Raw genomic sequence first — 127,356 nt, 5'->3', positions numbered from 1 at the left:
ATAAGTCCCTTTAGCATTTCATATAATAAGGGCTTGGTGATGATGAACTCCTTGAACTTGACCTTATCTGAGAAGCACTTTATCTGTCCTTCCATTCTAAATGAAAGCTTTGCTGGATAAAACAATCTTGGCTGTAGGTCTTTGGATTTCATGACTTGGAATACTTCTTTCCAGCCCCTTCTTACCTGTAAGGTCTCTTTTGAGAAATCTGCTGACAGTCTGATGGGTACTCCTTTGTAGGTGACTGTCCCCTTATCCCTTGCTGCTTCTAGGATTCTCTCCTTCATTTTGGTCTTGGTTAATGTAATTATGATATGCCTTGGTGTGTTCCTCCTTGGGTCCAACTTCTTTGGCACTCTCTGAGCTTCCTGGATTTCCTGGAAGTCTATTTCCTTTGCCAGACTGGGGAAGTTCTCCTTTATTATTTGTTCAAATACGTTTTCCACTTGTGGCTGTTGCTTTCCCCCTTCTGGTACCCCTATAATTCGGATGTTGGAACGTTTAAAGATGTCCTGGAGGTTCCTAAGCCTCTCCTCATTTTTTTGAATTCTCATTTCTTCATTCCTTTCTGGTGGGATGTTTCATTCTTCCTTCTGGTCCATTCCATTGATTTGTGTCCCCGTTTCCTTTCCATCGCTATTGGTTTCCTGGACATCTCCCTTCATTTCAATCAGTCCAGCCCTCACACGTTCCTCTAATTTGTAACTTTGTTCCTCTAATTTGTGACTATAATCAACCAGTTCTATGAGCATCCTGATAAATAGTGTCCTGAATTGTGCTTCTGAGAGGCTGGCAATCTCTTGGTCGCTTAGAGTTATTGGCTCTGGGACTTTGAGTTCTTCTTGTGCCATCTTTCGGGTTGTTCGTGCCTGTTCCATAGCAGGATCAGAGCCCTAAAATGTTCACTAGAACAGGGCAACTCAGTTGCTGGGTTGTGACGCTGTATGTGGGGGCGGGGTCAAAGAGGGACAATGGCTCTCACTGGTATTGCAGGGCAACTAAGTCGCTGGGTTGTGATGCTGTATGTGGGGGCGAGGTCAAAGAGGGACTATGGCGTCCTGTCCGCCGCCTGCCGCCACGACTCTCACCGGTGCCACGTGTTTCGTCCCACTGCACACGAGTGTGCCACCGCCGTCAGCCCTTGCCCCCTGGGGCCTGCGTGGTCTGTCTCACTGTGCGTGAATATGCTCCCGCGGTCTGCCCCGCACCCCAACTGGTTCCGGTCTGCCTGCGCGCCTGGGTCAGGGCCGGTCCTGCCCGACCCTGCTCGCTGCTTGCTCCGCCCCTCTTACCGTCCCCGTTGAACAGTTAGATGTGGTCGGACTTCTGTATAATTCAATTTTCTGTCCTTTGGTTGTGTCTTTGTTTCTCCAAACCTTTGCTGTATTCAAACTTGGTTGTGGGAGAAGGCACAGTGTTTCCACCTATGCCTCCATCTTGGCGGATAAAGTATATTTTGTTGATTATGCTATTACAGTTGACCCATTTTTTCCCCACTTAGTCCCCCTCCGCCCTATGGACAATTTTGATTTTGAATGAATGTGAGGCCTGGGAAATCCTATAATGAAATATCTTTGGCTAAAAAAAAAAAACTCTGAAATGTCAAAAAGGGATGCACTTTGAAAGGTTTTAAAAAATATTTTATTTGAGAGGCTTGAGGGACTTCCAACAAAGATGGAGGTGAACATGGAAACACTGTGCCTCCTTACACAACCAAGTTTAAAGACGACAAAGTTTTAGTAACAAAAACTCAGCCAAAACAGACAGAAAATTGAACTGTACGAAAGTCTGACAACAATGAACCTTTCAGCCAGACTTGTAAGAGGGGCCAAGTCAGTGGCTGATGAGCGGGGTCATGAAGGAAACAGTGGCCAGACTGACCCAGGTGCACAGACAGTGGTTGGCAGATCCTAAGCGTGGGGTTGTGATGGGCAGACCCAGTGAGTGCACAAGGCAGCTGGCTGACTGCGGTCACACATTTGCACGCAGATAAACCATGCAAAAAAATGAGCAGTGAAACAGACCGCACAAACCAAGGCCCCAGAGCCAGGAATTAAATTCTAAAAGCACAACTTGGAAAAACTTTCAGGGGTTGAGGTGCCTGGAGAGGCTCCCAGGCTCACAGAGAGTTTGTTGGAGAGACCCACAGGGTCCTGAAGGGTGCACAAGCCCACACATCCAGGAACCAGCACCAGAAAGGCCCAATTTGCTTGCGGGAAGCAGCAGAGGGGACTGAAATCCGAGAGAGCGCGTGCAACAAGCGCCATTGCCCCTCTCTGACCCTGCCTCCACATTCAGTGTCACAATCCAGCAACTGTGTCACCCTGCCCTGGCGAGCACCTAAGGCTCTGCCCCTCATATGTAACAGGAAGGAACTCACCAAAACATCATGGCTCAAGAAGAAGAACAGCTCAAAGCCCCAGAGCCAATACTCCTAAGCGACAAAGAGATAGCCAACCTATCAGACGCACAGTTCAAAATACCGGTGATCAGGATGCTCACAGAACTGGTTGGTTTTAGTCGCAAACTAGATGAACAAATGAAAGCTACACTAAGTGAAATGAAGGGAAATTCACAGGAAACCAATAGTGATGGGAAGGAAACTGGGACTCAAATCAATGGAGTGCACCAGAAGGAAGAAAAAAATGACAAAACAGAAAAGAATGAAGAAACAAGAATTCAAAAAAATGAGGAGAGGCTTAGGAACCTCCAGGACATCTTTAAACAGTGTTTCTAACTCCAGGAGAATAGTTCTGTTTCAGACAAGCTAAACAGAGTAATGTTTTGGATCACGTACATCGCCTTTTTCACTGCTGCTTAAGTATTCCCAAATCGTCCAGTTCTAACTAAGTTGGAGAAAGGAGAAAAGGCAACTGAAATCACGTTTTCTTTCTGGAAGGAGTCAGCAGGGATGTACGCCCATGTAACTTTAAAGGTAGGGGAGCTTCGGGGGTGCCAGAAGGGGAAAAGAAACAGCCACAAGTGGAAAACTTATTTGAACAAATAATAAAGGAGAACTTCCCCAATCTGGAAAAGGAAATAGACTTCCAGGAAATCCAGGAAGCTCAGAGAGTCCCAAAGAAGTTGAACCCAAGAAGTAATACACCAAGGCACATAATAATTATGTTAGCCAAGATTAAAATTAAGGAGAGAATCCTAGAAGCAGCAAGAGATAAGAGGACAGTCACCTACAAAGGAGTGCCCATCAGACTGTCAGCAGATTTCTCAAAGGAGACCTTACAGGCAAGAAGGGGCTGGAAAGAAGTATTCCAAGTCATGAAATCCAAAGACCTACAGCCAAGATTGCTTTATCCAGCAAAACTTTCATTTAGAATGGAAGGGCAGATAAAGTGCTTCTCAGTTAAGGTCAAGTTCAAGGAGTTCATCATCACCAAGCCCTTATTATATGAAATGTTAAAGGGACTTATCTAAGAAAAAGAAGATAAAAAATATGAACAGTGAAAGGACAGTAAGCTCAGTTATTAACAACCACACTTAAAACAGAAGCAAACTAAGAAGACAGCTAGATCAGGAGCAAAACTATAGAAATGGAGATCACATGGAGGGTTAGCAACAGGGGAGTGGGAGGAGGAGAAGTGGGGAGAAGGTACAGAGAATAAGTAGCATAGACAGTAGGTAGAAAATAGACAGGGGGCAGGGCAAGAGTAGTATGGGAAATATAGAATCTAAAGAACTTGTGACACATGGACATGAACTAAAGGGAGGGTAGTGGGAGGAGGGGTGTGCAGGGTGGAGGGGAATGGGGGCGGAATGGGACAACTGTGATGGCATAATCAATAAAATATATAAATAAAATTTTAAAATATTTTGTTTGAAATATAGATTCTCAGGAAGGTGCAAAGATAGTACAAAGTCACGTATACCTTTCACCCAATTTTCCCCAATGTTACATATTGCATAATTACTGTACAATACCAAAACAGGAAATTGTTATCTTGAAACAATGTATGTGTAAAGTTCTGTAACATTTTTTCACATGTGTAGATTGGTGTAAGCACTGCAGGAATCAAGGTACAAACTATTCCTTCAACACAAAGCCCTCCTCTGAGCTAGCATTTATACTCACACCAACTGTTTCCCCTTGCCCTCCCTAGTACCACTAATCTATTTTTATCTCTATAATTTTGGTACTTTGACAAAGTTTATAAATGGAATCATATTGGGTCAGCCAAAAAGTTTGTTTAGTTTCTTCTGTAGGTTGGCTCTAGTAGGGCCTAGTTGTTAACTTCATTTGAAACAATTTTGTTAGATTGTACCGTGACAGCTGTCATATCAGTGTGCATTAAAGAAACTTGTTGAAATTGATGAATTTTTGTGCAGACATTTTAATATTGAAAATAGAAGAAAATATGCAATATTTTTGGTGTTTTATGCTTTACTATTTCAAGAAAGATAAAAAATGCAACACACAAAAAATTTGTGCCGTGTATGGAGAAGGTGCTGTGACTGACTGACCATATCAGAAGTGGTTTGCGAAATTTCTGGGTACAATTCACATTTTGACCAAAGGATTCTCTGTTGTGGGGCTGTCTCATGCATTGGAAGATGTTTAGCAGCACCCCTGGCCTCTGCCGCTAGAAGCCAATAGCAGGAAATAGGCAACATACTCAAAATATCCAAAGCAATAAAGTTATTGGTGAAAATGAAAAAGGTGTCTTGGAGTTTGGGACCAAGCCAATACAGTATATAACCTACTGAGATAAGCTTTTTTCACTCAGCATAATGCACTTGAGATCCAGCCACGCTGTCCTGTATATCAATTGGTCATTTCTTTTTATTGCTGTGTAACGTCCCATGAAGGGGTGTGCCAACCCTCGTTTAACCATTCACCTGCCGAGGGACATTTTGGTTGACAGTTCTTTTGTTGTAGCACCTGGAAAACACTGTTCCACTCCCTTTGGGGTCCATGATTTCTGATGAGAAATCCCCTTTCCATCAATTATTTTTCCCTATAGGGGAATCATTTTTCTCTGACTGCTTTCAAGATTTTTTTCACCTTTAGCTCTTAGAAATTTGACTATCATGTGCTTTATCCTGGATTTCTTTAGGTTTATGCTGTTTGGGGTTCACTCAGTTTCTTGAATCTGTATGTTTATGTCTTTCATCAAATTTTGGGGAGTGTTCTGCCATTTTTTAAAACACTTTTTCAGCCCCATCCTTTTTTTCCCCTTCTGGTCATCTAAGCACATGAATGTTAAATCTTTTGTTATAGGCCCACATTTCCCTGAGGCTCTGTTCATTTCTTCCTTCCTTTTCTCTCTGTTTTTCAGATTGAGTGACTTCTATTATTCCATCTCTAAGTTTGCTGATTTTCCCCTTCCATCCTCTCCATTATGCTGTTAAGCTTTTTCACTGAGTTTTTACTTACACTGTTGTATTTTTAAGTTCTATAATTTATTTTTGGTTCTTCTTTATATCCTCTATACCTCTGATTAGACTTTCTATTTCTTTGCTGTCACTTTCTATTTTTTCCTTTGTTTCAAGTGCTTGTAATTGCTTGTTGAAGCAGTTTTACAGTGGTTGCTTTAAAATCCTTCTCAGATAACTCTAACATCTGCATGACCATGACATCTGCAGATTGTCCTTTCTTATTCAGAGATCTTTTGATTCTTGGTAAAATGCGTGCTTTTGTATTGAAACTTGGACATTTTGGGTATTAGGAGACTGCATCTTATTTAAATCTGTGTTTTAACAGGCATCCTCTTATACCACTCAAGCTGGGACATGAGTGGCACCTACACAATCTGGTCAGTTGAGGGGTCAAACTTCAGGTGCTCACCTCTGCCTCCACTGAAACCTGGTGGGGAAGGCTCCTTGTTACAACAGCAGGGATGGGAGTTGAGGTTCCCCACATGGTCTCCCACAGGAGGATGGCCACGAGTGCTGAGCAGCGGTGGAAGTTCTAACCCCGCTAGCGTCCTCTAACTCCACACCAGTGAGGAGGTGAGGCAACCTCATTACAGCCTGCAAGGATGGAAAGCTAAGCCCTCCACGTGGCTGCTTCTAGAGGGATCGGCATGGAGCTATGTTGTTCTCTGGTATTGGGCTGGACTATAGCGAGCAATGTTTACAACTTTTTGGTCTTGCGAGGTTGCCCTTTTCCTGGTCCTCTAGCTATGAAGAGCAGGCTTCTCTTGGGGCTCTTTCTGTGCCTGCCCATTGGCATTCCTGGGCTGCTGGCTTCCCTAACACCCAGTCTGGGATATCCATGGCAGAGAATCCAGGGAAGTCACTGCCATGTCCATTTTTGAGACCCAAGGTGTCTTTTTGATCTGCCTTCTCTCCGTCTTCCAGAGTCTTTATGTACAATGTGCAGGAATTTCAGCTAGACTTAGTGACAGGGAAAATCAGTACTATTCCATCTTTCTGGAAGCAGGAGTGGCTTAAAGTTATTCTTATTTTACACAATGTCCCTGGTTGACAAAAAGGAAATCCCCTCACAACCTTCTTAATTAAATAATTAACTTAAAAGTTAACAACAAAACCTTGGCTGTCTCCTTCTTCTCTAATAAAAATCATTTGGGCCCCTACTTCTGCCTCTTCATTTCAACACATACCAGAGTATCTATCACAGAGTAAGCTACTAATGTTTGATAAATGAATTAAACCTGCATTTTTCTCAGAATATACATTATTTTTCCTGTTCTGTTAATTTTAAAAATATGTGCCCTCGAAACCCAAACCATACTGTCACTTCCTTCCTGCCTTTGGTCGTGACCTCTTCACCCTGTGTGTCTTTAGTCCTTATCCTTCCAGACCCAGTTTACATATTTCTTTTCCAGTTGGTTTCCCCTGACCCCAAATTTAGGTTAGATGCCCCATTTACATGTATATGCTCCCATGGAGATCTGTTTTTCCCTATTAGCCCTTATTACTCTCTACTATAATTATCTATTTGATCTTATCTCTTCTACTAGTTTATTAGCTTCCTAAGGGCAGAAGCTGACCTGAGTGTTCATAGTTATCAAACCAGCACCAAATAGTGCCTGTCACATTATAGGGGTGCAATATATGTTTGCAGAATGAGTGGATTACTCTTAACTCACTTTTCTCTTTGTACCCAGGGATCAAGAAGCAGAAGAACCTCAGCTCTCAGACTGGTTTAATCCGATGTAAGGACAAAAAATTCTGCTCACAATATAATAATAATAATGGTATAACTCAATTTGAATGGGGTACATTTTCCCCTATCATCAACTTGTAGCTATCCTGAGAGGCTTTCAGAACTTAGAGTTCTTACTTTTAAGGCTCTTATGTAGCCAACTAGGATTTATTTACAGAGAGTCAGGTAATTAAGGGTCATAATAAGAAAGCTATCATCCAGTTTAACATTCCCAGTTTTATTAGGGGAAGAAAAAAATCACTTTATAAGCAGCCCCCAAAATGCCATTAATGATTTCTCTTGATTTGGGCATTAACACTCAGGGAAGAAGCTCTTTCTTTTTAATAACTATCTAGTATCCTATTTTGTGGCTATAAAGCATAATTATTTCAGCCAATTCCCTACTGGTATTGTATTGTGTGCGATTTGGTGGCTATTGTAAGCAATATTTTAATGAATATCCTTCTTCAGGTGTTTTTGTGCATGGTTGTGTGAATTTATCTGTGGGTAAATTCCTATTGTTAATTTAAGAGGATATAAACATTTAAAAATTTTAATATATTTTATGGATTATGCTATTACAGTTGTTCCATTTCCACTCCCTCATTCCCCTCCATCCTGCACACCCTCTCCCACCCACCTTCCCCCCTTTAGTTCATGTCCATGTGTCATAAGTTCTTTGGCTTCTACATTTCCCATACTGTTCTTGCCCTCCCCCTGTCTATTTTCTACCTACCGTCTATGCTACTTATTCTCTGTACCTTTTCCCCTTCTCTTCTTCTTCCACTCCCTTGTTGCTAATCCTCCGTGTGATGTCCATTTCTGTGGTTCTGTTCCTGTTCTAGTTGTTTGCTTAGTTTCTTTCTGTTTTTGTTTTAGATGTGGTTGTTAATCATTGTGAGTTTGCTGTCATTTTACTATACATGTTTTTCATCTTCTTTTTCTTAGATAAGTCCCTTTAACATTTCATATAATAAGGGCTTGGTGATGATGAACTCCTTGAACTTGACCTTAACTGAGAAGCACTTTATCTGCCCTTCCATTCTAAATGAAAGCTTTGCTGGATAGAGCAATCTTGGCTGTAGGTCTTTGGATTTCATGACTTGGAATACTTCTTTCCAGCCCCTTCTTGCCTGTAAGGTCTCTTTTGAGAAATCCGCTGACAGTCTGATGGATACTCCTTTGTAGGTGACTGTCCNCCTTTTCCAGATTGGGGAAGTTCTCCTTTATTATTTGTTCAAATAAGTTTTCAATTTGTTGCTCTTCCTCTTCTCCTTTTGGCTCCCCTATAATTTCGATGTTGGAACGTTTAAAGATGTCCTGGAGGTTCCTAAGCCTCTCCTCATTTTTTTTGAATTCTTGTTTCTTCATTCTTTTCTGTTTGGTTGTTTCTTTCTTCCTTCTTGTCCACACCATTGATTTGAGTCCCAGTTTCCTTCCCACCACTATTGGTTCCCTGTACATTTTCCTTTATTTCACTTAGCGTAGCCTTCATTTTTCCATCTAATTTGTGACCAAATTCAACCAGTTCTGTGAGCACCCTGCTGCACTGCGCATCTGATAGTTTGGCTATGTCTTCATCGCTCAGGTGTATTTGCTCTAGAGCTTTGATCTGTTCTTCCGTTTGGGCCATTTTTTTTTTTTTGTCTTGATGTGCCTGTTACATATGAAGGGCAGAGCCTTAGGTGTTCACCAGGGCGGGGCAACCCAGTGGCTAAGTTGTGATGTTGTATGTGGGGCAGGGGTCAGAGAGGGAACAATGGTGCTTGCTCTGCTCTCTGTCAAATTTCAGTCCCTTCTGTCACTCCCCCCAAGCAAATGGGGCTCTTTTGGTGCTGATTTCCATGTGGGTGGGCTTGTGTACATTCTAGTACCCTGTGAGTCTCTCCAGTGAACTCTCCTGTGAGGCTGGGAGTCTCTCCTGGAACCTCAACACCCACAGGTGTTTTCAATTGGTGTTTTGAGTCTTCATTTCCCCATGCTGCTATCCTGGGTTGCATGGTCCATCTCACTCCCCAGTTTTGCCTGGTTTATCAGTCTGGATGAATTTGTCTATTTTAACTCCTTGGTTGTCGGACTTCCATACAGTTCAATTTTCTGTCAGTTCTGGTTGTTTTTTTGTTTCTAAATTTTTTTTTGTCCTTATTTTGGTTGTGTGAGGAGGCACAGGGTGTCTACCTATGCCTCTATCTTGGCCAGAAGTCTCCAAACATTTAAAATTTTGATTAAAGGGTGGCTAAAATGCCCTTTAATGATTATACCATTTATTTTCCAATCAGCAGGGGACAAATGTTAGTAAAATTTTATTTGTTTCACATATTTATATTTTATTATAAACATGTAGTATCAAACACGTTATTAATGGAAAAACTGTTAGTTAAAATATCTCAATTCATTTCTATAATTATTACATTTCAGCATCTTTTTATATTTCACCATCTGTGAATTCTTTTCATATTTATATTTTTAAAACAGATCTTAGATACACAGAATTACACCAGTAATAATCCCTGCTTCATAATGCATCTCATTATTCCACGCAAAATATACTTATATTGTCAATTTGTATGCTTTCTTACTTATTAATGAAACAAACATTACCACCTTCAATAACTTCAACATCTAGCTTTGTGTTCTTTCCAAGACTCCCACGCTGCCTCTCTGCCCTATAACAACCACCACTCAGAATCCTGATTTATCATCTCCTTGCTTTCTTTTTAAAATATATATCCTCTACATATATTCTTGGAAAAGTCTGTTTCTAAATTTCAGTTGTTTATAACTTTATAAAGAGCATATCATGCTGTATGTCATCTGCAGGGACTTATTTTTTCCTCAGTATTAGATTGCTAAGCGTCATCCAAATATTGCATATTACAATCATTCATTCTAATGGCTGCATAATAACTGTCTGTGAAATTATACCACAGTTTGTTCATCCATTGCTGTTAATGGGCACTTAAACTATTTCTAGGGGGTTTTTTGTTGTTTTTTTTTTTAGCAATTAAATTTTATTGAAACTAAAATACCACTGCTTATAAGATGCACTATTACCTTATGTCTTACTGAGACAGAAAAGACACTGCCAATTAAACTGCAATATGCCATTGATTTTAAGATATATAAAGATTGCAGGGTTGCTAAATGGAGAAAAAAGTTTTGCATTTAAAAATATATGAAATACGAAGCCCTGGCTGGTGTAGCTCAGTGGATTGAGCGCGGGCCTGTGAACCAGACGATCGCGGTTCGATTCCCAGTCAGGGCACATGCTTGGGTTGCAGGCCAGTTCCTGGCAGGGGCCAGTTCCCTGCAGGAGATGCACAAGAAGCCACCATACATTGATGTTTCCTTCCTCTTTCTTTCCCTTCCCCTCTAAAGATAAATAAATAAAATATTTTAAAAAAATATATGAAATACGGTGGTTAAATATATCACACTGGGGGGCTAATAATAACTGGAGGTGCAGAGGAAGCATATTGGCCTCGAGTGACCCAGTAACCTGTTCCAAATGGATTGCAGATGAATGAAGGACCACCTTCACAGTACTGAAGATGTCACAGTCCAGGGACTTAATTTTATATCACAAAGTCTTCTTTAGAGGTAGAGGCGTAGGGTTTGTTCCAAGAAATCATGGAAGGGGATTGAGGCAGAGAAGAAGCAGGTGACTGAAGCATCCAGGTAGTCTTTGTACTAATCAAGCTTGTTGGCAGAGAAAACTCAGTATGATAAATCCTAGAAGTAGTATTTTTCTTCAGATACTTTTTTTTCTTTTGTTAAATGCGATACTTGTCTTTCATGATGGCTGTTGTCCTCGAACACCCTGATTTGGACTTGTGAGGTTGTCGTTTGTTAGCTCCTTCCGTACAGCCTGTCTGTGACGACAGCGTGCCCCCAACGACTAAACCAGAGTCCTGGCACAAGAGCTCCTCATTCCTTGTGGGCTTCGCCAACCACCCCCGGTGTTGCCTCCCAGGTTTGCAGCTGTTCTCTGATAAGGAATTGTTGGGTTTGGTTTGACAACTCCTTGTTACTTTTGCCCACTTCTTTGCCTCTTTTTTTCTCTACCGCAGCCAGCCTTGTGGAGCCTCGGCGCCTGGGTTCCAGGCCAGGTCCCCATCTGGGGGCATGTGAGAGGCAACTGATCAATGTTTCTCTTCCTCTCTTTCTCTCCGCCTTCTCTTCTCTCAGAGCAGCTTCATGAAGTTGTCTTCCAGGGACTTAACAATATCACCAAGATATATAGTAAAAATAAGCAGAAAGGAACTGGGGGAGGGAGGATTGGTGATTGACTTATATTTCTAGGTTTTTGCTGTTATGGATATTTAGACCCTCTGCTGTTCTAAGATGCTTTCCAAGGAGTTCAAAGACTTTAAAATGTGAGAAATAATTATAGACAAAATAACCACCTCATATCTATCTCTGACCTCACCCCACTCTAATCACAATGGCCCCCTTGGTGTTCCTCGGATATGCCACGCATGCTCTCACCGCAGGGCCTTTGCACCTGCTGTTCTTTCTGCATGGATCATTCATCCTTCAATAGCCAATGGCTCACTCTTTCACTCCTCTCAAGACTCCAACCGCCCCATATAAAATGGCACCTGCACTGCCTTTCTTCCCTATCCAGTTTATTTTTCTCCATTGTGCTCATAAACACCCAATATGCTATATATTTGCTGGTTTGTTCATTTATTATCTGCCTCTCCTCACTAGAATGTGCCTTAAAAAGAGCCTAGACATAGTAGAGGCTTGATATGTGTAGAATAAATAAATGCATACAACCCTTGATCTAATGGAAATGGTAACACTTTCATAACAACGAATAGTGGTAGAAGGCATTCTTAATTGGAAGCTCGTGCTTTATTATTAAGCATCATGTTGGCTTTTAGTTTAAAATAAAATGACCTCTTCAATATTGAGATATTAGGGAAGAAGTTTGTTTTTTGTTTTTACTAATTAGAAAAAAAAACCTGTAAGTTTTTTCAAGTAAATATAAAAGAATATCTCAGAACAGCCAAAGAAAGTGTGAAAAATAAGAGAATTTTGCCTAACACCATTGTGATCAAATCAACATGGAAAAGATTATAAGCATGGTAAGTCCAGAATTAGAGCACAGTGTACTATATGAAAATTGATGTATAATAAAGATGGCCTTTTAGAAATCAGTGAAGAGAGTTACAAAGATAATCCCCAAAGATAAAGGTCTGATCCTAGTCCTCTAGACACTTGAGAGAATTCTTATGTGAAGCTTCCCAAGTTATGACCAAAATTCATTGTTCGGAATAGAACACATTACACATTTACTCATCTGGGGAGGGGGGATTGACATTTTCTGTTTAAATAAATACTATGGCTAAAAAAAAGAAATCAGTGAGAGAAGAATAGAATATTTCATAACTGATGTTGGTACTCCTGGTGATCTAAGTGGGAAAAATGTGGAGCCCCCATCCTATGTCACATATAAAAATAAATTCTCACCCTGGCCAGTGTAGCTCAGTGGATTGAATGCTGGCCTGCGAACCAAACAATCCTGGTTCGATTCCCAGTCAGGGCACATGCCTGGGTTGCAGGCCAGTTCCCAGCAGGGGACTCACAAGAGGCAACCATACATTGATATTTCTCTCCTTTCCTCCTTTCCTTCCCCTCTAAGGATAAATAAATAAAATCTTTTTAAAAAATAAATAAATAAATTCCCAATAGATTAAAGGCTTAAATGTAAAAAGTAAGGCAATAACAAATCTTATTATAAAGTCAGTAAGAATACATGTAAAATCTAGGTAAGAAGGAAATCTTTTTTTAAGGATTATTTAGTTATTTATTTTTAGACAGAGAGGAAAGGAGAGAAAGAGGGAGAGAAACATCAATGTGTGGTTGCCTCTCGCATGCTCCCCACTGGGGACCTGGCCCACAACTGAGGCATGTGCCCTGACTGGGAATCAAACCAGCAATCCTTTGGTTCGCAGGCTGGTGCTCAATCCACTGAGCCACACCAGCCAGGTCAGGAAATCTTAATTAAAATGCTGGAAACATACTAGCTACTTAAGAAGATACCTTTCACTACATAAAATTTATTTTTAATTGTATTTTATTGGTTATGCTATTACAGTTATCTACATAAAATTTAAAAGCTTTTATTTCTTTTAAGAAGAACAAAAAATTAATAAATGAGAAAATCACCTGGGAAAAATTGTTTGTAATACAAATGTAATTAAACACAAGGAACTCCTATAAACTGCTGAAAAAATCAACAATTCAATAGGAAAATATGAGAATCACAGTAAAGCAAATTGAGATAACCAACAAGCATATGAAAAGATGCTTAAATTCACTGAAAATTAGAGAAATGTAATAAACATAATGAGCTGTTATACACATTACACTGGAAGTTTTAAAGAGCTACAGTCTGACAGTGTAGTGAAAATGCTCGTGGGAATGTGAAGTATTACAGCCATTTAAAAAGTAATTGGGTAATGGGTAAGCCCTATTAAAAATGAACACACACGACAGTGATCCCACTCCTGGGATTATCCAGCAAAAACAGCAGCAATGATACAAAAGGATACGAGATTAAGAAAGTTTATTCTATCACTTCTCATAGTGACAAAAAAAAATCCCAGAAATAAAATGAACACCCATTCATAAGGAACTGGCTAAACTGTCCAAAATTATTCAGCCTTTAGAAAGAATGAGTAAAAACTAGTACAGACCATCCGGAAGGTTTCCATAAGGTTGTGCTGAGTGAGAAAAGCAAGGTGCAGAAGTGTGTGCATTATCTCATTACTTTAAAATAAATAGGATTTTAAAAGCCTGGCTATATATGTATACGTATGTGTGTGTGTGTATTGTATATATATTATCTATAGAATTACATGAATACAGAGGGAAAAAGAAAAGGGCACAAACTAGGCTGGTAATATACTGATCAAGCCACGTAGACAGGAAGTGGAGGAGGACTTCCTACTACAGGAAGGACCTTTTCCACTGAGAACTAGGAACTCCAAACCCACTGAACCCAAGGTCACAACAATGGCAGGTAAACATTCTATAAGGTAGTTATTAGATATAACCATGAGCAGGAACATCCCACATCCATCTTGCTTTGTGAACTGTGTCTTTTAGTTTTGGGAGAAATGGCATCTCACACTGTTCACTGACTCAAAGCATTAACAGTGTACTATAGAACACTACTTCAACATTTCAGGAATCGTCTCTGAACTAACACCGAAACTGAGACTTTTCTTAGCCATTACAGTTTTTATCAGGCCAGCTGCCTCTGGACAGTGATGCACATATTCAGACTAGAAAACTTTATGGAAGGGAGCCAATCGCCACATTAGGTAGATCTGAAGGCAGGAAAAGCAAATCCCCACCCAGAACATGAAACATTGCCCCAAGGCATAGATGCTGCCCCTTTCATTACGGAGTCTAATATAATCAAGCAGCCATCACTTGGCTGGCTGGTCCCCCTGGGAAACAGTGACATATTCAGGCTCAGCGTTGGCCCCGGCTGTTGGCACATTCAGCACTCAGCACTGGCTAATAGCTCCATCTTAGCATGGGGATGTCCAGGTCATTGGGCCCATGTGCAATCTCCATTGGACACCCAGTGGCTAGGGACACTTTGTACATAGACACTAAGCCAACAAGGGGGGTAGGCAAGGCGCCCTCAGGGTGGGCCATCTTGTCCGCCTGATTTCTGAGGGCCTCCTTCGCAGAGGATGACTTCTGGTCAGCATTTAAGTCTAACGACTCTCAGTGGACTATTTCTTCCTCTTCCATTTATCAAACAAGCTCTAAACACGGTTTCTAATTGCCTTCTGCTTTCAGAGACTTTTTCTTTCACTCTGGAAACAAATCCTTAATCTGATCTAATGAGGAAAGAGGGACAATCTTCAAACCCTTTCACCTTCTCAAATAGACACTGATTTGTATCTGTAATGTACGTAATTTCTAAGCATCATCACTGTGGCAAGTATACATCTGGCCAGTTTAAGAGTTTAAGAGTTGTGAGTCAAATACAATGAAGGACCCCAAAAAACCCTGGAATTGTCTTCTGCAGGGCGGGCCCCTTGTAGTCCAGGCTCCCTAGCCCCACCCCCCACCCCCCACCCCCCCACCCTGCTCCTCCAAGTATCAGTGCACCACCCAGCACTGCTGTGAGAGGCTGCATTTGGCTTCAGTGAATTTTTTTTTGGAGACTCTTTCAGTGTGTTTGCCCATTTCATCATGGGTGATTTATGAGCTTACCTGCTCACACCACGCTGAGTGTTCAGCAGTTTTTAACCAAAAACAGCTTGCCCACCCGCTCTGTGCCTCACCCTCACTGTTCTGCCCCAGACCTACTTTCCCTAGATGAAAAACAAGTCCTCAAAGGGAAACACTTTTGCCAGTGTGGAACGGGTGAAAGAAAAAGAGGAAAAAGCACTTTAAAGACATTAAAATTGAGGAGTTCAAAACTGTTTTGAGCAGTGAGAAAAAAACATCTCAATAGGTGTATTCTATCAAAAGGAGAGGACTTGGAAGGTGACTGAAGGGTTTTTTAAATAAGATTTTTATTTATTTTTAGAGAGGGGAATGGAGGGAGAAAGAGAGGGAGAGAAACATCAATGCGTGGTTGTCTGTAGTGCACCCCTGCCTCTAGTAATGGGGACCTGGCCCACAACCCAGGCACGTGCTCTGTCTGAGAATTAACCCAGCAACTCTCTGGTTTACAGGCTCGCACTCAATCCACTGAGCTAATGAGCTTCAGGGCATGACTGAAGTTTTAACATGTATGAATAACTACACAATTTTTAATAAATAAATTCAGGGTTTGGGGGGCCCCCCTTCATATAGGGCTCAGTACTACCTGCAATTCCAGGCATCCACTGGGTTTTAGAATATATGGCCTGATGATAAAGGAGAGCTACTATATATTATTGATAATATATCCATACTACTAAGCGTCACAACATCCTACACTTATCTGGGTCTGGATTTGTAATGAAAACCTGCAGTCACCAACAGCAAAATGGCTTCTCGCTTTGTATGCATTTCCTTCCAAAATGAAGTTCTTAATTTGTTTTATTAGTTCAATGCCGTGCCACTTGCAAAACTATTACTACTAATGCTACTTCTGCTGTCATATTGTTATTATTAGAACCAGATCTAATGTCATTCTCCCTTTTTGGACTAATTTTGTTTTCTTGCAGTTTGCACTGATGGGCCTAAAGCATTAGGGAAAACGTGACAAGAGAGTCCTCTGGAGCTCCTAGGAAAACAGGAGGGAGGAAAAGAAAGAGGAGAGGAGGGTGGTAAAGAAGACATAAGGAGGCAGCAGGGCTGTCTGCGTCAGCCAGTAATCAGAGAAATGTTCAAACCCTGGGCTACTGAAGTTTGAGCTGCAGTCAGAGCTCAAAGAAAAAAATCCCCAGGCTCAAAAGGCAATGTGGTGCCATGACTAAAACACAGATTCTGAAGTCCAACCAGCTGATCTTAACTCCTGACTCTGCCACTTATTAGCCGTGTGATACTGAGCAATTTAGTCAACCAATCTGTGCCCATATGAAAAATAAGATAACAATAGCACTTATATTATAGGACGTTGCAAGGGTTAAATGCAAAGCGCTCAATAACTGTGCCTGGCACACAGAAAGTACTTTGTAGTCATTAGCATATTCACTTGGACAACAATTTCTGCTGTCATAATTAAGGAGCATCTGCTTAATTTGTCTCTTGTTTGTCCAACAGAAAACGCCCTGATGTAATAACAACAACGAACTGGCTTGCTCCAGTCATTTGGGAAGAAACTTACAACAGACAGGTCCTGGAAAAATATTATAAACGGCTGAACATTACCATAGGCTTGGTTGTTTGGGCTACTGGAAAGTAGGTGTTACTAATAGCCTTTTTTCTTTTGTAAAAGTTAGTTGTAGAAAGTCCCAAGGACTTTCCATTCCCAAAGAGCTACTCATAATCAACCCTAATGATTTCTGGCAAACCTGTAAGTTTATTTGTCCACATAGTTATTGTCTCCTGCTGTGGCTAAGTCTTTAACATTACTTGGGAATCTTTTCATTGATACTCCTTAGCTCTCTTTTTCTTTCTTCACAATGAACTTTATGGGCCTTCCCAGGCCCCCAAATCAGTACATTCTCTTTCTCTAACCAATAAAGATACAGACGCACCTTCTCTACCCTTACCTACAATGGCAAATATGTTAAACAGTATGTTTAAATGACATGTGTTCTTCCAATGATTTTTACCAAAATAAGCTTTTCGTGTTTGCTTTTCTTCATGTTTCACAGGTTTACAGGACAGCACCTGAAACGGTTCCTCCAATCTGCTAATGAGCACTTTATGACTGGCCACAATGTTATCTTTTACATCTTGATGGATGACTTCTCCAGGTTACCTCCCCTAGAGCTCGGTCCCCTTAGAACATTTAAACCGTTGACTGTATTAAAAGATAGGCTGTGGGAGGACTTTAATGTCATATGCATGAAGAATTTAAATATGTACATCACGAAATACATCCAGCATGAAGTTGACTTTCTCTTCAGTATGAGTGTAAACCAGATCTTCAAGCATGAATTTGGAGTAGAAACCCTGGGCACATCTGTAGCTCAACTTCATGCATGGTGGTATTTTAGAAATGTTAAAAATTTCCCTTATGAAAGAAGATCTAAATCAGCAGCTTTCATCCCTTTTGGAAAGGGAGATTTCTATTATCATAGTGCCATTTTTGGTGGTACACCCTACGAGATTTTGACCTTCACCTTAGAATATCAAAAAGGGGTAACTGACGACAAAGAAAATGAACTTACCAGCACATATGAACATCACCTAAACAAGTATTTTTTTCTCAATAAGCCCACTAAGTTGCTATCACCAGAATACAACTGGGATCCAACTTTTAGAACTCCCCCACAAATCAGACGTATTAAGATAGCTTGGCAGTCCAAAGGGATTTGATGGTTATTCTCATTAGATTTAATGGGTTAATAAGTGAATCACAATGAGTACTTAAAGACAAAACATTAAATTTTTGAGTGTTTTAGAAACTTACAAAAATGTGTGATCTTTCAAAATAAGTTGTTTTTCTCATAATTTTGAAGCATCTAAATCTACCTATGCTGGATAAATGGACAATTAAATGTTAGTGTACAGTAGTGTTATTATCTATGTATTTTAGGCAATGTAGAAATATTTTTGGAATACAAAATGAATGTTTTATGAAGAAATACATCCAGACTCTAGTTCAGAAAATACAGATAGACAGATAACCACAAATGTCAAGGGGATAGATGTAAGGGTAAAGATAAATATTCATTAGTTAACTCATCAAATACTTACTGTTTTCCAGTGTTAAGATAAATAACTACTTGGGATTAATATCCTCAATTTGTATTTGTATACTAGCTCATATCTGATTGAACTAAGGTAAACTAGAGACATTCTATCAACTATGTACCTTACTTTTACTATTACAAAGATATTGAGTTCATTTTTCTTAATGCTATAGGAATTTTATTTTTTTAAAAAATAGACATCATCTTGGCTGGTGTGGCTTAGTGGGTTGAGTGCTGGCCTGTGAACGGAAAGGTTGCAGGTGTGATTCCCTGACAAGGCACATGCCTGGGCTACAGGCCAGGACCCTGGTTGGGTTGTGCGTGAGATGCAACCAATTAATTGATATTTCTACCCCTTTCTTCGTTCCTTCCTCTCTAAAAAATAAAATCTTTAGCCCTGGCTGGTATAGCTCAGTGGATTGAGCACAGGCCTGTGAAGCAAAGGGTTGCTGGTTTGATTCCCAGTCAGGGTACATGCCTGGGTTGCAGGCCAGGTCCCCAGTAGGGGACACATGAGAGGCAACCACACATTGATGTTTCTCTCCCACTCTTTCTCTTTCCCTTCCCCTCTCTCTAAAAGTAAATAAATAAAATATTTTTAAAATAAAATAAAATCTTTAAAAAATAGATATCTACTGAACTTTATGATACATATATTCTTCTAGGTACAGTAAGAGATAGAAAAATGTTTTGAAATATACATAATTTGACCTCAACCAGCCTACAGCCTATCAAAAGAAATAAAACTATTTATAAATATTTCTTTTGCAAGTTTAAACATGCTTAAACCTGTAAGGAAGACATGGCTAAACTATCGTGGTAGTTCAGGAAAGGAAGTAATCACCTCTGTGAGAAACTTTATGTAGTTATATCAACTATGTTTCCATAAATTAGTGATGAATTACAGCATATCATAAGAACTGGAGAGTCTGAAGTCACAATAAGTTATTATTTTAATACTCTTTCATGGAAGAAACACTGAGGCTTAGACAGCATTCTATAAAAGATAAGTGTCATTGGCTATAAAAGCACTGAAAAGTAGAAGGAATACTGATAATGACTGGCAGGCAGACTTTACAATGGCCACCAATGACCACCTACCCTGGTACTCATGTCCTTGTGTCAGCTACATGCCCCTCCCCCCACCACTTTGGGTGTAAGCTGAATGTAGTGACTTGCTTCCAACTAAGAATACGACGCAGGTGATGGGAAGTCACCTTCATCATGAGGATACATAAGATTGTGACTTCTGCCTTACTAGCAGACTCTCCTTCTTGCTGCCTTTGCTGAGGCGAGCTGAAATGTTGGAGAGGCCCTCATAGCAAGGAACCAAGGCCAATGACCAGCCCACAGACGGAAGGGACCTGCATCCCCTCAGAGCAACAGCTCTCAAGGAACTAAGTACTGCCAACAACCATCTAAGTGACCTTGGAAGCAGGTCTTTCCCCAGCTGAGTCTTCAGATGAGACCTCCTCTCCAGTCAGTGCCTTCACTGGCACCTTGTGAGAGAACCACAAGCATTGGAGAAGACCCAGCTAAGCCATGCCCATTCCCAACCCACAGAAACTGTCGGATAACTGATGCGTGTTGTTTTACACTACTAAACTTTAGGATAATTTGTTAAGCAGCAATAAATAACTAATACAGACTTCGAGACAATGCCATAAAATATGCCTATAACTATGGGAGTGGTTTTGGAAGTGAACAGTAAGTGGATGGAAACAAAAGATTTTTTGAAGTGGGATGGAGAAAGCCTAAATTTCTTTGAACAGACTGTTAGTAGACTTCTGGACTTTGAGGGTGCTGCTCAAAAGGAAGGAAAATGTTATTGAAAACTGGAGGAAGGGAAGCTTTGCCATGTAATGACAGAAGATACGACAACAATGTCTCCTCTGGTTATATGGAAAAGAGGGCGTGCATCTTCCTTAGGGAGATAAGGAAGCTCCCAAGCTTTCTTCTTGTTATTTATAGCAAAATATAGGGAGAGAGATGGACTGAGGAAAGATGTATAAAATGAAATAGCCTGCTCTTTTGAGATTTCTGGTCCCAGATAAGATGACACAGACTCACTTTTCTCTATTACTTCCCTGTAAGTACAAGAATCCAGGACATAATCAGACACAGTCATAAAAGGGCTCTGAAAAGTGGAAAGAGAAAGGCAGCCTGGCTAGAGACCTTAGTACTTGAGGGAAAGCATGGAGGTGAGTTTCCTGGGATTTCTTTTTCTCCTATATATCCCACACTGGGTACAGAGTGGCCTACTACTCAAATCCATCAAAAGGTGTAGGTGAAAAAAAAATCTCTAGGAACAGTCAGGTCTTTCTGACTGAAGGCCCAACCAAGAAAGGCAGTGCAGCAGAGACCAAGTGAGGCACCCCATTCCCACCCCATACTTGCAGGAGAACCTGCAAGAGTTGGCAGAGAATTCTATCTAGAAGCACCAACAGGCCCAGTGTCTCCTGGCCCTCCACCCAACAGTACAGGGAAACCTATGTCCGGCATCTCCTGGGCCTCTACCCAGTGGCAAAAGGTAAAGGTGACCCTCACCACTACCACCAGAGGCAGAGAGAGAGGCCCAGGATGCTGCTCCCCTCACTCAGAAGCACTGACAGAGACAGAGAAGCCTGTTAATACCATGTGACTTACAGAGAAGGCTTCTGTTCCACAGACCCAGCATCCTCCACTCGCCACCTAGCCGCACCAGCATGGGAGCCCAGGAAGTCAACTTCCACCCCCTTAGGCAGTACCAGCAGTGATCAGCCAGGCACTGGGTGGCCCAGAAAACAGGTGACCCAGAGAGGCTCAGGGAAGCACTCACTGCCCCATGGCCCAGCATCCTTCTAGAAGGAAATGCCTGGGAAAGTGCACTTCACCCCTGCCAGCGGCATCAGCGGGATGAAGCTGGAGCCCTGGTGGCACCGGGTAAATGAGTGCACCAGAATAATGTCGTACAGGCTCTGAAACCTGTATGTCACTGGAACCACAGCCCCCGTAAAGAGACAGAAATAGGTTAGTTCTCTTGCTGAAAAAAAAGATTCAAGTTTCGGAGTCTCAAAACTTAATACTCAAAATGCCTAGAATACAATTTTAAAAACCAATCGTCATACTGAGAACCAGAAAAGTCACAACCCAAACAAGAAAAGGCAGTCAACTGAAGCTAATAGAGAGAGAAATCAGATGCTGAAATGATCTGACAAAGATTTTAGAGCAGTCATCATAAAAAATGTGGCAACCAGCCATTACAAATTATCTCAAAACAAATGAAAACTAGAAAACTTCAGCAAAGATGTTTATTAAATGAATGAATAACATTTAGCATAAAAACATCTATGGGAAGGCACTATAGGCCATCATTTATACACTATGTGGCAAAAATAGGTTTCCAGTTGTTTGTATGAAAAATATACAATAATTAATAAATACCGATACAAGAATAAACTGTTTCACATACTCATGGCTGTGAACCTACTTTTGTCCCACCCTGTATGTTACTTTGTAAAGCCATGCCCTGCTCAAAACTGGGTTATGATTTCCTGTCTCGCGCAGAGTAAATGTGGCAGCGCTTACCGTGATGCCCAAGGCCCTCGCCTCCTAGGACTTTCCCCCTAGTTCAGCATATTCCCCCTTGCCGTTCCTCAACTCCCCAGACACACTTCCACCCCAGGACCTTTGCACTGACTACTTCCTCTGCCCCAGATACTCCCTCATACCTCTGTTTTTTACTCAGACATAGTCTTCTCAGTGAGGCCAACTTGAATGCATGATCTAAAATTATAAAGCTCCTTCCTCCTCGATTTTAAACTTAATTCTTTCTTCCTTGATTTATTTTTTCCCTTTAACATTTATGACTATATAGCACAGTGCATATTTTACTTTTTTCTTATTTGTCTTTATCCCCACAAAAATGTAAGCTTCCAAAAATTCAGATTTCTGGCCATTTTGTTCGCAGCTGTAATCCCAGTACCTAGAAAAGTAATTAGCATACAGAAGGTGTTCAATCAGTACCTGTCAAATGAACAAGCAAACAAATGACTGATGACTTTGGAAACTTTCCCAGATTCTTCAGTCATCTGCTTTCATTTAATAATCCAACTAGGACAGAGGCGAACATGACGGTTAACACTAGATGGCACCATATCACAAAAAAAGTCACTTCAATCAACCTATCCCGTCCTCCAGACTGGAATTGCTTCCAGAAAAGTCGAAGTGTTGCCAACTTGCCTCTGGCCTCCCCCTCCCCAGCCTGTTGATATTAAGGTTGCTGCACACCTCAAACTTCACTATTTACGCCCCACCTGCATAAATGGCATTCTGCCCTGCCAAGTGTTACTGCAGGTCTGCAGTAAGCGGGGTGCATGACCAAGTTCTTCTTCACTATCCCTTCATCTGAAGTCCCCAGTGAAGCCTCAGATGTCCAGAGTTGTGGTGTGGTGTGGTGTGGTGTGTGGTGAGAAAGAATGTCCCCTCTGGGTTGCACTGTTAGAGGGAGTCACAGATTTTAATTCCAACATCCTCTCCCCCTAGACCACCCTAGATCCATGGATTCCAAGGGCGGGGGACATTTCAGTGGCAGCAACCATGGAGTATTAAGTAAGACTCACCGTTTCCCTGCATCACTAAGGGCTCTCTTACTGGGCTATGTTAAGGGCATCTTGGCGCTCACTTCCTAAGGACTGATTATCCCAGGACGTAGCTGGCTCGGTGCTCATGCCAAGAAGCTCCTGTTACCAATCTGCCCTGACAGTTCATTTTAGGCTACGGTGACCAACTGGTTCCAGTTTGCCAGGTACTTTCCCAGTTTTAGCAATAGGAAGTCTCAGGTTCCAGGAAATCCCTCAGTGTGGGGCAAACCAGGACAGCTGGGCACTCTGCATTAAGCCCAGATCTATCTGAACTCCACTCCAGCCAAACCAGAGCTGCATCCCATAGTGCAAAAATTTAACAGCAAGCTGAAAGACTTTTGTTCTCTAACATACAGACTTCTGTTCTCTCCTTCCATTCCACATGTCATCAGTCACCAACTCTAACTCCTTTGTGTCAAGTACATTCATTTTCTCCTCCACATTCTCACAGTAAAAGTGGAAAACTACTATAACAATAACAACAACAAAAAGGACAAGACCACAGCAGATTCAGAGCCTTCAGGAGTGATGCTTTGGATCATACCACCTGTTACAGGTGAGACCTCAGAGCAAAGGAAACACGAAATGAGCAGAAGGAAGTGACAAAAATCAACTACAGGCTCAACCAGACAGAAAAAAGGTCTATACCTAAATGTTATTTTCTTCTTTTTTTAATGTATGTGTGTTTATTCATTTGTGTATTTGTTAACAATCTTTTCTTCTCTTTCTCCATTGTAATTTTAAGAATCAACAGCACTGGTTAACTTTACAATTTCATCTTAAGGTTAGCAAATATTCAAGAGGGGCTCTAATTGAACTTGAGGAGTAATTAACATCATCCAGAGATTAATGTAATAACATTTGGGACCTTTTCTTTTGGGGGAAAAGGTGAGAGTGTCTATTTCCACAAAAGGTAATTGCATCTTGTTAAAGAAAAGCTGAAAATTGGTTTTGCTGTATGGGAAGTTGCAATAGATGTAGAAAGTTGTGTATAGATACTGAGTAGGCTGAGTGACCAGCTGTCTCAGTTAGTGAACTATTTACTAACTGAGTGTGGGTCGTTAGTCCAAACCCACATTTATATTCTGCTTCGGGATGCTACAGCAGACTATGAGCACTACATTTCTACTTTGCCAGTCGACTTCCTGTTCAATTCCGCAAGGCAGATAAGGGAGAAAAACATGCATTCCTTCGCTGACTGTTGGTTATCAATGATAATGTTCAGCTTTTCTCGGGAAGGACCCCTCCAGAATCAGCCTCATCATGCCTAACCAAAGATACCAGCAACAGTTAGTAAGTGGCCTCTTCTCAGAGGTCTGAGGGGCCCCTCCTATGAGCTTCCTTTTGTTCCCCCTGACCTAGGCGTGGTGGCTTCACCTTCAGTTCCTATCTCTGGGGTAGCTCAGTATTTCCTTTTTTGCTTTTTCGGCTCTCCAAAACTGCTAAGCCAATTCCTTATACGAAATCCTCTCTGTTGAAATACCAAGTGTGTTTTTTGTTGTTCTGAATGTACCCAATACAGTCAGCCTGCCAACAACCTGCAGTACTAGCTAAAAATGAAGGGACTATGGAATACGCGGTAGAGGGGAAGTGATAAATATCAACTTGTGACTTCTTACAGCAACAAAGACTACAGCACTGGTGCACCTTTCCATTATGTACATTTTAACCAATGGTTTTTACTTTTCCTTCCCCTTTTCCTACAGTTTTATATGGAGTGTTAGTTAGTGGAACTTACTTTACAATTTAGTTCATAAGTTCCCAGGCCACAAAAAATCACATTTGGACCTGCTGAAGAGAAATGAGGATCACCAGTAGATCCTGACCTTGAGGTTAAAATGGCTAATAGGACTTGGAGTCTGTCTTGTCTGGGGAGAATGGGAGAAAGTGTCTGTACATTCAGATAGAAGTATAAAGGTACGAAATGTGGGTAAAGGGTGAACTTAAATGCTGAGTAGCAAAAGCAGTGGACTATACAGATTTTTTTTAAAAATTGACTTATTTATTTTTTAGAGAGAAGGAAAGGGAGGGAGAAAGAAAGGGAGAAAAACATCAATGTGTGGTTGCCTCTTGCACACCCCCTACTGGGGACCTAGCCTGCAACCCAGGCATATGCCCTGGCTGGGAATCGAACTGGCAACCCTTTGGTTCTCGGCTGGTGCTCAGTCCACTGAGCCACACCAGCCAGGGTGGACTATACACATTTTGAGACCATATGTCCTGAAACCCAGTTTTTGTCCTTCCATTGCTCTGCTCTGTACTATAAGGGGATAGATCTCTATTAACGGGCTCACTATCAGCTGATTTCTGAAGGATTGGAGGACAAGAGAGGAAAGAAATACACCAGGACATTTCTCTCCCTGTCTCTTTGATCTCAGGCTCTTCTCTTACAGTGACTACATCTCCTTAGGGGCCCCAGCTCCCACTAGAGGTCCTAGCCTCCGGAGGTGACCCCCAGCTCTGGGATTCAGTAACATGGCCTTCTTCCTTTTGTCTCTCCAGCTATAAGCAGTGGCTCCTCTGCTGTTCCTAGTCTCTGGGTTGCTTCACTTGCTCAGTTAGGCACTCAGTTCTTCTATCACCTGGTAACCACTTCCCTGAATTTTCTCTGTTGCTGTTACTAGGAGTGGTTGCTATTTTCCTTGTTGTCCCTGACTATTAAAACAGATGCCAAGAGATGACTTTAGGTATACTATAATACTAAGTCAATATTCTGCAGCTCTCCCACTTCTGGAAATGTATATACAAATATACCTACACACCTGCAGAATGATGGTTGTACAGGTTATTCAAAGGCAAATGTGACAAACCAACCCAACTCATTCTCTCTAGGGAATCGGTTAAACAAACACTGAGACACCCACAGAGCTGTAAAAAAGAACAAGGAAATTCTCTATGTTCTAGTATCTATTAGCAATGAAGAACAGAGCACAGAACAGTATAAATAACAGTATAAACAAGGAAATCCTCTATGTTTAATCCTTCTGTGTCAGACGGGGAAGAATAAGAACATATGTTTGTACTTGCACCACAAAGACACACAAGAAATGAATAAAAGTGGTTACTAATAAGGGGCAGGGCCATGGAGAACCGGGTAGACAGAGAAAGGAGGGAGAATTCTCAATACATACATTACATCGTTTTGGTTTCTGAGCCACACAGATGCATTACCTGTTGAAAAAGTAATAAAAATTATAAAAATGCATATGAAGAAAAAACTGTATGGCAAACAAAACCAATATCAAAACACATATAAAACTGTAGAAAAACAAAAGATGATAAAGAGTGCATAGTTTATTATTTCAACTACATTCTGGAAAAGGCAAAACTACAGAGACAACAAAAAGATCGGTCATAGTTCGGGTTGCGGGGCCGGGATGAATAGGACTTTTAGGGCAGTGAAAATACTCTGTAATATTATGATAGATTCACGTCAATATGTATCTGTCTAAACCCACAGAATGTACACCACCGAGAATGAACCCCTTGGATGACCACAATGCATCAGTGTAGATTTGTCCTCAGCAAAAAAAGTCCCACTCTGGTAGGGAATGTTCCTGATGGGGGGGCTCTATGTGTGTGGGCACAGGAGGTACATAGGAATCTTTGTACCTTTCTCTTAATTTCATTGTAAACCTATAACTGCTCCAAAAATTCTTTTTAAAAAAAGGTGAAAGACGAACGGGAAATAGAAAGAGCAAATATACAGAGGGCAACAGTCACTTATACAAATTTTCAAGAATCTACAGTGTGTATTTTAACCACTGCCCCTCCACATTCAAGTTTTGGTTGCCTTTGGCTAGCATAAGTCGGTCAAGGTTCTTTGTCCAGTCAACTGACCCAAATCCTGAGGTGTTGAAACCTGACCTGTTCTTTGTTAAACTTAGTAACAACTGGACATGTAAAAGGAAGCATCTTCTATTCCACATAAACCTCCCTTTAAACCCAATTTACCTTTGATAATCTGGGCCGATCACATCAACCAACACTAGAAGCCTTACTTCTCTAGCTGTAAGCTGAATTTCTTGACTGATCACAATGTTTTAGGAAATACAAAATGGTCCAGAAAAGTATCATTCAGTGATTCCATGAATTATATCAATGGTAGAATGATGACAAACAGAAATAGCAAATCCAAACACATATTAAATATCAATTTTGGGACTTCCGCCAAGATGGAGGCGTAGGTGGAAACACTGTGCCTTCTCCCACAACCAAGTTTGAATACAACAAAGGTTTAGTAAACAAAGACGCAGCCAAAGAACAGAAAATTGAACTATACGGAAGTCCAACAACAACGAACCGTTCAACCGGGACCGGTAAGAGGGGCGGAGCCAGCAGCAGAGCAGGGTCGGGCAGGAAGGATCCCCCAACCCAGGCACACAGGCAGCCAAGGTAGCAGCGAGGACCCTGTGAGGGTGTGGGGCAGGCTGACCTCGATCACACATTCGAGCGCAGATAAACCAGCAGAGGAGTGAGCAGTGAGACAGACCACACAGGCCCCAGTGGGCGAACGCAGTGAGTGCGCAAGGCGGCGGGCTGACCAAGGTTGCACATTCACCGCAGTGGGATGGACTGCAGGGCCCCAGCAGCAGCGGGAGGCAGCAGAGGGGACCGCCATTGGTTTCCTTTGACCCCGCCCCCACATACAGCATCACAACCCAGCAACTGTGACACCATGCCCTGGTGAACACCTAGGGCTCCGCTCCTCATATGTAACAGGCACAAACAGTCCAAAACATGGCTCAAGAAGAACTCAAAGCCCCAGAGCCGATAACTCTAAGCGAAAAAGAAATAGCAAATCTCTCAGATGCACAGTTCAAAATACTGGTGATCAGGATGCTCACAGAACTGGCTGATTTTAGTCACAAATTAGAGGAACATATGAAGGCTAAACTAACTGAAATGAAGGGAAATGCACAGGAAACCAATAGTGATGGGAAGGAAACTGGGACTCAAATCAAGGGAGTGGACAAGAAGGAAGAATGAAACATCCAATCAGAAAAGAATGAAGAAACAAGAATTCAAAAAAATGAGGAGAGGCTTAGGAACCTCCAGGACATCTTTAAACGTTCCAATGTCCAAATTATAGGGGAGCCAAAAGGAGAAGAGGAAGAGCAACAAATTGAAAACTTATTTGAACAAATAATAAAGGAGAACTTCCCCAATCTGGAAAAGGAAATAGACTTCCAGGAAATCTAGGAAGCTCAGAGAGTCCCAAAGAAGTTGGACCCAAGGAGGAACACACCAAGGCACATCATAATTACATTAGCCAAGACTAAAATGAAAGAGAGAATCCTAGAAGCAGCAAGAGATAAGGGGACCTTCGCCTACAAAGGACTTCCCATCAGACTGTCAGCTGATTTCTCAGAAGAGACCTTACAGGCAAGAAGGGGCTGGAAAGAAGTATTTCAAGTCATGAAATCCAAAGACCTACAGCCAAGATTGCTCTATCCAGCAAAGCTTTCATTTAGAATGGAAGGACAGATAAAGTGCTTCTCAGATAAGGTCAAGTTCAAGGAGTTCATCATCACCAAGCCCTTATTATATGAAATGTTAAAGGGACTTATCTAAGAAAAAGAAGATAAAAAATATGAACAGTGAAAGGACAGTAAGCTCAGTTATTAACAACCACACCTAAAACAAAAGCAAACCAAGAGGACAGCTAGATCAGGAGCAGAACCAGAGAAATGAAGAACACATAGAGGGTTAGCAACAGGGGAGTGGGAGGAGAAGGGGGGAGAAGGTAGCACAGATAGTAGGTAGAAAATAGAGAGGAGGGAGAGCAAGAATAGTATGGGAAATATAGAATCTAAAGAACTTGAGACACGTGGTCATAAACTAAAGGCGGGGAATGGTGGGGGAGAGGGCATGCAGGGTGGAGGGGAATGAAGGGGGGAATAGAACAACTGTAATAGTATAATCAATAAAATATATTTAAAAAATAATAAAGATACAGTGTACAAATAGCACCTTAAAACTCCTGATAATACACTAACTGCATCCAGTAGCACCAAGGCCCTTGTGTCTGAAGGTCCGAGAAAACAGATTTCAAGGACAGTCTGAAGATATCTTATGCTCATCTAGTCACAAATTATCTACCTGGATCAAATCATTTGACCTTATGTCCATATATTAACTGATGAACTGCACAAGACAACACCATATTAAATGTGCAACTATTTATTCTAGGCCTTTTGTTTGTTGAACTTTCTTTTGCTGCCTTAAGTAATAACATGAGTACACATACCAATTTTCTATACAATCATGTCTTCTGCAAAGAGTTTCATTTCCTCCTTTCCCAATATGTATACATTTTACTTCCTTTTCTTCTCTTATTCATCAGCTAGAACTTCTAATATGACATTGAAAAAAGTAGTGAAGACTTCCAGTCAAGCTGGCAGCAAGGGGAGACATGGCTCATCTCATCACACAACCACATCAAAAGTACAACTAAAATATAGAACAACCATCACTCAGGAACATCAGAAATTGAGCTGAATGGAAGTGTGACAACTATAAAATCGAGTTGAATGGAAGTCTGAAAACTACGGAATTAAAGAAACCACATCAATCCCAGACTGGTAGGAGGGTTGCAGATGCTGAATGGGCTAGTTTGACACCCACATGGATAAAAATTTAGGAGGAATATCTTGGAGCAAGGAGTCCCAGACCTACACCAGGCCCCCCAGCCCAGGATTCAGTGCTAGGAAGATAAGTCCCTACAACCTGTGGCTGCAAAAATCAGCAGGGATTGAGTCCATGGAAGAAACTGCTGGAGCCCAAAACAGTTCCTCTTAAAGAACCCACATGGACTCACCTACTTGGACTCATTCCCTCTGAGTTCCAGCACCAGGGCAACAGCTTCAAAGGCACCAATGGTGTACAGGGGAAAACTGAAGTGTCTGGCATCAAAGCGAGCAAAGGCCATTGTGCCTTTGTTAAACCCTCCCACCACAAAGCCAATAAACTGGTGCCATGTCTGAGACTCCATCAACCTGGCTAACAGTGTTTGACCCACCTCAGATATCTGCAGAGGCTCTGCTCCACCCAATTTACAGGTCCACCCAGGCTGCTCTTCCATAAGAATGGCTGATCTAAGCACTTAAATCCTCTCAAACAAGCAACAGCTGGCTTCAGTGAGCCCTAGCGGCAGCCAGATTAGATTCACAACTTGGCTTCACCTGGAAATCTCCAAGCCTGGCACAAATAACAGCCATCTCAGATTGCTTTATAGGTCTGGCAGGGTGCCCCAGTCAAAATGCACAGGGAAGCTGACCTTGGCCTGCACCATCCAGGAAATCCCAGGTCCAGTGCACCCATTAGACAGCTAGAGATCATGTCAGAGCACCACCAACCTGCCCCTGCACAGCTGATCCTCCATGGATGGCAGAGGTTGGAAGTCAGTGGTGACAGCCAGTCCTTGCAGATGACTGGCCTGGGTAAATCCCTCCCTATGATCTGCCAACAGCAACCAAGGCTCAACTACAAGAGGAGGGTGTACTCAGCCCACACAAAGGATGCACCTTGAATACCCAGCTTGGGCAATAGGAGAGGCTGTGCCATTGGACCTACAGGGTCCCTACAGGGCACCTACTACATTAGGCCACACTACAAAGACACAGGGTCAAAGCAGCTATACTTAATACATAGAAACAAGCACAGGGAGGCTGCCAAAACAAAGAGACAAACAAACATGGCCCAACTGAAAGAACAGATCAAAACTCCAGAAAAAGAACTAAACAAGATGGAGATAAGCAATCCATCAGATGCAGAGTTCAAAACATTGGTTATCAGGATGCTTAAGGAGCTTAGTGAGGGCCTCAGACACATAAAAAGACCCTGTTAGAAATGAAGGAAGCACTAACTGAAATGAACGATTTACAGGGAAACAACAGTAGAGTAGATAAAGATAAGAATCAAACCAATGATTTGGAACTTAAGGAAGCAAAAAAATAACCATGCAGAACAACAAGAAAAAGGAATCTAAAAGAAAGAGAACAGTATAAACAGCCTCTAGGACAACTTCAAGAGGTCCAACATTCACCTCCCAGGGGTGCCAGAAGGAGAAGAGGAAGAGCAAGCAATTGCAAATCTATCTGAAAAAACTGTGAAAGAAAAATTCCCTAATTTGGTGAAAGAAATAGACACGCCAGTGCAGGAAGCACAGAGTATCCCACTTACGATGAATGCAAAGAGGCCCACTCTAAGACATTATAATTAAAAGGCCAAAGGTTAAAGATAAAAAGAGACTCTCCAAAGCAGCAAGAGAAAAGAAGTTAGTTACCAGATAGATGCCAAGTGGGAGGGGAAGAATGGGTGAAGAGGTAAGGAGATGAAGAAATACAAATAGGTAGTTACAGAATAGCTGTTAAGGGGGGGCAGGTTATAAAGTACAGTACAGGCTATGGAGTAGCCAAAGAATGTAAATGCATGACCCATGGACATGAACAATGGCGGAGGGATTGCCTGAAGGAGTAGGGGGTGCTGGGTGGAAGGGTCAAAGGGGGAAAAATCAGGACAATTGTAATAGCATAATCAATAAAATATAATTAAAAAAAGAAAAAAGTGGGACTTCCACCAAGATGGAGGCATAGGTGGAAACACTGTGCCTTCTCCCACAACCAAGTTTGGATACAACAAAAGTTTTGGAGAACTAAGACACACCCAGAGACCAGAAAACGGAATTATACGGAAGTCCGACAGCTACGAACCGTTCAACGGGGACAGTAAGAGAGGTGGAGCCAGCAGCGGAGCTGGGTCGGGCAGGACAGACCTAGGAGCGCAGGTAGCCCAGAACTAGTCGGGGTGCCGGGCAGACTGACCAAGGTAGCACATTCGCGCGCAGTGAGACGGACCACGCAGGCCCCAGGGGGCGAACCCAGTGGTGGAGGGCTGACAGCGGTGGCACACTCGAGTGCCGTGGAGCGAGGCGCGTGGGCCTGGTGATGGTGGTGGCTGCGATGCTGGTGGGGGTCGCGGCAGCAGGCAGCGGAGGGAAGCCATTGTCCCTCTTTGACCCCACCCCCACATACAACGTCACAACCCAGCAACTGAGTTGCCCTGCTCTGGTGAAAACCTAGGGCTCTGATCCTGCTACTTAACAGGCGCGAACAGCCCAAAAGATGGTGCAAGAAGAACTCAAAGGCCCAGAGCCAGTAACTCTAAGTGACCAACAGATTGCCAGCCTCTCAGAAGCCCAATTTAAGACACTATTTATCAGGATGCTCACAGAATTGGTAGAGTACAGTCACAAATTAGAGGAACATATGAAGGCTAAACTAATTGAGATGAAGGGAGATGTCCAGGAAACCAATAGCAATGGAAAGGAAACTGGGACTCAACTCAATGGAATGGACCAGAAGGAAGAATGAAACATTCCACCAGAAAGGAATGAAGAAATGAAAATTCAAAAAAATGAGGAGAGGCTTAGGAACCTCCAGGACATCTTTAAACGTTCCAACATCTGGATTATAGGGGTACCAGAAGGGGGAAAGAAACAGCCACGAGTGGAACATGTATTTGAACAAATAATAAAGGAGAACTTCCCCAGTCTGGCAAAGGAAATAGACTTCCAGGAAATCCAGGAAGCTCAGAGAGTCCCAAAGAAGTTGGACCCAAGGAGGAACACACCAAGGCACATCATAATTACATTAGCCAAGACTAAAATGAAGGAGAGAATCCTAGAAGCAGCAAGGGATAAGGGGACAGTCACCTACAAAGGAGTACCCATCAGACTGTCAGCTGATTTCTCAAAAGAGACCTTACAGGCAAGAAGGGGCTGGAAAGAAGTATTCCAAGTCATGAAATCCAAAGACCTACAGCCAAGATTGCTTTATCCAGCAAAACTTTCATTTAGAATGGAAGGACAGATAAAGTGCTTCTCAGATAAGGTCAAGTTCAAGGAGTTCATCATCACCAAGCCCTTATCATATGAAATGCTAAAGGGACTTATATATGAAAGAGATGATGAAAAATATTAACAGTGAAAGGACAGCAAACACACAGTTATTAACAACCACACCTAAAACAAAAGCAAACCAAGAGGACAGCTAGATCAGGAGCAGAACCATAGAAATGAAGATCACATGGAGGGTTAGAAACAGGGGGGTGGGAGGAGGAGAAGTGGGGAGAAGGCACAGAAAATAGCATAGATGGTAGGCAGAAAATAGATAGGGGGGAGGGCGAGAATAGTGGGGGAAATATACAATCTAAAGAAATTGAGACACCTCGTCATAAACTAAGGGGGGAGAATAGTGGGGGAGGGAGTGTGAGGTGGAGGGGAATGAAGGGGGGGAATAGAACAACTGTAACGGTATAATCAATAAAATATATTTAAAAAAAAAGAAAAAGAAAAAAGTGGTGAGTGGAATCATCTCTGCCTTGCTACTGATCTTAAAGGGAAAGCTTAAAGTTTCTCACCATTAAATATGGTGTTCAGTTTAGGTTTTTATTAAGTTGTGGTTTTTTAAAAAATATTTTATTTATTAATTTTTAGAAAGAGGGGAAGGGAGGGAGAAAGACTGGGAGAGAAATATTGATATTCAAGAGAAACATCAATTGGTTGCCTCTGGCATTCCCCCAACCAGGGATCTGGCCCAAAACCCAAACATGTGCCCTGACCAGGAACTGAACCAGCGACCTTTTGGCTTTGATGCCCAGCCTACTGTGTCCCACCAGTCAGGGCCACTGTAGGTTTTTTGGTACATGTTCTTTATCAGGTTGAGGAAGTTCTCCTTTATTCCTAGTTTGAGAGTTTTTATGATGAATGAGTATTGGGTTTTATTACTGGATACTGAGCATTATGAAATGTTTGAGCTTTTTGTTTCTTTTTCTTTACTCTGAATGATTAAGAACTTAAACTTCAGAGTCATGAAGACTTGGGGCAAACACCACTTACAATCTGTGAGATCTTAGGCAAGAGATTACACGTAGTCTCAGTTTCCTCATGGGATAAAAATAAATAGTAAGTGATGGTGATGGTAAATGATGGTAATGATATTACTTGAATTATTAAAAGTAATATCATTATATAGGCCTCTCTTTCCTTCCACATATAGTGTTGGAAAAAATATTTTTTTACCATTAATCCTTGGTGGCCTGTTAAATAGAGAACTCCTTCTCCAACATACTTCCCCTTTATTCATTTATGTAGCTTTGACAAAAATAGTAGAATATGGTGGACACTAGATGGAGCAATATTCCAAAAAGAGTAATATCTTCACTAACCAAGGCCTTACTTTTAGTATTTATTTAAAAATTGATCATGTCTAGAAAAATAATCACAGGTAATTTTAGGTTACCTTGATACATTTTTCAGGAAAGCAAAAATGGGTTTGATACTTCAGAGATGTAGATACGAGAAAGCAAGCAAAACAAAGATTTGGATACATCACAGTCTTATGTGATACTGTGGGCTGAATTGTATGCCCCCTTTCCCAATTCATACATTGAAGTCCTAACTCCCAGGACCTCATAATGTGGCTGAATTTGGAGTTAGGGTCCTTAAAGAGGTAACTAAGTTAAAATGAGGTCATTTGGGTGGGCCCTAATGGAATATGACTGGTGTCCTTATAAGGAGGGAAAATTTGGATACAGACACACAGAAGACAATGTGAAGATGAAGGGAGAAGATAGTCACTTACAAGTCACGGAGAAAGGCCAGGAACAGATCCTTCTTTAGGCCCCTTAGAAGAAACCAACTCTGCTGAACCTTGATTTGGGTTTCTCACCTCCAGAACTGTAAGAAAAATAAATTTCTGTTGTTTAAGCCAATGATTTTCAACAATGTGCCATAAGAATTTTTAAAATATGCAATACCTGATTATTTAGTCAGGGGCACTGACCTCTTTTCCCTTAGATTGTCAAATAAAAATAACAGCCAACACAATAGCCATCTTGTGTGAATGAATCAAAATTACACCTTTTGACTTCCGGCCAAGATGGAGGCATAGGTGGAAACACTGTACCTCCTTGCACAACCAAATTTAAGGACAACAAAGATTTAAAAACAAAAACACAACCAAAACAGACAGAAAATTGAACTGTACGGGGAAGTCCAAAAACAATGAACCATTTAGCCAGACTGGTAAGAGGGGCAGAGTCGGTGAAGAGGGGTCACGGCAGGGAAAAGTGATGGCTGCCAGACCAACTCAGGCGCGCAGGCAGCAGTTGGCAGATTCCAGGCAAGGGGTGGCAACGGGCAGACCCAGTGAGGGCGCAAGGCTGACTGTGGTCACACACTCCTGCGCAGGTAAACCAGGAGAAGGAGCAAGCAGTGAGACAGACCGCGTAGGCTAGGGCCCTAGCGACAGGAATTAGAGCCTGAAAGCACCAATTGGAAAGACTTTCGGGAGAAAGCTCCCAGGCTCACAGAGAGTTTGTTGGAGAGACCCACAGGGTCCTGGAGGGTGCACAAACCCACATACCCGGGAGCCAGCACCAGGGGGGGCCCAATTTGCTTGCGGGAAGCAACAGAGGGGACCGAAATCTGAGAGAGAGCGTGCAACAAGCGCCATTGCCCCTCTCTGCCCCTGCCTCCACATTCAGAGTCACAACCCAGCAACTGTGTCACCCTGCCCTGGTGAACACCTAAGGCTCCGCCCCTCATATATAACAGGCAGGAACAGACCAAAACATTATGGCTCAAGAAGAACAGCTCAAAGCCCCAGAGCCAATACTTCTAAGTGACAAAGAGATAGCCAACCTATCAGACACACAGTTCAAAATACTGGTGATCAGGATGCTCACAGAACTGGTCGATTTTAGTCGCAAATTAGATGAACATATGAAGGCTAAACTAACTGAAATGAAGGGAAATGCACAGGAAACCAATAGTGATGGGAAGGAAACTGGGACTCAAATCAATGGAGTGCACCAGAAGGAAGAAAAAAATGACAAAACAGAAAAGAATGAAGAAACAAGAATTTTAAAAAATGAGGAGAAGCTTAGGAACCTCCAGGACATCTTTAGACGTTCCAACACCCAAATTATAGGGGTACCAGAAGGGGAAGAGGAAGAGCAACAAATTGAAAACTTATTTGAACAAATAATAAAGGAGAACTCCCCCAATCTGGAAAAGGAAATAGACTTCCAGGAAATCTAGGAAGCTCAGAGAATCCCAAAGAAGTTGGACCCAAGAAGGAACACACCAAGGCACATCATAATTACATTACCCAAGATGAAAATGAAGGAGAGAATCCTAGAAGTACCAAGAGATGAGGGGACAGTCACCTACAAAGGAGTTCCCATCAGACTGTCAGCAGATTTCTCAAAAGAGACCTTACAGGCAAGAAGGGGCTGGAAAGAAATATTCCAAGTCATGAAATCCAAAGACCTACATCCAAGACTGCTCTATCCAGCAAAGCTTTCATTTAGAATGGAAGGGCAGATAAAGTGCTTCTCAGATAAGGTCAAGTTCAAGGAGTTCATCATCACCAAGCCCTTATTATATGAAATGTTAAAGGGACTTATCTAAGAAAAAGAAGATAAAAAATATGAACAGTGAAAGGACAGCAAACTCATAGTTATTAACAACCACACTTAAAACAGAAGCAAACTAAGAGGACAGCTAGATCAGGAGCAGAACCATAGAAATGGAGATCACATGGAGGGTTAGCAACAGGAGAGTGGGAGGAGGAGAAGTGGGGAGAAGGTACAGAGAATAAGTAGCGTAGACAGTAGATAGAAAATAGGGGGAAGGGCAAGAATAGTATGGGAAATGTAGAAGCTAAAGAACTTGTGACACATGGAGATGAATTAGAGGGTGCGAATGGAGGGGAGGGGTGTGCAGGGTAGAAAGGAATGAAGGGGGAAATGAGACAACTGTAATGGCATAATCAATAAAATATATTAAAAAAAGGAAAGAAAGAAAAAATATACCTTTTTTGTCATATGGGCAAAAAATATTTTTTTCTGGTGTGCTGCACAATTTCAGCAATTAGCTTAATGTGTGCCATAGATTAAAAAGGTTGAAAATCACTGGTTTAAGCCATCCAGTCTGTGGTCCTTTGTTATGTTAGTCCCAGGAAACTAACACATGTGAAAAGGAATACTAGAATATAAGCTTCGCAAGGGCAGGAATTTTTGTCTTTTTTGTTCACCAATGTATCTCAAGCACCTAGAACAATGTCTGGCATATAACAGGTGTTCAATAAATACTTACCGAGTCAACTAATAAATCAAGCAGATTAATAAAATTATTCTCATAGATGACTCTGTTAAATACCACCAATGCTTCCGTGATGCTTTTTTATTTTTATAACACCTGAGAACCTGGACTCCCAGGGGGCCCTTACCAAGCGCTGTGGTGAAGTTCATCTGCTGCCACCGCCCAAACCTACAAAATCTTGTGGTAAAACTCTTGTTATGAGTCAATTCCTGAAGTAACTTCCTTATGAGAAGAGCTAAGAAGAGAAAAAAGGGCTGCTGTAATACAATAAATGTGTATTAGTCCACATAGAGAAACAGATCAGAATTACTAGTTCCATCCTGAGGAAAATGCCACAAACGGATTTAACTTGCTGGTCTTGCTGTTCCCTCAAAAGGATCAGGTTAGTTGATTAAACCAAAGGCACTGAGAATAGCCTGGACTTAAAATTTAAAGTAAAAAAATAAGTAAGGACGTTACTGTTGTTCTTATTAGAGCATTTCGTGTGTGGACACAGGAAAAAGACAAATTTCTTTCTGACTTATTCACTTATGGATTCATGCTGCATGTCTGTTTTTAAACTGATTTCCATGTCTTAATGTAATCAGGATCACCATCAATCAACACTTAATCTGTTACCCTGAATATGCTAGGGTAATAATAGCAAAATAAAACATAAAAAATACGAAATATATGAAGTACTCTGATTTTAACTTACATGCAAATATCCTTTAATTAACAGCTAAAGGGGAAAAAACATCAAAATTATAATAAGTCTGTTAGAGGTGCTAACAGGTAATTCTCTCTGTTCAAATTATTTGTAATTTTATATGTCTCTCTTTCTAAACCATAAAGTTTTCAAAACCCATTCTAACTTCTAATCACTCCAGAGAGAAATTTTAAGATCAGAAATTCCCCCCAAGGGAGAGGATGATACATTAATATTTATTTTTAAAGTATGTTTAATCAATACATTTATACAGAATATACATGAGAAAGCCAGAATCCACCAGTTTCATAGGCAAGTGAATTTCATCATTTTGAAATCAAAAGTCTGGAAACTCTCATCCATTCTGAAAGTAATTTAAAAATAAGTTAAAACTTGTTCTCAGTTTTTGGGCCTGCAATCGGCTCCCAAACTGATGCAATCTGAAACCAGAGCCAACGCGTGTTTACCAAAGTCTTTGTCCCAAAGGAAGAAGCATCTTCTCTGATTCTCCAGAAGTGATGCTGCTGGGATTGCCTAGAGACTTGCCCAAAAGTAGGAGGTAGAAATACAAACATGAAGTTCATTTTTGAAATATTTTCCTTTCCAGCAAAACTAAAGCTAAATACTTTTTCACAATAAGCAAGTTGCAATCAAGCTCCCCTCCACTGCATTGGGAACCACAGCATAAACAGGAAGTTCATGCCTCTGGGGCTTATCCATTGCAGAATGGAAAACATGAAGCTGTAGGCTTTCTCAAGGATGACTTAGGAAAGACAGGTCATTAAATTACTATACTTCCCTCTTTATCTTATCCAAGAGGCTTATACATCAAGCGAATGAACGCCAATCCCATGAATATAAAGTTCTTTCCCCATAGAGTTCTTTGACTGGAAGTCACCTTGAGAGCTCTCTATCAGGCTTTATCACACAGTAGACTCTGCACCCCATAGTCCACCTGTCACAATTGTGCATACTCATTTCAGTCCTGACTGCCACAAGGCTCTGGCCCTAAAATCAGAAAGTCTACCACTTCGTATTACCCAAACATTACAAAGTGTTAGGTATTACACAGCCAAATATTGAGCACATTTAAAAAAGTAAAGTAAAAAAGTGCCCCTAACTTGGAATAGCTCTGTATTTTTATTGTCGTGGTGATTACACAAATCTATGTGTGATAAAATGGCATGGAACTACACACCGATCTTGTGTCACTGCCAATTTCCTGGCTTTTGTGTAAACTATTTGATGTAACCATTGTGATGAATCTAGTAGAGGATACATATTACCTCTCTGTCCTGTCTTTGCAATTTCCTGTGAATCTATATTTATTTCAAAATAAAATGTTTTTAGCCCTAGCTGGTGTGGCTCAGTGGATTGAGCACCCACCTGCCTTCCAACCAAAGGGTCCCTGGTCCGATTCCCAGTCAGTGCACATGGCCTGGGTTGCGAGCCGGGTCCCCAGTGCGGGGTGTGAGACAGAGGCAACCACACATTGATGTTTCCCTCTCTTTCTCTGTCCCCCTCTCTAAAAAATAAATAAAATCTTTAAAAAAAAACAAGATAAAATGTTCTTAAAAGTGCACCTTGTGATGTCCATCAACATACTTTGCACATTCTACTTCAGGACAACTCATGGAGAATAAAACATTGGCTGGTTTGCAAATGTGAGTAGCCGCAACTCAACAGCTTGAGGTTGGGAGTGACTCCTATCTGCTTTCCCTCTGCCTGGGACACCCTTTCCGACCTACCTACGGCTTCCCTCGCCACCTGTCCCCCTTCCCACGGCTGACACCCTCTCATCTTTCAGGTCACACCTCAATGCCACCTCCTTACAGAGGCTTCCCTTCATCCCCTAAAGTGGATGCCATCTGCTGTTCTCTCGTTCTTCGCCGCGTGGAAAGGTTCGGTTAGTTTGCTACTAGTCCGTCCACTAGACTGTAAACTCCTCGAGGGAGGCCCGGGGTCCTCCGCTGCACCCAGCAACGAGCACGCTGCTCGGCAGGGCGTTGGGCGCATCTCACTCCAATTCACCCCCTTGACTTGGGGGCCGTGGCGCCGGTTCCTTCCCCTCACACCACTGGTCCTGCAGATCAGGGATTGTCTCAGCGCCCTCCCTTTGGCCACTTCGTGCCCTTCTGCTTCCTTTCCGCCCCTCAGACCCACCAGTTCAGGGAAGGCGCCATTTCCGTTTCTCATTCCTCTGTCCAGAAGGGCGCCTTTTCCTTATTCGCAACTTTTCCTTATTCTCAACTGTTCCTCAGGCCATCCAGTTAGCCGCTGCCCCAAAACCTTCAGCCCCTGACCCCCACCAGGCGACCTCCCTCCGGTTTCTTCTTTCCAGGGCTGTCTTCGGGGAGCCTCACCCCCCCTGACCACGCCCCTTGGCCCTAAAACTAAGCGGGAAGGCGCCCACCCTAAGTCCGCGCGGAGGAGGGCGGATGGCTGACCGTAGGGGGCGTGTCCTCTCCAATACTGGGCGTCGATTGGTCTGGCCGCGGAGAGGGGGCGGGACTGCAGCCTGAGTTGCCAGACCCAGGTCTTCTCGGGGCACTCCTTGCAGCACCAAGTCTGGCTTCCAGGATCGCGTGGGACAGCCGCGACCCCGGCTCTGGCAGCATGTCTGAGAAGAGGCATGAATCGGACCCTCAAGCCCGGCGGGATCCTGGTACCTTCAAGGGTGAGCCCCACGCCCCCTACCCCAGTCCTCAGGGACAAAGCCTCAACGGGGAAGCTCCCAAGCCAGTCTCCGTTGCTTGGCAGTGCGATCGCTACTTAAATCTGTGGTTTCCTCATTTGCACACCGAGAATGACAAACCCTGTTTCAGGGGCTGCGGGTCAGGTCTAGGGATGTTAGGGTGCAGAGTGAAGGGAGCTGCGTGCCCGACACACTGCGGACGCGCCAACAGCAGGGCGCGCTTCCAGTACGAGAAGCCGAGAAGCGGTGCGGAGGGGTGGGGGCCGGCGGCTCGAGTTATCCAGTGGTAGCCAAATGCCAGGCCCTGTGCCAGAGCTTTTGGTTCGTTATCTCCTGCCCCGCACATGGACAGGGAGATACACAAGCGACTCGGAGCCAGCGAGTGGTTGAAGGCGGGGCTCGCACCTGCACTTAACACCGAGGACCCAGCATCTTCCCTGTTTTCCCACTTCCCTTCCCTTCCCGCCCTATCCCCGCCGGGACCATCTCCTCCACCCAGCCTTCGCCCCCCGCCGCCCCCCGCCGGGCGTGAGCCCCGCCCCCGCCCCTCCGGCATTGGAAAGAATTTCAGCTCCGCTACTAAAACTCCCGGCCCGGCCAGTTTTCTGTGTTGTAGTAAGCAAGACCGACCTGTGAGGTTTTGCCCCCAGCTCCCAACTGAATGGGCCATATTTGGGGAAGAAGAGAAGTCTCTTTTTGGCCTTCTTCCCGCAACTCTTCCCAGCTTCACTTTCTACCCCATTCTGTCCCCTCCACTTTATGTTGTCCTAGGGACCTCGCTTTTGTCCCTCACAAGGATCTCCGAGTTCCCTCACCCTCACTCCCATCCACCAGGGCCTTCCCAGTCTTGAAGGCAGAAACTCTTAGTGGCTCGATTTTGTTCTCCTGTGAAGGAACTAGTGCCCTTGAGAAGGCTATCACCTTGAACCATTATTGGCTAGCTCCTTAGGGGGTTCAAAAAAGAGAGGCATAAACCTCTCAGGAGACATTGGTCCCCACCCAGGGGCTCTTAGCGACCCAAAAGAATTATTTCTATGGATGGTATTTCAGACAGGATGAGAGTGAAAGAAATTTAGGAGGCTGGGTGTGCTTTTTCAGCACCCCCACAAAGAATGAGACAGGGTCCAGCACAAATAATTTTTATTACAAAATCATAAACATGTACTTCTGTAACATAACAAAATCACACTCAAGCACACCATATGGCATTTTAGGTGAAATGTTCAAGTTAAAATTATAAATTATTACACCCATATTGTGACCCTACCAACCACACTCAAGAAAGGCATTACTTCTGCCGGCCCCTGTATTTTGAACTCCTCCATTCTGGTGTTCCTGAAGCCAGCCCCGTCCACACGTCCTGTGTAAGCCTGATTTGCCTTTCCCAGTTATCCTTGTCGTTAGTTAGTTCCTTTCCAGCATCAGAAGACTTCCCGAAGTCTTTATCCCTCACTTTTCTCCAGTGAGCACCTTGTAGAGTTCTCTTCCCAAATCAGGGTGTAACAGGGAGGATATACTTTAAGAAACTGACACTCAGAGAAGTTAAATGACTTAAATGTCACACAGTTTATATGGAGCCATATTTTAAGTCTGGATTTGACTGACTCTAAAACTTGATCATAAAAAAATTGGACCATTCACGGTTTTTCTAGATAGGAAGGTGGGCAGGTCCTTTGTCCAGTGGGAAAGTAAAGGACTGTCCATATTAAAAGCTGGGTGAAAGTGCAGTGGGAAATCTGTGCATAGAAGTTCTTCGGGAATAAACATGATCACTGTACTTAGTGTTCATTTGGTTGTTTTTTGTAGTCACCGGCCAGTTTTCCCTTCAAAGTTCATTTTACAAATCTTTTAAGAATATAATGAAAACTATGCAACTTCTCAGAAAATTATACATACAAATAAAATTTTGTTTTGTCTATGTCACTTTTTTAAACTTTCATCGTTTTCACTGGATTATTTCAATGTATCAACTACACAATTGATAGTAGCATTCTTACCACTGCAGTGTTCATGCAGATTGATCCCTGTCTCTTCTGCAGATGCTAAAAGAAAACCTCTTGTTCTTCAGTGAAAAAATTAGTGAAAAAGTCTTCAATTAGTGCAGTTACTTTTTTAAAAAAATGTAAACCTCAGAGATCTCTCACTGGAGGAATTTCAATACTAGAATTTATTGAGTGCTTACTATGTGCCACACACAGTCCAAGTGCTTTACAAACATCTAATTGCAGTCCTCTTAACAGCTTTGCAAAGAAGACATTATCTAGTACTTTACAGCAAGGAACCTGAGGCTCAGAGTGGAAAAAAATCACACACGCCCAGGTGTGACACGGAGCTAGGGTTCCAACTCGGGCTATCTGGTTTTCCAAACCATTTTCCTATCCTACGGCTACCTCCAAAATGCATATCCAAACTGAGGCCCTTGTCAAACATCAGTATTTCACTGGAGGTGAAAGACAAAAACAAAGTATCCAGCTTCAATGTGGACCTCTTGAATAAGACAACTCCAAGGGGCTGCTTCTGAGCGAAGCAGGGGATATAAAAGCTGATGATTAGTCTTAGGAACATAAATATGACCAAACCTAGTGCAAGACTAGCTTTTCTTAAAGCCAGTACATCCATTTGGTAATGAAACAATGCAAGTGGATTGCCCAGAAATGTATAATAACTAAGAGTCATGTCAGCAGAACAAATCCTGTTGAGAAAATACTGGAAAATAAACAGAAGCCGGGGACTGATTTGTTTATTTCAGTTCTTATAGCCATCATATTGGGGAGAACTTTGTAATTTCTTCAATAACTAATCTACTTAAACCATCAATGGTCATCATTTAATTCAAGCAGAGAACCAAATCTATAAAAGCTGGCATTTATCTATTTTTTTGTAATCATTAAATTGGTTCTTGGTACCACCTGATGGTTTGAATTTTACACTGTGAAAGACAGAGTTAATAATTGCCTGGTTACTTTAAACGAAAATGTTTCTTTAACATATTTTATTGATTATGCTATTATAGTTGTCCCACTTTTTTCTCCCCTTTGTCTCCATCCTGCACCCTCCCTCCCACCAGCATTCTCCCCCCTTAGTTCATGTCCATGGGACATACATGTAAGTTCTTTGGCTTCTCCATTTCCCATACTATCCTTCACTGTGCGCTGTCTATTTTGTACCTACCATTTCTGCTTCTTGTACCATTCCCTGTACCTTTCCCCCTTTTCTCCCCCTGCCCCCTCCCCACTGATAACCCTCCATGTGATCTCCATTTCTGTGTTTCTGTTTCTGTTCTAATTGTTTGCTTAGTGTGTTTTTGTTTTTTTAGGTTCAGTTGTTGATAGTCGTGTTTGTTGTCATTTTATTGTTCATATTTTTATCATCTTCTTTTTCTTAGATAAGTCTCTTTAACATTCCATGTGATATAATAGGTTGGTGATAATTAACTCCTTTAATGACCTTGTCTGGGAAGCACTTTATCTGCCCTTCCATTCTAAATGATAGCTTTGCCGGATAGAGCAATCTTGGATGTAGGTCCTTGCCTTTTGACTTTAATACTTCTTTCCACACCCTTCTTGCCTGCAAGGTTTCTTTGGAGAAAGAAAGCTGATAGTCTTGTGGGAAATCCTTTCTTTGTAGGTAACTGTCACCTTTTCTCTTTCTGTTTTTAAGATTCTCTCCTTATCTTTAATCTTGAGTAAGTTGATTATGATATGTCTTAGTGTGTTTTTCTTTGGGTCCAACTTCTTTGGGACTCTCTGAGCTTCCTGGACTTCCGTGTCTAGTTCCTTTACCAGATTGGGGAAGTTTTCAATTTCTTGCTCTTCCTTCTGGCACCCGTATGATTCAGATGTTGAAATGGTCCAAGTTGTCCCAGGGGTTCCTGGGCATCTCCTCGGTTTTTGAATGTGTATTTCTTCCTTTGGTTCCAAATCATTGATATGAGTCCCGGTTTCCTTCCCTTCACTATTGGTTCCTTGTATGTTTTGCTTTATTTCACTTTGTATAGCCTTCACTTCTTTTATTTTGTGGCCTTACTCAATCATTTCTTTGACCATCCTGATTACCAGTGTTTTGAACTCTGTATCTGATAGGTTGGCTATCTCCTCGTTGCTTAGTTCTTTTTCCAGAGTTTTGATCTGTTCTTTCATTTGGGCCATATTTCTTTGTCTCTTATGTCTCACCTCTTACATAGTAAGGAGCAGAGCCTTAGTTATCTGGCAGGGTAAGGCAGCCCACTTGGCTGGGTTGTGGCACTGTACGTGGGAGAGGAATCAGAGAGGGAACAGTGCCACTTGCTTGGCTTCACTCTGCTTTCAGTCACTTCCCCCGCTACCCACGAGCAAATTGTGCTCTTTGAGGTGCTTCCCTGATGCTGATTCCCAGGTGAGTGGGCTTGTGCATGTTCTAGGACCCTAGAGGCCCCTCCATTAGACTCTCCTGTCGGACTGCTGGTTTCTCTGGCTGCTGCAACCCCCGCAAATTTTTATAGCCAGAGGTTTTGAGGCTTTCTTTTCCTGTGCTGAAACCCTAGGTTGCACAGTCCATCTTGCTCCCTACCTGTCCCTTCCAGTTTATCCACACTTGAATGTGGGACCACCCGGTCCATCACCTGCTGCCTCGCCTTGACTCCTCTCTGCCCTTCCTACCAATCTGGATGAATGTTTCTTCCTTAACTCTTTGGTTGTTGGACTGCCATACAGTTCAATTTTCTGGCAGTTCTGGTTGTTTTTTTTTTTAAATTCAATGTTATCCTTTTGGTTGTGTGAAGAAGTGAAGCATATCCACCTATGCCTCCATCTTGGCCAGAAGCTAAATATTTTTAATTCTTTTATTTATGCTTATGTGTTAAAAGTATAACTCTAGAAAGCAATAATAATATCCGTATGCAAAATAATACCCTGGAATACAATAATTGGTTTTGTTTGTAAATATAAATAAATAAGCAAGCAAATAAATAATTGAATTAAAAGATTAAAGTGAATCTTTTTTTCCCTGAAAGTTTGGGCGGAAAACGTGGGTGCACATTATACATGGCCAAATACAGTAACCTTACTGCAGTATCTATCTCCCAAGGTTTTGAGTATCAAATGGAAAGTTTTGTGTGAATGTTCTTTTGCAACTTTAAAATGTAAATTATTAAGATATTTAATAGGAAAACAAAATTAAAAAGTTAATTATTTTTTAGAAAGCCTGGTAATTATACAAGAAATTTTTAGAAGGTATAGATATGAAGATGATCCAAGAAAGTTTAGAAATCTGACTCACCTCCGCCAGTGTGGCCTGTTTTCTTCTCTGGAGACAGAGTCCCCAGGCAGATTGTTAGTCTTGATATTTTCTCTATGGTGCGCAGGTCCCAGAAGGTAATTCACTCAGTAAGAAGCTTACTCCTGTAAACTAGATCAGTAATGATCTTAAACTTGTGGTAATAATAATGGCTACTATGTAGTGAACACTGCCTAACTGTCAAGCATTTTACATAGTTTCTCATGCAGTCATCGTAAGAACTTTGTAACTACTGTTCTTTTCCCTCATTTTACTAATGAGAAATTAGTGGTAGAATTGGAACCAGGCACCCAAACTCGAAGCAAGCTCTCAGCCACTGCTTAGCTGTTAAGCCTCATCTAAAGAATTGGGAACCTTATGATCTAGTTTCCTTATGCTTCTGTTTCCCATTCTTTTTTAAAAATTAATATGGTTATTCTAGAAAGACTTTTTTTAAAAAGATTTTATTTATTTATCTTTAGAGGGGAAGGGAAGGAGAGAGGGAGAGAAATATCAACGTATGGTTGCCTCTCGTGTGCCCCCTTCTGGGAACTGCATCCCTTGCTGGGAACTGGCCTGCAACCCAGGCATGTGCCCCGACTGGGAATTGAACCGCGATCCTCTGGGTCGCAGGCCCGCACTCAATCCACTGAGCTACACAAGCCAGGTAGAAAGACTTTTATGAGAAAAAAATTATAGATACTTTTAAGATGTCCAAGTGAAAGAGCAGAAAAAGAAAAAAAACAAGAAGCAGGAGGGCTTTTGTTTTGTTTTAATATATTTCAGGCCTAGACTAGATTTAATTAACTGAATACCATTATGAAGTTGTTTTCCTCACACTTTTTTGAACATAACTGTTCCTGTTTTTTCCAGACATGAGCCATCTTCAGCACATTATTTTGCCTTTCTGAATTCTCTAACTTCACGGGTAGAGAGGTCTGGCTTTAAAAAGAAAAAAGAACACTTTGAGGAAAGCAGTATGACAACTGCTTTCGGGCAGAGCTTCGGGAAACTGATTTCCTGGATCCTGTCTGCTGACAAATAGTTTCAGTTTGTCTTTCAAAAGAGGCAGTCTTTCCTTCCTCCCAAAGAAAAGGTAGAATTGCTCTACTCATTCAACAACTATTTACTTAACAAATGTTTTTTGAGTAACTGTTGAGTGCTAGGTAACCTCCATATTACAGTAGCTCATTTGCTTTTCACACTAACCCTCTGAAGAGGTACTTTTTTTTTCAGTTTTATAGATTTTTTCTTTTTGCCTTAAAATTTTTTTTTCCAGGACAGTTTTCATTCCACACAATTTTGTTTTAGTTTCAGATGTACAGCCCAGTGGATAGACATCCATATACTTAACCAGCTGTTCCCACTGATCGATCATTCAGGTGTCCGCCTGGCAGCACAGTCTCCACATTATTAACTGTGGTCTCTGTGCTTACCCCACATCCCATGCCTACTTTGTAACTACCAATTAGTGCTGTTTAATCCCTTCAGTTTTTTTCACTCTGTCGCCCAGCACTTTCCCATCTGGCATCATCCAACAGTCAAAGTCTGTTTCTATTTTGTTTGTTCATTTATTTTGTTCTTTATATTCCACATACAATGAAGTCATATGGTATTTGTCTTTCTCAGCCTTGCTTATTTCACTTAGCACGATACCCTCTAGGTCCATCCATGCTGTCACAAGTGGTAAAATTTCATTCTTTTTTATGATGGAATAATATTCCATTGTACATATGTACCACAGCTTTTTTTTTAAAAAGAATTTGTTTATTTTTAGATAGGAAAAGAGGGAAAAAGAGATCCCTCTCCATGGGGGATGCCTCCCATACACCCCCTGACCTGGGGCCGCACCCACAAGTCAGGCATGTGCCCTGAGGGAATTGAAACAGTGACCTTGTGCTTTGTGGGACGATGCTCAACCAACTGAACCATACTGGTCAGGGCTGCACCACAGCTTTTTTGTCCATCTCTTGACGGGCACTTGGGTTGCTTCTGAATCTTGGCTATTATAAATAATGCTGCAATGAACATGGGGGTGCATATCATCTTTTGAATTAGTTTCAGGTTTCTTTAAATATATACCCAAATGTAGAATTGCTGGGGCATGAGACAGTTCCATTTTTAATTTTCTGAGAACCTCCACGATGTTTTCTTACTGGTTACAGCAGTCTGGATTCCCACCTCCTTGCCAGCACTTGCTTGTTGATTTGTTGATGGTTGCTTTTCTGGTGGGTGTGAGGTGATATCTCATGGTTTTAATTTGTATTTCTCTGATGATTAGTGATGTTGAGCATCTTTTCATGCTTATTGGCCATCTGTATGTCCTCTTTGGAAAAGTGTCTATTCAGGTCCTCTGCCCAGTTTTTAATAGGGTTTGATTGCTTTGTATTATTTGAGTCCTTTATGAATTTCGGATATTAACCCCTTATCAGATGTATCATCGGTGAATATCTGCTCCCATTCAGTGGGTTGTCTTTTTGTTTTGTTGATGATTTCCCTTGCTGTGCAAAAAGTTTTTAGTTTGATGTAGTTCCATTGTTTTTTTTTTCTTTTGTTTCCCTTGCCCAAGGAGATATGCCAGAAAAGATATCACTAAGAGAAATGTCTGAGGTTTTACTGACTGTATTTTCTTCTAAAATTTTTATGGTTTGGGGTCTTGCATTTAAGTCTTTAATCCATTTTGAGTTTATTCTTGTATGTAGTATAAGAAGGTTGTCTAGTTTCATTTTTCTGCAGGTGTCTGTTCAATTTTCTCAACACTATTTATTGAATAAATTGCCTTTACCCCATTGTATATTCTTGCCTCCTTTGCCAGAGATTAATTAGCCATATAGGCATAGGTTTATTTCTGGGCTGTCTATTTTGGTTCCATTGATTTATGTGTCTATTTTTTATGCCATGCTGTTTTGATTACTATAGCCTTATAGTATAGTTTGCTATCACATAGTGCGTTACCTCCAACTTTGTTTTTTTTTTATTTTCAGAATTCCTGTCACTACTCGGGTTTTTTATGTTTCCACACAAAATTTTAGATTATTTGTTTTAGTTCCATGAAAAATGCCATTGGCATTTTGATAGGAATTGCATTGAATCTATAGATTGCTTTGTGTGGTAGGGACATTTTTAACAATTTTGCTTATTTCTATCCACAAGTACAGTATATGCTTCTACTTACTGGTATCTTCTTTGATTTCTTTCTTCAGTGTCTTAATTCTTCTGAGTACAAGTCTTTTACCTCCTTGGTTAAATTTATTCCTAGTTGGGTTTGGGGGTGTTTTTTGATGCAATTGTATATAAGATTGTTTTTAGTTTCTCTTTCTGATAGTTAATTATGGTGTATAAAAATGCAACTGATTTCTGAATATTCATTTTGTATCCTGCTACTTTACGGAATTCATTTCTCAGTGAAGTAAGTAGCAGGATACTACTGCTGGCAGTATCAGTTTTTTGGTGGACTCTTTAGGGTCCTCTGTATACAATACCGTGTCATCTGCAAATAATGACAGTTTTACCTGAAGAGGCACTCTTCGTTGCCCTATTTTAAAGCACAGAGAGTTAAGGTGCTTTCCCAACATCACACAGCTAATACGTGGCAGAGCCAACTCTGAAGCCATGATGCTATACAGCTTTATTTAGCAAGACCAAAAATCTCAGGAAGATCACAGGCATTGAATAATTAACAAATGTGTTCAGTGTTGTTTAGGGATGGTGAAGTGCTATAGGAAATTAGGAGACAGGGCCAATTTAAGACTGAGGGATTAAAATGTAAAATTATTGAGGATACTCTCACCAATTTTTTCATCTTATTTTATGGCTAGAAACATGGGAATGAAGGAAATATATAGAAAATCTTTAAGATGCTTGGGGAAGAAATATTTATACTTCATTTCTTTATTTTCAAGCTAAGCAAAGGATTCTGTTTATTGCAACTTTTATTGAAACTCTTTCTTGAAAGAATTAGCCCATTTCCTCTCCTTACTATCTCATGGTAAACACATTTTAAATTTTGTGACTCAGATCACATAATGCTTTATCAGTATCAGTTTTTTTGATCTAGTATTTATAATTATAGATGGTTAATAATAGGAAGGAAAAGTTAGGAAGGAAAAGTCTTCAGTCATGGTTCTTAACTTGAGGTCATCTGGTCTATAGCCATTCTAGCCCAAAGAATAATGTTTTCCCTAGAGGCTTAAGGATAAGGGCATTCGAAGAACTGTAAACCCTGCCTAATTAAAATAATCACTGGAAAGATGGGTTGGAGCGAGTGCCTGTTTGCTCTGGAAACCTCTGCCCAAGTGAGCTGCACGCTGTGATCTCCAAAGTAAATACCACCGTGTTTGCAACAGATATTCTCTTGTGGCCGTACCGTGTGCTACACTCTGCCTCTCTCCTGTCTCTGCAGGTTTTAGTCGTTCTGGCTGCAGAACAGCACGTTCATGTTTGAGGTCCCTCTCCTCTTTAACACCTTTTCTCCATTCCTTTTAGTTTTCCTTTCCTCCTGTTGTTTCCTTCACTTCTTTGTCTCTTCCCCCTAAAATTCCAGTCATTTGAAAAATTGAGTAGAGCAACATTTTGATTAATTTAAGGTGTTTTTTATCTTCACTTACTTCATCTGCCCTTTTGCGTGTTTCCACCTTGCATTTTTATTTGTCGGTTCTGATAAACACCTTGTTTCAAAACAAGCAAAGGAAGGCGTAACTAGGAATCTGGGAAGTGTACTGTTCATTGATATCTGGAAAAAGACGACAAGTATTTAATGTATGAAGTCCTCCTCCCCAAAGAGGTAGCTGTATGACTTAGAACAGAAATAGGTCTAAATCTGCCCAATTGACTGTTCTTGTATGGCTCACAACCTATGCCTCATTTTTACTTTCATAATTTTTTTTAAAGAAGAAGATTTTGTTGCACAGGAAAGTGACCCGAGGTGCAGATTTCAGTGTCCGTAAGCAAGTTTTATTGGAACACAGCCTTGCTTGTTGGGGCAGGGCTGTTGTCCGTGGCCACTTCTGCACCACAGCGGCACAGTGTTCAGCAGTTGTGACGGACCGAAGGCCCACCAAGCCTAAAATGTGTATTTTCTCACCCTTCACGGGAAAACTTCACCAAATCCTGACAGTTTCTGAGGAGGAATAGTACCAGTCAAAAAGAACACATACCCTGAATGTATGTGCTTTTAAGAAAAATTCAGAAATTGCCACGTGACCCAGTGTTATCCCTTAAAAAGAGCGCTCAGAAACCACACTGAGTTAGTTCCTAGCCACCCTGTCTTTCCCCGCTCAGACCGTTCTTGGAAATTTATGACATGAAGTGTTTCACTTGTATTCCAGGAAGAAGGAGGGAAAAAATTGTCTTCACAGGTGGCTGTTTAGGTATTCGGTCTTTCTTTGGCTCATTCATCTCTTTGTGTGTGAGTTTAGCGTTGCATGTGAATCTGAGCCAGACTTTCAGGTAAGACATGTTCCTGGTCTTTCCTTGAAGAGGAAATCCAGTACTCTTTACATTCAGAATAAAGGCGCATTAATAAATGGAATGTATGATTTTACTCCACATGATTCCCAGTACCCAGGGCCAAGTTCAGAAGGCCACTTAATGTAAATCAGCTGACATGGGGTCATTAACGCCATGCAGTGCTCCGAAAATATGCCTGTTATCATCTTGAAAAGATGATAACAGGCATATTTTCAGAGCACTTCCAGAAGCTAACCAAACAAAAATTATTGTATAACTTGTTTTTATCATTTGTTTCATGTTTTTTATTTGTTTTCTTTTGTCTCCTCCCAGAAAATCTTTTTTAAAATATTTTATTTATTTATTTTTAGAGAGAGGGGAAAGGAGGGAGAAAGGGGGAAACATCAATGTGTGGTTGCCTCTCATGTGCCCCCTACTGGGGACCTGGCCTGCAACCCAGGCATGTTCCCTGACTGGGAATTGAACCAGCGACCCTTTGCTTCACAGGCCCGTGCTCAATCAACTGAGCTACACCAGCCAGGGCAGAAAATCTTTTGCTTTATTGCCCCGGGGCAATATTTTATACTTACTTTACAGATTTTTGTAAACATTAGAAATAATATATATAAGGAACTAGGGCTTGTGGCTGACATGTAATAAACATTCAGTAAATGGCTTTTATTAGTGGTAGTAAAAAATACCTCCAGAATAAGATACTTTAAGAATAACACAATTTCATCTTTTCAGCAAAGTTAGTATACATAATAAGGATTATGGAAACTTTGCTAAAAGTATATTCAATGCAGCAGTTTCTAATTGAGAAAATTGGACACAACCAAAATATTCGTTATATGAGATAATGGCATATAATTCAATATTCTCATTTAGATATGAATATGTTGACATTTAGGCAGTAAGTGGTAGATGACTAGGTTTCGTTTATGGCTGGATGGAGTTTAAACCTTATCTCTCTGAGGAATGTGAGTTGAGTACATTCTAAAGCTATAACCAAGTGGCGAAGAATTTTAAGAGTTGGAAACAGGATAGTTTTATTTTAAAGGCACTAGAACAATATGAAATGATGCTGTTCTCCCAGTGTATACACTCTGGTGAAAGACCAGGCCCAGTTTTCAGAACATCCACTTAATTAAGTGTTCCTCTTGATGTGTAATTCCGTGCACTCATCTGAGCTTCTCAAAAGCATAATGTGGCAATGGAAACTAAGCACAAAAAAAAGAAAACCTGGGCTACACTTCCTAGCTTTTTCTCAGGTAGATAACAATCCAATAATTTAGTGACTCAATACATAAATGAACTTCTTTGAGGGCCTTTGAATGTCTAAGCCTAGGCTGGCAGAAGGGGGGCATGAAGTGAGGGGAAAATTAAGGAGTTTAAAAGGCTTTATCGCAGAGGGTAAATGCTACCTATTTTCTCATTTATATTGTGAGAATGTGAACACTTGAGTAAAACAGGGATTATGGAAAACTGCCTTTCATACATATTAAGCCCTACTTCAACCCTATAAAACCAGTCAATCATCCTTATACTACAGGTGGAGAAACTATGGTTCCAAGAGGTGAAGGTCACACAACTAAGAAGTAGCAGAATTTAAGTGGAAACTGAGATGCTCCCCATTCTCAGGAAATCTCAGTCTAATGTGGGATATAAATGCACAACACCCTAAAGTAGTGGGCAAAATATAAGTGCCATAAGAGAGGCTTAAGAAGTGCTATCAAGATTCAGGGGAAGCAAGAGCACCTCTAGCTGGACAGCTTAGTGAGATTTTATTTTAGTCCCACCGAATGCCGGTTACTGGGCTGGGCATTGAGAACATACGAATGAGGAGTAAACGTCCCTGCCCTCCGGGGGGGGGGGTTGTAGTCCAGCACATTCGGGAAGGAGACATGGGAGACTTGGGCAGTGCAGGGGTGTTTTAGAAAGCTGTCGGGTAAGCCTTTTCGGCCAATTTGTTCCTTGTCTGGACTTCATTTCACTTGGGAAACCTAGGCCTGAGTCTGGCAGAGAGATCCTTGAGACTGGCTTTTTCTATAAATAGAGCTGGAATTAAGAGGACTTCCTCTGTAGAAATATCAGATTTCACTCTCAGAACTCCTGCCTTGCTTTCACAGTTTGAATACGGACTTGAGGAAGTGCTCCAAGCTCAAACTTCTTTAATGGGGATTTTTTTTTTTTTTAAATCAGAGGCAAAGGCTCAGAGTGAATTGATTTAGAACATGGGCTCTGGCACCAGATGACCTGTGTTTGCATCCCAGGTCCTCCGTTGTCTGACGTTGGGAAAGTAACGTTGCTTTGTTTACTTTGTTTGTAACATGGAATTAAAAATACTTTTCAGGGCTTTGTGAGCAGCACAGTAGATACACATCTAAAGTAATTTAGCCCAGGGCACTTGGTGCATAATGAACCATCTAAAAGTGGCCACTGTGGTTATTATCAGTTACCGTCATAATACCTGATCAAGGCTTCCTCACCCCAGCACTGTGGCCTTGCTTGGAATATTCTCTCGGTGAATGTGGTATACTCCCCAAATGATAACTTAGAAACCTCCAGAATTAACTGAGGTCACTCTTGTTTGAATATGCATAAGGATGTTTACCTCATACCGTGGCACAGGATCAGAAGACTATGAAGTCACAGGTAACCAGAGTACTCTCTATTTCTGGTTTTTCATCCTGGGTTTTGGAGCATTTGACCTGGGTCTCTCTTTCTCCCATGCTCCCAGCCTTAACTCTGCTTATTTTTTGGCCTCCTGTTTATTCCCAGCCCTGTCTCACCGCTATCTTTGCCCTGTATTCTGAGCAGTGATCTGTGTCTGGCACATCTCCTCCCCTCTTGCCAATCTCCCGTTATTAAAACAATTCCTGGAAATAAAGCAGAAGTCTTGTGTGGTCGATAAGAAAAATGATAGTATCTCTTGGCCTAGTCAGTCCTTCTGTCCTTCACAAAAAAAGGAAAAACGAACTAAAAATGAGGAGGACACTGGAAGGGAAGGACTTTCCCAGCTGCTAGTGAGAGGCAGTCATGGGCAGCTGGGCGCACCCCCCCGACAGTGAGTCCAGACATGACTCCGTGAGAGACGCTTTGTTGGAGGATGAAATTCATAGCGCACCTGACCCTTCTGAAAGGTTCGGACAGTTGGTGAGAAGTTTGAGGTTAAACTAGTAAGTGCATTGAAAACTAAGCAAAGGAAAAATACAAGGCATTGACTCCCAAAAGAGAAGAAATAGTTATACAGGAGAGGAAAACTGTACTTCATGACATGGCTTATCTTTGAACTGTATTTCTATATTCATGATGATACAAAGTTTATATTAATCTAGCCAAAATGATGATGCAATTGAAAGGATGGGTAAGGAATTGGCTAATAAATTATGGTGCATATACCTAGTGAAATATTTTACAGGTGTCATTTTTAAAAAAAGGCTCTAAATGAGCTTATCATCATATGACATGGTTTTCATCTTTAATTATGCTGTACCTTTGGCTTAAATGCCCTTTTCTTTCCTTCCCCTTTCTTTTCATTGGTATTTTCTTGAAGCTACATCCTACAAGAAGGCCCTCTGACAACCAAACTGTTTACCTTCCCCATTCAATGTTAACCTTCCTGATAGCTGGGATTGGATCTCATTCACTTTTACAACTTCAGTGCAAAGCACAGGGCATAATCAATGTAATGTTAGGCGCTTTGTAAATGTTTGCTGGGTAAAGAAAAAAATAATGTGGCCCTGGCCAGTGTGGCTTAGTTGGTTGGAGTGTCGTCCCATACACCTAAGGATTGGGGGTTTGGTTTCTGGTCAGGGCACACACCTAGGTTGCAGGTGTAACCCCCAGTTGGGCACGTGTGGGAGGCAACTAATCGGTATTTCTGTCTGACATTGATGTTCCTCTCTGTCTGTCTGTCTCTCTGCCCCCTTCCTCTTCTCTCACATCAACAAACACATTTTTTAATTAAAAAGAATAATGTGAAAAATACTTGAGTTATGTTAAATAGATTAGGAAAACCTCCACCTAAGGTCTCTGTGGGTAGATGGGAAGGTTCGTGTGAACCTTCATCCAGCGTAACGCCAGGCACAGGTGTTCGGTGAACAGTGAGGATGCAGATGGTGGTGAGTGTGCTGGTAACAATGATGAGAGCTGTGTATTTGTTTTTTGTTTTCACAGAGAGCTCCTACACAGGCCTTGGAATTTGTGGATGGATTTTGGTGTTTTTCTCATTCTTGTTCGCACTTGCCACTTTTCCATTATCAATATGGTTTTGCATAAAGGTAAAGAATATTTCGCTCGCATCTGGGAAAGTGTCAGCTCCTAGCCACAGAAACCCACTTTGTGTGTGCGCACGTGTTGGAGAGACAGGGCCTGTAATTCTTCTCCCTCCATCTCTCCTTTGGAAAATTCACTCTAGTCACCCATTACAATGGACTCTTACCGGTTCTTCTCAGCCAGTTCAGTCAGTCCTTCCTGAGGGTTAGACACGATCACCATGACGGTGTTCTGGCATCAGGCCTGTGGGGTGGTCCTGTGAGAAACTCTCCAGAGTCCGGACACTGAGGCTGACTGCTGGCTCCACTGTTGAAGGTGCGACCTTTGACGTGTTTTGTCACCTGTAAAACGGGCCTTTGTGAGGGTTAAATGAATTAATGTATTTAAACGTACTTATCGCAGTGCTTGGCACGTGGTAAGTGTTTCCCAAATGCTGGTGATTTTTCTATAAAGTGATTAATACTTTAATAGATGACTGTCACTCATAGGGCTCTAGAAAGATAAGTGTGCTCTAAGAATTATTATTGTAATTTAAGAAATCAGGAGACAAACTGTGAGAACTGTAGCTTTTTTTTCTGTATTTACAATGCATGAGTAATTGAATAATAATGTTAACAGCTGAGGAGTGAGGTTATGGATTTGCTTCTGTATACTATTCTATACTTTCCAAATTTTATAAAATAAATAACTATTGCATTTATAATTAGCAAAAAAAGTAAAGTAAATAAATGTCATACTTGGTGGAAGTATTAACCATCAGAAATATTATTTGTAGATATAATCCAATTATACAGAAGAAAATAGAGTCATGTAACCTCTTTAGAGCAGAAACATATTTAAAAAGCTATGCATATAAATATTTGTACTTATATTAAATTATTATTTATGTTTTTAATCTAGATCATAAAAGAATATGAAAGAGCCATTATCTTTCGATTGGGTCGAATTTTACAAGGCGGAGCCAAAGGACCTGGTCAGTACTGGGATTCTAGATTGTTTGCCTAGAGACTAAAATTCTTTCTTTTATTGATGGGACTTCCCTCATGGGGTTCTCCTCTGTTGACTTAGAAAGGAGTTCTTCATATAACTGAAGTCGCATAGCAATAGCAGGGGTGCTAGCCAGTCTTGCTGTAACTACTCTTTCCTTCCTTCTTCCCCCTCCCCTTCCCATTTGACCTGATAAGATTGTCATAGGCCAGGAATAGCTACAGCCGTGTGAGTTTAAGCACGAGAATCCCTACTAAAACAAAGACTTTGAACCCTGGCTGGTGTGACTCAGTAGATTGAGTGCCAGCCTGTGAACCAAAAGGTCAGTGGTTTGATTCCCAGTCAGGGCACCTGCCTTGGTTGCGGGCCAGGTCCCCAGTTGGGGGCGTGAGAGAGGCAACTGGTTGATGTAGTTCTTGCACATCTATGCTTCTCTCCCTCTCTCTCCCCTGCTCCCCTCCCATCTCTCTAAAAATAAGTAAGTAAACTCTTTTAAAAAATAAAATAAAATAAAGGCTTTGAGTTGCTTTTTGGCATACTTCATTTAAGCTCCTAGCTTCCAGGCTCTGGGAATTCACTGGAAACTCTAACACAGCAATCCCCAGCCTTTTGGCACCAGGGACCAGTTTCGTGGAAGACAATTTTTCCATGGACTGGGTGAGGGAATGGTTTTGGGATGATTCAAGTGCATTTCCTTCGAACTCACCTCCTGCTGTGTGGCCCGGTTCCTAACAGGCCCCGAGCAATAATGGCCAGTGGCCCAGAGGTTGGGGAGACCTTCTCTAAGACAGTTCCTGCCCTTGAGGATCTTACTGTCTAGTGGTGGGACGCCAACAAGGAAACAGACAGTTGCAATTCTGTGTGATGAGCAGTATGATCCAAACAGCTGTGGAGACCCAGAGAAGAGTACCTGACCCGAACTTGTAGGATGAGACAAGGCTTTGTGGAGAGGACGACTTGGCTGAATCTTGAGGCATGAAGAGACATTAGGGAAGGCGTTCCTGCCAGAAAGAGCAACATGTGCAGGGAAATACAGAGGAGAGTATTCCAGATTCAAGGAACTGTGGGTTGCTCAGAGTGGAGGGCCGAGGAGAGGGGGCAGCTGAAGAGGTACGCGGGGGCAGGCCCCGCAGACCTTGTTTGGCTCACTCAGCGGTTTGTCTTTCAGGAGAGAACGCTCTGCTTGCAGCTTAGGAACTAGATGGGAGGAGAGGCACTGGAAGGAACGGAAAGATGACTTGGGAAGGGATCGCACAGGTCTAAGTGAAAACAGTGACAGTCACAGTGGAGTAAGGCAGCGAAGTCCGCAGGCCTGGGTGAGGGCGGCTCAGGTCGGGGCAGAAGCCAGAGGAGTGAAGGATAACATTCCCAGCTTCTGGCTCCTTCACCGAGATGAACTGATCACTTACAGTGGATGAGGTCGAGGCTGTGAGAACTGAATGGAAGGTAAACCGATTAGGTGCTGATCTTTCCCCATAATCTTCTGTGGGTCTTGTTTGCAGGTTTGTTTTTCATTCTGCCATGCACTGACAGCTTCATCAAAGTGGACATGAGGACCATTTCATTCGATATTCCACCTCAGGAGGTAAGGTGGTCTTTTGCTCTGAAAGACTGAGGCAGCACGTATGAGAGTGTGGGACAGTGGAGGCGGCGTGCGCGGTGGTTACGGTATAGGTTCAACGCCTGTCTGCATTCACCATTTTCTAGCTGGGGGACCTTGAGCGAGGTATCAATTTCTCCGGGCTTCAGTTTCCTAATGTATAAAATACCAATCATAATAATAGGACCTACTTTATAGGGTTCGTGAGAGAACTGAATGAGCTATATGCAAAGTACTTCACACTGGCTGATAGTGAAGGGCTATGTAAGTGCTTATTTTTATAAAACGTAGTATAGGACCTCCGGCCAAGATGGAGGCGTAAGTGGAAACGCTGTGCCTCCTCGCACAACCAAGTTTAAAGACAACAAAGTTTTAGTAACAAAAACGCAGCCAAAAACACAGAAAATTAAACTGTACGGAAAGTCCAACAACGAACCATTCAGCCAGACCGGTAAGAGGGGTGGAGTCAGCGGCTGGCAGAGAGGGGTCTCGCAGGAAAAAGTGGCCAGACTGACCCAGAGGCGCAGGCGGCGGTTGGCAGATCCCAGGTGTGAGGTGGCAACAGGTGGACCCAGTGAGGGCCCAAGGCAGCTGGCTGACCATGGTCACACCTTTGCACGCAGATAAACCAGGCGAAGGAGCAAGCAGTGAGACAGACCATGCAGGCTAGGGCCCCAGTGCCAGGAATTAAAGCCTAAAAGCACCAATGGGAAAAAATTTGGGTGTTGAGGTGCCAAGAGAAGCTCCCAGGCTCACAGAGAGTTTGTTGGAGAGACCCACAGGGTCCTGGAGGGTGCACGGGCCCACATACCTGGGAGCCAGCACCAGAGGGGACCAGAAGGAAGAAAAAAATGACCAAACAGAAAAGAATGAAGAAACAAGAATTCAAAAAAATGAGGAGAGGCTTAAGAACCTCCAGGACATCTTTAAACGTTCCAACACCCAAATTATAGGGGTACCAGAAGGGGAAGAGGAAGAGCAACAAGTGGAAAACTTATTTGAACAAATAATAAAGGAGAACTTCCCCAATCTGGCAAAGGCAATAGACTTCCAGGAAATCTAGGAAGCTCAGAGAGCCCCAAAGAAGTTGGACCCAAGAAGGAACACACCAAGGCACATCATAATTACATTAGCCAAGATCAAAATAAAGGAGAGAATCCTAGAAGCACCAAGAGATAAGGGGACAGTCACCTACAAAGGACTGCCCATCAGACTGTTGGCTGATTTCTCAAAAGAGACCTTACAGGCAAGAAGGGGCTGGAAAGAAGTATTCCAAGTCATGACAGGCAAGGACCTACATGCAAGATTGCTCTGCCCAGCAAAGCTTTCATTTAGAATGGAAAGGCAGATAAAGTGCTTTTCAGATGAGGTCAAGTTCAAGGAGTTCATCATCACCAAGCCCTTATTATATGAAAGGCTAAAGGGACTTATCTAAGAAAAAGAAGATAAAAAATCTGAACAGTGAAAGGACAGCAAACTCAGTTATTAACAACGATACCTAAAACAAAAGCAAACTAAGAGGACAGCTAGATCAGGAGTGGAACCATAGAAATGGAGATCACATGGAGGGTGAGTAACGGGAGTGGGAGGGGGAGAAGGTACAGAGAATAAGTAGCATAGACGGTAGGTAGATAATAGGCAGGGCAAGAGTAGTGTGGGAAATGTAGAATCTAAAGAACTTGTGACACATGGACGTAAATGAAAGGGGGGGAATGGTGGGGGAGGGGAATGAAGGGGGGAAATGGGACAACTACTGGCACAATTAATAAAATATATTTTTAAAAAACATAGTGTAATGTTAATGTAAGTACAAGGTTAGCATTATTATTGTCGCGTTTACTACCGCATTTCTTTTCTCTGGGTTTTTCTGACACAAAATCCTGTTTAGTATGATATTCTTCTCCATAGAGGGCTTGATTTTATTCTAGATAACTTGGTAAAAAGCCAAAGAATTAGAAACTGCTTATTTGGCACATTAGATAAAGCATGTAATGTTTTAGAGTGGTAATTATTTCATGCTTTTTCAAACGACTTCACAAATATTATCACAGTTGAAACAGCAGAATCCCTAGAAGGCGCAGAGTTGCTGTGAGGCGACGAGATTCCTCCCAGCTACAGAGGGAGGTGCAGGTGGGAAACCCTGCTCTTTGGATTCCAGGCCCAGTGCTTGTCCCACAGCTCCATGCTACGTGCATCCTGCATCAGCTCCTTCGTGGCCCTTGAAGCAGAGATGGCTGTGCTGGTACTTATGTCTAAGGAGGCATAATAACTATTGCAGACAGAAGCCTAAAAACATAATGAAGGGAGGGACAGAAAAATCCCACCAGGTTTTCCTGGCCGAAAGCCAGGTATCCAGCAGCGAGGTGGGGCCTGGCCATGTTGCCTCCTGTTGTCACAGAAAGCCAGAAACCAGCCTTGGAAGCTCCTTGCTGGGAGCCAAGTAGTTGGTGAGGTCAGACCTCAGAGTCCACACATGTGCGGTGACACCAGAAATCATTTTTAAGCCCAAGAAGAAGACTGAGAGCCTCGCTGTATTCTCTGCGTGTTTTTCTGTGCTCAGGAAAGACCAACTCTCAGAAGGAGCCCCTGTCAGCGTAGCTGGGAACTCGGGCATTTTCCTCCATAGCATTGCAGGCACCTGGCAGGGTCGCTGCCTGCTTCAGCCTTCCAGCTGCTCTCTGCTTTCCTGCCAGCTGTGAACGCAGAGCGCGTTGGAACTTGGCAGGCAGCCCTTTCCCCGCCCGCACCCCCCCCCCCCCCCGGTCGGCAGAGAGGCTGCGGCGTTGGAAAGCTCTGGCCGTGGCCAAGTCAGTGTCAAGAATTTGTTTAGAAAAGATACAGATGTTTCCCATCGCCTCATGGGAAAGAATCACTTTTCACGGAAGATGGTGATGTACTATACATTTATTTACAAATCTCCCACTATTTTTCAAGTTAGAATGATATATTTAGAACTATGTTTCAAGTTAGAATATATATATACACACATATACATACATACATATACACACATACATACATATATATGCATACATACACACACACACACACACACACATATATATATATATATATATATAAGAATTGATGCTTTGATGCCCAGCAGGACTAAACAGCTATGTAATATATCATTGTCATCGCTATTTTTCCATTTACAGAGCTCTGAAAACATTCAAAAGAGCCTCGTTCACCAACATTTTCTTACTTGATCTTCAAAGAAATTTGTGTAGAATTGGGCAGTCTTATTAGGTCCATCTCACAAATGAGGAATCTCTAGGTGAAACAGTTTAAATTTTTTTAATCCTCACCTGAGAATATATTTGTTGATTTTGGGGAGAGAGGAGGGGAGAAAGAGAGAAACATCGATCAATTGCCTCCTGTACACACCTGACCAAAGACTGAACCCACGACCTAGGCACATGCCCTGACTGGGAATTGAACCCGCGATCTTTCAGTTTGCAGGACAAGGCTCCAACCAACTGAGCCAGAGCAGCCAGGGCTGGGTTAAACAGTTTAAAAGCTAGAGGTCACCGAGGGAAGTACAGGCAGAGTTGAAACTCCAGGTCTCCTCTCACTCCTGTGCTCCTCATTAATCACTGTATTCTAAGGACCACATTTCATTTTAACTCATCTCTTGTTTACTGACAACTTGCTATGTATCGAGCATTCTGCTGGTGATAGAGATACAGAGACAGGTGCCTCGAGAAATTCACACTCTAGTAGAGAAATACTGATGCAAATCAGTCAAGTCACTGCAGCGAGGTGCAAAGGGGTGGGCATGCTCTGCTGTGTGAGTGAGGGAAGTTTCACAGAGAAAAGGACCCTGGAGCTGAGCCTTGAACGCCAAGTAAGAATGTGCCAGTCTGATGTGATGAGGGGGAGAGAGAGGGCAGGACATCCATGGAGAGGGGACATCTTCATAAAGACCAGGGGACGAGGAACATGATGCATGCAGAGGTCTACACCTCATCACGTATACTGTGGGCAGGAGGAGGGAGGGAAGAGCGAGGCCAGAGGGCCACAAGTCAAAGGGCTAGGTGGCCGAGGACTCGTGTGCCACGCTGAGGACTGTGCCCTGTGGGCGGTAGGAAGAACTGGCACCTTCTGTCCTATGAGGAGGCATTTTCATGTAGCAGGCTGTAAAGACATTTGTACCCTGACCTTGCCTATAAAAGCAGTTCCCATTCCCATTCTGTTCTAGTAACACTGTACTACTTAGAATTCTAGTAATACGTATAGACCTAGGCTCTCCCGTACACTTTGCTTTCTCTGCCTTGAATCCTCTTTCACTGTACCCTCCTCCACCCTCTGGAAATTTTTATTCCTTCCTTTAAGACTCATTTCAGGTTTCACCCCTGCCACCTATAACTGCTCATTTTTTGTTTCTTAAGCCTCTCTTGACTCCTCAACCTCTTTGGAAGTAGAAACCAAGATTTTTTGTATCTTTATCCCTGGTACTTAGTACAGTGCCTGCTACCGAGTGGTATCTCATTTGTTGAATGGTTGAATGAAGTAATGGAGTTAATAAATAAATGGACGTATTTTGTTGAAAACTTTCGGATGCTGTACTGCCTTAGTCCATCTGATCTGCTGTAACAAAATGACACAGTCTGGGTGGCTTATAAGCAGCAGAAATTCATTTCTCACGTTCTGGAGGTCGGGAAGTCCGAGGTTAAGGCATTGGTATGTTCGGTGTCTGATGAGGGCCGAGGGCCTGATTCCTGGTTCATAAATGACCGTCACACTGTGTCATCACGTGTCAGAAGGCAGGGTTCCGCCCTCATGACCTAATCACTCCCCAACCAAATAGCAACACGTTGGGGGTTAGGTTTCAGCACAGGAACTTGGGGGGACACAAACTGTTAGTCAGTAGCACTTAGTAAAGAAAGTCAGCCGGCGTTACGAGATGTTCTGTGAAGTGGCGTTCCTGACAGTTATATTAAAGAAAGAGTCGGCAGGCAGATGTGAAATAACTTTCTCTACGTCATAGATCCTCACTAAGGACTCGGTGACAATCAGCGTGGATGGTGTGGTCTATTACCGCGTCCAGAACGCGACCCTGGCCGTGGCAAACATCACCAACGCCGACTCAGCCACCCGTCTGTTGGCACAGACCACCCTGAGGAATGTGCTGGGCACCAAGAACCTTTCTCAGATCCTCTCCGACAGAGAAGAAATTGCACACAACATGCAGGTGAGGCGTGCTCCAGGCTGCCGCTCGCTAGAAATCACGAACTGGAGCAGGGACCCGATGGTTGTTCGAGAACTTACCCACTGACGTTGGGGGACCGCTGGCCCTGTTTCCCTCGCCAAAAGGTTTTCTTACACTTGATGGAAGGGGATGTTTTCCACATAGTTCATGGGTAGTAACACTCAGATGCATGCATTATTTTTCCTGTCCAGTGTATATATCTTTCCAGAATTAGTATTAACCTTTTCTTTAGCCATAATAGTTCAGAGGCTGTTTGTATAGTGCAAGTGTCAGTAAAGTTGTGTTCTCAGAGCCCCGTGACCCCCTGGCAAGTCTTTCCAATGACACTTAAGTGAGAGATGATCCATTAAACCTGACCTGTTCAAGAGCACTGTAAATCTGAACTCTTATGTGTTCGGACTTCATTGCATGTAAAATCTGTGATCTTAGTCGATGCCAACAATAACCATGGGAAATAAATAGTACGATTTCACTCCTGCCCTTGCAAGGGAAGAAAGCTGAAGCACAAAGGAGTAACGTGGCTTACGCAGAGTCACTTTAGCTTGGGACTTGGCTGACCACCTGTCTTAGTAAGGAAAGTTTTATTGGAATACAGCCACGCCCGTCTGTTCATGTATTATCCATGGCTGCTCTTGACCTGCAAGGGCAGGGTGAAATAGTTGCAGCAGACCGAAAATCAGTAATTGCCATCTGGCCCTTTTAGAGAAAGTTTGCCTGCTTTGGCTTATTAGCAGCCTCCCGGGTGAGCCAGCGCCTTGTCCACTCCAGGTCCCAGTGTGCACAGCCACCTTAGGCCCCTGGACCAGGACTGACCATCTCAGCCTGCCTTCTCTCTTCCTGTCAGACCACCCTGGACGACGCCACTGATGAGTGGGGCATCAAGGTGGAGCGTGTGGAAATCAAGGACGTGAAACTGCCCGTGCAGCTCCAGAGGGCTATGGCTGCAGAGGCGGAGGCATCCCGGGAAGCCCGAGCCAAGGTCACCTTTATTTTTCGTAGTTTGTTTTTCCTACTGAATTTTCTTTTTAGTTAAAAAAAGAGAGACATGCTTGTTATAAAAATTAGAAATACTCCTGAAGTATTTAGTTAAGGTGAGAGCCCTCCTTGTGGCTTCACATTGTATCTCCCCAGAGGTCACCACTCTTAACAGGTCAGTGTGTTTACTTCCAGATTATCTTTTCTGGTTTATTTGGGTTTTATTTGATCAGCTTGTTAGACTGTCAGCAGCCTGTTTTATAGAAGTAGGTCACACCACACACGTGTTCTGTACCTTTTTTGACTCAATACCGCATGGGCGTGTCAGCACATCCGGAGTTCCCTCATTCTTTTACTAACTGTATGTCCTGTGCGTTATTCTCCCAGTCCCCTGTAGAGGACAAAGTCACAGTTCTGACATCAGAGCAAATGCGCAGCCTCACCGGTTTGCTTACCATTCATTCGTTTCTGTTGTCTCCTTTCATTCTCTCCCTTTTCTGTGGATCTTCTTTTTTTTACTGTTGCTTCTTCCTTTCTCCCCTCTTTCCTTTTTAAAAAAATTTTTCTTTCTTTGTGCTCTGATGGGGAATCAAACAGGCAACCTTTGGGTTCACAGGTCGGTACCCAGTCCACTGAGCCCCACCAGCCAGGCTTTAATTTTTCTTTCTTTGATGTCTGCTTTTCCCCTCCTCTTTCTTTCCATCATCATCTCCGCCTGTGTCTTAACCCTGCATAGATGCATGGCCCCTTTGAGAAGTGCTGAAGGCCGTAGTTGTTAACCTAACCTAGAAAAGAGGCTCTGCGGAGACGGTACTGCATAAGGACACGGGACTGCCTGACCAGACAAACCCAAGGGCGGGACGTAGAGTCGAGCCTCATCAGAACTGGAGTCAAGAGAGAAGGAAGGGAGTGAGTCATTTCATTCCCTGGGCCTCATCTCACTGCAGACGGTTTGAGGGAGAGACTTTCCGGCTCTAGTTGAACACTGACCGAGACAGACCGGCCCTGGTTCCAGATTCACAGCAGGGGGATTATCTCTGGCCCACCCTTGGTCAGAGGGTAAAGTCAGGTGCTAATCAGGGCTCCCAGCCCCTTGCCTGTGAACCTGAGGAGGAGTAGGGGCCTCTGGGGACCTGATCTCCAAAACCAAGGAGTAAACCAGTTTGCTGTTGTCAGAAAATCAGCAGTAGCCGGTGGTACCTGGCTAACCACAGCACCCTGCCCTTCCCTTAGGGTGCCCTTTAAGCCGCAAATAGGTCACTGTAATTTCTTAACCAGCCCCAAATAGAGTAATAGCTCATTTGACACAATACACCCAGGATTTTCTGCCAACCAGAAATTTTCGGTTTTTCCAGTGTGATCACTGATGCTTGTGATGCTAACCTGGTGACACTCAGATCCTTCGAGTGCTTTCTTTCAAATCATCATCACACGTAGAAGACTAAATTGTATTTTTGATAATATTAAACGTGCCCTACTAGAATCTAATTATTTAAAAAATTAGGAGTTACTTAGACCTACAGTATGTCATTAACCAGAAGCCCCATTTCCAAGTCACACTGAACCACAGGATTTGCCATACATGGACTGCACAGAACATCAGGGCCCCGAGGGTCCCTAGAGATCACCTTCTGCAGGTGACGAACACCTGGCCCAGCTGCTGCTACTTCACCCTTAGTTCCCATCCCAGTGTTAACCACAGCGCTGTTTCCCACCGAGCTTGGACTTGGCCTTCTAGAGCGCTTTTGGTAACAATCCTCAGCTGCTTGGAAGTGGCCCTTAAAATGACACTTATTGCCAATCCACTGCTCAGATGAAAAAGATTGAAGCCTAGAAAAGCTAAGTGATCTCCTCAAGGTCACAGAGTCTGTGAGTGGTGACGGGGATTAGAAGCCCCCTCTGCCCACCTCGGCCTCCTCTGGAACTTTCCAGAGTGGACTGAGCCTCTTCCGCAAGTGTTCTCACCAGTTAGGAAAGAGAATTCCTATTTCCTTTTAAAACAATAAGAAGAGATTAATGAAACTGGTTAAAATTCTAAGTTACTTTGCTTCCACTGGCCTAGGGCTGTAGGGTTGGTCTGGGAGCGGCCTCGTGGCCCCCGGCGGTGACTCTGTCTATCTGTCAGGTGAAGGTTCACAGGTAGAACTGTCATGCGTCCAGGCCTTCTGTAAAATGCAGTAACTCTGCAATACCCATAAGGCCATATATTCAAAGTCATACATTCAAGTTCTCACGGGAAATAGGGCAGGTCAGTTTCTTCCACAAATAAACAGCAAAGGATAGGAGAACCTATAGATTAAGAGACTTCAGAGAAAAATTCCTCCATTAATTAGGCTTCAGGAAAATACAAATTCAAATCACAAGGAGATGCCACACCAGAGTGGCTTTAAAAAGAAAGAAAGGAACTAAGTGTGGGTGAGGGAGGTACTGGAACTCATATTCCATTGGTTAGAGTATAAATTGGTACAACTCCTTTGTACAACGATCCTGCAGTAAGTACCTAACAGAAACGCAGGCATGCGCTTATGAAAAGGCACGCCCTGCAATACTCACAGCAGAACCTTGTAATTGCCCAAACTGGAAACCACCCGGTGTCCGTTGCTGGCTGAGTGGATAGCGTGGTTTATCCCCGTGAAGGAATGCTCTACGACAGAGTGAATGAACGTGCAAGTGCTTGTGGATGTAATTTGAGAGAAAGGAGCCAGTCACAGAACAGGACAGATTCTCCCACCAGTAAGTGAGCTGGTTTCTTGAAAGTTTTTAGAGCAACTCGTCATGACTTGAAATGTAATCTTCTTCTTCCTTTTTCATAACTCTCAGAAAAATACTTGACGTGCTTCCAAGCTCCTATTTCTGGGCCTGATCATCTCTTATGTGAGAGGGTGGAGTGCAAAAATACAGAGCATTTTTCTCTGCCCTTCTTCCAGACCAGCCCGCCTGGGCTGCAGCAGGAGACGGCAGTAACCTCACATACTTGAAAATGCCAGATTTTAAAACAATGCTCTATAAATATAAAGTGTTGATTGATACAGGATTACTGTGCATTTGGCAAAAGGCCCACCTACCCACATGTATTCCATTTCACTTTCCAAAAATCCTCTCCACAATGTATATACTTGGCCTACGTTGAGGCAGAGCCGGTGGTGTTGGGCTCACGTCGTGGGCATCTCACGCAGGGCAGCTTTTCTGCGAACAGAGTGCATGTCCGGCCCAGTGGGTCTGGCTTCCCAGCCAAGAGATTGTGTATTGATCGGTAGTGGGAGGTGAGATGTTTGCAGTTGGTCCTTGTCCAGGCCAAAAACAGAAGAGTGCCTCGTTGGAAATCTGAGACAACGTGGGGGGGAATCAGACCCCCCGTCCCCGTGGCAGGCGGTTACTTGTTGTGCTCCCTCTGCTGTGCTTGCCTTGGACCACAGTCACGGGCTCTCTTTGGGCCTACTCAGCCCTCGCCCCTTCTCAGAGACCTAAGCAGGACATAACGGGTGTGCCTTGAAAAATTAAGTTGTTTAGCCCTCTAAATTTGGCCCTTGCCCTCAAAAAGTACTGTATCCTAAATTTCCAATCTCACCTAATGGCTCGGTCTAGAAACCTAGAAACCTGGGACTCAGCCCCTGTGCCCCTTTCCTCCCGTACACACTGAGCCTCCCGGCACCAGTGAGTTGTGCCGTCACTCAGAAGCACTTCCATGGACGGCTCTTACTCTCTCCTCTCCGTGTGGGTCCTCAGTTGTCTCTCAGTGTGTCCTCCCCAAAACTCTGCTGGCGTGTTCCCTGGGAAGTTCTGTGATGGCTGCCGGCCGCCTGCCGCTTTCTCCGGTTTGATCTCTCCTTTCACTGCCCGCAGGTCATTGCGGCCGAGGGGGAGATGAATGCGTCCAGGGCTCTAAAAGAGGCCTCCATGGTCATCACCGAATCGCCTGCAGCCCTGCAGCTCCGCTACCTTCAGACACTGACCACCATCGCCGCTGAGAAAAACTCCACAATTGTCTTCCCTCTGCCCATAGATATGTTGCAAGGCATTCTGGGGGCAAAACACTGAGGCATGCCAGCCTCACTCACTGGGGAGCTCTGCCCTTCTGAGCGTGAAGCAGGGGACCAAATTAGCCTTTAACCCGTAAGGAGAGAATGGGGAGGGAAACCTGACTGTTCTCCCTCCCTTTTCTTTTCCATATATTGAGTGTGTAGTGACCCGAGCAACAGATAAAGGTTAGCTTGTAAATACTGTGTATGAGAGGGAGATTTATGTATGATAATCTCTTGCTCTTTAAATATGGAGAAGTTCGTATTTTTACATCATTATGTGATAGGTTCAATTCCCACCCCTCACCCCCTTTTTTTGACTCTCACTGAGCCCTTCTACACTCTCGGCCAGGAGCCAGGCCAAAGGAAACCACCCTGGGCTGGAGAAATGCTTTGCAGAAAACAGTGACCCTAGGCTACAGCCAGCTTCTCTGGGCCACACGTGCCTTGTTCCGGGGAATCATACTTAAGGAAAACTCCGTAACATCCATTTACTCTAAACCGTGTTTCAAAATAATCCTCCCTAGAGACTAGGCATTTTCCTGACAGCACCGGAGGAAGGTCAAGATCAATGAAAGTGATTGCCCTGACCTTTGAAAGATTTAAATCCACTATTATAGAGGCTCTTTTAAAATAATGTGGTGGGATTTTTTTTGGTTATCTTCTTTAGGTCTCTGAGTTAATGAATCTTCTGTAGTGTGCTATTCAAATCAGCGAGGTACCTGTCACACAGTGCTGCTTTCTCACTTTTACCTATTTTCATAAAACAGGTTCTAAATAGTTTTTGATTTTTTAAATAAAATGTTCTGAGTTCTGTAAACAGTTGTTTTTGTAGCCACTTGAATAGCTTAAGGACTAATACTTTTTAAAATATCTTCGGAAGACTGTTGTATTTCACTGCACATACTAACTATTGTACCCTGTGAAATATACTGGTTACAGATCCCATTCACAAAGTAGTATAAAGAATTCACAACATGTTAAGCACATGCCATCCAATGAGCGTGGGAAGACACTGTCGAGCTTAGGATGTCTGTAGTCAACGGATGTAGATCTTTATCTGCCTCCGGGTTCTCGATGCTGAAGGAGGAAGTGGTCGGCCCTCCTGAACCACAGTCGCTGCATCTGTGATACTGGGAAGCGCCTTCCTTGTCACAGACGCCTGTGACCTGAGCAACCTGGCATTCTCCGTGCTGGCCCAGAATGCACATTGGCTGACGTTGACACGTCCTCCTCGAGGCTGATTCCGGCTCCAGACGTCCAAGGCCTGCTGCTCCCCCACCAGAGCCACTGTATGTGTCTGTTAGCCGGATTACTCTGTCAGTCCCAGCCGATGACTGTCCCCACCCCTTTACCCCATTTCCAAGCTTATTTTAGAAAACATTGAACCACCATGGATCCTGGCTTAGTTTATTAGATGTATATGGAGCATTTTGACTTGAAACTCAAGTGGCATATGAAATTTGAAAGTAAATGATTTTATCTCTTTTATGAGGTGGTTCGCCCTTAACTACTGAGGACCAGGAAACAAGCACATACTGCAGCTGAAAGTCCCTTCCCAGACTTGGAGTAACAATGTGGTCAGTCCCTTGAGTTTCCCAGTCTCCAGGTACCAAATAGTGTCTGCTTTTCTGCCTGTGGATTCAGAGCCCAGGAGTCTGAGATGAAATCGCTTGCAGGAGAGGAAGCCTGGGGTTTGAGGGTGTGAGTGCAAGAGTTTGTTCCATGTGGCCTCCCTTCCCAACGCTGTACGTAATAAAGAGTGCACCTTGACCGACTCTTTGGGTGGGAGCCTGTTTCTTCCTGCGTCCAGTGCACGTGGCTTTCCTTTTCCCGAAGTGGCACGTCAGATGCTCCAGTCCTGCGCTGCCTGCCGTGGCTTCGGGGCCAGGGGCAGAGGCGAGGCTGTAGCAGCTCCTCTGGCACCTCTCGCTCTGGTGCACCTGCCCACACACTTCCCCAGAGTCTGAGTCCTCACACCTCGAAACCTCGAAACCTCGGCTGGTTTCATTTCCCTTTGCCTTAATCCAAGCAAGGGGGGACTCACTTTTTGCTGCCACCCAGCTGCTCACCCAGGCAGACCCCTGACTTACAAAGGAAACATCGAGGATACAAAACCAGTGGGCGTCACCTGCAACATTCCACCTTTGAGGAACTGTCTTGAATCGATGGCTACCATTTGTGGAGCACCAGGTCCCTGGCTCCAGGCTCAAATTCTCACACAGGCATTCTGTCATTTTATCCTCAAGACAACGTGGTGAAGATGCTTTATTGTCCTCATTTTACAGATGAGGATGCTGAAGCTCAAAGGTTAAAACTTCCGGAGTCAGGTTGGTAAGGAGCAGGGCTGGGGTTAAACACGGACTGTCTGATGCCAAAGACTCGAGGCATCTAAATGCATCTTCACAGGACAGTGCCTGCCTGCACCACCAGCAGTGGTCACTGTACATGTAGAAAATGACTTTGTAAGACTGTGAGAGTTCATTTCAGCTTTAGCTTTAGGCCATCGGACTGAGGCCAAAGTGGAGTCCAAGTGAGGGGAGTAGACTGAGGGTCTGTAACCGCCAAATGTTACAACACACTAGCCTGGGCTGGAGGAAACCCAAGTTTCACGGCCCTTTGAGCGTCCGGCGCCCTTCACACTTATTTCTGGGATGCTCACAGCGCCAGGTCTTCCCTTCCCAAGGTTGCTCAGCTGGTAAATGGTGAACCCACAGTTTTCAATCTTTTTAGCAGCAATCGCCCCCACCCCCTTTTTTCTAAGGGAAACGCTATATTGGGAAAAGATTTAAAGTGTCTTTTATCAGGATAAATTCTTAAATTCACACACCTAACATTTGTTAATGTGAATCAATGAGGCTGTTTTAAAAACCAATAGTAATCAAAGTTACAAAGACAATTATAGTCTTAATCAAAGTTACAATTATAGTCTTAAATCAGGCTCTACATTCAACTTCTCCATTTTCTTTCAAGTGTCTGATATTTATTATCACTTTAAAAATAGTACCCAGTATTTGTAAAATCACTGAAGCATCTCATAGGATTCTACAATCCCTGTTTTAAAATCACTGCCCTTGAGTGCTTTCCCCACCACACCAGATGCCCCTTCGAGCCTCATTTGCCTCGCCGGTAAAGTGAGAAGCTGGCCTCCAGTCTGTTGGGTCTCAGACCTTTTGAGAATGTGCTGGGAGCTACAGAGCACAAATTTGCCTACAACTTCAGGGGATACGCTAACCCCACCACTCTGCCTGTCCAAGGATTTAAGAACCACTGGACCAGATAATCTAAGATCTAAAATTTCAGCAGCTGGGCTTAGATCGGGCTGGCTTTTGCCTAAAGCAGGGGTGTCCAACTCGTTTTCACCAGGGGCCACATCAGCCTAACGGTTGCCTTCAATGGGCCAAACGTAATTTTAGGACTGACTCCTTAACCATTAAGTGAGAGCTTGGCACTGCAGCCAGATAGTAACAAGGTGCTGGCTGGGTAAAACAAGGTGGAGGGCCGGACTCAACCCGCGGGCCTTGTGTTTGCCACCTGTGGCCTAAAGGATTCACACTTGCTGATAGGATACAGCCCTTTTCAATCCACCCCATAGCCAGAGCAGTTTGCTGAGAAAGGAAATTGAAACCAACGATAAAACTGAGGTTTTAGCAAGCTCTGGAAAGTTAGTCACAACAATGGAGGCTGGGAATCTCCCCTTAAAGATTCTGGGAACAATAGGCTGGAAGTCAATTCCTCTGGGAATAACTGGAGGCAACAAGACTGAAGAACCATCACTATTAATGATTATTTTCAGCACCTGGCCCCTAAAAGGTCTCCAACAGAAGTGGCCACCGACCAGTCATCTATTTACCCCCTTCCTCCATCCTAGGATCCACGACTCTGCTTAGGAGCCTCCGCCTTAGAGCGCTCCCTTCAGGGGAAGAGGAATTCAACTCCAGATCCTGATCCCTTCACTCCGATGAATCTAACTGGCCCCCGATTCGTCAGGAATGGTACTGTGACTTGCTGTGGGCTCTTGAGACCAGAGATTATCTGTGGACCTGGGAACACTTCCTCCTCTCTTTTCTGGGAAAACTAGAATCAACCCTTCTCGTTTCCTCTGGGCATTGCCCTGTGTGGCCTTGAGAGCCAGAATGCCTCCAGTTATCCCACGACCAGCTCGGAACGGCAGAGCCAAGAGAACTGATGGGCCCCAGACAGGCCCAGTGGTTTCTGTTAACCATGAAGGCCCCCCTGCCCCCCGGCCCCCCCGCCCAACCCCAGACTGCGAACTATCGTGTAGGAGGGCATGCGAGTGTGCTTACGGTTTAATTTGGTTGAGGTTGGTTTTCCATTGCTTACGGGCAAAAATGACCTTTCTAATCCACAGTCCTTACCTCCATGGATGTATGTGAGGTTCTGCTGTGGTCTAGGCTCTTGAGTTCCACACACAAAACAGAAGGGAAATTTTATTTAATTTTTAACCATTTTTCTGCACTTACTATGGGCCAGGCATGTTACTAAGCCACACCTCCCTTCATCATCATAAAGAATCCCAGCGTCTAAGCAATGTCCTTATTCCCACTTTGCAGCTAAGGAAGCTACCGAGACTTCAGGTCAGATCACACTGCTGGTAAGTGGTGGAGCCAGGACAGCTCCCGTCTGACTCCAAAGCCCAGCTGGTCACCACCACATCACACCCCCTCCAGGTGGGCACCATTTCTCTACATTAGTGTCACTTTGCAGGTGGGGAAGTTGAGGTTCCTAAGACATCTTCTATTCTATCTCTAGTGTCTCACACACTGCCTGGCACAATGTACACAATAAGTATCCGTGGAACTGAATTGCCCAAAATGGGACACAAGGATCCTAGGCTGGGGCTGTCTCCACAGCCCTGTGGCGCCCGTCATGACCTTTCACAATGACTTCTCCATTGCAGATGGAGTCCTAGGTCTCTCAAAAACTGTCAGGAAAAGAAACTGCATGGCTGAGGTGACTGATAGTGTCCCTGACTCACTACTTTGCCCCCGAGGAAAATGTGAAGTCCAAGAGATTTGTTTCTGAAAACTTTCTTTCCCGGAGCCCAGAGCACTGCAGGGCTCTCTCCAAGTTGCAGCCACCAATAAACCGAAATGGGCCCATAAACCGCCTTGAATACCAGTTAATGCAAACAAAGACCACATGGGCAGGTCCACTTAGAGCCCAGCCCCGTGAAGGCTTCCAGGGTGGGAGCTGACTTTGTCTAGACAGGCCTCCCGCAGCTTCCAGTGAAGGCCCCAGAAGCTCCAGGTGGTAAATGCTGCCTTTGTTCCAGAACTTCCCATTTGTCAAGCGGATTGCTTTGACCACAGCACAGGTGTGGTGAGGCAGGTAGGCATTACAAGGTCAAGTCCAAACCCCCTCACATGGCATTCTTCACAAACTCTCAGCTCTGAGGCCTAGCGCTCCCCACCCCCACCCCAGCCACACGGGTCTGCTGTCCCACCCTGAGGGTAACACCCCCTCACAGTTCCTTGTCTTTGTACTTCCGCACACACGCCTGACATCACTGGACGTTCCCAGGTTCCACCCGGGAAATTCCTTCTCCACTACCTTCATCACTTCTGCGCTGAATCAGGATCTCTGGAGGTAGGGCCCCCGGGGAATCCACGTTTTTAAAAAGCTCCCTGGGCAGTTCAGGGGGCCGGCCAGCTTTGAAAACGAAAGTGTAAATATATACACACTCTTCCCACCACACGAACCCTCACACTGATTTTTGTCACCTCCTAACTTGGGTTGGGATGGGGCTAGGGCAGTGGCATGGACAAAATGGGGAAAACATGGTGAGAAAAGACTGGAAGGGTAGAGGGGAGGCAATGGGCCTGGCGCCCAGTGGTCCCTCGGATGGTTTGGAACCTCCACGCAGAACAGATGCACAGGCATGAGTCCCTGGAAACGTCTAAGAGGGACCTTGTGACAATCGAGCACAAGCAGGGAGTCAGGGCTCAGGGGGCCAAGGCGGGCACAGAGAAAGTCCCTCCCCCAAACCACAAAGGCGGCAAATTTTAGGAGCCTCCAGGGACACCTCCAGAGAGCTTCGGGGCAGGAGAATGACTGGTGGGAACCAGAGGAAGCCAGGAAGGTCGGGGCAGCTGTTACAGGGTGTGGTGGCCACCAGGGTGCACCTTGCCCACTTTCTCCTCCACCAAGCAGCCCCAGCTGCTGGCTCTGAATGCCATCCCCACAGGCACTCCAAGGCCATGCCTTGCAATGACGGAGTGTCCGGGGAGATGGGACACAGCATGGCCACCCCCTGGAGACTCACGACTCCTTCGCTGGCTGAGTGGGCTCTGGCTTCACAACCACTCCTACCGAACAGATACCTGCACACCAACATTTACGGCAACGTTATTCACAACAGCCAAAGGCAGAAAGGGCCCGTTTGTCCATCAACGGGAAAATCAAATGCGGTGTGCAGGCTCCCCTCGCTGTCCAAAACTAGGGTATTCCTACGAAACCGTTCCTATGCTGAAATGGTGTAAAACAAAGAGTATACCCTCTGCTTTTCAAAAGTTGAAGCTACAGCCCTGGCTGGTGTGGCTCAGTGGATTGAGCACCGGCCTGTGAACCAAATGGTCGCTGATTCGGTTCCCAGTCAGGGCACATGCCTGGGTTGCAGGCCAGGTCCCCAGTGGGAGCCAGGTGAGAGGCAACCACACATTGATGTTACTCTCCATCTCTTTCTCTCTCCCTTCCCCTCTCTAAATAAATAAATAAATAAAACCTTTTTTAAAAAAAGTTGAAGCGACACTGCTTCCCCTCTCCAAAAAGACCTAGGTGAGTACATCTTTCTGTTAACCAAAGGAAATCCAAAGATTTTTTTTTTTACACAAAAGCCATTACTGTACAAACACAGATCTTTCATAAAAGCAAAGTGGCCCAACTTGATTTTTGGGAAACAGGGGCACACCCATATACACTCAGTGGAATGTCACTCAGTAACAAAAAGGAATGAAATTTCCTTATTACATATGATGCAAAATGTATGAACCTTGAAAACAACATGCCAAGTGACATAAACCAGATTCAGAGGACAACCGTGGTGACCCCGCTCATACGAGGCACCCGGAATAGGCATCTTCATCAAGACACAAAGTGGAGTGAAGGTTACGAGGGGCTAAGAGATGGGGGGCCGGGAGTGGGGACAAGAAATTATTGGTTCACGGATACCGATTTTATGTTGGAGAAGATGACAAAGGTCTGGGAATGGCTACACAACACGGGAAAGGTATTCAAAGCTGCTGAGGCGTCCACGTACAAGGGGTCACAAGGATATGTATTACGTTATGTCTCGTTTACCACAAAAACCCCCAAAACAACCACCGCAATGGGACCATACCAATAGAAAAATACTTTTTACTTCAGCTCAAGGATTCGGTCGAAGCTCTCTCGAGCCTTCCTGGACCGCCCGGCTGTGTGAGCTGCGTCCACCCAAGTTCTCCCCCTCCCCTTACTGGGCTCAGACTGGCCTCGGAGTCTGGCAGCTCCCCCCTCTCCCGCCCTCCCCGGGTCCCTCCGTTTTCTCCCACATGGCAGTTCCCCTGGTACAACCAGTGCGCATCTCATCTCAGTTTAGCACCTGCTTCTTGAAGGACCAGGGTTAATACACGGGGTCAACGAAGCCCCTCCCTGGGCATCCTTAGAACCGCTCCCAGCACATACTGAGCCACAGCAGGCTAACACACTTCAAAAAAGCTTTTATTGAATTAAACTCCCAAAAGCACAGATACTTGAGACAATTTTGATGGGACCCTGAATTTTTGCAGGGCTGTTTTTGGCTACTGTAAAAAAACACACACACACACACATCTGAGTGGCCCCGCTATAAGGTCTCTTTGAAGGGTGGGCAGTTCTAGAAGGCACTGACCAGGGACGGGGATGGGACCTGCCCTGCCTCAGGCAGCCAGCTCAGCAAGGGCCCTGTCCAAGGGGTCCACAGACCAGTAGTTGTCGTCCCAGCCGAGGAACCAGCCCACGAAAGAGGGAGGCTCGAAGCCTTGCTTGACGACGGTGACAGGGGTCCGCCGATCGCGATTGGCTGGGTCTGTCTCGATGTACCGCTTAGCTGCAGACACACGTGCAAGGAAAAAAACCCCAGAGACCCTCAGTGCCTCCCTGGCCAGGGAGAGGCAGTTCAGAGCAGGAGTGACCTACGGTGGTTTTGGTCCTGCTGTCCCTGAGGCCCAGTCTCTTCACCGGACACCATTATCCCTTAAAGGCAATGGTACATGACTCTTCCACCCCCCTGCCCAGGAACACAGGACAGGACGGGTTACAGTTCAACCTCCTGCCTTAAAAAGCTGGGACCATTTTTCTCTTGCTGTCCTCTCCTGAGAGATATTAAAGAACCAGCTTGGGGAGTCCCAGTCCCCAAACCAGGTCCACTGAGCTGCCAGGCATCTGCTTTCCGTCACCTAAACCCTGACAAGTTCAGGCCTGGGCCGTCCGGGGACTTGAAGCGGCTGCTCTCTCTCCCTTCCTTTCCCTGGCGTGAACTCAGGTTCTCTGAAGGGACTAAGCTGTTCTCTCACCTCCACAGGCAGCACTCACGAGGGAGGGACCTTGAGTGAGGAAGTCTCCACCCCTTGTCACCAAGTCCCAGGCTCATAAGGAAGCTGCTCCCACCCCTCCCGTGAAACAGACCCACAGGCTGACTCGGGTCCTCACCAGAGGTCAAGGCTTCCGTCTTCTCCTCTTCTTGAGAATCCTTCCCAACCCAGACAAAGACCTGGAGGGGAGATGTGAAGTAAAAATGCATGAGGGGTGCTGGCCAAACTCACCTGCAGTGGAGGAGGAGTCCGGGAGGTTCCCGGAGCAGGGCCTGGACGGACCCCCAGCTGACAGAGCCCACAGACGACTAGAAGGATTTGGAACAGATATTGCAAACCAGTGACAGACAGACACATTTTGTGTGCCCACTCATCACCCTATGTTGGTCTGCAACATCCTTCTAGACAAATGTAGCTGCCAACTAACTATATTAAATCTAGATTTATGACTTCTCTGGGAAACTTGGAGAATCTGGCCACGCCTTCCCCCTGATGTGGAGGAAGCCGAGCAGAGGCCGCCCCTCGAGATGGGAAGTTCCAGTTTGCCTCAGACCCCACCACTCCTTCATGTCTCCCCATCCCAGCCTGCATCACTCATTGACACCGCCAACTGGGTGCCTTGAGTTGGAGATCCCCTTCAAGAGGCTCATGAATTATCCCTTTATAGGCAATTATCTGTTAACAAGTGAGCGGACAAACATATGCTCACAGGCTTATTCACCCGACAATCACTGAGGAAGAGTCTACCCAGCCCATCTCTGTGCCTGGGCCGGCATGGGCCCAAAGCTTGGAGTGAAAACCATTCACCACTGCAACGGCTGTTCGAGTCTTCTTACAAGTTTCGTTACAACAAAGAAAACCTATTCACCTGCTTTTGATGTGTCATCCATTTCTATGTATTTCTAAAACATTTCAAAGAGCACCCATCATTGATAAAACAGGATTGGGCAATAAAAAACCATTTTATGGCTCTGTTTGCACGTGCTCCCTACTACACTGGCCCCTCCGCGGCGGGCAGTCTTTTTTGCTCATCCCAGCATCCCCACACCACAGCACCTCACAAAAGGTGCTGAGTGCACGAACAAAACCAGCAGAGTGCACGAACACACACACACACACACACACACACACACACACATCAAGCAGCCAACAGAGCCGGTATGACAGGGGCTGCCTGGCTCAAGCCGCAAACATTCTGCTGCTGCCCCTGCAACCGGGGATCCCAAGACGCATGTGAGGAGACGGATGTGAGGAGACGGATGTCCCAGGCCTGCACGGCTGCTGTCTCTACCCCTGACAACTCTGGGGAAAGTCAACCTGATAGCAAGGGTCACCGACTGCCACCACCACAGGAATGGAAGCCCTGTGGGGGCAGAGAAATGTCTTCTTTCCTTACGGCTCCATCCCTAGCACCTAGAAGAGTGTCTGCCACCAAGCAGGTCCCCAGGTAATACACGGTGGGCAAAAGTAGGTTTACAGTTGTGAGCAGGCAACACAGAGTTAATAAAGCCACTGTAATAATCAGAACCCACACGCCTTTTTCCATACCAACAACTGTGAACCCGCGTGTGCCCACCTGTACCAGCTGGGTGCACGAATGGCACTCCCCTGCCAGGTCCCACACAATGGCCTTGCCTAGGAGACGAAGCGGCGGGAGCCCAGAGTCCTCTAGAGCAGAAGGAGGTGCACGTCGAAACCTCCAGGTGACCCCGACAGTTCACGCGTGCACAGAATATGCTGCTACGTGCAACTTTCTTTACCGACGTTTTTAGAGTCAGAGGTCACACTTGCTAAAGGCCTGGGAGAGAATGCTGGCCATCTGATCTGCATTCCTACGGTGCTTTGTAGTTTGCAAGGGGGTTTATCTCCATCTCACTTGGCTGGGGTATGCAAAGTAGGCACCACCACTCCCACCTTGCGCATGAGCAGGCTCCAGAGGGGAAAGGAAAAGGGGAAGCAGCTTGCAGCTCGTGTGTCTCCAGAAACACCTGGCACTTCTAAGTCTTTCAGTCGACCACCTTAGAACTGGAAGTCTGGGTCCTCCCACTCCCTCGGGCCCAGAGAGCCTTCACCTTCTGTCCTTTACCCACCTGGTCCCAGGTGTCCAGGAGCATGACATCATCAGTGGCCAGGTCTTCCTGCATGAACTCGCCAGGGACCTCTTCGATCTGGGAAAGCACAGAAGAGGTTAATAGAAAGCACACAGCCAGCCCTTTTCCTTCCCAGGGTAGGCTCCCCACAAAGAAGTTGCAGAGCCAGCTCTGACCAGCAGGGGGCTCCTTCCTCTGTGCTGGGCCACCAGATGTGCTTCTCTTAGCCCCTGCTGCCTCGGGCCCCAACCCTCGGCACATGCCTGTTCCCCGGGGGAAAGCAGGGGCTCACCACAAAACGTCCAATCTTGTTGGAGCAGGCAAAGAGGCGAGGAGGGTGGGCGTCCATCTTCTTGTCCTTCAGCCGTGGGGATGTGCGGTAGGCAGCCTTCCCGCCCAGGGCCTCCCAGAAGCTGTCTGCAAGGGGAGGCCACACAAAGAGCCCACTGACACGCTGGCCTCCCCAGCCCTTCTCATCAGACGCTGGGACAAACCCTGCCCTGGCACACCCACTGCTCCTGGTCCCCACCCTCCATCTTCAAATCCCAGGGGGCCAAAGAGGGACTCCAAGGTGATGACATGGAGCCCAGTGAGGGCCACTTGGCTGTGGACACACAGTCGGGACTACTTCTGGCTTGAGGCTGACGACAGTGCCATAGGATGGGAACAATTATCCCCACTCAACAAAGGCTCAGAGACAGCAATACGCTCAGTGGCACACAGCTAGAATGAGAGTGGTGGGTCTTCCCAGACTCCGATCCCCATTCTTCCCACTGCACCTGCTCTGTCCACACAGGACTCTTCAAATCGTAAGTTCATTACCATTAAATACAATTAACACTTCAGTTCCTCATTCTCACTCATTGCCATCAGTGACATTCTATTAGCCACACGTGACTACTGCCACCAAGTTGGACCTGGCAGATAAAGAGCATGTCCGTCCTCTCAGAGGTCTCATGGGACATGCTGCTCTTCCCCAGGTCCGTTAAGCACCAAGCAGGAGGGAGTGAGCTTAACAGCATGAGCAGAAGGTGGCACAGAAAGATGCTCCTGACCTACACTCTGGAATCAGAGGCTGCCTGGGGCACTGCTGGGCACAGAGGGGCTAAGGGTTAGAAGAGGCCGCTGGCTCCGGGAGGCCACCGCTCCTGCCTCAGTCTTTCAGAGCTTCTTCCTCAAGCTTGACCCTCTTCCCCCCTCAGCCTTCCCTGCCCAGCCCAGGCTCAGCTCCCCATGCTCTGACTCCTGGAGGCCCCTCCCTCACTCACCAAAGCCCTTCTTTCATCCAGCCCCCTTTATTTAATATCCTTTAGCAGACAGGCACTGAGGAGGGGTGCATGACATAGAGCCCCCCCAAAAAGAAGGAACGGAGGGAAGCTGACAGCAACAGCCCACGGAGAGCAGCAGGCTCCTTGCTCCTTCCTACCTGGCTCACTGCCTTCTGCCACCTGCACAGGCTGGGCCCGCAGCACCCGGAGCAGCTCCTGAGCCCCGGTCTTCTCCGCCTCGCTGGCTCCTGTGCCCACCCACAGGTAGGCGGCCGAGGGGGTTTTCAGGACGAAGGCATCGTTGGAGTTCAGTGCACCAGCCTTAGGCATTATCTGGGAGGACATTGCTCGGTTAATAGGAACCAGACAGGTCGCTCCCAGCCCCTCCTCACAGCCCAGGACACTGCAGCAGGGCCAGCTCAGGTGGGGACTTGGATGAGCACACGTCTCTAGCTGCTGTGCCTTCACTATCCCAGCTGCTGAAGGCACAGACTGTGGACACTGAGAGGCTCAGTTGAGGTCCAGAGTCACTAGTGCCCCGTGGCTAGCCAAGGTGATTCTAGAATTCTGGGCTGCATTAACAGAGGCTGAGTGCCCAGGATAGAGGAGGTGAGAGTCCCCTCCTCTGGGCTGCTCAGACCGTCCTGTAGGATTATGTTCGGGTGTGCACCTTCCACCACAAAAGGGACAGTAACTAACTGAAATGTGATCAGGAACAGTGCCAGATGGTGAAGAATGAACTACTCGTGAGTAGTGAGCTCCCTGTTACGGAAGATGCGCAAGGGGCACTGGCATCCTTGAAACAGGGGAAAGCCTAAGACATACAATCCTGCTGCCAGGGCAGGAAGGAACAAAACACCGCTTCTTAACCCCCCCGAAACCCCTCCCAACCCCGTGCCCACAGATCTGTGCAGCAGGCCTAGGAGGTTTTAGGGGAGCCACGCCCTCCTGGGGCCCACGGCCTGGGCGTCAGTTACCTCAACGGCCCGGGTGGCCCCAGAGCTGCTGGCCCGGACCTGGAAGAGGCGGGTGCTGGCAGGGGCCGTCTGCCCGCCCTCGCGGGAGGTGCCACCCTTGTAGATGATCATGGGCTTCCCACCAAACAGGCTCATGAGGTGGGCAGGCTCCTTGCCTTGGACCACACGGCTCTGGCGGGAAGACAGGAGAAAAGTCAGGGAAATAGGGGCATCAGTCCCTCTGTGGGGAACTCCACCCACCTCCCTCCCAGGCCAGCACAGCCCAGGCCGACCCTGCAGACGAGGCCGTCATGTGTCTGCATGTGTGGTATGGAGCTGGCCCTAAGCACACAGGGCTGGACGGGGAAAGGGAAGTTCCAGGAACACTGGAGAGGCCGCTCTGACCTGTGGTCTTCCTGGCACTGCATCAGTCGCTCTCCCCTCCCCAGGGAACCTGCCTTGCTGACCCTCAGTCTATTCCAAGAAGCAAGAGAGCCCACGTTTGCAAATATTCCCTTAAATGGAAGCACAGGGATGGCTCGTGGACATGCTTCCAGGACAGTGATGTCAGCTCCAGGCACAAGAGCCAGTGGAGTGGTGAGAACACAACCTTCCAGAGCTGGAGGGACCCCTCCTGCACGGCCAGGGCGCCCCAGAGGCAGGCTGCAGGTATTCGCCAAGGTATGTCACATCCGCTCCTGCCCCTGCGCCCACTCAGATCCCTGCTGTGCCCCGAGAGCTACCTCTAGCAGAAAAATCTCATGTGCATGCTGGGGTACTGTGGTCACTTCCCAGTAGGACCCACCACTGCTGGGTTAGAGCTCAGGTCCCAGCACCACCCTGACGGTGAGAATCCGGTCTGTGCCTCAACCTCTCGGGGTCTTCCTCTGTAAAATGGGGCCAGAAAGGCTACCCCCAAGGCTGCTGTCAGGAGCAAGTGAGCTAAGATGGTGATCATCCCACAGGGTGCCCGGTACCCAGGGGACACCAATGTCACAGAGTTCAGGGCACAAACCTTGGACGTGAATCTAGAGCCCTGTCCACTCTAAGTGTGAAATAAAAGAAGGAAAAGTCTGTCTCCTTCCCTTTTATCTCCCCAGCCTGGCTCTGTTGCCCCCCAGGACCCCACACTGTAGCCCAGAAAAACCGTTCAGACTCTGAAATCACCTCACACCTGTTATCCTTCAAGAACATCCGCTTGTTCTTAGGGTCAAGGTCAACATCCTCACCACGGCTTTTGGGTTCTCCAGACTCTTATCATTCTCATACCCAGTGTCTCCTCCCACCTCAGGGCCTTTGCATATACTCTTCCCTCTGCCCAGACAGTGCTTCCCTTCACTCCTTACCTGGTCAACTCTTAACCATCTGTTAGGCCCCAGAGAAGGAAGTCCCTCCCTCAGGAGGGTGAGGCAGGGGGGTGGGGGTGGGGGCGAGTCTCTAATCCAATTAGATCCCACTCGGGATCTATGTCCTTAGACTCCAGTGCACGTATAAGCAGCCTCCTATGGGCCAGGCTTGGCGATAACTGCTTCACAAATCCTAACCCGTCAGCTGCACAGCACCCAGACCAGAGAGGGGCTGTTGTTATCCCCCCATTGGAGAACACAGAAGGATAAAGAGGCTCCGTGACTTGCCCAGGGGTGCCCACAGGTGAAGACAGGACTCAGTCCTAAGAGGCTGCCCCCGTGGATAGGTCTGAGCTGCTCACCAGGCTGCCTCTCCTGCTTCCCTCCCCCAGCATCTTAGCATTTCCACTCCCCGTGTGTGACTGATCTCCCCTGTGTGTAGATGCACCCATCTGTGTCCATGTCTGCTGAACGCCTCTCTGCTCCCTAGACCGGAAACCCCATCAGGGCAGGGGCAGGTCTATGTGCTCATGGCCGCCGGTGCAGTGCCAGGCATGTGGGAGCCCTCATAAATGTCTGGGGTGGATGGAGAACCAGACAAATGAGTGAACAGATGGACAAGGCCCGCAGTGTGACCCAAAGGGGCAATGGACTGGGCTCACCTGGACAGGAGTGCCTCCCAGCTCCTCATCCAACTGGGCGGTCAGGATGGCAGAGGCAGCGACCTCGTCCTGGGTGGACTGAGCACCCTGCCTGGAAGAGGAAGTGACGCCTAGCACCAGGGCTCACGCAGAGTCCTGAGTCTCAACCTGGGCCTGGACCTGAGCAGCCCACAAATCTCCCGACTACGGGTCATCAAACTGACAGGCAGAGGGGGCAAGCGATTCTCTGAAGAGCAACCACCGTGATGCTGCTAATGATGAAAGGCTGGGATCGACCCAAGCATGCAGCAGCAGGGAATCTGTTACACAAACACCAGCACAGGCGCTGCCCTTTGGATGGGAGCTTCCCAACACCCTTAGACACACACCCCCACCCCGTTTGCCCCCCACCCTTGGTGCCTCCCATATCCCACCCCGACGCATGCGGCGGCCCCGGCCCCTCACCAGTTGTAGATGATCTGTCCCTGACGGCTGCCATGACGGTAGTTGTACAGGATGATGTAGCTGTCACCACCGTAGAACTGCCCGTACGTGGTGGGATCCACTGGCACTTTGTCGGAGCCTTCAATTCTCCAGATCTGCCGGAGCAAAGCTGGCCTCAGCATGGAGGGGCACCCCCACCCGAGTCAGGCCAGCTGGGGGGCCACCCTGAGGCTCTACCGCGGGACAAGCGTTTTATCGATGACTCCATCTGGGCTCGGCCTGAAGCTGAGTAAGCTCCCCAAATCACAGAGCCACTTGTGTGTCCTGCTCCGAACCCTCACACTGTATCCCTGCCCCACTCCGTCTGTGCTCCTCGGAACAATTGGCCCAGGGACTGCCAGCTGCAAGGTGGCACGCCCAACGTGCCTCCAGCAAGTGTGACCCGTGAGGGCTGAGAGCCCAGGTCAGCACACCGCCTGGAGCCAAATCGGCCTCCAACGCTCCGAGGTTGCGTGCCCCGGGACAACCGGCTTAAACTCCACGCTCCTCAGCTTCCTCATGTGAAAAGTGGGACTGATAAGAGTACCCACCTCGAGAGGCTGTTGAAAGAATCAAGTGAGTTTATTCATGAAAGTCTAGCAGAGCCTGGCATGGGGCGATTGCTCTGTAGTTGGCAGCTACTCTCATTATTAAATTATTGTTGTTGTTATTACTCATATCACCATTATCTGCATCATTACTGAACTGTCTGGACTTTACAGATGAGCTCCAAAGGCAGGGGTATCACTAAGTGACCTCAGGGTGATCCCTGCTAGCAGATCTCTTTCCAAGCTGTTTTCCCAGGTGGCCGCGAGGCCCTGCAGCGCCACCTAGTGGTGGCGAGCCCTTTAAATCTCAGCAAACAGAAGCCTGCAATCTTTGGACCTTGAAAATTCCTGAAGGTGATGAAGTGGGATGATTAAAACCCCATTTTACAGGTGAAAAAAAAAGTGCAGCTCATAGAGGTTAAGTAACTCTCCCAATGTCACACAGCAAGGCTGCCACACTGCCCTACCTGAACATTCTCACTGCATCCTCCCCTCCTACTCAAGGAATGAATGAATGAATGAATGAATGATAATATCAATATCACAAACAGTAATGAATAAAATTTAACTTTTTGCTATGTCTACCACACAGAATGGAATCTATGTTTCCCAGAAGCCCCTCCTTGAGGGTGCTCTCAGCACCAGGCGCCCGGGATGGCTTCCTGCCGGTGAGGCCCACGGCTCCTGTCCGGCAGCAAATTCCTGCCTACTCTGAGGTCCAACCAAAGAGTCCACATCTCTGTAGAGACGGCCCCAACCACCCTCCCCGCCCTGTCCCTGTTCCCATAACCCCTGTGCTCCCTTGCGTTCTTCCACTGACCACACAGGCCTGAGCAATCGGCTGTGGTCGCCACCCCTCCCACACCAGGCACTCCTCATGGGCAGGTGGGTCCGAGACACTTGGCACAGGGCTGGCACACAGAAGGTGCTTAGAGCATGCTGGTTGTAAAAAACGAAGACAAAAGTATCTCACCCACCAGAACTGTGGTCCAAACCCCATGCAGAGAAGTCCCCAGGGCAGCAGGAGGCCAAGTGTGGGCTGGACATGCCCAGGAGGGAGTGAGGGTAGGATCTGGACATGCCCCCAGCCCCGCAGTTACCTGTTTCTGGCCCGTGCCGTCGTCATCCATGCCATGCTGGGCGGCCATGACAGTGGAAGTGTGCAGGGTGGAGGCGTCGAAGGGCACCCTCTCCACATTGGCAATGTGGCTGGAGAGATAGGGCAAGCCTGGGCCGTCTGTCTGGTCTGGGTCCCGCCAGTTCTTGAAGAACTGCTTGAATAGTGGGGTCTCGCCGCCCTCAGGAAGGATAGAGACCTGAAAGAGGCCAGGGAGGAGCAGAATGTGGCTGAACTGAAACCCCCAGGACAGGGGCCACCCAGCAGGGGTCCCTGGGGAGCCTCAGACCCCCAGTCCACCCCAAGAGAGGACACCCACCTCACCCTAGCCCTTTCTCTCACAAACTGGACCCACCCTCACCCTCCTACCTGACTCCAGACTCACCTGGGTCTGCCTGGGGTAGTTCATCTTGGAGATGAAGTCAGAGGCCGTCTTGAGGGCAGCCTTCCTCTCCTCCATGTTGGCCTGCTTGCCTATCAGCAGATGGAGGATGAGGGGCCTGGGTCAGTGCCTCAGCAAGTGGGAAAGCTGTCTCTGCCCCACCGACCCTGACGCCTCCGTACCACACATGCAGACCCGTCCTCCCCCCAGGCCATCCCTCCACAGTTTGGTGCGGGCGAGGCTCCGACTCCACAGTCTGAAGTTCGTCCCAACCCTCAGAGCAGCCCTGTGCCTGGACAGCTCTTGGCTGGCTCACATCAGCCCTCAGTCCCCAAGTCCAAGGAGCCAAAATGATGGCAATGACGATGACCATGATGATGACAGCCACAACTGCTCAACTCTCGGTCCTCCTCTGCCATTCTCTGCACCCATGGCCTCCCTCCCTCTGTCCTCTTCCTTGGGGCCAATCTGACACAACGCCAATGCGTCTACTCAGCAACACCTAAGGACAACGTTGTCCAGGAGCCTCCCATGGTCGGCACCCAACACGGTCCACACGGAGTCCCACGGACCCCAGCACAGTGCTTCTCAAACACAGACCAGACCGCCTTTGTGAAAAGCCCCAGCACACATCAGCAAGCTAAAGGCACTTTACAAGCCCTGCAGTAAACTGACCTGTGAACATAACTGAAGCCAGTCTGGACAATAAACTTATTTGACCACAAAGCCATATATATGTATTTTTACATACTTTTTATATAATGCCAATTAACCTGAGAACTGGTATTACAACACATTTTTGAAATGCTGATTTTAGCCCAACTAAGTCTGAGACCCACAGAGGCAAGTGAAAGACCCAAGATCGCACAGCGAGTCAACTGCAAAGCCAGGGTTGTGGCTCGACTCCTGGTTCCCGCTGAGGAGCCCGCCACTGCCCCGGGGCACCTGTGATGGCCCTCGACCAGGCTGCAGGGGCTCCTGCCCACAGCCCCACAGAACCCGCCCGTCCCCGTTACCTTTCCACACAAAGATTTTCCCATCTTTGCCGTGGTCCAGGATGAAGCAGTCCTGTGACCTCAGGGCCCCCTGGGCGAAGGGGTTCTCATCAGCCACGAGTGACACTGACATGCTGCCAGCATCATTGGAGACCTAGGGGACAAGGGAAGGCAAGTGACTTCCACTGCCTCGGCCTGCCTGGAGGGTGTCCCCAAGCCAACGCATGAGTTGGCCCACTCCCCAACCCCCTCCGCAGATGGCAGGGCAGAGGGACACCTGCACTTGGACCCTCTCCTTTTCTGCTTTGTCCAACTACGTCCGTGACTTACACACGGGTGTCACGTAGACACTGCACGTGGAAAGGCAGGGGGTAAATGCAGGGATGCGTGGCCCCGGGGAAGGACTGTCAAGTTGGCCGAGAAGACAGTCGGTCTCATCAAAGAAAAATAAATAAAAGCAAAAAATCTAAATGCAGAGCAGTGGCTTGGCTTGGAAGCTGGAATGAAAACTTGGGGAATCTGAATAAAGTCTGTAGTTTAGTTAATAATGTTGAACCAACATTAATTTCTTAGTTTTGGCAAATGCACCTGGTTATGCTAAATGTTAAGCAGACCCTGGATGAAGCGTATTTGGGAACCTTCTGTACTATCTTTGCAATCTTTCTGCAAACCTAAAACTATTTCAAAATAAAAAGTTCATTAAATGAAACAAAACACACAAACAAACAAAAAAACATGCACCATACTAGCCAAAATTCGAAAGATTCACAATACCCAGGGTGGACAAGGCTCTGGGTAAACAGGCACATTCCAACCCTTGAGGAGGGTAACTTGGGAGCCCTTCTAGGGTACAGTTTGGTAATATGTAGCAGGACTTCAAATATGATTGAGTACGTAGTGTGTGCCAGCCCTGGTAACTCATGTAATTACGGAATTCCTTTCATCCCTGCCACGACCCTGTGATACTGCCACTACTGTGCCCACTTTATTCCCACGGAAACCAGGGCACAGAGAGGTTCAGTGATCTGCATACCCTGAGTACCGGGCCTGGGATTCGAACTCCGGATTCTGACTCTAGAACCAGTACTTTCGATCACCAGCTCACTATGCAGCCTGTGACCTTGGGTGGGAACCTGCTCTACTGCCATGCTCAGCCCAAGTGCACAGAGGGCCTGCCGGGCCTCGGAAAAGGTGCCCTGCTGGCCAGCGCCAGGGATGTGCTGACTCCGTACACTCCTCACCGAGAACACCACAGAGCTGTTCTAAAGGGCCACGTGGGTCTCCAGTAAAGAGAGATGTCCGTGACCACGCTGGGGGGAGAAAAGAAGGCCACCGGACGGCATGAATGGTTGGCATCCACTTATACCGAGGAGAGAGGGGAAAGTATATAATTAGACACAGAAAGAGGTAATCTGGACTTCCTTCAACTAAAGGGAAACTATGTAACCATGGTAACCTACAGAGAGGGAGGAGGAGAAGCCAACTTTTTAAAATTTGAGTATTGTCATTTTTGTCATTAAAACACATCTTAAAAATAGTACTGGTTATCTTCAATCAGTAAAGCTTTATGGCTATATCTATGTATGAATTATATAGGACATATAATCTACATATTAATTTTTTATTGGACATTGGTTAATAAAATTATATAGCTTTCAAGTATAAAATCCTATTATACATCGCCTGTATATTGTATCTCTTTATATTTTTGTGTATTGCTTGCTACTTTATTTTCACAGTGAACACATATGACTTTGTCAGGCTAAAAGTCACTGATCTGGTTTTTCTTTGGAGGTAGTGACAACCTGTGCCCGTTCGTCATTTTACCACAAATGAGCCCAGGGCACAACCCAAGTGTCACGGCCAGAGGTCCTTAGCTCAAGAGCAGCCTCCGTTCAGTTTTAAAAATCACAGGGAAAAAATTATACATAAAGTCATTAACCATAACCCCCCAAACACAAGCCCATTTCTGTAGTATTTCCCCACGTACTTTCCGGAAACACTTCCCGCCAGTTTTCTCTTCGACTCCCAGAAACCCTGCAAAGTTCCCTTTACGGCCTTCCTCCCCACTTTACAGACTAGCAAACAGCGTCCCAGGGAGAGGACACACGCTGCCGAGACGCCACCGATGAGCACGACACAGATCTGTCTGCAGTAGACGGCGTTCTCTTGCTCTTGGTGCAGGAGGCAAAGGAAAATAATGGGTGTCCACGGGAGACATGCAGAAGCCAGGCCCCCCAGGCGTGCTCTGTGCACGTGGAGCTCAGGAAGGACGAGTCCCCGCCTCCCCGTCCCGACCCCGGGAGACAGAGCAGATGAGGCCCACCTTGTAGAGCTTGGCCAGCTTTCGGTTGGCTGCATCCTCCTTGGCCGTGTCATCGGTACCCTCGGGCAGAGTGGGCTTGGAGCCCAGCACCTGCAGAGATGGAGAGACGGGAGAAAGGGTGGCTGTGAGCTCCCAGCAGCTTCCTTCCCCGGGGAGAGGCCTGGGCTCCTGACAGAGGCCCCTCCACAGCAGGCAGGGGCCACGTGGGCATCCAGGGACCCTCCGCTGAGGGAGGAATCCCCTGAAGACATCCTGCACCACTTCACATGCCTCTCGTGTGTGGAGCTCAACGGCCTCAGCCCTGCTCCTCTGTCTCCAGGGCAGCCCTGCAGAGTGACTCCCATTTCCTCCTGCGGCGTCCAAGAACGAGACCCACGGTTCCCAAGCACACCTTCCAACCATGCCTTTAAGGGACCCCACTGAATGGTCACACCCATGCTGGGAGGCACAGATTACCACTCTCCTTTCACCAAAGAGGAAACCAAAGTCCAGAGACATGGGTGACTTACGCACACAGCTGGGAAGTGGCAGAGTGGAGTTCGAACCTGTGACTCCCATTTCACTCTTCCATTCTGGCTCCCTCCACCCTTCCCAGCCCCAGCCCCACCCCTATTGTCATCATAATCGCCTTCCTACTCTTCCTGAACTCAACACCCCCACGCGGGGGCTAAGCGGCACGGGGCAGAGCTCGGGGTCCCCTCCGCTTCCTCATGACGTTGGCCCTATCGATACGTTCACAAAGTGAGATGACTGACAATCGTGTCACACGGCTGACAAAAGGGGCCATAAACTACCAGGAGCGGTCAGAAGAGGAAAGAGGGGACTGGGCTTTGGCCCTATTTTCTGACCAGGCTCCAGCACCTGGTCTATCCTCAAGAGCGGTGGAGACACTCCTTTCAGGGATCTGGCCCTCCCAGCTGGAGGTTGTGGCTCACGAGCTCAGCAAACTCCAGGGAACGGATTCCAGCCCACCTCCCAGGGGCGTCTGGGAGTTGTTGGGGAAGCTGCCCCTCCCCACTTCCTAGAGTTCCAGCGCGGCAGAAGGGCAAATTCAGCTCAAACTCACCTGGTAAATGGGTAAATGTGAAGAGCACCTGGTCTTCATGCTTGGCCCCTACCCTGCACCCCTAGGACGTGGCTGTCCTTACCTGGAGCATCGCCTGAGGCTCAGCGCCCTCCTCAGACACGTGCACTTGGGCCCGGCCACTCCGCTCGTTGTCCCGGATGCCCTTGGACACCTGCGTGGCCTTCAGCCTCTCAAATCGGTTGCTGTTGGAGCCGCACCACTGATAGATATCCTGTAGGACAGAGACCCCAGGTGAGGCAGTGGCCCGGCCTTCGTGGAAGCCCTGCCCAGTGCAGGGTGACGAGGGGACTGTGGAGTGTGTGCGCACACCCACCAGGGAGTGCCTTCCGTGTGCACCAGGCTACATGAGTGCATGGCTCGGGATGAGTGTTTTTCACAGGTACAGCTACACACAGCATGTGTGTAAAAATGTCTGCCTGCTAGTGAGAGCAAAAATCGGTACAACTAACTTGGAAAACCATCTGGCCATAGTTACCAGAGCTCAGTCTACTGATGGCCTATGAGCCAGCAATCCCTCCCTCAGGACGTCCACCAAAAGACCCGTGTAAGGACACCAGAGTAGCACCACATGTAAAAGCCCCTCACCAGAAACTACACTGAGTGCCACCGCAATAAAAAGCATAAACGGATTATGGCACATCCAGCCAATGGGATCTCACAGAGCGAGGAGACTGATCACTCTATGGTATGGATGGATCTCAGAAACGGGATGCTGAGCAGAAGTCAAACATAAAATAGAAAGGTTCCACGTGTGTGAAGTTCGGAAAGAGACAAAACTACCCTAGGCCACTGAGAGAGTTCAGGATGGAGGGTATCCTTGGGGGTGATGGGACTGGAAGGGGACAGGAGGGGGTTCTGGGGGTTGATGACATTCTGGGTCTTGATCCAAGTGTTGGTTACACAGTGTGTTCACTTTCTGAAACCCATAGAGCTGTGCACACAGGATTCACACTCTTCCGTGTGCCTATTATACCTCAGTAAAAAGCTCACACTAAATAAGTGTGTGCCTGCTCTTGCATGGACATTGTATCACGTGTATGCATGCTGTCAGGGCGCAGTGTCTGTCCACATTCATCTGCAGGTGTGTGGACATGTGGGTCTGAGAGAAATGGGTATAGAGCATCGCACACCTGTCAGGTGTGCCTGGGAAGTGCATCTACACACGTTGCCATATACAAGTGTTCATGTGCAACCGCACGAGTGACACATACACTTGTGGGTCCTTGACCACACACCCAAGTTTACATGTTGGCATTCATAATGGTGCCAGGTCCATGTCTTGTGGGCAAAAGCCTCTAGTTTTTGCACATGCCTGACATGCATTTCGTGAGCGACACTATGTAAAAGGGTACATGAGACATGCATACGAACACAAGACAGCAAGGAGCCCACATGTCAATCAAAGTCCGAGTGCACTGTGCAGGTCTGTGCCCACGAGCATGAGGGGCTTGAGGGTGCATGTGTGGGCACCTATGAGTGCCAGGCACATCTGTACCTGAGGTTTTGCCAGTGTGTCTGGCTCATGTATAAAGCTCGTGTGTACATGGGGCTACCGTGCCTGTGGCTTTCCCTGCCTGTGTATTTGCATGTGTTAACATGGATGTGTCCACTTCCCCAGAGTCAGGCCTGGCCAGCCCAGGAGTACTGCAGTGTCCCCTGGGAAAGGGCAGGGCAGGACTCACGTTGCCCAGGTCCAGGATGAAACAGTCACCAGTGTTGAAGCTTTCCCAGGACACAGGCACCTCAGTGGCACGGACCACACGCCGCCCTTTGACCTGGAAGAGTCTCTGCACCACCACCTCATTGGGTACCACGTGCTTGAATCCTGATGCCACGCCTCCTTTCTGTTGGGTCAAGCAGACAGCGTCAGTCCGGCGCATGGGGTCCAGGGAAGCAGGTATGGGGAAGGAAGAGGGTTGAATTGAAGGAAATTCTGGCCTAGGGACTAGCGGCCTTCCAGCAGATTCCATGCCACCTTGCTGCCACCCCCCTGAATTTCACACTACAAAGACCTCCGGGGCCTCTTTCCTGGATCAAAAGCTGCAAATATTCCTTTCTCAAGACCAGCATTTCCCAAAGGATGTTCTCAGGAACCTTAGCCCCTAAGACATTCTTCAAGAAAAGGGTTCTGCGGGGTAACGGAGGAAGGGCTGCCACCAAGGCCAGAAATGTACCCACTCCTTGCTGCTTCACTTCACAGAGTGAGGCCAAGTCTGGCTCTCAGCACACAGATGCCATGAAAGCAAGGGGACCAAGGGAGCCATTTTAACTGGGCTCCTATTGTGTCCACACACAGCAGCAACATGGCAGTGTTTGTGAAATGACAATGCCCACTGCTCTGGGCACTTTGCATGTGTCATCTATGAGACAGGTGTCGCTATTCCCATCTTACAGATGCGGAAAGTAGAGCCCAGAAATGAACGGATTTACGCAAGATCTCACGGGGAGTAAAACCTGAAGCTATGATTCAAACTCAGATGTGACTGAATCTATAGGTTCTTCTTTCTCTAACATCAGGCCTTCTCAGAACAACGGTTTCTAGGGTCACTCAGGATGACAGGCAGGAACAAGCCGCTGTTAGAGCAGTGTTTCAAGTAGAAATTACACTTTCCCATGGCAAGTGGAGCGCCCTCTTGTGTCCTTTCTCGGTATCAGCATGAGACCTTTGAAGAGCATCCCCTTGGGTTCAGCAGGGTTGCCAAGGTGTTCAAAGGGCCTTTCCTTCCACCCTGCTTCAAGGGCGGTCCTGCTGGGGAGCAGGTAAAGAAGGGTAGCTTGGGGGAAAGGTGTGCCATCCTGTGCTCTCCTGGTAACGGGATGCCGCTCACTAAGTCCTTGCCAAGGTCTAGGGCACCTGCTTTATAGACACGCAGTGTGGTGATCACAAGCCCCAGGTAGAGGTCTCATTACCACTTCACAGGCAAAGAAACTGAGGTACACATAAGTGAAGTCCAGTGTCCACAGTCGCAGCTGGTTGGCGGCAGTGCTGGGTTTTACCCCAAGCTCACTGTTCCAGGGCCTAGCCACCCCAGGTCTGCCAGCCCAGTCATTCCTGCGTGTCTGTGGTACCCCGGACTGGGGGGCTTCCTTCAGCTGGAGGGGAAGAGACAGTGGGTCTAGAGACTGTTTCCATGGACTCCTCAGAGACGAGGAAGCGGAGGGAAAGAAAGACCCCGAACTTTTTTTCATGCACCTCTAAAATATTTCATTTGTTCAAGCATGCTTTTTCTTTGTTATTTTTAAAAAACAGAAAAATTTTAAAGGGTTAGTTTGTGTCATAAATCTTGGTTTCAATAAATTATCTGTATATAAAATGTATACAATAAAAGAATACTTGATTTTTAATAATTTCCTGATTAATGAATTCTCCTGATCTATATGATTAAGACTTGAAGGGGCAAGTTAACAAAATAATAAAAGAAAGCTCTTAGAAGACAGTGGATCTACGAATGCAGGAGGCAGGAATTTTTTGAAATTTTTACTATTTGTTACTATTTATACTTTAGGATTCCTTATTGCTTTGTATGGTCTAGTCATTATGGGGGTAGACACTAGCATCAAATTATTTGAACAAAATTGAATACGACAAGTTGTTTTAAAAGCCACTTTCCAAATTGAAGTAATGATATATATATATAGAGAGAGAGAGATAGATAGTTCTACATCTATACAAATATACACACCTATACGTTCACATAGAGAAATTATCCACCATTCAGTGTACATTTCCAAGAGCAGGCTCATGAGGGGCTTTTACTTTTGAAAACCTGTATTTCTATAATATTTGACATTTTATATTAAGCTTGTATCATTCCTTCTTCTTGTAGAAGGAGGAATATATTTCCTTCTTATATGTCCTTCTTCTTGTAGTCATAAGAAGAAAAAATATATACAAAGCTTTACATTTTAAAATGTAAAAATGTTAAACTGTTTACAAAACAAAGAAAAACGAGTGACCGGGCTGGTCCCCTCCGCCCTCTAAGGCGGAGTTCCTGGTCTAAGAAATAGGAGCAATGGGGGAAGGGGTGTCTTCGAGCTCCCGGAGGTCAGGGGTGTCTAGGATCAGCCAGCCCAGATTGTGTTTGAACAAAGGGTTTCAGATAACCTAGCCCCAAGGGGTCTCTAGGTTCTATCTGAAGTCAAGGAGGAAAAGAAGAAAAAGCAGGAAAAGGGAAAGGAGGAGGAGGACCAATCAGAGGATTCTGAAAAGTGCAGATTCTTTAAAAAGGATTTGTGGGGAGCAGAGCAAGATGAGACAGGCCCTGTGACAGCCCTCCTCGTAGCTCCTGTCCCCTCCCTGCCCCTTCTCCCACCTGAGGACAGAAGTGGCTCTGAGGTGCAGGCTTTCACAGGAACAAGTCTTGCGTAACAAGCTCTGCTCCTCGGGGATCTATAATTGATGAGGGCTCCAGGCCGAGAACCTTGGGTTGAGCCTGTCAAGTGCGGGGGCGGCCGGAGGACTTGCCGAAGGTGGAAAATAGGACCAGCCTGGGACCTCATGTTGTGCCGAGAGCCAGGAACTTTCAGGACTGAAGTCCCAAATCTGGACCTGGGTTGGGAACCCACTCCTCAAGAGTATGGGCCAAGAACATCCTGGAATCCCCAGAAGATGGAAAAGGCTTGCTAAACACGCAGATTCCTAGGCCTCATCTGCGGTAAGATCATGGACCAGGGGACCCTGAAGTGTCCACTCTGAACCTGGTTCGTGCTGGCCCTTCACACCTAGGTTTGAATCCCAGCTCCATCACTTACCAGATCTAGTGGGAAAGGTCAGAGGACAAGCTGCTTGACTTGTCCACAAAACAGCAACAATAAGCAGGCACTTGTTACATAATCGATAAATGTTTGCTGAACGAATCCCAAACGGGGAATGTGTGAGAGCCCACACCCAGAGGCACACAGCTGGCCAAAACCTCAGTGAGGGAGGTGTGGCCTCGGGACCAGAACCTCAATCTCTCTGGCTCCTGGTCAAGTGCTCTTTCCACTTCCTGCTCCAGGAGCTGCAAAAAAGGCCGAGTACTTCTTAGGTCAGGGGACCCTCTTACCTCTCCTTCTTCAAGGACCACAGCCCCAGAATGGGACAAAGGAAGGAGAGCTGGAGAGCTCTGCAGGAGCTGTGGGCACATGTGAACTGGCCAAAGGGGTGCTAATGGGCTCTGAGAATCCAGCCCAGCTCTACCCAGCCCAGGCCCCAGGCCCTGTGTGTTCCCAGCACACACCCTGTGCTTTGCTACCTCAACCTCACGAGCACTTTCCCATCAACCAATTCCCAGTGCTTCACTGGGCAGACAGGGTCACCACCCTGTTTATGCAAAGGACCCTGAGGCCCAGAGAGAGAAAATGATTTTTATAAAACCACATGGCACATCAACAATATCAACTTGGCTTGAGAGACAGGTTGGTGCAGTGAAAAGAATGCTGGGAGTCAGGAGATCTGGGTTCTGGTCCCAACTCTGCGACTGACTTGCTGTGTGACCCTGGGCGAGTTGTTTAATCACCCTGTGCCTCAGGTTCCCCTCCATCCCTGAAAATAAGAGATTTGGACTCTGATATTAAGGTCCATCAAAGCTTGTGATCCTCTCCTTGTCCCCACCAAAGAGAACTCCTGCTTCACAAAACTACAGCTTTGCCTGAGCCCTTCCAAGGTGCAAGGCAATTCCCAGCTACACCTTCACTAAATCCTCTTCCAAGGCCTGAAGGGCAGGTATAACTCGCTTTCCCGTAACCAAAGAGGAAAGGGAGGCTCCGGGAGGCCAAGTGGCTTGCCACATGTCACCCTGCATATTATTAGGGCACAGCCTCTCAGGGCTCCTAGCTTGATTTTGCTCAGCCCCACCTGGCCGGGACCTGAAAGAGAAATCTGTGTTGGTTCAGACTCCTTAGAGCTCACGTTCAAGGGGAATTCTAATGAACAGAAAGAGGAATGTGATCCAGGGTGTCCTTTCAAATACCTAACCTGGAACCCTCTGTTGGCTGGGTACAAGAACTCAGGGGTGCAGAAACAGGCCTAGGCCCAAGGCCAAGATAAGTGAGCGGCTGAGTTTCCACCCATGGTCCACCCCTTTCTGCTGAGGTTAGGAAGACAATGCTGTAAAGCGATGGGGAATTTTCTCTTCTATTCATTTTAAGATAAGGAACCAGAGACTCAGAGAGGGAGTGTGATTTGTCCAAGGTCACACAGGAAGGGTACAGGATTCAAAACTAGGGCCGGCCAACTGCAAAGGCTGAGACCTATCTGCCCACATCACCCCACAGGCTGACAGGAGAGTGGACCTGAATGAGTTCTGCCACTGGCGCATCTGTCCCCGCCGACCGGGACCCACCTTGTATTTGAGGCCGGACTTGAAGTAGCCGAGGAAGGTGGCCGACTCGAAGCCCTGGACCTCGCGGTGCTGCACAGCTCGACCGTTCAGGTAGTCATCCAGCTGCACAGTGAAGATGGCGGCCGCGCCGCTCTCATCCTGGCTGCACTCGTTGCCTGGGGGACGTCAGAGCAGCGTAAGCCCAGCTGCCAGAGAGTAGTCCCAGCCTCCTATGGAGGAGGAGCCCAGAGCCCCCAGCACTGCGCTGGCCTGGCTGTAGAAGCTGGGCAGACCCCTGCCTTCCACGAGCCTCGGTTAATTCATCTGTATAATTCATCTATAATTCAACACACCCCCCTCCACTCACCTCCCTTACCTGTCCCCCTGCACTCGCTCACCCTGCTGAGCATGAAGTCATGCCTGGGAGCAGCAATTCAGATCAGGAAACTGAGGCTCAGTGAGGGGCCTGTGACTTACAAAGTCACACAGCAGAGCTGTGGCAGGGACTCCAGGCTCCCGACTCTGAAGGGTAAACTGGGGCATGGCTGGGGCTGGGCCAGGGAAGCTATGAAGGGGGCTCAGGGCCCCCAAGTCACCCCCAATTCTGAATGTTGTACGAACTTGAACTTGGTTAAAGTTCCTCACAACAGCCCTGTGAGATAGTGGGGTGCTCTACCACCACGGCCACTTTACAGGGGCACTGAGTGACTTGCCAAAGGATAGAGCAGGGCTGGCTCCGACTGGAGCAGGCTGGCTCCAGGGTGTGGGAGGATGTCATCCCTAGTCACGGGCCTAGCACACACTTGATGCTCAGCAGTCACTTAGCTCCCGAGGGGCTGCTGGGAGACCACGCCGCAGAGGGCTGTGCTTTACGGGGGGCGGGGGGTGGCCTCACCCAGCCAGTAGTGGAGGTCGTACTGCATGTTCCCGTTCCTCAGCTGCACCGTCTTCAGGATGACATAAGCGTCACCTGTGAAGAAGTCTCCGTAAAGGTTGGTTGGCACGGGCACCAGGTCAAACTTCTCCACACGCCAGATCTGCAGGCCAGGCTCCTTCCCCGCCTTGAGAAACTCGGGGTGTTCCACCACCATGCTGCTGGGCTGGAAGAGACAGGGTGGGGCCTGAACAGGGGCCGAGGCCCCAGCGGGGAGACAGCCCAGGGCACGAGGGAGGGTGGTTTCTAGCACCAAGAGCAACACACTTGAGCCTCTGACTCTCCCCACCCCCAAGGCAGGCCTAACCCCTTCTACAGCCCGTCTGGGTGAGAGAGCGAACAGAGCGAACAGAGCGGAGTTTAGGCTCCCAAATCTGTCCTTGGCCAAGCGTCTGTCTCTCCTAGTCAGCTCTCCGGTGATGGGGAGGCGAAGGGTGCTACCTCTTTTCTTCCCTTCTCAGTGCCAATTGGTTGGGAAAACGGAGGACAGAGTGGTGGAGTGACGCTGCCAAGGGTCCCCAGCGAGGAAGTGGCAGAGAAGGAATTGCCCCAAGCTCTAAGGACACGAAGCATGGGGAGACCCCCTCAGACAGAAATGGTAAATCTGGGGGTCCCCAGGGGCTCATTGTGTTCCCTTCCAGCATCCTCAGTGGCTCTTAGAACTAGAAGGCTCCGGAGAGCTCATCCTTCAACCACGTTCTGCAGACAGGGGAACTGGGGCCCAAGGAGGGGAGGAGACTGGCCCAAACCACACAGCAGGTTTGCTTTGGCTCTTTGAGAGCGGGGAAGATTTCCCATGCCCCACCTGGGCCCCCACCACACCCAGAGGAGGGTCTAAATGACTGGGCCCAAGTGGCCTCCTGCGCTGTCTGCCTCCTCCCTCCTGCCCCCCAGCACCCCACCCCCAAATTCCATTTCTTGGAAAGGTGGAGAGGATGCAGCCAGGGTCTGCAGGAGCCTGCTGGAGACCAGGTGGTCAAGGATGGGGGAAAGGCCGTCAGACATGCAGGAGGGCTGGAGATGCAGCAGAGTGGGACTGTTAGCCTGGGGCCAAAGGGCAGAACTCAGCAGGCACGGGTCCCCTGGCCGGAGAGAACTCGGGCAGAGGGCTGGAGCAACAGGAGAGAGGAGAAACCAGACCGGACAGAGGAGATATCAGAGAGAATAAATAATCGTATTGATAATAAGCAGGTAGAGGTGAGATCACACTACAAGGAAGAGAGAGAAAATATTGGCAAGACAGAAATAAATCAGAGGAAAAAGAGAAATCTGAAATAGAAGAAACGAGAATAGGGAAGGAGAGAAATGGGGCAGAGGGAAAGAGACATTGGAGGAGACAAGTGACAGGTCAGGTGGCGGGGATGGGTCAGAAATCAGAAGGCAGGGAAGAAAAAGAAATCCGGCCAAGGCGAGGTTAGCCTCTAGGGAGGGAAACAGCCAGGTCCCCGAGGCTCCCACCCCCGTCCATGGGAGCCCCGGAGGCAGCAAGAAATACTTACAAAGCAACAAAACAGTTTTTCCATTCTAGACCTGAATTACTCCCCTTTTCCTAGTGCTGTATCTGCAAGAACTTACAATAGAGAGTTACTCCGGGAGCCCCCGGGCCCCCTGGGCACTCACCCGCCCTTGAGTCTGCGGTGCCGAGGTCGCCACCCGAGACACCCCTCGCGACGCGGTGGCCACACGGGCCTGCGGCGACAGCGCGCACAGCGCCAGGACCAGGGCGCAGAGCATCGCGGGCACGGAGCTTTGCAGAGCCATGGCGGCGGCGACTGCAGGAAACCCAGCCGGCACCCGAAGCCTCCCGGTCACTGATCTTAAGTAGTCACTGGCCCACCCCGCGGGAGCCAGGACCGCCCTGCAAGGAGGGCTGAGGGCAGGGCCGAGCCCGGCCCCCGAGGGCCCGCCAGGGGCGGGGATCTGGCCTGGATTTTGGAGACATCTGGGTTCGCACGGAGACCAACCCAATCGGGCGTGGCCACCCCTTCCCCCACGCCCCCCAGCTCAGGGGGGCGGAGACCAGGCACAGAGCTTAGCATACAGCAGGCACTACCTCTATGCACACTAAATGGGGGCCTTCACGAAAGTTAGGGAGTCCAGCTCAGCTTCCTGTGTGACCCACGCAAGACCACGCCCACACCCACACCTAACATCTCCAGCATTTACTGAAGGCTTTCCAGGCTTCATAACATCCTTTATCCTTCACAGAGGGGGAATAGCGACAGCGGCATCTAACAGAGGGGATCACTGCGTGCAGGGTACACAGCCAACCTGCACACCACTAGGAACCGGGATAGGCAAGATCCGGCCCAGGCACTCTGGGGTGGCCTGTCCACCCAGGCACCAGCGAGGGGCGGCCTGGACCCCTGGGCAGCAGGACTTGTGAAGGGGTGGGCAGACCCCTCACCTCCTCCAGCCAGGACCACCCCCTCTTTTCTTCTTTTTAAAAAGTTTTTATTCCTTTTTCTTCAGTATTTCTTTGTATTGGTTTCAGGTGTGCAGAATAGTGATTAGACAATCAAAAAAGTTTTTATTCTTAAAATGTTTATTTTTTATCAAGATTTTTGTACACAGTTGTTATCTCTCAACCCCATGTATTTCTCCCCAGGAGCAAAGTATGTTCACCCCAGATGATGTCAGGGTTGACCTTCAAGTCTTAAGTAACAACTCCTGTTGCTTTTTTTTTTTAAGTCACTGTTGTTGTTTTTTTAAGATTTTATTTATTTATCTTTAGAGGGGAAAGAAACATCAATGTATGGTTGCCTTTTGTGCGTCCCCTGCTGGTAGTTAGCCTGCAAGGAACCGGCCTGCAACCCAGGCATATGCCCTGACTGGGAATCGAACCGCAATAGTCTGGTTCGCAGGCCGGCGCTCAATCCACTGAGCTACGCCAGCCAGGGCACAACTGTTGCTTTTTGTAGTTGTTTCCAATTTTGTTTTTTGAGCAGGTTTTTTTTTGTTGTTGTTCTAGGTCCTATCTCTTGGCTCCCTGAGAGAAGACAGGGCTCTAAGCCTTTCCCCCACTCCTCCACCCCCTTCCCATTCCTGCACGCCCCCACTCTGAGGCACATGGTCCTTGGGTCAGGAGAAGTGCGGTTCAGAATCACCTAGTCCCACCAACTCCTCCCTCTTCCCTCCCACCACCCTGCTGGACTCAACTCTACTCGCATCCCAGCACGCCCCCTCTCCCCACAGTCCTGTTCGATGACAGGTAGGAGTTGGGGAGTCGGGGACCTGGCTTTGATTCCCACCTCCACTGTGTGCAAGTTATTTTCCTCTCCTACGCCTCAGTCGCCTCATCTACTAAGGGGTACAGTAGTTTCTGAGGATTCAATCGGTCTCTGCGTGTGAAAATGGCCCAGCTGACAGCCAGGTACATGGGGGCTCCCACCCCCCTGCCCCATGGCCAATAGTCACCCACCCCAGCTCCTCCTGGAGCCCCGCCTCCACGTAACCAGGCTCGAGTTTGCCCTCCACCCTCCACAGCTCCCTCCTGCTGAAGGGGGTCTGCGGGCAGATAAACGGCTACGGGGACTCACACAGAGTGAAGAAGATTCCAGATTGTAAGGGTTATAAGAAGACTTCATGGAGAAAGGGACTTGCAGCCTGAGCACTGAAGGACAGGGAGGAGGGAGATTAAGAAAGGGCATTTTTGGAGAGGGACCAGCCTGGGCAAAGGGCAAGCAAACACAGGCCACATGCAGCGAGTAGTTGGAGGGGGGGGGGGGATCCAGCCTGAAACGCAGGGGACAAGAGGAGATGAGGCTGAAAGGGCGGCAGGAGCTGAGGGGGCCCGGGGGCCACACGGAAGAGTGCCTGTCTGGGTGGGGTGGGCGGATGGCAGGTGGAAGGAGACGCTGAGTTCTTGGGCCGTGGAGCCTGCAGTGGGCCAGCTGGGGCCTCGATTCAGAGGGCTCCCCAGTCTCCTTAGGCACTCCGGAGGACTGGAGGTTATAAAAGCCCCCCGGCTCTCATATTCTCTGATGGCAGCAGAAACCAGCTTTCACCTCTCTGGACAGCAATTTGATTACCCAGACTCAAAACACACAGCACAGCCACAGACCCACTTCCTTCTGAATCACTTACAAAGGCACACAAAAACATTCGTGCAAGGGTGTTCACTGAAGCATTGTGTGAAGAAAACTGGAAGGGACCCAAATTTCCCGGTTAGGTAAATTGCGGAGTCGCCACACAATGGACCACTCTGCAGCTGGGAAATCAGAATGAGCCAGCTCTGGTTGTGCCTGGCACACAGAAGGCGCACAGTAACCGCAGAGAGATCTCTGAGCACAAAAAGTAAACCGTGCAACTATTAGCTCCTTTCCTCTTTTTTAGAAGGATATCTGTTTTTGCATACACCCTTTAAAAGTCACGGAAGACGAACAGAAAACCGTCAAGGCAGTTAGTTTGCTTGGAAGGGATGAAAGGAGAGACAAGTTGTTGCCCGCGCTGCCGGAGGCTGCAGTGAGCGAGCGCCGGGTTCCCTGGAGTCAGCAAGAGGAAACATTGGAGGGTGATAGAAAGAAATCTAACACTGGATTACGGAGATGATCACAAACTGAAAACACTACTAAAATTCAGAGTGTTGTGCGCTTACAATGGGCGAATCATTATGGTAGGTAAATTATACCTTACTACACTGGCTTACAACGAAAAACTTGCTCTGGGGTTGGTTAAAAACAATTGACAAGTATGTATCTGTTGTAGTGGTTGTTTTTGTTTTTTTAAACAAAACACTGATCTAGAAACACTACCTTTAAAAACTATGCTTAAAGGGATGTCTGCTCAATAGACAATCTGGAAAATCCAGACAAACAGGAAGAAGGAATCTCCTTGTCAGCCCAGCCCCCAGCTGTGCAGCCCCTTCCTGGAGCAGCGGTGGCCCTGACCCCCTCAGCTGGTGATTCACGGACGGCTGCTGTGGCTTGGCCTTGCCCCAGGGACCTGACAAGCAGCGGTCCAGGGTCACTGGCTCTCAGGTTAATGATCACAGATGCCACGCAGCTTTGCCTGCGACACAGCTCTGGAGCCGGGGCCCTCGGCACTGGAGACCTGGTGAATGGGCCCTGGCCCTGACCCTGCCCTCAGAGAGCTCACAGCCTGGGAACTCGTGCTACAGGGCAGAGATGTGTGGAGGCCTGTGATGGGGGCAGCATGGTCTTATGCTGCCCTCTGCCTGTGAGTGCAGGAGCGTGGGGGGATTTGGGTACAGGAGAAAGGTCCCCAGGTAGAAAGGAAGAGGCCCCAGTGCTAGGCCAGACTTTACCACTGATACCCTGGGTGATTTTAGGCAAGTCACCATCCTCCTCTGGGCCTCAGGTCTCCATTGCAAAAGATGGGTAAGCCCCTATGCTAGTCCCAGCTCCAGCATTCCCAGATACTGGCTGTGCAGCCACAACCAGCACCTATATGTCTACAGGTCCTCCTGAATCTGACAGTCCATGGCCCCTGACCTTCGGGAGGCACCGCCACCACCAGTGGCAGGCATGCCACCTCTCCTCTGGGCCCAGACATCTCTGGGAGAAGAGAGGGAAGGAAGGCAGGAGGTAGGGGATCCCAGACTCAGTCTCTTCACAGCAACCAGGGGAAAAGAGCATTAGAGTTTTTGTTATCCACATGGGGAAATTGAGACTCAGGAAGATTCGGTCACTTGCTCAGGGTTATCCAGCTGGAAAGAGGCATTGCTGAGACTCCAACACAGTGTGGTTAGCTCCTTTCCCCACCTCTGTTTGGAGGGATCAAGCAGGACCTCCTGCACCGTCCGGGCTTAGGCAGGGAGCAACAGTGTCCTTTCCAGGTAAAGGGTTACAGTTGCTAAACCAGTCAAACCCAAGCCAGGCCTGGCAGCCAGGAGTCTCTGGGGCAGCCGTCCCCACCACACCTCCCAGGTCAGGGAGGGAGGCTGCATCGGGAAAGCGCTCCAGCCCTCCACACAGCTGTGTGGGCACCCAGGGCGAAGGCATGTTCTAGGAAGGTCCCCGACTGTGGCCACTGAGTGGAAGATGGACTGTGGCACTTACACTCTACGCCACTCATGGGGACTCAAATCAGGTATAGTTTCTGTGCCTGGGGAGGCCGCCTGGCTCTGCACCCCTCACCGTATGAGTGCATCCTAGTCTCTTCCCCTCTCTGGACCTCAGAGGTCCCCTTAACCTCTGATCTTGGGAGCTTCTGGCCCTTACCCAGTGCCACACACACAGTAGGCAGCTATTTGATGTCTGCCCCCACGAAGGAGCTGTAGAGCTCCCCTCCCTCCCCTGTAGCTGGCCCCCGGGCCCCCATGACCAGCTCCAGTCTTGCTCCCTCTGGGTCCTTCGGCTAGTTGCCATGTCTTTCTGGGCCTCCCAGAGTCTGGAGGAGACGACCTCACACTCCACTCTGGGCCACAGTGTACAAAAGGCCTTGGCCAGACTAGAAGACACCGCCCTGTTCTTTCTCTTCGCCCCAAATGCTGTTGTTCTGAATTTCCCAGAAACCGGCACTCATGGAAAGCCTTCTCTCAGGAGCTTGTTTGCTTCCTGGCTCACACTGTTCTCTGAGCCCTCGAGGGAACACCCGTCCCTCTGGCTAGGATTTTGCTAATTGGGACAATGGTCAGTTAACAGAGACACCGGTTATGAAACCCAGTGAAACTGGACAGGGCCTCAGGGAGGTCTGGAAAGCACCGTGGACTTGTGATCAGGGCCTCAGTTTCCTTATCTATACAATGGGAGAATGGTACATAGCTCACAGGGCAGTGAGGGGGCCCAAGGGCTGGCACACAATAGGAACTCCTCCCCAGTGAGCCCCTTTCTTCTTGAACTGTCTGCTTCTTTGCAGAGGCCTTTGTTCAGCACTGGTGCGCCCCATGAGAGCAAGCGGGTCAGGAGAAAGGTTACAGACTCCACAGTGAGATTCTTGAGTTCAGGTCCAGCTGTGTCACCTAGAACAAGTTACTGTCCCTCTATAAGCCCTGGGTCCCTCGTTTGTCAATAAGGATAGTGATGCCCACTATCCAGTTGGGAGCTCTGGAGGGAGATGGCTGGGGTACAGTGCACAGAGTAGGACTGATCAACAGCACGTCTATTAGTCCATCTTCTCTTTGTAGATGATGACGCCAAGAACGACAGCGTGACCTCTCAGAATCACATGCAAGTACCTGGCGGAGCAGAACTAGAACCCAGGTCTCTTGGTGATCGGGCCAAGGCTGAGGCCTGATGACACGACAGGGCCCCCTGGAAGGGCCAGCTGGCTCTCTGTGTTGGCACAGTCTCTTGGGTGTGGACAGTCACTGGGGAGACAGCAGTGGGGCTTGGCTGAAGCCACCTCCAGGAAGCCAACTATCCCAGGGACCGAAGCCACTGGCCCGTTCCCAGCTTCCGGAGGCAACCCCACCTAGTGCTGAGAGCCAGGGCAGCACATTCAGAGAGGGCCAGGCCCCACCACTTCCTGATCCCGTGCCCTGGAAGCCGCCAGATTTGACCATGAGTGTGAACCCAGCGCCCTGCCGGCCAGGGCCCACTTCACATTGTTTCCCCTTCTCTGTGAGCCAGGAGCTGTTCCTGGGAGGCTGGCCTGCCAACAGTTATGCTAGCCGCTCTGGCACCCTGGAGCCCACCAACAGGGGAGCCCATGCACAAACAAGTCAGCAGCACGACCCGGAGGCCCAAATGCAGGCACCGTGGCCACAGGACCAGCAGAAGGTGGAGCAGAGTCTGCATCAGCAAACGTCCTGGGAAGACAGGGCCTCCGAGGCCTTAGCCAGAGCCAGAATGAGCAGGAGCCGGGGAGGCAGCTCCTGCGCCACCGAGGAAGGGCTTTCCAAGAGCAGGAAAACAAGGTGCATGACTGTGGGAAGAGCTCTGGCCAGAAAAACCTGGGTGTAAGTTCCCGACCCACCACTTTCCAACTGTGTGGAATGAACAAGTGGCTCCTGCCCTCTGAGCCTCTGCTTCCTCAGGTGGGCATTATTACACCCTCCCAGGGCCGCTGTGGGAATTTTAAAGGTAAAACACATTTGGGGCTAAGCACGGAACTGGGCACAGAGTATGTTCCTACAGAGGGGCCTGGGTAAGGTTCTCTTTCTGACACTGAAGTTCCTCAGGTATAAAACTGAAGTACAAATGCCTTTCTCAAAGGCATGTGGAAAGGGCTGAAGGAGACCATAAGTGTGGAAGATCCTAGGACCATGCCTGGCATAAAACAGATGTTTGAAAGTGCCGGTCTCCTTCCCCCAGGAGCAGGGGCAGAGAGCCTCTGTAAGCTCAGGATGCCAAGAATGGCCAACAGGGTGAGGGGAGCATGACCTTCCAGCCAACAGAATATAGGGGATGTCTGGGTTGTACGTGGACTTGGCAAGTGGCCCTTCTGCAGAGTTCTACTTTCCTCCTCTGTAAAATGGGGTGATGACTTCTACCCTGTGGGGTGTCTGGGGGCCCCGGGCACCGTGGGCCCCTTGACACACAACGGGTGCTCAATAAGCATCACATCCAAAGACGAGCCCCCACCGTCTGTCCAGGCTGTGCACATATACAGGCCACTGGCCCATGTACCCGCCCTTGACCTCTACCTGTGTCTCTGCATCCAGAGAATGGGAGGGCTGAAGGGTCGTATTCAAGGCCCAGACACCCAGGGTGGTGGCTGGTGCCGGGGATGGGGAGGCGTCTCAGGGGAAGGCCTCGAGGCAGCACCTAAGGGGTCTGCCTTTCGTCCAGCCCCTCCGAGAGTCTCTCCGGATGACTCACTCCCCTCTCCTCTGGCCTGCCTCGCCCAAAAGAATGAGGGCTTTGGAGTCACCATCTGACCCTAGTCCTGTCATGTACTACTTGGGTGACCCTGGGCAAGTGACTCAACCTCTCTGAGCCTGTGTCCTTGGGGACAAAATGATGAGACCATGTCACAGGCTTGCCAGCACTTGATTCTAGTCCAAATCAGTTACAGAAAAACTACAAACGCTATAGCATGATTAGAAATTCTTTGCAATGGCTCTCAAATTCTTAACTACAAGAGAACTTCCAGAGATTCAAAGATATTTCTTATTATTACTAATCCTTCTCACCTTAATAGGTTTTCAAAGTGCTTTCCCCCCTTTAAATGCAAACAGAAGTATGGGACCGGAATGCTTTGCTCCTTTCCCAGGTCAGAGGACAATCACATCTAGCTGGAAGGATTAAAGGGGCCCCGGCACACAGAACCCTGTGCCTGGCACACAGCAGGGCTCCAGGAGGGTGCTGCCTCCGCTTCCCAGGTGTGCGCCCAGCCTCACTTCCAGGCAGACACCAGTCACCAGCATCGTCCTCCAGGTGCCAATCCCTCTGGGGACTTCCAGGACCCTTGGTGACACTCTTAGAGGAAGGGCCTACCCAGACTCATCTCACGGGGAGTGCACCTAGGGCTGAGGCCAGAGCTGCAACCCTGTGCACTGCCTGTTTCACACTCACTGCCCACCCCCACAGTCCAGCACCGTCCTGGTTCCGGGTCTCCATCTTTCCTCTGAAACCACTGCACCAGCTTCCTCACCTCACTGCCTTTGACTCTCCTGTTATCCCCAGAGATTGCATCAGTCCCTGCTCCAGACCTTCCAGGCCCCCAGTGCATACTGAAAGCAGACGGGACTCCCCAGCTTGGCCCCTAAGGCCCTCTACAATCTGGTGCCCAAGTGCTCTTGCAGCCTCATCACCCGCCCGCCCCCCAGCAACAGCCTCTGGGCCATCTAACCTTGCCTCCATACATCCCCAATGTCCCTGCCTTCAGGAGAGCTGGGGTCTAGCCTCAGCTCTGCCTCTGACTTGTGTGACCTTGGGCCAGCTCTTGGCCTCTCTGAGCCTCAGCACATCAAGCTGTTGGAGACTCTTGTGCAGATGGGAAGATGGAGTGAGTGCCAGGTGCCAGGAGGGCTCGGCAACCACCGGGTTGCTACCAGCTGCCTCCTCCCTTTGCCTCCACCCCAGTGGCAGAGCTGACTCTCCCCGAGCACTGGAATGCAGGGCTCACAGCCAGCCAGCGGCAGCCAGGGAGGGGAGTGGGAGGGAAGCCGGCTTACAGGAAAATTACTAGGCTCTGGCTCTGGCTGGCGGGGGCTGGTGCTCACAGCTGCTTCTGAGAGACAGGTTCTGGAGGCCTGGCAGCCATGGACTTGGCCCCAAGCCTTGCTCCCTGCCTGAGCCAGTAGGGTGGTGGGAGGTACTGGGCCCCAGTCCTCTAGGACACACCCACTCTTTGGCATCTGCAGAGACAGGGAGGAGGAGGCGAAACACAAACAGGCCTTTGTGGAAAGAGAAAACCGGCCCCTGCCACTGTGTGCTAAGGCCCCAGGCACTGACATGAAAAAGGTCTCTCTGTGCCCATTGCTGCATTGCAAGCGCTATACCCTGGGTACCACATTCCCACGTCATATACTGTGGATCATACCCAGCATCACATACACCATGCTCTCTGTACCCCCTACCAAGGCCCTGTGTTCCTCAAACCTTGTCCTGCGTGTCTACTCTGATGCATGTTCCAGGTACTGTGTCCATGTCACTTATCCTTTGGATCATGCTCCACGTACCATGTCACATCTGTTGCATGATACGTACTCTGTACTACATACCCTCTTTTGAAGCCCATGTCCACTGTATCAGGTCCTATCCCTTGGAAGTGTGTGCCATAACCTTGCCCTGGGTCCCCAAATGGTGTCCCTTGAGCCATGACTCCCATTTGCGGTAGAATGGTTAAGGCAGGAGGGCCCTGGGACAGGCCCCCAACCCTACGCTCCTTTACCTGTGCAGCCTGGGAAAAGTTACCTCCCTTCTCAATGCCTCAGAAATGATATCAGCACTCACCTAATAAGAACTGCTGGGGGGAGTGAGAGATAACGCATTTAAGGTGTTTAGCCCAGTGCCTGGCACAGATGTCCAGCATACCGCATGCCAGGCTCCCACGTCCCCAGCTCCTACTATGCAGCACACACTCGATGACATTAGTGAAATTCAAACAACAGGCTACAAGGAAGAGCCTCAATAATGAGCCTATCATTATTCCCTCTCCTACTAAGGAGAAATCCAAGGCTCAGATAGGGGCAAGAATCTGCATGAGATCACACAGACAGAAAAGGAGAAGCCAGGGGTTGCGCACAGGTCTGGGCGTTCAGAAAGACAGCAGATTGGTGATGGGTGACGGGGTGGGTGTGGGGACGGCCAGCACGCAGGCGTGGGCACCTTTAAGGGGTCATGGAAATGTTCTCAGACCGAACCGTGAGAGTGGAGGCACAACTTTGTAAGTGTATTAAAAATCATCGAATAATTAAACCGGGTGAAGTATAGGTATGTAAATTACACATAAATTTACTTCAACAATTTAGGAAAATGATACTCGACAAACTTGTTTGAAACAGAAGAAAAACCTACGCACTTCCTGTGTGCCGCTCGGACAGAGAACTCGAAGAAGGAGGGGCTCCAAGGCGGTGGGGTGCCAGCGGAGGAGGCTGCGCAGCCTGAGGCCCATCGGCGTGGGGAGCCGTGCACAGCCGGGTTCCCAGACCCTCTGCAGATCAGGTGCGAGGCAGGATCACCCGGGGAGCTCCAGGAGACCAGGAGACGTGGATTCCCAGGCCCCACGCCCAGCTCTGAGTCTGCAGGTCAGGGTGGGGCCCCAGAACCTGGGATTCTGAGGCTCAGCCTGGACTGGAAACCACGATCAAAGCCCAACATCTCCTTTCACATTTGGGGAAACTGAGGCCAGGCGGGCCAGGGAGGTGCCTTGTCTAACCTAGTCACTGATCCAGCAATGGGAGGACCAGAGCTGGAGCTGGGACCCCCTTGCTTGTCCCTTCTCTCCTCTCCCTCCTCCTCCCACCCCACTCCTCCCTGGCCCTCGGGCCTCCTGGTGACTCAGGGCTCTGAGTCATCCTTGGCACCACAGAGGAAACTTCTTAGGAAAAACAATCCCCCAAAACAAAGCTTCCCCGATCTAGGGAACAGAATAGACCCAGGGGGCTAAGAGAGGGAGGGGAGGAGAACAAAGGGTGGAGTTGGATACTAGGATCTGGTCTCTCTTCTTGGCCACTGACTTGTGTGGGGCCCTAGAGAAGGTGCTTCTCTGTACTGAGTCTCAGTTTCTCCACCTCTAAATCATTCCTATTAGGCACACAGAGGCTCATTATGGACCAAGTAATGTAAGTACTTGTAAGCTTTATCTTGATGACAATGCTTCCCCAAACCATAGGAAAGTTGAGGCTCAGAGAGGTTCAGCCCAAGGATGACTGTTAGGAAGTACAGGGCAGAGTCCGAATCCAGGACGACCTGACTCTAAAGGCTCACTCTCACTCCTGCACACCTTTAGAACATACCTGCTGTGTGGGGTGTGGCACACAGATCATACCTCCTCAAACATGTAAGGTGAATGACCAGAGGAGGTGCTCGGTCACACATGCCTTCCTCCTTTCCCTCCTCTCTGTCAGGTCCTTCCTCAGGACTTCCTGGCCCAGGGGAGAGCACCCATGAACTCGAGTCATCACTCAGGTGACACAAACAAGGGAGCACCCAGGACGTGACAAGCCACAAAGAGGAGCACTTGAGCAGAGCCTTGAAGAATGAACGCAGGTTTGTCTTTGGGGAACTGGGCAGAGGCAAGTCAGGTGGCGGGAACAGCAACAGCAAAGGCTCAGAGGTGGGTGAGGAAGGGACCTGGCGAGCAGGAGTCCTGAACTGATCAGAGGCAGAGAAGGACTTCTAAGCACAAAGAGAACAGGATCGGAACTGGTTTCATCTCTGCAGATGGCCTGCTGGCCCCCGACCCGGGAGTCAGGACTGGGACTTCCCCGAGGCCTCCCTGCATCCCCTCTCCCAGCAAGCTTCAGGGGCCACCCCAGGTCCCTTGCCACTCACCCATGGGTCGGAATGACCCCCGAGGGCCTCTTCCTCGGCCATCGCTGGGCTGGGCAGAGGGCAGCCAGGCCTCTCCTGACCATATCAACCTAATCACATCGGCCTATAAATAGGACCCTGTGGCTTCAGTCTGAAACAGCTGTGCCGGGCCCAACTCCAGACATCACATGGGCACACACAGTTCCGGAAACGGCCCTTTCCCTTGACATCATTAAAAACCAAAACTTCCTCAGGAAACCATTGTTCACACTCCAATTCGCTTTCTTTGAACATGAGGCAGCGGGCTGGGGGGAAGAGCTGCCTACCCACTGCTCATTACTGAAAGTGGGACTTGGGACTGCCTCTCTGCCTCCCACTCTCTGGGGACCCCAAGCAGGCTACCATCTCCCTCCCGGCCTCAGTTTTCCCAAGTGTAAACGAAGGAGGTCGAGTGACACCCTTGCAGGAGTGTCTGACCCACGGCCTGCGGGCTGCATGTAGCCCAGTATGGCTGTGGATACAGCCCAACACAAAATCGTAAATTTACTTAAACCGTTATGAGATGTTTTTGTGATTACGTGTTACAATGCATTTAATGTGTGGCCCAAGACGACTCTTCTGGTGTGGCCCAGAGATGCCAACAGGCTGGTCACCCCGGCCTTAAGGCCCTTGTAGCCAGATGCTCTCTGGAATGGTTGGGGGGGGTGGGGCGCCCTACGCCCCAAATACCCACTCATTGTTACCCTTCCCCCAGCTAATGTAAAATCTTAAATTATCGGCATTTTAGAAATCAGAATTGCAATACATATCTGAGCCAGGGAGAAACGAACAGGTCCAACTCCTGCCACTAAAGGGCTGGGTGGCCCTGGGTGCGACCACAGCCACCAGGTAAAGTGCTGGCAAGAGGACACCCAGGGTGTATGGCTTTTTTTTACTTAAAACTGTTTTTTTTTTAGGATTTTTGAGAACCACGAGGCAAGCCTTGTGCTGAGGGCTGGAGCTGAAGAGACAAATAAGGCCTCATCCGGCCCTCTGAGCCCGGCCCCGTGCCAGACCCCTGTGGGGAAACGTTAAGGCATTTCCAAACCGCTTAGAGTCCCACTAGAGGGATCCTTCGGGGCTGCTGGGAACACCTTGTTTTCAATCGGGATTACAGACCGATAGCTGCAGGGGACTTCCCAAAGGGCAGGTTAAGACCCAGACTGGGCCATTAGCAACCAACAGGGAAATAAAGATAAACAGCCATCCCTGTGCACAGCCATATGCTTAGGACTTTAGTTCCCCCAAAACCTGGTAATCCCCCCGTTTCACAGATGAGGAAACAGGCCAAGAGTGGTTAAGGGCCATGTCAAGAGGCACATAGCACGTCAGGGCCAGAGAGATGCTCCAGGTTCAGACCTGTCTGCCTCTGCAGCCCAGGTATAACCAAACCCCAGCGCTGCAGTGCTTCCGTGAGCCGACCAACGGGAGAGTCACCCAACACAACAAGGGCCGGGGACAGGAAGGGGCAGAGTACTTTACTGTGTTTGTGTGTTGGCGGGTGGACGTGACAAGGCTTCACCCAGTGACACTCATTCTTTCCAACCAGCTTATAGCATCTCCCCACCCCCCCCCACCCCCCGCCCAATCCACCGTCCCCTCTCAAATCCATTAATCAAGTCGCTCCCAGTTGATGATGTGTCCAAGGCTCGCTGGCACCCAAGGGATGGAGACCTGGCATTCAATGCCTCTCCCAGCCTCACTCTCCTGCCACTCTCCCCCTCAACCCCACATTCCTGCTGTGGTCGCATTGCTCACTAGTCCCCAACCACAGCGGTTCCAAGTGGCCAAACTTCTGCACATGAGATTCCCCTGCCTGAATGCCCAGCACGCCCTGTTCGCCTAGTGCTTGATTCAGAAGAGGACAGGGCCTCCCTGGCTCCCCTGCTACTTAGCATAATGAACTCCAGGCTCAGCCACCACAGTTCTGAGCTCCAAGGGCGGGGCAGGCCTGATTCATCTCCCCTTTCTATGCGGAAGCTCAGCAATGAAAAAAGGCAGCTCAGCAATGAAAAAAGGCGAGGATGCCAGAGAATGCTGGGGAGTGCACGTTCCCAGGACTGCCTAGTACTGAGGCACAGCATTAGGACGCCACAGTGTGGAAGAACCAAAAACTGCACCCTCAGGACTTAGGTCTATCTCTTTCCAAGATTCTAATAATGAAATTAGGGCAAATGTGTCCCCTACTTTAGAACTTCCAATAGTTCCCCACTGGCCTTGAATAAAATCCAAACTCTAACTGAGGTCCCCTAAAACTTGCACAGCTGAAGTCCTATCTGGTCTCCAGGCCCTTCTCCCATTACATTCCCTTCCTTCAGAACCCCAACAACCCCACACACACTATGTCCTGCCTCAGAGCCTCGTCCATGCTGTTCCCGTTGCCTGGGTACCCCCTTCCCTTCTTACCCAGCCACCTTCTATTCCCTCCTTCAGGTCTAGGCTTTTTCAAGGACGCCTCCCTCATCCGTCCAGAAAGAAACCCATCACACCCACCCAATCCCAGGTGATCTCATGACCCTGGCTGTTTCCTTTACAGCTGAAGAAATAAATGTGTTATGTGTGTGATGACTTACTATGAGACCCAGAACTATAAGACCATAGGGATAGGAACATCTTTTCTCTACCACTAAGTTCAAGGCCTAAATTTCTGTCAAGTGAGTGTTCCCATGAATGAATGAATGAATGAATGAATGAGTCAGTGAACAAGTGGGGCTATCATGTAACTCAAGACAAGAAAGATGGCCAGAATCCTGGTATTCAGAGGCAGAAAATCGGGGCCCAAAGAAGGTCATGGAAATAGGAGACAAACTGGATGGTGCAGCCTCCCAGAAGCAAAAAGGAGAGAGAACTTCCAAAAGGAGAAGGTATCATACACTCCAGGGAGGTGGTACCCAGAGATCTGAAGAAATATCATTGGATTTAGACAAGAGCTCACTCTGGCCTCCTTGGTTGAGCCCAAGTTCAGCAGAAGTGGGTGTGAGGTGGACACAGTGCAAGAGGCAAGCCAGCCAAGCTTACTTAACAGCTGGGCCTGAGCCAGCCTGGCCCTGCAGGGTCTGCACGAGTGGGGAAGGCAGAAGACAGGTCCCTGTGTCGTTGTTACCAAAAGCATGAACAGAGCGTAACACTCTTTTCAGTGACCGATGACTTAGAGGCAATTTGGCTTTAGGTGCTGGAGTGGTTTGGGCTCAGTCCCAAAAGCCAGATCTTCAGAATCAAGGCCAGCCTCCAACCCTCCCCTCTGGGCAGCATTAAGCTTTGGCTGAAGGGGGACAAGTCCCCTCCCTGGGCCCAGCAGGCCTGCTAGGAATCCTGGCTTTGAGGACAAAGTGCTCTGGAGACCATCAGAGGGCCCTTTCATCTGAGCTTTGGGAAAGAGGAACAGCTCTGAATGTGGTCAGTGTCAGCCCTGGAAGCCAGCTGGGCCGCCGCCAATGAGTAAGCGTGCAGGCATTCGGCCCCTTCTCCTTTTGGCCACCAAGGTGATGTCATGGGCTGGAGGGGTGTTTTCCAGGCTCTCCCCATGGTGTCCACTACTATAAATTCACTTCCTTTCCAGCAGTGGAAGCTGGATGAGTCCCTAGCAGTGATACTTCCCATTTCACAGCTAACAGTCCTTCAGCATCTATGGGCCTGCACAGTCCTAACAACAACTTGTTAGGGGTGCAAGGGAGACCAACACACTCATTTTTCAGGCAGAGAAACAAAGTCCCAAGCTGGAAAGTGACCTGGGTCTCCTGCCCAGGACTCTGTACCATGTCCCCTGGATCTCAGCCTACTTCATCAGGTCACCTGTGAATCCGATAGTCAGGTGGGCCCCACCCTGCCAGCGCCACCAGCCATGCCCAGGTGAGTATGACTCATCCACCTTCACCATGACTCACACTCTCAGGTGCTCCTCCTACAGTCAACAAGCTGGGGACTTGGCAGCCACCCCGGAGGTTTTCTCGTTTCTCCTGAGCCTCCAGGGAGAATCTGTGCACCTCCTTCCTCCTCAGGGGAACCCACCCTCTTACAGAAGAGCCAAGAGAGGCCTTGGTAGGGAAAGCAAATGTCCTGCAGCTGCACAGCCAGCAAGCGACACAGCCAGGTGGGGGCCCAGGCACCCTAGCACCCAGCCCACTCAGTCCTTGCTGCTCCCCCACAGGATCAGCCTTGCCTGGCCTCCCTCGTAAGGGCAGGTGAGAATCAAATGGGACAATGGGCGGAAATATACTCTGAGCTTTACTAGAAAAAACTCAGAAACTACCTCTAAGTCCACTCTGGCACCCAGCAAGGCTTCACTGTCCCTTTCAGACTTCCCGGGGGGGCAGTCAGAGACCTACCTTGCAGGGCTGTGAGGGTGAAGCGGATTCTGCCAGGGGAGGTGCTGGGACCAAGGCGGAAGCTGTAAGAATGGGTGTCAGCACCACCTGTGAATAAAGGGCAAAGACTCTCAGTGTCAAGGGCTCAAGATCATCTGACCAAGTTGAAAGCTTCCACTCCTCCCCAGCCCCCATGACCAGGGTCACACAGCCCCTATTTGCAGGCCTCCAACAATGGGACACTTGCCCCCTGCCAAGGCTCCAAGACCCACTGTTGGAGAGTTTGGCTGGTTAGACAAATCGTCATTAGGATGTGCTAAAATCTCTCTCTCTCTGCAGCCACTCAGCACAGGTTCGTCACCTTGCTTCCCAGTGACTCCTTGGAGACTTGGAAACAGTGATCCCGGGCCCTTAAGTTTTCTGCAACTCACACAGACCCTTCCTCCAGCTTCTCCTGAGACCAGGATGTCCAGTTCCCTTGCCCCCTTCCCTGATCTACTCCAAATGAATCCTGTCTTGCCTGGGGTGTGTGGCGGGGGGAGGCCCAGCCCTGGCTGGTGTGGCTCAGTGGATTGAGCACAGGCCTGTGAATCAAGGGGTTTCTGGTTCAATTCCCAATCAGGGCACATGCCTGGGTTGCGGGTCATGTGAGAAGCAACCACACACTGATGTTTCTCTGTCTCTTTTTCTGTCCCTTCCCTCGAAGAGTAAATAAATAAAATCTTTAAAAAAAAAAAAAAGACCCAGATTTAGACACACAAACAAGCTCTATCCAAAGTAGGGCAAGCAGAACTCTCACCTCCATCATCCTAGATGTCATGCCTCTATTAATCCAATATAAAGTCCCATTAACATGTATGGTAACCTCATTGCATGACTGAATTTCACTTACAGTGCTTACCATCAGCTTCAGAGCGGTGGCTGTGGACTCTGGGACAGACAAAAAGGGTCTTTCGGTTCACTACCTACCTAACGCGACCAAGTTCCCGCACCTCTCTGCCTCTCAGTGTCCTTCTCTGTAAACCAGGTATTATGTTAGAACCCACCCCACAGAGTCATTGGAAGGATTAAAGGAGATAAAATTATGTCCTGGGCTTTGGACAGTGCATGTATTTTCTCTGATTGTTAATCAAACCCTAAGTCTTTCTCTAGAAATGATGTCTTCCTCTCACTGGGTGACTGCAATGCTTCCTAACTGGTCCTCCCACTTCCTCTCTCCTTCCTTGAGAGCAGTCTCCTCAGGACATGGCCGGACCAAGTGACCGACTGCTCTGCTCAGGTTCCACCTTGGCTCCCTGTGGGCCCCGGATCAAGTCCAAGACCCTTTACCAACTTCTGGACATCTTTTATGATCTGCCCCCTCGACTCTCAGTTCCTGTTTCCCACCCACATCCCCTCCAAGGTCCAGCCAGACACAGCTACACTCTGTGCCTTGTAGCCTCCCATAATCTTTGCCCAGGCTGCTTCCTCTGTTTCAGAACTCACTTTCATCTGTTCTTTTCTTCTCCTTCCACTCATGATCAAGCCCAGCTTTCCTCCAGAAAATCTTCTCTAACCTCCCCTTCCCCTTTGAAGCGGAGCTGCTCTGAGATCTCACAGTCTTCCCTGTCACGCAGAGCAGGCTTAGAGAACAGGTGCTGCCATCTAGGAGTAAAAAGAGCATTGCACCCTTTCCCAGGACTTGGACCCAGGGAGCTCCAGTTTCCACCTCAGGGGGGTTTAGAAGGAGTCCCAGCTAACTCCAAGTTGGTCTGTTTTTCATCTTGGACCTTAAAGCTGCAGCAACTTAAAAACAAGGTCCACAAACCTCTGAGTCTAGTCCGTTCCCCACATACATGCCCTAGATGGAGCCACAAAGAGAGGCGGCTCCTTCCGGCACTCAGATCCCAGCCCAGGCTAGCCAGGTGCCTGTTTGCTGAATTACAACTTAGAGCACCGGGAGAGGGGGTGCTTTCTAAGAGCCAGAGCTGGCCACCCGTGCAAAGGCTGGCCTCTGGGTGGAGAGCACCCCATCAGCAAAAGTGTGTAAGCCACCTGGAATCCCATTTGTCTAGAAGGTGGCTGAAGAGGAGCTTTCTGCCCTGGGGGTGGGGTGAGGGCGACTGGAACAGAAGTGTCTTTTCTCCTAAAAGATTGCTTGCAGCCCACCGGGAGTGGGGGGACCTTCGGATTTGCGGGGAGAAACATGGTATCTGTCCAAGAAAGCCAGAAGGGTTCAAAGGGCTGAACCACGGGCAACAGTTACCATCTTCCGAGCTCTTAGCAAGTGTTGAGCTCGACATATACATTATCTCTCATCCTCACAGTAACTCTGCCGGGCAGATATCATTGTCCCACTTCGTGAAGGAAGGACATAAGCTCAGAGAGGTGAAAAAACGTGCACAGGGTCACAGAGCTAAGATGCCTGGGCAGTTCCCACCAAACCAAGCTGCTCCCTGCCCTACATCTTGGTCTCACTCAAGTTCAAGCAATGGGGCTAGGCCTCTTGCTCACCAGAGAAAAACATAAAGCCTTGGTTATGCTACATCAGGGGTTAGCAGACTTTTACTGTAAAGGGCCAGGCAGTAAATATGTTAGGTTTGGCAGGTCCCATACCCTTTCTTTTGCATCTTCTTCCTTGTTTGGGTTTGGATTTTTTTTTTTTAACAGCCTTTTGAAAATGTAAAAACCATTCTTAGCTCAGAGGCAAAAAACAGTCTGGCGCCTCCCCAGGGCTGTAGTTTACAGCCTGTAGGTTGAGAATAATGTTTATAATCTTAAGTATAAAAACTTCAGCTGGGAATGTTTAAGCCAAATGTTAGGTCCTTCGGCTGCATTTCTCCCTCTTCGGATGGCTTCCTACTGAGTCACTCTCTCTTAAAGAAGGACCAGCCCTACCTTGATGCGAAATTAGGCAGCAAAATATTTCAAGGGCTGTGCAGATTCTAGAAACTCGGAGCTGTGGATCAAACAGTTCAACTCAGTGCTGGGAAGAGAAGAGGGAGGCAAATGTGATGGGTAGGAAAAGCCTCAAAGAAAAGACATTAAGAAACCTGGGCTCTTCCCTGAGCCCTGCACAAGGAAGGGATTTCGACTCCCACTATGCCAAGTGTGGTCCCTGGACCAGCAACATCTGTATCAGCTGCGAGGTCATTAGCAGTGCAGACTCTCGGCCTCCACCCCAGATCTACTGACCCCGAGTCTGCATTTTAACAAAATCCGCAGTTGATCTGTGGGCAGGGTAAGTCTGAGATGCTCTAGAACATCTTTTAGGTCCAGCTGCAACATTGTTAACAAAACCCTACCCCCGAGGAGGGCAAGGGTCCAAAGATATTTTTTGTCTTCTTTCTTTTCTTTTCTTTCTTCCTTCCTTCCTTCTTTCTTTCTTTCTAGGCAGAGGGGAAGGGTGGGAGAGTGAAACTTCAATGTGCAGTTGCCTCTCGCGCTCCCCCTACTGGGGACCTAGCCCACAAACCCAGGCATGTGCCCTGCTTGGGAATTGAACCAGTGACTCTTTGGTTCTCGGGCCAGCACTCAATCCACTGAGCCATACCAGCGAGAGCGTCTCTAAGTCTTAATACGAAGTCTCTGACCTAACATCTGTACTAGTGATCTCAGAAGCACCCCAATTTAGGATGCACAACTGACACACCTGCCATTGGATCTTGAAATCAAACCTTCAGCTAGCAGAGGAGCAGAACTTGGAAGACTTGAGAAGGTGCCACATTTTGCAATGGGGGGAACCGGTTACAGAGGGAAATGACTTTCCCAAGACCTCACTGCCTGGACAACCTAGGGGCCTGACCACAGCCAGGTTCCTTGATCTTCCCAGGCTTTAGGTTTAATAAGAACTGAAATCATTTTGGTTTCAATGAGTACTTTTGGTTTCGATGAGTAGCAATCCGAGGTCTTGCTGTGTGCTTTAGGAAAGTCACTTGCTCTCTCTGAGTGTGAATATCTCCAGCCATGAAGTAAGGGGGCGGGGCCAAGTGATTCCCAAGGTCCAACTCTAACAGTCCAAGCCTAGAAACTGTTTTGAAGTAAGACAGGTCTTCAGCTGAGGGTCACCACAGTCACACCAAAGTCAAGGGAACACAAAGTCAAGCCCTTCCGTTCTAAGTGAGGAGGCGGAGCAGTGACCTAGCATAAGCTCAGGGTCTTATGGCAAGTGCAAAGCAGAAACTGCACATAGAGTGAGAACCAGCTTCTCTCCACCTCTTCAGCCTGGATTTTAACTGTTATGCTGATGCTGAACTGTGCAAACGTCTTTGCTGAATGAATGAAGGAAGTATGACGCTTCCGTAAATGGGCCCTGAGCTAGGAGTTGGATAACCAGCTCCTGAGGCTCCCACAAAAGGCCGTCACCCTCAGGTGAGGCTGGTGGGGGTAAGAATGGCCACAACCTTTCTGGGCAGCAATTTGGCAAAATGTAGCAAAAGCTGTAAAATATGTCATTTTTCACCCAGAAACTCCAAGTCCTGGGTACCCTTGTAAGAAATAATGAGAGAAGAATAATTTATGCACTAGGATGTTCACTGAAGCATTGTTTATAAACAGCCCAAATGTCTAATACTAGAGGATTGGTTAAATGAACCATGCTGTATTCATACCATTCATGCAATTGCAGAGAGTGACTAAAAATCAGACTGGCACTTATCATTTTCATAATAAAAAAGGAAAGCCTGTTTTTTTTTAAGTAAGTAAAATGTGTAAGTTAGCTTCTTTAATCCCCGGGACTATTGGAACAAAAAATTTAAAACAGCAGTAAACATGCATTTATCTGCTTAGGTATAGTATGCTTTAAAAACTTTTTAAAAATTAAAGTTAGAGTTCTGAATAACATGAGAAAGTATTTATATCATAATGTTAAAAGAAACAAAAAGTCAGAATAGGAAATTGTAAATGCAGCATGACCACAATTATGTGGGGGTAAAAAAAAATGCTGAAAATGTCAGGAAGGAAATGCACCCAAAATCAGAGACAGTTCTTATTTTTAACACTTTTATTTTCCAAATGTCCTATCATCAACATTTGTTATCATTAAAAAAAGGAAACAAGTCCCTAGAGGAGAAGAGGAAAAAAACCCTCCATGCTCCACGGGTATCCCACCCACAGCAGTTTGCTACTCCCTGAAAATTAGCTAATATTTACTGAGTAACCCACTGAGGGCCCAGCCCAGCCACAGTCACTATAGGAAGGAAATGAAGGGCCAACCTCCACCCGGAAAGCTTACCTATATACCACATATATATTCTTTGCTTGGCAAATAAACCAGACACACATGACATCCTTGTTGAGGTTGGGAAGTAACAAGGCTGTTTGCTTAAAAGCAGAAACGATGAATCCACTCCCACTGGTGTGGCGCCTCCATCAAAGCTGCCTGAGACACCATAGTTCAAAACATCTCCGGAGTCCCCTTGGAAAGAGCAAATTTCGGGGATGCTTTACAGCCCAGGAAGAAAACGGCTACCCCTAATCCAAGCATTGAATGCAAAAGGCACAGAGACTCCTTCTGAGAAAAAGCAAGTCACCAGGAAGGAGTAGAATGGAGGGCCAGGAAGGAACGTAACTGGCCATGTGGCCCCAGGTAACCCCTGGGCAGGAGAGCTCCCATCTCAGGGTCTCAATTTTCTCATCTACAAAATGAGGTCCATAATGACAACCTCAGGGCTACTGTGAAGCTCAAAGAAGAGAAAGTAAGTCATTTCACCCCTCTAGGCCAAGCCTGTTTCCTCAACTGTAAAACGGAATCATTATCGCCTTTCTCATAGGGCTGGTAAAAGATTAAACAAGACACACAAGCATGCTATACATGGCCAGATTCTCACTGCTTATACAACAGGGGGTAGGATACACAAATGAACCCCAGGCCTCAACTTCCTCATCTGCAAAATAGGGCAACCAATTCAGTCCACGAAGACCAAATTCATGAACAGCAGCTGAATCTCCAGCTGGCACTGGTGCAAGTATCTTAAACACTGTGACTGCTGTGGGCTGCTTGGTGCTGGCAGTCAAGCAGGCCCCACGTTCCTGCATGGAGAACAAAGCCCTCTGACTTCAGGCCATCAGAAAAAGGGAAGCCTGACATTATCCTGTCCACCCCCCAGTGCCAAGTGAACACTGAGGCCCAGAGAAAGGCATGTATTAGCACGGGTCACCCAGTACTTTGTCAGTGGCAAAACCAGGCCCACGCCCACCGCTTTTCTCTGCTGTGCCCTTAAATTGCTGATGTGGTCCCAGGCACAGGGCAGAGCAGGGAGAGGGGGAGCCGAGAGCAGCAGGAACCGAGGCTGCCTGTGGTCTCCGAACTCACAAACCACATCAGGCTGAAATACGACACACGCTCACCCAGTTCAAAGAGAGAAGATATTTTTACTTAGGTCTAAACACTAGGCTCTTTCTTTCCTTCCCCTCCAAATTCATACCTCTTGGGACCTGCATTTTCTTGCTTCTGCAGGCATTTTCTCGGGGAATAACTGTGGGACAAGGGGGTTCACTTTTCCTGACTTCCCCAGAAAATATTCTAGAAAACGGCTCAAATGGTGAAAGGAGGAGGACTGGTCCGGGCTGGGCCCCCAGCTCAACAAGTGAGCTTGGGCAAGTCTTACGTTCCCTGAAATGGAGGAAAAACTGACCTCCCCTCCGGAGTCCTGTCAGGAGTATCACAGAAAAGTATGAGATTCAAACAGCCCTGGGAGGCCCCTCCAGGCCTCTGCTGCAGGACTGAGCCCCCAAGCCATGCACGTTGACTCATGGCCATCATTGCAACCACCACAGAACTCCCCCATCAGCTCTCATGTCAGGACTAGATGGACCCTCCAGGAGAATGTTTGCAGTGATTAAGATCTATGGCTCTACAGACTTCCAGAATCCTGGCACCAACACCAAGTAGCCTTATAACCCGAGGTACATCATTTAGCCTCTCTAAGCCTCAGTTACCTCATCTGTAAAAGGGAATCATAATACATAGGGGATCAGAGGAATGCTTGTGAGGAATCCACAAAGTAATTCATATTCCAGTGCTTAGTATGCTAAAAAGGTAGTTTATGCTTATGGTGCAGCTCAGCATCCCCCTATTTGACAGATGAGGAAACCGAGGCCCAGAGAACCAGCATATGCCCAGGTCATTCAGAAGAACAAACATTGTGGCTCCACTCCCAAGTTAGTACTTTTAACTCCTCTCAGTCCTGTAGTCTCAAATCAGCAAATATACACCCTCAGATTGTAGGTTTAGGCTGTAAAGTTTTCTTGAAGGAAACCAGAGACCACGGCCTCAGCCAAGGTCTGCAGACCATGCGTAAGTCATTGCTATGGCCGAGCAACTCCTCATGAAAGACCCAAACTACCCACACAGACAGAGTAGGGGGAAGTGACCCACTGGCACTGGGAACCCAGGAAGTATGAAAGCATCCAATCTACAGCTCTTGCTTGTAAAGTGTACACACAGCTGTTAACTGTGGCTACCTCTGGGGGAAAAACGGGGGTTTGGAGAGATGAAAGTCACTCGACAGATACTCTTCTCCATGTTTGAATCTTTGCTTTTTTAATTTTAGAAAAATTTATTGATTTCCTTTCCTTTTTTTAAGAGAGGGAGAGAAACAGTGACTTGTTGTCACTGGTTGATTTCTGCATGTGCCTGGACCAGGGATTGAACCCACAACCTTGGTGTATAGGGACGATGCTCTGAGTTATCCAGCCAGGACTGAATCTTTAACAATATTTTTTGCTTAAAAAAGAAGAAAAAATGGCACAGCAAAACTCACAATAACTTAGCAGCTTTAACCAGTAGCTATAAGCTCTAACCAAATGAGCCAACCAGACAGGGCTGCTCTTAGATAAAATTTATAGCAGGTCCTGAGATCTTCAGCTGGGTTTCTAGAATCTGCCACTCTGACCCATCCCAGGGCCACTGCTCTGGTTCAGAACTGGACTCTCTTTCACTTGACCACCCAACAGGCTCCTTGGGACCCCCCTGCCTCCAGCTGAGCCCTTTCCGATGCATCTCCTACATCAGCCACCAGAATGAGAGTTTTTATCATTGCTCTGGCCGAGGACCTTTCTCGACTCATTACTTTTAAAATAAAGTCCAAACTCTTAGTTCACAGCCTAGTTCCATCGTTATTCTCAACTCCACCACTCTACCCTTCCCCCATTCTCCATTCTAGCCATGTGTATCGCTCAGAAAACCTCAGTGCCTTTGCACAAGCTCTTCTGGTTTCTTAGAATGTCTTTTCCCTCAATCCCTTTATCTCCTGGGAAACTAGAACTCCTTTTTGAGGACTGGGTTGCCCAGACAAACTTATAGGGCGACTTATAGTCGCCCCTCTTACAGGCTGAAGTAGCTATATCAGTATCACACCATTGTGTCGACCACTACAGATGGGAGGTCTCTTGAGGACAGAGAGCTCTGTCCTCCTGGTGGCTCTTGGGCCCTCATAGGACAAGGCACTAGACCCAAAGAGTGCTGAATCAAGGAAGCAGAGAGGAAGGGATTGCCACGGAAGGCAAACCCTGCGGCCTCCCCTCCAGGGAGCTGCCTGCTCTCCCAAGTTCACGTCAGTCCCTAATAAAAAAGACTGGAAAATTCTGGAGTAAAGTTTCCTTCCCTGATTCACACGGAAACCTTCTTTGCTGCTGTGTAACTCACCCTGGTGCCAACTCAAGCTCCCCCAGCTGTTTACAATTTCCCTGGCATTTATAAATAGCGAGGCCTCAGAAAGGAAAACGGAGTTTCAAGGGAGCTGGATGCCCATTATCCCCCCTCCCACCTTTCCTACTCCATTCCAAGCCTCTTCCCTCTAACATCCCCAAGAAACACCAATTAGCACCCCCAAGTGTGTGTGTGGGGGCGGGGAGTCGGTCGGTAGTCAGTTCCTTAGTGAACGGAACACTCAAGAAAGAGTCTAAGATCCCACCAGCTACAGGGAGTCAGCTGAGGGCCACCTGGAACTGGGTCCCAGGCCTGCCCCTTCCTCCCTGTGTGACTATGAGCCTGTCACAAATGCTCAGGGCCCTTCAGTTCTATCAGCTGTGGAGTGGGGCTGGGGTCAGACCTCAAGCTATGCTCACTGGGAAGTGGAACGCAGCACCAGGTGCCGGTGCCCTGGTCAGAAATGTGGTCCTGGGTGAATGGGAGGTGCAGGATTCAGTCTTTCGGAAGGGCTCCAGGCAGAGCAGAAGCAGGACCTCCCCCTGCAGCCCCGCCTTCCACAAAGCCCCAGTTACCCCCGGCACAACCCTGGATGCCTTTGGCTCTTTAGTGCTCTGGGCAGATGAGCGGCTACAAATCCTGTCCTCTGCCTACCTAAAGCTTCCGCGGCTCAAGCTTGCCCTTGGGCATGGCCCAGGACAGCCTGCTTGCCCTGAAGGAGGCAGACATTGCCGTAATCAGGTCTGGGGTGATCAGACGTCAGAAGAGATGGGGACCCAGGGAGAACGGGAGATTCTAATCACGGTCTTCAGCTCGGAAAAGAGTTTGCCTGTGTCAGGGAAGGGGATAAACACACAGTGCAGAGGAGACAGCACTTCCAGGTAGCAAATGCAAGATTTCAGACGACTCCAGGGAAAACTTTCTAACAGTGCTGAGTCCAGAAAGAGGAAGGAGGCTAAGGGATCCCCATCGCCCGGGATGAGCAGTCAAAGGCACTATTACCCTGCAGTCAAAGATCCGTGGAGCGGGTTCCCCAGCGGAGCCACCGCCCACACCTCGGGCGAGCAACTACCTGCAAGCCGGGGTCAGATACCTCGGGCGCAGTGGTGACCCCAGGCCCAGTTCCAGCAGCTGCGGGGGCGGGATCAAGGTTGGCTCAGATACTTGGGGCAGAGCGGGGGCCCGTGAGTGGGGCCCGACCCCCCCTGCTCTCCTGCTCTATCCCCCCAACCCAAACTTCCTTGGTCCTCTGAAAGACGAGCTAAGTTAAAGAGGAAGCCCTTTTCCAACGGTGCCCAGGCCGAGCTCCAGGCGCTGGCGAGCTGGGACTGGGCGGGGAGGGAGAAGAAGGACTCAGATGCCCCAGATCCCCAGATACCCCGGGCCATGGCCGCCCCCTTCCCCTACCTGCTGCTGCGGCGCTGGCGTCGGTGGCTGCTGGGTCCAGCTGTGCTCAGCTGGTTCCGGGCAGTGGGGCAGGAGCGCAGCGGTTGCTCGGCGGGATGGGCAGGGCGCGGGCCGGAGCCGCCTTCGGGGCGGGGCAGCAGGGATACGGGTGTGGAGGGGGAAGGGACGGGAGGAGCACCGGCCCCTCCCCTTGTCCCGAGAATGGCGACTCTGCCTTCTGGCTAACCTTCGGGTGCACTGCGAGTCGCCTTACCGACCGCTCGCTACCTGCCCGACCGCTCGCTACCTGCCCGAGGAAGGCATCAAGCTCCCTTCTTCACGAGGAAACTGAGGCCGGGAGCACGCAGGAGAGAGCCGCAGGAGCCTGGGGGCGGGGTGAGAAGATCCCGCGGAGCTCGGGGGCTGGGGTCGGAGCACCCCGTGGGCGTGGGCAGCGTGCCCTGGTGCACTAGGACCCGCGGGGACGCATTTCAGCCCGGGTGAGGTCGGACTTGGGGAGGCACGGCCCTCAGCGGGGGAAACCGGCTACTCGCAAAAGCAGGGAAGGTCTGCAAAGAGCAGCTAGACCCACTGAAAGGAATCAACGGGAAGGATGAGTCCCAACTTCTTTCAGAACGAAGAAACAGGAAATGCCAAAGCGCATCCCTGTCCTTAACTTAAAACAGTGACTGGTGGCTTTGCAGACAGGCCCCCGGGTTGGAACTCTTGACACTAGTCCTGTATATAACTTTAGGCAAGTGACTTAACCCGTAAAAGTCTCAATGTCCTCTCTGCAAAACTGCGTCTTGGTGGGGCTGTTGGGAAGACTCAGTGAGAGAAAGACTCAGCACAATGGCAGGTACTGTGGGTTCTCTCTAAATGGAAGTTTGTGCTAGTGTGATGGCAGATGTTATTTTAGGTGAGTCAGCAAATCCACATTGTCAGATGAACGCAAGGTACTGTAAACAAGTGTCCTTTTATTTTTCTCAGCAGCACCTCTCATGCATTGGAGAGAGAGCCGTTTGTGACGGAGGGGGATCTAGTACAGCGTCCCAACAGCAAACGTGGGTTGCCCGAGGCTCCTGCAGCTGCTCTGTGGCTCCCAGTCAGGAGACTCACACAACAGGAACCTGGACCAGGTGACAGGATGTCCCTTCTCAGTATCGGTGCTGGCAGCAGCCCCATGTTCTCAGCTGGGTTAAATCTCCCTATAGCACAGGCTGAAATGCACCGAGTCAATCATTGTGGTGTGCTGGTGATCAGAGTCACAAAAGTAAAGAAGCAGGACCAGACAGAGCACCCAGTTTCTGGGTTTTCCAACCAGTGGCAGCCACGGAAGCCACAGGGCCTGGGGAACCCCAGCCTGGCCCCCCCGACCCCCACACAAGGCAGGCATTACTGCATGCAGTTTTCATTTGAGGAGGCCAAGGCCTAGAGGGTTTTAAGTAGCTCTCGGAGTTCACACAGTGATACCACACAGGCCTGAGTCTTTGGCCCTCTCTCCTTTGCTCAATGTCCTTTGTCATACTCTGTCACCTTTCCTGACTTGGGAAACTCTGTCTGGTTCCACTTTCTCAGAACTGAAGCAGGGCGCCCACCCCCCCGGGAGGCTCATACCTTCTCTCTGCCACTCTTGGCTTTTCCAGAGGCTTCCCGGGACCCACTTTGGGGCGCGAGTGAGGAGAAAAGCAGAAATGCAGACTGTCTGGCTCTGAGCTCTTTGATTACAATCTCTGGTGTACACATGTCCTGTTATTATCTAACGTATCATTTCCAACCCCAGCAACTTCTCCAAGGCAAAGATAAACCTCTAAATCTGTGTCTGCAGTAGACTGGAGAATAGCATACTGGGATGGAGGAAATGCTGGAGATCACCGGGTCCCACCCGGTGTAGAAATGGGGAAACTGAGGCCAAGAGAGGCAAGGCTTGCCTGCATAACACTGCGGTTGCTGCATTCAACACTAGAAAAGCCTGCAGCCTAGCCTGTCACCAGAAAATTATTTAAAATAATCATGATAAAAAATATGAACAGTGAAAGGACATCAAACTCACAGTTATTAACAACCACACCTAAAACAAAAGCAAACTAAGAGGACAGCTAGATCAGGAGCAGAACCATGGAAATGGAGACCACATGGAGGGTTAGCAACAGGGGAGTGGAAGGAGGAGAAGGGGGGAGAAGGTACAGAGAATAAGTAGCATAGACGGTCGGTAGAAAATAGGGGGGGCAAGAATAGTATGGGAAATGTAGAAGCTAAAGAACCTGTGACACATGGACATGAACTAAAGAGGGGAGAATGTAGGGGGAGGGGGTGTGCAGGGTGGAGGGGAGTGAAGGGGGGGAAATGGGACAACTGTAATGGCATAATCATGAAATATATTTAAAAAATAAAAATAAAATAATCATGATGACAGTGATGATGATGACAAATACTTATATTGGAGGGCCAACCAAATTCCTAGTGTTTTGCTTTATATATCAGCACGTGGGTTTCCCAGCTGGTCAGGATATATTACTTAGCCTGACCTTTCAGTTAGGGTTAAGCCTGCCTTGCATGGATGCTTAGAAGTCCTTTCTGCCTTGGTGTCTTATTCTTATTCCTTTCTACACTCTTTGCACTGCCCTCCCCACGGGGTCTAGTGAAGCCTATCTGCCCTGGGTCTTCACCTTCAAAGTGAACGTCTTCTTGTTCTTGTGATACGGATCTCTGCTCATGGAAGAGTTCTG

General features: G+C 47.3%; 3 protein-coding genes and 1 long non-coding RNA gene across 7 annotated transcripts; 2 read left to right on the top strand and 2 right to left on the bottom strand.

Moving 5' to 3' along the window:
* The first annotated feature begins 5,745 nt into the window (after positions 1-5,745).
* Positions 5,746-18,076, top strand: LOC118995924 (N-acetyllactosaminide alpha-1,3-galactosyltransferase-like 1). Its single transcript, XM_037059049.1, has 4 exons — positions 5,746-5,768; positions 7,086-7,133; positions 16,853-16,990; positions 17,410-18,076. Exons 1-4 carry the CDS (start codon positions 5,746-5,748, stop codon positions 18,074-18,076), a joined length of 876 nt encoding a protein of 291 aa, XP_036914944.1.
* An 11,484-nt stretch (positions 18,077-29,560) lies between these two features.
* LOC118995918 (uncharacterized) lies at positions 29,561-31,027 on the bottom strand. The gene is made up of 3 exons (XR_005068394.1): positions 30,940-31,027; positions 29,892-29,895; positions 29,561-29,572 (listed from the first exon to the last, which is right to left on the bottom strand). It is a non-coding gene; the product is annotated as an uncharacterized LOC118995918 (long non-coding RNA).
* A 9,434-nt stretch (positions 31,028-40,461) lies between these two features.
* Positions 40,462-70,178, top strand: STOM (stomatin). Its single transcript, XM_037059189.1, has 7 exons — positions 40,462-40,610; positions 55,509-55,612; positions 56,508-56,580; positions 58,097-58,179; positions 63,185-63,388; positions 64,251-64,385; positions 68,225-70,178. Exons 1-7 carry the CDS (start codon positions 40,550-40,552, stop codon positions 68,417-68,419), a joined length of 855 nt encoding a protein of 284 aa, XP_036915084.1. The 5' UTR covers positions 40,462-40,549; the 3' UTR covers positions 68,420-70,178.
* Positions 70,179-76,098: 5,920 nt separating this feature from the next.
* Positions 76,099-124,727, bottom strand: GSN (gelsolin). Of its 4 annotated transcripts, XM_037059187.1 has the most exons (18): positions 124,649-124,727; positions 114,634-114,720; positions 97,407-97,611; positions 96,533-96,687; positions 91,892-92,053; positions 90,271-90,420; positions 89,123-89,212; positions 86,818-86,950; positions 85,805-85,893; positions 85,403-85,618; positions 83,737-83,870; positions 83,293-83,383; positions 81,306-81,476; positions 80,487-80,661; positions 79,353-79,477; positions 79,061-79,138; positions 77,089-77,149; positions 76,099-76,486 (listed from the first exon to the last, which is right to left on the bottom strand). In XM_037059187.1, exons 3-18 carry the CDS (start codon positions 97,600-97,602, stop codon positions 76,317-76,319), a joined length of 2,196 nt encoding a protein of 731 aa, XP_036915082.1. In that variant the 5' UTR covers positions 97,603-97,611; positions 114,634-114,720; positions 124,649-124,727; the 3' UTR covers positions 76,099-76,316. The 4 variants fall into 4 exon arrangements, with proteins under 4 accessions (XP_036915082.1, XP_036915080.1, XP_036915079.1 ...); XM_037059185.1 differs by lacking the exons at positions 114,634-114,720; positions 124,649-124,727 and adding an exon at positions 110,291-110,357; XM_037059184.1 differs by lacking the exons at positions 114,634-114,720; positions 124,649-124,727 and adding an exon at positions 99,066-99,276.
* Between the last annotated feature and the right edge of the window lie 2,629 nt (positions 124,728-127,356).

The sequence above is a fragment of the Sturnira hondurensis genome, unplaced genomic scaffold, assembly GCF_014824575.4.
Source record: "Sturnira hondurensis isolate 20B ecotype Veracruz unplaced genomic scaffold, ASM1482457v3 Scaffold0010448, whole genome shotgun sequence".
Lineage (NCBI taxonomy): Eukaryota > Metazoa > Chordata > Mammalia > Chiroptera > Phyllostomidae > Sturnira > Sturnira hondurensis.
The sequence above is the reverse complement of the archived record's forward strand: the minus strand, read 5'-3'. Positions and strand labels throughout refer to the sequence as shown.

What these genes read in the sequence shown, in the direction of transcription:
- GSN (XM_037059184.1), bottom strand. Translation starts at nt 99,206, where the DNA reads ATGGCTCTGCAAAGCTCCGTGCCCGCGATGCTCTGCGCCCTGGTCCTG. An exon ending in AGCCTCAGGCGATGCTCCAG is followed by an intron (nt 89,213 to 90,270) that starts GTAAGGACAGCC and finishes CCATCTCTGCAG; the next exon opens with GTGCTGGGCTCCAAGCCCAC. An exon ending in GGACAGATCATCTACAACTG is followed by an intron (nt 83,384 to 83,736) that starts GTGAGGGGCCGG and finishes TTCCTCTTCCAG; the next exon opens with GCAGGGTGCTCAGTCCACCC.
- STOM (XM_037059189.1), top strand. Translation starts at nt 40,550, where the DNA reads ATGTCTGAGAAGAGGCATGAATCGGACCCTCAAGCCCGGCGGGATCCT. An exon ending in GGATCCTGGTACCTTCAAGG is followed by an intron (nt 40,611 to 55,508) that starts GTGAGCCCCACG and finishes TTGTTTTCACAG; the next exon opens with AGAGCTCCTACACAGGCCTT. An exon ending in AAATTGCACACAACATGCAG is followed by an intron (nt 63,389 to 64,250) that starts GTGAGGCGTGCT and finishes TCTTCCTGTCAG; the next exon opens with ACCACCCTGGACGACGCCAC.
- LOC118995924 (XM_037059049.1), top strand. Translation starts at nt 5,746, where the DNA reads ATGAGTGGCACCTACACAATCTG. An exon ending in AGTGGCACCTACACAATCTG is followed by an intron (nt 5,769 to 7,085) that starts GTCAGTTGAGGG and finishes CTTTGTACCCAG; the next exon opens with GGATCAAGAAGCAGAAGAAC. An exon ending in TCAGACTGGTTTAATCCGAT is followed by an intron (nt 7,134 to 16,852) that starts GTAAGGACAAAA and finishes TTTGTCCAACAG; the next exon opens with AAAACGCCCTGATGTAATAA.